We start from the raw sequence: 140192 nt of genomic DNA on the forward strand, positions 1-140192 counted from the left end.
GCAAAGCCACCAAAGAAAGGGATGGGGGGAGGGTATTGATGTCAAGAACCCAACCCCCATTCCCACTGAAATGTTAAAAATATATAATTTGAGGCAAACATGTCTATTAATTTGGGGTTTCATAAAAATCCCCCGTTTTTAAATAAAACGAAACAAAACATTTAAACCCATGTATTTAGAGGCCACAAACATCTATGGAGTAAAAGAATAGACCTGACACTGCCATTCTTTAAGGATGATCTAATTTAAAAATAAAAACACATTGAATACAAAAAACACATCATCATGAAAATTTATGTAGTTTAAAAGGAGGCCCAAAATCCTTGGTGCCAGACGCTGCTGTGCAGTGGAGGCGAGGTTGTTAGCAGGAGATGGACCAGGTAACATGCACTCTCAAAGGGCCAGAATCCGTGTCAGTCTCCAGACAGCAATTTGTTTCCTTTACCACAGAAGATTCCCACCCATCCCCATCCCCCCGTTAAAGAATGAGCCGAGACGGCTGCAAAGCGTTTCCTATGGAGCGTCCAGTTCACCCCCATGCGGGCTCGTCACAAACTCGGGTGGCAGTTCACTCCGGCGTGGCGGGGAGACGGGAGCAGACCCTCCCCGTGCATTGATCATTTGCATCGGCTGCTGGTTACTGGGAATATTTTAAGGTGATCAAGCTGCAGAGAAGAACACGGGTTGAAATCGTTAGCAGGGCAATGCTTCGGTGGCATTGTCCTCCTGGTTTTGTCCCGGCGAGGATCCGTAGTTGTCAACACGAATAAAATTTGACGCTCTCGGAACCACACCACCTCAGGCTTCACATGGAGTTTACTCTTTGCTTCACAAGCAGTCCCACCCCTGTGCCATCGCCCTCTGCCTCTTCCACGCAGAGGGCTGGAAAGCTACCCTCAGAAGCACGAGACGCACCCACCCACTCAGTGAGAGATCTGAGCCCCTGGACCTGAGAGGCAGGAGGGCAGGTTTTTCTGGCATCGGCCAGCACGCAGCACTCCATATGAGCGTTAAAAGTCTTCGCTTGGTTCCCCCTGGAGGGGGTGTCTCGGGTGCCGTGGCGCCATGCAGTAATAAGGAACTCATTAGCCGTGGAACCAATTAACAAGATAAGCTGCTCTTCCCCCCAAAGCCCTGGTAGGCAGCCTGGTGGGGCCTGGGATTTGCCATCAGCTGTCCAGCAGCGCTGCCCCCCCAGCTCCCGCAGCTCAGGGAGCTCCCGGATAGCTGTAGTGGTTGCGATCGGGCTCGCTCCTGGTCAGCGGTAAGCTGGGCTTGCGCTCCGGGTCCTTTTCATCACACTGGAGAGGCGGACGCTGCTTGAAGAAGTCAGAGACGTAGCGGACCTGGGGGGCAGGGGAGGGAAGAAGAGAGAAAAGAACGAGGCTTTAGGGGATAATTCCATCGAGGGAACATCTCTCAGTGGATCCAGGCCAGGTCTCAGGGAGATCCTGTGTGGCAACACAGGCCGAGAGAGGGCCACGGGGTCTGGCTGTGTCCAGCAGCCTCGGTAAAATTTTGGTCCGAGTGACTTGCCCAAGGTCACGCAGCGAGTCAGTGGCAGAACTGGGAACAGAGCCCAGGAGTCCAGACTCTTCGTGCTTTGGGACCATGACGCCCTGCTCTGCCACACGGGGCGAGGGAGGAAGAGGAGGAGGGTGTGAAGCAATGTCGTAGAGCATCCCGAACAGGTGCTGCCGGCTTAGCTTCTTAGTTCCTCCTCGGCGGCCTCTGCTGGGAGCCAAGTAGCACCCGAGACTCTGATCTGGGGGCAGGAATTCAGAGCTAGACCAAGACCGGAGATCATCCAACCCAGATCTTTAGGCCGTTCCCGCTGACCCCTGGGGCGATCGGTTGGGGGACAGGGGGAGGGCACAACAGACCAGGTGCTAATGTGATGGCAGAATGGGTAGGTTGCCTTCCTCAAGCATCAGGCACCTGCAGTTACCTGGATTTGGGCAAGGCCGATACAGAGGGAGGATGCTGGATGAGGTCAAAACCACCATCCAGAGCAAAGCTGCCAGGCGTGCAAGATTGTGAGGAGGGGGGGTGGGCACAGGGCTGCAAGGTTGGGGGGGGTGCTAGGATCCATCCGCCAGCAGGCGGCCCCCAAGGCAGAGCCAGAGAGCACCCGGTGAGCATGGAGGGAGGGGTGGAGATGCCCCCGTGCGCTTACAGTGAGGATGGCGATGAGCGCCCCCTGGAGGAGCCCCACCAGCACATCACTCCAGTGGTGCTTGTAGTCGGACACCCGGGTGTAGCCCACGAAGATGGCGAAGGTGATCAGGAAGAACTGGATCGTGGGGCGCAGCAGCCGGGCCCATTTTCCGATCAGCCGGGCCTGGACATACAGCTGGGGAGAGAAGGGTCGGTCAGTCAGTCTCCCCGGCGCTGCCCCCCAGCCCAGTGCCGGCAGGGTCGTTTTACCCAGACATTCCCACCCGGGGATCGCCACGTGGAGCACACACAGGGGCCTCAGAACGCAGGGCGAGAAACGTGTGGGGCAGTGCGACCCTGCTGGGGGGGGCAACAGTGATGGTGGGCATACCGTTCAATTCTGCCCCCAGAACTCAGACAGGCAAAGGGATTAACCCAAGTTCACACAATCGGGGGCATAACTGGGAACAGAACCCAGGAGTCCTGACCCCCACCTCCCCCCGGCTCTACCCACTGGACCACACCTCCCTCCAGAGCTAGGAATAGAACCCAGGAGTCCTGACTCCCACCTCCCTCCAGAGCTAGGAATAGAACCCAGGAGTCCTGACTCCCACCTCCCTCCAGAGCTAGGAATAGAACCCAGGAGTCCTGACTCCCACCTCCCTCCAGAGCTAGGAATAGAACCCAGGAGTCCTGACTCCCACCTCTCCTTGGCTCTACCCACTGGACCCCACTGCCCCCTTTCCCTGCTGTGACACAGCGCACGCAAACCTAGCGAGAACTACTCACTGCCAGGAACACCATGCAGTACATCCCGAAGGAGGAGTGTCCGGAATAGAAAGATAACCTGGAAGAACAAAGACCAGGATCAGGATGAGAGACCTCAACCCTGCCCTCAAATAAGCCCACGGGACCCCTCTCGCCCGCCCTAAGGCATCTCTCACGCTCTCAATCCCCTGTGGATAGGTCCCTGGATCAGGACGCCGAGCAATGCTTTCCCTCCACCTCCGCACGCTCCTTCCGACTCTGCCCTCCCACCCCATATAGCCTCAGTGAGCTGCGTTCCCAACTCCTCACCGGCCATTGGACCTTCTCTCCCAACCTCATCTCCGTCATCCAGCGGCCAGGAGGGTCCATGTCTCCTTGCCCAGCCTCCAGCGCTCCCCACCAATGGATCTCAGTCTGGTGGGGCATTTCTCAGGGTCTGGTCTGGTCTCAAGCTGCCCTCCCCCACCCCCAGCACCCCGGAGAAGGTCCCCCCCGTGAAGCCCCTCGTGTCACCTGGACTCGGTGATGTTCCTGGCGCCTCCCCGGCACACATTCTCCAGCTGCACGTAGACGGAGCAGTTCACTTTGGACCAGTCGGGGTTGCAGACGGCCAAGAAGTTGGGCCGGAGCCGGCCGATCATGTACTTGGCCAGGTCGGTCAGGGACTGGCTGACGGCCCCGCCGAACAGGAACGTCCCCACCACCTTGTAGAGGGCGGCGAGGTAGTTGTTGTACTCGGACTTGGAGTGGAGGTGCTCAGTGTACACCAGGTAGGCCTCGCCCACGGAGACCTGCGGAAGCCAAGGGAGAGCCAGTGAGCGGCCGCCCGAGAGGAGCGGTCCCGATGCCGGCTCTGCCCTTGAAGTCGTGGGCGGCAAGGACGGCTGAGCCGATCCCAGCCGGAGCGGCCAGAGTATTGCTGCGGGGTGGTGGTGAAGGGAGCTGCTGGCTCTGGGGGAAGCTCCCAGCAGTGGACAGGGAGGCCCTGAGAGTTATCCCTGCCCTAGCCTCTCCCCGCAGGGAGCCGGCCGCCCGGTCAGATCGATGGGACCAGAGATGCCCTCTGAGCCCCAGCAGGGCTGGCTGGTTGGAGCGGGAGTCAGCGAAGGGATCTGCTGTCCAGACCAGCCAGGTCGAGGTGTTTCGGGATGGGGTGGAGCAAGGCTGTCTAAGAAGGTGCTGAGGAAGGGGGAAGTGAAAGGGGGAGCCCCCCAGGTTTCCTTACAATGAGGACAGTGCAGGTGATGGTGACCCCCGCCATGAGCCCGTGGGTGATGGTGTCTGGCCTGTAGGGGTAGCGGATGGAGTCATCGTTGCAGTAGAATCCACGCTTGTACGGAGAGTTCACCAGAGTGAGGATGACGAAGGGCAGGGAGGCTGAAGGCAGAGCGGGGAGGAGTGTCAGGGAGGCTCTCTCTGCAGGAGGGGGCACAGTCCCCCTCCAGGGGTATGTCTCCCTCACTCCCCTTCTCCTCCCCCCTGGAGAGCAGGGAGATACCCGCACTGGGCTCCATGTCCCACCCTGCCTGGCACGGGTTGAACTGAAGTCCCTTTCGCTGCTTCCGAGATTTGCCAGCTCCCAGCCCAGCTGCCCCCATTCACCTGGGCTCGGGGGGCCACAGACCAAACCCAGACAGCACCAGACCCAGCAGAGCAGCCGCCCCTGCCTGGATCTGCGGTGGGATTCGGAGCATCCTCACCCCTAGGCAGCCGGCTCCTGGTTGGAAGGAACCAGACATGGGGCCCCTCAACGGCGAGGCTGAGGGGCATCGGCAGAGGGCAGCGCACGGGGGAAGGCTGCTTCGTCACTGCCCACACAGCACCTATTCTCTGCCTAGAGGGGGCTCCCGAATCCAGAGGGGACAAGGCAGCCCCTCCGGCTCGCACTAGAGTCACTTACAACCCTGACCCATGCCCCCTCCCCCACATGCCCGCGTGTCACTCACGGAGGGGGGTAGCTGGGGTCTAATTCAATGCAGACGCGCCTCTAGGCTGGGGCAGATGCCAGGGAAGGATCCCGAACTACCCAGCACCTGGCCAAGTTCGGAGACAGGATCCCGGGCCAGAAGAACCGTCAGAACCCAGTACGGCTGTTCTCAAGGATCTCTCTAGCCCTGGGTTGGGGTCCCCAGCAGGACGGCATGGATGGGCCCAATCACTCCCAGGCACCCACCGTCCCCCGGGGAGGTCACGACTTCAGTCACAGCTGCCCTGATTCACAGGACTCTGCCTTCCAGGGATGCCAAGGCAACTGGTGGAGGACCTGGCCCCCCCTGGGCCCTCCCGTCCGCTCCCTGGCTGCTGCTGATTAGCAGAGCCCCGTTATCAGGCCCTGGCAGCTGCCACACTGCTGTAAACACAACCACCTGCAGAGCGGGAATTGCAACTCAGCTGCAAGGATCGTCTCTCCCATCTGCCGCTCGGCACTAGCCCCCCCTCCCACGGACCCGCATGTCCCTCACCTGCAGCTCCGGATTCAGCCACCACAGCAGAATGGTCTAAACCGGAGAGAGCCACCAACCCTGGGTCAGTGCAGAAGTCAAGCAGCCATATTTAGGTAGGAAGGGTGGTCTTGTGACTAAGGCCCCACACTGGCACTCAGGAGATGCCCTACGTGGCCCTGGGCGAGCCACTTGGGTTCTGCCTCAGTTTCCCCACCTGTAAAAATCGGGGTCATACTTTTCTCCCTGTCTTGCCTAGATTGCAAGGTCTTTGGGGCAGGAGCTGTCTTCTACTCTGTGTACGTACATCACCTCGCACAATCGGGCCCGGATCTGCGCTAAGGCCTTTAGGTGCTACTGGACTAGACAGAGAGACGTCCGACACCTGCTATTCTCCAAATGCTCCACAGACAGTAGTCAATCCTCACAGCTCCCCCTGTAAATGTTTCCCCTTTACAGATGGGGAAACTGAGGCACAAAACGGGGACGTGGCTTTCCCATGGTCACCCAGCAGGTCAGTGGCAGGAGCTGCGGTTAGAGTTTTTGATGGCCAGTCCTGTGCTTAGATCACGGCCCCAACCAGGAATGAGGCCCCCCATGTGCCCGTCCCAGAAAGCTTCTAATGTAACTGCCCATGGTTATGCAGAGCCAGGAATTGAACCCAGATCTCTGGAGTCACAGCCCCTTGCTCTAACCACCAGACTATACTGCCCCCCAACCTACACTACTACAGGGGGTGGCAGCCTATCCCCACTCTGCTACTGTAGTCAGAATCAGGGGCACAGAGGACTCTTAGCAAACAGTCAGAGCCACGAGGCTGAAGGTGGCCGTGCTGGGGATTTCCCTATCGTCCCATCCGGGCTCTTCCTCTTCCCACCACTACAGCATCCAGCGGGACGAGGCATCCACAAGTCCCCATCCTCCCAGCTGGGGAGTCGAGGTGCTGACTAAGGACAGGCCGACGCCTGGGCCGGGCACAGAGCCCAAGGAGGTGGGGCCGGTGATTTCAAAACTCAGCCATCCCCAGAGCCAACGTGCTGCCAGCTCCCCTTGGGCCCAGGGGGCCTCAGAGAAAGCTGGCCCTGCCAGCTCCCCGTGGGGGCTGGCTTCATCTGCACCTTCCTCCTACACCCTATAGACCCACCCAGGCGGGGCTGACGAGAGGGGAGGAAAAGGGAGGACAATCGTTCTAGGGCCCCCGAGCTCAGGGCCTCCCCAAAACATCTGTAACACCTGCGTACATACAGCGAAACAAGAGGGGCCCCAGCGAATGTGACATACCAGGCCCCCCAGATTTCTCTCGACAGGCCTGCACCCAGGGACAGGGTATCATCCCCTGGAGCTGCCCCCAGGCCAATGCCGCCTCGCGCCTTCTGCGTCTCAGAAGCAGGATGGTGTGCAGCCTCTTACCAGCAGACACCAAATCCTCGCTCTGACATGCAGTCAGCCAGACTCAGGCTCCCCCACACAGGGCCAAGACTCTGGGGGACCCCCCCGCCCCAACCCCCCTCAATCAACACAGCTGGTCGCCCGTATCTTTGCCTTCTTCAATCCTCCAGCTGCCCCAGTCCCTCTGTCTCCTGTCCACAGCTGGACAAGTAGGGCAGTGACCCTCTCTCCTGACCAGTCGACCTGCTTCCCTTCAGCGCAGTGCTCTTGGAAATGGGGTCCCAGACCCCACAGTCCCTGGGCAGACAGCACATCCCTGGGGCTGCCCCCAAAGACCCTGTCGCCCTCCTACAGAGCCGCTTTTCCCAGGATCTGATAGCCTCTCTCGACCGACAGGGAGAGGAGTCCCAACCTAACTTTGCACTCTTCCGAGCCAAAGGCAGAAGGCTCCCTCTGCCTGCAACGGGACCAGCCCCTGGATCAGGATGAAGGTAACGAGCCCCCGGGTGAGGATGAACATAATGAGCCCCCGGCGTCTCTGTCCCCAAGCTGAGGCTCCACCCCACCCCCCACGTCGTCCCCTCAGCCAGCTGGCTCATTCACGTCAATTAAGACGGCAATTTTCAGCCCCAAAGGTTTTACCCAAAATAGCAGCCCCGGCGCCTGCGTTGGCCGGACGAGCAAGCGGTCGTTAGCGTGACAGCTTGCAGCCTCTCAGCAATTACCTGTGGCTGCCGGAATCTGGAGGGGGATAAGGAGCGTGTGCCGAGGAGCCGTTTTCACTAGCCGTGCTCTGCCTTATAGATGGTGCCACGGTGCGTGCCCTGCAGGCGCTGAGTGCCGGGGCAGTGTCAATAAAATCACTCATCCCAATCCTGTCTACCCCCTGCAGGCCATCCCCCAGCTCAGACCCTGCTGCAACATTCCCCACTCTGCACCCCGCGTGGGGCACAGCAGGAGCCCCCCAGATCAGACGTGCTGCTCCCCGTGTCGCCCCAAAGCCCCGCCCCGCAGCAGAGCTGTTCCCCACGGAGATCCCCAAGCTCTGTGCTTGCTTCCAGCCCAGCAAGGCCGGGCTGGGCCGGATCGATATTGACGCAGGCCCTGCAGGTCTTTGTCTCACACAGCATCTCCACATCACAGGTACCAGGCCGCAGCTACCCCACCTTCCCGCACACAACACAGGCCGCCATGCCAGCTCCCCGGTCCAATGGGCAGCAGGGCAAGTCTCGTTCTGTGCCAGCTCAGACGGAGCAGAGGCCTGCCAGTCGGTGCCGCGGTGGGGCAGGAAGAGACGGTCACCCCACCCAAACGGTTTGAACCCTGCCTGCTGCCACCGAAGTGCAGTGGAAAAAGTCACCAGGCTGTGGCACGGGGGAGCACCAGCCCCGGCTCGGCACACAACAGCCCTGGTGCGATGGAGCCCGAGAGCAAGGGGAGGGGTTCCCAGGAGGGGCAGCAGGGGCACTCCAGTGGGGCAGGACCTGAGCCCAGAGCAAAGCCACGAGCAGACGTGCTCCAGGGCTGGCTGGGTCACAGCAGAACTAGCCCTAGCCAGGCAGTTGCGGGTACACACATCCCCCTGCCCGGTACACTGGGGGATCCCCTCTCTCCCCCCAACTCCGCAAGGGGCTCGAACCTCATTCTCAGAACAGCTCCAGCCCTGCAGTGACACCTGGGAGACAGGGCTCTCCCGCGCCCCCCCTTTACTCTGCAGATGCTTTGTCCCAGCAAGGGACGGCGCTTTCCCAATGGTGACCCTATGGCGACACGGGGGCAGGAGGAAGCTGGCGGCGCTGGGAGATACCCGGGAAAGGAAGGATTCAGCAACAGGACCAGACCAAGGGCAGCCCCTGCATGTGCTGGAGGAGCCCACCCAGCCCTACCCCCCACTACAACAGGGTCCCATGGCCACCTTCGTGGACCCAAGTGCTGTTCTGGGAGCCAGCCTCCCCAGTGCCTTCCCACTTGTGGGAGTGGCGCCCCCTGGTGTCAAGCGCCTCTATCCACACAAAAAGAAAAGGAGGACTTGTGGCACCTTAGAGACTAACCAATTTATTTGAGCATGAGCTTTCGTGAGCTACAGCTCATTCTATCCACACAGGCAACTTAACCCCTTGAGGATGCACCCGCCACCTTCTGCACCTGATCTAAGAGGCGCTCTGGCAACTGGCATCTCTCCTACCTGACCCCTTCCTGGCCCGTACACATTGCAGCGAGTGGGGAAGCCAGCTAGGAGCTCAGCGTCTGCTGTCATATAGGGGAGACTGCAGGGGCTGTGGCTAATGGGTTGGTTCTAGCCGTATAGGGCCACAAGGACTGTCTAGGCCTGGAGCGACCACTGCCATGCACAGAGCACAGTTAACAGAGCTGGTCAGATAATGGGAAGGGGGGAGAGGGAAAGAGGGAGGGGGGAAAAAAAAAAATCAGAAAAAATTCCATTTCCAAGTTAACTGAAACTTTCCAGTCAGCTGCATTCTTAACGACAACTTGTTGTGCCCGGTCCCTGGAATCAGCCAGGGCTTTGCAGGGTGGTTTATAAGCACTTGGAAAGCTGAGAGGTTTCCCTGTCCAAGCAAAGATTGCAGAGCAACCATCGGCCACCTGGAGGCGGCAAGCCAGGCCTTGTCAGCCCTAGGATTTCAGTCAGTGGTGCAGCCGCACCAGTGCAAACCCGTCGTGGAAACACAATTTGCACCAGTAGAGCTTACACTGGATTCAGACAAGGATAAGTTGTACCCCTCACGTGGCTCCAGCGTAAGGAGTGTCTTGACTAGAGGTTTGCGCTGATGCAGCTGTGCTGGTGGCTGAGATCCCAATGCAGACAAGGCAGCAGTAGCCATCTGGTTTAACACTAGGGATCTGTCTATACTGGGGTGAGTGGCTTGTTTGTGTTTTCACCAGTGCAAACCCCCAGAGTGGATGTGCTGCCCTGGTGCAGGGTGGGGCTTGCACTGGTGAGACTTACCTTGTAAATTACCAGCATACATTGCACTTGTGCAAGCCCCATTTTGCACCGGGGGGGGTGTCTGCATTGGGGGCTTGCACGGGCCTAGCTGCACTGGTGAAGTTACCCCAGTGCAAATTACCCTAGCATAGACAGGCTGCAGGATCATCCACACTCCCCTTCAGCTGCAGGAGCCTTCCTGGCCATGGGACCCAGCACCAGGTGCATCGGAGGCAGAGCTGGGGAACTGCAGGAGGTTAAGCAGGTTTGTTTTAAAGCATTACAGAGGTTGCATTCTGATCTGCAGCCTCTCCTAGCATCAGTTCTAATCCACCCCATGCCATGGGCCCTCAAGGGTGAAGAAGCAAGGCCAGCACTGGAGGAAGAGGAAAGAGATCAACTCTGGGCTACAGAACAGACTTCATGGGACTGGATGGCCCAGTTACTGAGCAGGGAGCGTTTCCCATCTAGGCCTCTGGAGCTCAAACCCTCAACCAGGCTGTTACCATCCCACGGCTGCGTGGATTTGGTGGAGAGGGGCACTGCCCAGCCCCCCGCAGGGCAGGCAATCCCATCACTGAAACCACCACCAGACATTCATTTGCCTCCTAGTTAGCAATCCCCGCAGAGAATCCCAGTGCACCGCTCCCACCTCCAGCCCAGCCGGAGGCAGCCGGCAGTCATCTGCTCCTGCCGTGTCTGAACACAGGATCCCAGCCCTCCACCAACGCTTGAGCGCCAGCAAGCCAAGGTGTCTGCACGAGAAACCAAGGCCAGGAGGCTCTGGGCTGCCTTAAAAGGGACCTATCTCCCAAGTTCCACCTTTAAAAAAATGTCCATCCAGTCCATTGTTTAATAGGCCTCTGTGGGTAAACAGGCCACCTTGGTCTTCTCCCTGCTGCACAAAGGCAAAATCAAGGAGGTGGGGAAGAGTCACCGCCACCTTCCTTTGAGCCAGCCCCTTGCGTGCATGGTGCAGCCTCCTGCCCAGGTGAAAAACTCACCCTGCTGGTTCCAGCAACATGCAAAATTCTCCCTTGCAACTGTCTCTGGCGGAAACAATGGTCGGGGGGGGGAGGGACAAAACAGCAACAGGCCCGCTGTGCCTGACACCCTCCCCAGCTGCACAGGGCTTCCAGGTGAACTGCACTTACAGCAGCTTCTTAAAAATATCTGCAAGACGTTCATTTGCAGCTCAAATTAGGCACCAATTTTCTCACAGGATAATTTAATCCACAGCCACTAAAAATAAAAGAGCCACGCAAGAGAGAGACCTAAACAAACCCCGGAATCTCGGTCCCTTCCACCTGTGGTTTACACGGATCCCAGAGGAGGTCCAAGCTGAAATTAAGACCTGTTCCTTTACTTTAAGGGTATTTTAATTATGGACTTGTAGATGGCTATTTTAGAGGCAGCATTTGTCTGCTCAGGGAGTGAAAAGGGCACGGGAGGGAGCTAAAACCGGCTTGGGCATGTTCAATATTTTTAACCCATCGGTTAACCCATTCCCCCCCGGGGAAGACAGCACCAAGACCCTGGGTCAAAGACCAGACTGGTAGCAAAGGGAAGTTACCACCGTCCAATGGCCATTGGGCGACAGGAGATTGGTGGGTCTCTATCCAGTTCTTCACAGTGTCCGGGTCACCAGAGGAGATCTTGGTCCCTCTCCCTCTGGGGCACGGTTGAGGTGCATTGGCCGGGCAGCGTCCCAGTGCTGTAGCTGGTCTGAGGATAAGGTGTCTATGATCCAGCACCTTCCACCAGCACTGGATCCTCATGAGAGATCTGGGGGGAGACGCGTGCGCTGGGGGGAGACGCACACACGCCTCAAAATCCAGCGCGATGCCAGCCTCGTCCAGACCTGGCTCTTGCATCTGCCGGCGTGCAAATCACAGCAAGAAGGATGCTAGCCAGCGGCCCACCATTCTGAGCCACAACGGGACAGGGACACAGAGCAAGGTGGTTGGTTCAGCCAGGGCAATCCAGCCCCCGGCAGCAGCCTACACTCAAAGGGGAGAGCATCCCTCACCCGTGCACTGGCTGGCAGTGCCAGCTTTCTGCTGGGAAAGGGTGAGGGCGAAGGGGAAAGTCAGTCACTTTGCAGCCCACCAATTCCATGCCCCGCACCTCTCCTCAGAGGCATGTTGTAAACTCCCCAGCCCTGCTAGCGCCCCGAGACAGCACGCCAGGGCTGCATTGGCCGAGCTGCCCCTTGGTGCCGCTGTGTCCAGAGCAGAAGTTTGGATGGGCCTGACTTTGTTGTTTACGGACAAAAACGGCTCCCAGCTTTGCTCTAATTTAACCCTGTATTTGCTGGCAGGTCAGCACCTTGCCCTAGCAAACCACTTCCCTGGCTAACGACCCCAAAGAATGCCCATTTAAGAACAGAATTAGTGGCTGGCAACTGCCTAAATCAAGGCCCGTGCCTTTGGTCTACCTTTGGACCTTCCCCTCCACGTGGATTTCTTTAAAGGCCCAGCTGTCCAATTCTTTGGAGCAGGATCCACAGCCATCTCTCCCCACCCCCATGCAAGTGCACAGAGCTGTGATCCATACAGACGCTGCCTGCTTTTCCCAGCATCTGGCACCAAAAAAGCTCTCGGGGTGGCAGGGTGCCCACCTGTGCAAATGGTCCTCACGGATGCAAAGGCCACAGACCTTCATTCTCCTCACCCCTTCCCTGCACAGTGGCTCCAGGCTGGTGGAGCTGAGGGAAACCACTTCCTTATTGAGCCATAAACTCGTCCTGTACCCTTACGAGCTGGCTAATGGCCTTTGGGAACAAAGGCTAACTGGGTGGCAGGTCAGGTGCACATGTGTACTCACCCAGCAAAGAACCTGCTCACAACCTCCCACGCAGCTGGCTTCCACCCCCAGCCCACCTGCAGGGGAGCTGCTTCCATGGGGGTCGTGCCCCCAGGTGAGGAGGGCAGCAGGGCTCCCTCCTGCAATGCAGGTTCCCCCACGGGGCACGGTGCAGCCCACTAGCCCCAGCTCCCCCTGAAGCCCCAGGGAGTAAAGGGGGATCATAAGGGGTGGGGTCTGCTCTGGGGAAGTAGGGACAACTCCCGCCATAGAAGGAGGTCGGAAATGAGAAGAGACACAAGTAGGGGTTATGAGAGTCTCTCTTAACCTGCCCCCCCCATCCACACCAGCCCCCCTTCCTAGCGTCCCACGCCAGCCCCACTGCTCCCCATCCCCTTCCCAATTCCAACCCCCTTCCAGGCCCTCCCCGCGCCCAGCCCTGCACGGACAGAAACGAAGCCAGCTGGAGCTGGGCCGGGCGGAGGAGAAGTTTCTTCCTCTCTCGGCTGGGGCCGGGGACGGAGAGGAGCCGGGCCCGGCCCTGGCTCGGAAAGCGGCGAGCAATGCTCAGCTGGAGCCTGGGGTGGGGGGGGACGACACGCTGCCCAGCTGGCGCTGGTGGAAGGCGGGGGGGCTGCCCAGCTGGTACCAGTCCAGGACCGGGGGGCGGGGGGAAGTTTCCCAGCTGGCTCCGAACCGGGCAGCTGGCGCCAGGACCGGACGGGGGGGGGGGGTCCCTCACCGACCACCACGCAGAGCACATCGAGCACCACGAAGACTTTCCTGCGCTCCATGCTGGCTGCGGCTCCGTCTGCCCCGGCCCCCGTGCGCCCGCCGCTCGGCCCCAGCCGGCTCACATGGCCCCCGGCAGCGGGCACCGCACGAGAAGGGCGAGCGACTGGCGAGGAGTTAAAGTCCGGGGCTTGCGGGAGCGGGGGCGGAGCCGCGCTGGGCTGGGCCGGGCCGGGCTGGGAGCGGACCGCCCTCCCCTGCCGCCTGCAGCCGCCAGGGGGCAGCGCCGCCCCCCGGGGAGCACGGGAGAGATGGAGGCAGGGAGCGCTGGGGCAGGAGAAGGGAGGGGGGTTATGGGGCAGGGATAAGAGGTGGGGGTTATGGGGTAGGAGATGGGGGCAGGGAGCGCTGGGGCAGGAGAAGGGAGGGGGGTTATGGGGCAGCGATGAGGGGGGGTTATAGGACAGGAGATGGGGGAAGGGAACGATGGGGCAGGAGAAGGGAGGGGGTTTTAGGATAGGAGATGGGGGCAGGGGGCGATGGAGTAGCAGGGGGAGGGGGTTATGGGACAGGGATAAGAGGTGGAGGGTTATAGGGTAGAAAATGGGAGCAGGGAGCGCTGGGGCAGGAGAATAGAGGGGAAGGAGAAGGTGGCAGCGATGAGAGGGGGGGTTATAGGATAGGAGATGGGATCAGGAGGTAATGGGGAGGGGGTTCATGGGGCAGGAACGAGAGGTGGGGGTAATAGGGTAGGAGATGGGGCAGGGAGCGGTGGGGCAGGAGAGGGGAGGGGGGTTATGGGGCAGGGATAAGAGGTGGGGGTTATGATGTAGAAGATAGGGCAGGAGATGAGACTGGGGGATTGTGGGGTAGAGGTTGGGGGCAGGGGCTGACGGACTGTTGATGGGACCGAAGACAAGGCACAGGCGTGTTATGAGGCTGGAGATGGGGCGCAGGGAATGATGGGGCGGGAGATGAGGGGTAAGGGCTTTTAGGATGGGAGATGGGAGGCAGGGGGGGTTATGGGGCAGCAGATGGGGGCACGGGTAGGTGAGAATGTTTCTGGTCACATGGGGAGGAGGAAAGCTTCAGACTGGTTACCTAGTACTCGTGAGTGAATCGTAATCCCAGTTCTGCTTAGCACCCATGCTTTCCCTGGCTGCCCATCACAGTGGTTTGAAATCCCTCCTCTCCTGCTCTAGGATGGCTCCCATTTCCACTTCCCCTGCTGTGCTGTGCGGGACACGCTACTGGCCCTTCACTCTGGTATCCTGCCTCCTAGAGTGCCCTGTACCTGCGGCAAAGCAAACTCTCCTGCCCCCAGCCAGTTGTGCAAGGCTTGACCCCTGCACGGAGAAACCAAACCAGCCAGGCAGGTAGTGGGGCCTTCAACCCGAGGCTGGGAGAGACACAACCTCCATTGCGCCAGCTGTAAATCCGGGCCAAAGAAAGGGAACTGTTTGTTTAAACTTTCCTGTGTCCCTGCCAGGGGCTGCGAAAGGGAGGATGAGATGACCTCACAGAAACTGGAGATGGAAAAGAAGCATCGCAAATATGCAAGATCTTAGACTTGATGGGCCATCCGCTTGATCTGGGAGGGCAAATCCCATCATGCCTGACCCCTGGGCCTGTGCAGGCCCATTCCCTCCGGAGTACTGTATTCCAGAGCGCTCTGTCCAGAGAAATGTTAAATGACTCCAGCGATGGGAGTCTTGACGCTTCCCTTGGGAGATGATTCTGCTGCCTGATAGATTTCAGCATTAGGACATTTTTTTCCTGTGTCTCATCTTTCCCTGTGCTCAATTTCATCCCTTGACTCCTGGTGACATCCACTTGGCTGGTGTCCCTAAACTCTGTTTGCCAGGAGCTGGGAATGGGTGACAGAGGATGGATCACTCGGTGATTCCCTGTTCTGTTCATTCCCTCTGGGGCACCTGACATTGGCCACTGTCAGAAGACAGGACACTGGGCTAGATGGACCTTTGGTCTGACTCATTGTGACCGTTCTTATGTTCTTATAATGGGTCTTTCCCAGCTCTAAACTGCTGTGGCTAAAAGAGCTCCTGCCATCCTTGGCGGGATACAGATGGGAATAGTGAGGTGGGAGATGATTTGCCCTTTGTACACAGCGCTGGTGAAACCGAGGCAGGAATGCCGTATCCAGTTCTGGTCTCCTCAGTTCGAAACAGAGGTTGAAAAATTGGAGAGGGGGCAGAGAAGAGCCACAAAAATGATCCAAGGGCTGGAGCAAACGCCTGATGCAGAGAGATTGACGGACCTCCATCTGTTTAGCTTACCACAAAGATGACTGAGAAGTGACTTGATTACCGTGTCTAAGTACCGCCAGGGCAGTAAATTACTGGGTACTAAAGAGATCTTTCACCTAGCAGAGAAAGGCATAACAAGAAGCGAGGGCTGGAAGTTAAAGCCAGACAAATTCAAATCGGAACTGAGGCATGAATTTTGAACAGTGCGGGTGACTAACCACTGGAACAAACTTCCAAGGGAAGTGATGGATTCGCCGCCTCTTGATGTCTTCAAATCAAGACTGGATGCCAGGAAGAGATGTTAGGGGTCAGTGCGGGGATAACTGGGAGAAAATCTATGGCCTGTGTTGTACGAGATTAGATGATCTAAAGTCTCTTCAGGCCTTAAAATCTATGACTCTAAATTCTTTGAATCTAGGTAGCAGAGCACAGAAGTTAGCCTAGAGATGGGGACAAAGTCTGCAATGGAAAACTCAAACAATGCAAAGGTTAAAACAGTGAAGGTAAAAGGCTAGCATGCCGGGGCTCCATAAAACATTTGATTCTTATGGTGATGGTTGTCTATATTGCATTTCTCTCATCAGTTGCATTTTGTTTGCTTCAGCCTTGCAGGAAAGTCCCAGACCCCAGGACTGATCCTTGGTTAGAAACTGAAGGAAATGTAATAATAATGTAGAAACCACCCAGATGATAGCTACCAATCCAGTTTGTTTACATACTTCATGGCTGGCTTGTAAAAGATGCTCAGGGTCACTGTGGGAAGCCAGCAGGCCTGGAAACTCTTGCAGGATGCCCCAGGGTTTAAGGAGAGAAGTATCACTCCTCACGGCCATCCTGGAAGGTCCCATTCACTCAACACGCACAATGTGATCCACCTGGGCAGAAGGAACCCCGTTGATTATAGTGCAAACCCATGGGGGCGCAAGGGGCTGGTTGCAGGGACCATTGACTCGGGTTGCAGGCTTGAGACCGAAAGGTAGTGGGCCTGATTCTGCAGAGGCCTGCACTCTGCGCAGTCATTCCCACCGGGCAAAGTGGGTGCACAGCAGGTGTAAGACGTGCCCGTTGTGTTTTGCACCCATGTTGCACTAGTGGGAATGGCTGCACAAGATTCAGTGCACTGCAGAATCAGGCCCACTACCTTTAGGCCTCAAGCCTGCAACCCGAGTCAAGGGATCCTGCAATCCGCTTCTTCAGCTGCACGAGATGCATCTGAAGAAGTGGGGTTTTTTACCCACGAAAGCTTGTGCCCAAACAAATCTGTTAGTCTTTAAGGTGCCGCCGGACTCCTCGTAGCCTTCCCCAGCCAGCAGGTCAGCAGCGTATCCGGCTGCGTGCTCTGCGTTCCCACTGGCAGGGGTGGCACAAAGCAGGAGTGTCACGGAGGACTTTGCACTTCCAGCTGTTGGTTCTCTAGTGCCACAACCCTGGCTAGTACCAAGTCGATAGCAGTGCCTCCCTTTCGTTGGAGACTCCCTGCTGCCCTTCCCAGGGGCATGGACCCCCAGCTACAAAGCCTTTCCATCTCTCTAGGTGTTTAACTACCCCCTGCCAGCTGCTAAGAGTTTAGATTCTTGCCTATTTGCTTTTCTTGCTTGAGGTCTTTCTGTGGGAGGAGCTGATCCATAGAGCCCCTGGGAGAGGCAGGGCCACTTAGCTGGCAGCCGGCCCAGGGCGTTCGTTAGGTAACCATGCCGTGTTTCTTTCCTTGGTGGGGTGTAACATGTGCTCCCAAGCATGTAACAGCCGTGCCTCCCTCTGAATGCCACGGAAGTCAGCACACAGGACAGGGCGGGGTGGTTACCCAGATGCCTGTGGGGATGTCTACGCTGCACCTAGGAGCAGGTGGCAGGGTGGCTGGGGCTCGCTCCCAGCTGCAGTGTAGACACACCCTGGGTGCCTCCAGTGGGCAGCCAAGTCCCCCCCCCCCCCAGAGGGGCAGTGATTCCAACATGGCTGCTCTCCTTGCCGCTTCTTTAAAGGGCAGTTTCTGAGCTGGCCTGGTGTCCCCGTGGTCAGTGCTTTCTCCAGCCCCTGATCCAGCTCCGGCTGGGGCAGCATCTCCAGCTAGCAGGATGCCATGTATGGCCTAGGAGGAGGGGGGGGTGGAGGTGAAAAGGAGACGTTTTCAACAGGGAGGCATTTTGGGAGGTGGGGGAATGTTCCCTGCGTATTTAAACTAACCCTTTCTCTCCCACTCATCTGACACTAAGCTCCCCGAGATCGCTCTTGCAGCTCTGCTAGGCCTTAGGTCCCCATCGGGCTCTGGTACTAACCCTGTAATCCCCTCCCCTAGTACTGGTTCCCCCAGCTCCTCCAGTGCCCTGCGACATTTGAAATGACTGGACCGTGGTTCCGTGATCTGAGCAGCCCTGAAATCTCTAGACTCCCTGGAAAGACAGGATCAAACCCCACCAGACTCACCCAGCTGATCCTTCCAAGGCTGGTAAAGTGAGCATCACGCCCCTTATTCTAAGAAGCCACCGAGCTCTCTGCCGGCTCTGTGCAGATAGTGAAGATCCAACAACACTTTCATGAGGACGGGGGGGTTCCCCTGCTCTCCTCAGCCCAAACCTTTCCCCACACCCACGTGTGGTACAATGTGCAAGCTGGTGGCCTCTGTCCCAGAGGTGTTACGGCGGAGCGGCATGGTCTCTTTGCAGGGCATGATGAGCGGAGCTCCAGCAGGAGCTCTGCCCGCGAAGGGGCTTGCGGGGAAGGGTCCTTTGGCAGAAAAGGCACCGTGTATACGTCAATTATTACTAAGCCACCTAGCAGCCCTAATTGGCATCGGAATTGCTAACAGGCCCTTGCCGGGAGCAGAATTGGGGCTGTAACATACTGAAACCTGACGTGCTCCTGCTAAATTCTCTAGCTAGCAGCCCTGTTTTCTACTGGAAATGAAGTGGATCCTGCCAGGGCCCTGGCTTGTTTGCTTAGCCTGGCTGCAGTTAAACAACCAAAATAGTGCAGCTTTTCTTCCCAGCAATGAGCTGATTTGCCTAGAGGGAGGTGGTGCGTCCGAGAACCTGCCCAGAACGGGGTGCTCACAGGTTGCAACCAATGCCGGTGGAGGGGTGGGCGGAGAGCTGCAAAGGGTGGACCTAGCCACGAGAGGCCCTGCCTGTAAATCTGTCCCTCCAGTCAGGATGTTGCGGGTGAGTCTCGCGGGTCCTTGGAGAACCCCAGCCTTATTTCGAAGGGGTGTTTCCATTCTAGTGACTCAGGCCCCAGGTAGGGTTGCCACCTTTCTAATCGCACAAAACCGAACACCCCTGTCCCGCCCCACCCTGCCTCTTCTCTGACACCCCGCCCCCGCTTGCTCCATCCCCCACCCTCACTCACTTTCACTGGGCTGGGACAGGGGGGTTGGGGTGTGTGCAGGGTGGTGAGGGCTCCAGCTGGCAGTGTGGGTTCTGGGGTGGGGCCGGGGATGAGGGGTTTGGGGTGAACGAGGGGGCTCCGGGATGGGGTAGGAGTGCAGAAGGGGGGTGAGGGCTCTGGCTGGGGGTGCAGGCTCCAGGAAGGGACTCCAAGCTGGGACAGTGGGTTGCGGTGCAGGAGGGGGGTGAAGGCTCTAACTGGGGGTGCGGGCTCCGGGAAGGAGTTTGAGTACGGGAAAGGGCTCCGGCTTGGGGCAGTGGGTTGGGGTCCCAGCAGCACTTACTGTGGCTCCTGGGAAGCGGCCGCCAGGTCACTGTGCGCTGCCCTCGCGCTTGCAGGCGCCACCCCCGCAGCTCCCATTGGTTGTGGTTCCCAGCCAATGGCAGCTGCGGAGCCGGCACTTGGAGCAAGGGCAGCGTGCGGAACCTCCGTGGCTGCCCATGTGCCTAGGGGCTGCAGGGACATGGTGGCCACTTCCGGGAGCTGCGTGGAGCTAGGGCAGGCATGGAGACTGCCTTAGCCCCGGGCCTCCACTGCGCTGACGACCAGAGCCGCCAGGGTCCCTTTTCGACCAGGCTTTCCAGTCGAAAACCAGAGGCCTGGCACCCCCAGCCCCAGGCCTGCAATGAACTCTGCACTGGCAGCCCACTGCACCCACCTGGCGCCCATTTGCAGAGAGCTCACTGCAGGAGCGAGGTCTTAAATATTTGCCCTATCAGAGCATTTACAATCCAAAGGAGCCCCGCAGGTACTGGCCATTATTTGTTGATGCAGACAGAGGGGCCATGAGCCGGGATCCGTAACAGATCCTGAAACAGAACTCATCAGCCTAGTCATTCTGAGTGGCCACATCTTATTGCCTGGCAGCTGGATACAACAGCCAGTCGAAGGCAGAAGCATCTGCTCAGAAATGCCGCACTTAATAAGCCAAATTCATCCCTGCTGTGGAGCCAGTTATGCCTTTGATTTACACCAGGGAGGGTTTTGCCCCAAGATGTTTTCTTTCCGGCCTTGTCCATTTTAATTAATAATTAAGCAGACAGGGCTGTGTGGCCCAGGGGTCTGCCCTGGGGGAAGTCCATTTCAAAGCTGGGTCTGTTGAAAGCATGAGTCTCTCCTGGCTAAGCTAAAGATCCAGCCTCTGGCTGCAGCTGGAATAGGCTTACACCTGCTGTGGGTGCGGGACCCCTAACGCACGAGGTCCAGTGGTTTGCACTTCCACCTGTGTGGAATGCCCCCATTCTGCCCCGGAGACCGCCTGCCACTTCTGGTGATTCGACAGGCACAGTCTCCAATTTTCAATCAAGCTTTTGCTCCTTCGGTTGCTCTGTGAACCTCCCCCGGCCCCTCCCAGGGGAGAGGGGCACCCCAGGAACTAAGCATGGATACTGGAGATTCAGTGAAACTGATGCTATACATAGGGCTCTCAGACGCACAAAGCAAAGGGCGAGAAATCATTATGTTCGAAACTAATTTCTTCCCATTAGCGTTGTCTTCAGTGTTTCTTGTAATAGTAGGTAAAAAAGGTCACGTCTGACCTTAATACTTCAATCTAAAAGGGTCAGTGCAGCTAATGGCTGGGGGGGTTTGGCAAAAGTAGGGGCGGAGGGGCAGGTGTCCAGGGAGCGAGGACGTTAAACAATCCGTATGGGTTAATGACGAGAAATCCCATTCGCAGTGGAAAACTCGGGCTTTTTTGAGACAGGCCCTAGAACAAGACTGGCCAAAAGGGGATGGCGCTGTGGAACCCAGGCAGGGCTTTAATTGTTCGAATGGAGCAGGGCAGGTCTAGGCACAAAGGCCCAGGAAAGGATCAGAACTAGCAGGACGAGGTAGGTTCACTTTGGGGTTTTGAGTTGAGAGCAATGAGAAGCTGAAGCTCTGTTGCCCTCCGGTGTCAGAACAGCAGAACGGCAGCGGGAGAAACCAGTCCAGGACTGGAATCAAACCACTGGCCATTCCATTTTCATGAATGGTAAGGCAAGACCCTATGAAAGAAAGCATGAGGCCCGCCCCCAGTCACCTCTGCTCACCTGTCTCCCGGCTACCAGCATTGCAGGACGCGCTCTGCTGCATTGCTGACTTATGATCATAGTAGGGGAGGGTGTGTGATGGCTGTAGCCAAGGCTAACTGGGCTGTACGACGGGCCTGCAGTTTCAAATGGACGTGATAGCCTTTGCGTTCTTCACTTTCTGTCTTGTGTTGTGGCTATGTGCCCTGTTTTGCCCCAGCGGGGCCTGGATTTGACAGGCACAGGGGATCCTTGCATTGCATAAACACTTTGCCATCTGCGAGTTAGCCAAGCAGTTTGGCATCTACAAATGAAAGGCACTATGGGGAAAATTTGAAAAAGCCCTTCAATGACTTGGGAGGCTAAGTCCCATTCGGGGACCCACAGCACACCCACAGCCGTGAGTCTCAGAGCCCAGGTCAGCTGACTCGGGCTCACACCATGGAGGGTAAAAATAGTGGGGTAGCCGTTTGGGCTCCCGCTGGAGCCTGGGTTCTGAAACCCAGTGAGAGTGGAGGGTCTCAGCGCCCAGAATCCAGCCCAAGCCTGAATGTCTACACTGCTGTTTTCACTCCCAGAGCGCAAGCCCCGTGAGCTCAAATCAGTTGACCCGAGCTCTGAGACTTGCTGCCACAGGTGCTGTTTTTGCAGCGTTAGATGTACCCTGTGGCTCTCTGACGTCTACATCCCATTTCCGTGAGACTTAGGAACTTTGGAAAGGCTACCCTCTGGCACTGAATGGCTGCGTAATGCTGGGTTTCATTGGGGCACTGAATGAAACAGGATAAAAAACCTGACCTGGTGACTGGAGCATAGTGAGCTATTGCTGCTGCGGTTGCATTTCGGTTACAAACCTCTCCAGCCGTGCACGAAATCTATGCCAGGCTGGCATATGGCCGATGCAGGGCTGGGAACAATTTGTGTGTGTAAAGTAATCTAGGTCAGTTTCATCCTTATTATGTGTAGTGGAGTAGCTTCTAGAGCAGGGGTTCTCAATCTTTCCAGATGACTGTCCCCATTTCAGGAGTCTGATTTGTCTCGCGTACCCCAACTTCCACCTCACTTCAGAACGACTTGCTGACAAAATCGGACTTAAGAATAAAAAGTGTCACAACTACACTAGCCCTGAACAATGGCTGACGTTCCCAGGTTCACCATATCATTATAAAATAAATCGACTGGAATACACAGATTGTGCTTGCACTTCAGTGTGATACTTGTGAGCCTCGTCTGAAGCCTGAGCCGACCGGGACTGAAGCATGTAACTTTGCTTCAGGGGGCCTCTGTGAGTGGGGCCCTGAGCAATTGCCCTGCTTGCAACCCCCTAAGGCCGGCCTTGCACTTGTGACCCCCCTAAACCTGTTCCACCCCCCACGCCCGGTTGAGAAACACTGATCTAGATGAGTTGATGTACCCCCCTGGAGACCTCTGCATACTCCCAGGAGGACGCTTACCCCTAGTTGAGAACCACTGCTCTATAGGACCAAACCAATCTCAGGGCCCCACACGGCTAGGTGCTGCAGACACGCATCATGAGAGACAGCCCCTGCCCCCAAAGAGCTTATTGTCAAAATACACAGTGAATGTTAGAACCCTTTCCTGCAGGCTACCATGCCGGAGGCCCTTACAGATACAGAGCCATAAGCCAGGCCCAGACAGGGCCCCCGGGCCTTGGGGAAGGTTAAGAACCAAAAACTGCAGGCAATTTCTTTCTGCAGAAAACATCTCTGATTTCCTAGGCTGAGAATTTCTCCAACACATTCTCCTCGCAGCCACCATGACAGCTGCTGCGTCCTGACGCATCCCTACCCTTCCCGTTAGCAGCGGGTCGCAAGCTGTTCTCTAGAATAATTAGCCACAAGTCCAGGCTAGAACGTTTGCTGGAACAATGTGTCGTACTTTGTTTCACTGGAACGACGTGTCGCGTTTTGTCTGTTTCCTCGGGACTGCGCCGAGAAAGGCAGCAGGTGCCCGTGGAGCAAACTGTCCCTCGTGCTCCAGGCGCAGATGTGATTAACCCTCCGGTTGCCGGATTCAAAATAATACACAAGGCCGATATCCAAGAACATCCTGTCAGGAAATGCAGTGTACTCTTGCTAAGCATGGATGGGGTTTTTTAAAGACATGCAAAATGGCCTTAGCCCTGCACCCACTGGAGAACTGTGGGCACAAAGCAGGTCTCTGGTTGGCACGCACCCCCCCCTTTTTTTCCTGCAAACCCTCAAATATTTGCAAGAGGCCCTTGGAAAAGGTAGCTCTTGGTGTGCTTTGTGCGGCCAGGTGACTAGGAGCCTTGCCAAACGGTGAGTGTTACCGACATCAAGGGGCAAGTAACACAGACCGGGTCCTCCGCTGCCCCTACAGCTCGAGCCATCCTTCACAAAGGGCCTGCTGGCAAAGCAGCTCTTCCCATAACGTTCCTATGGACCTGACTCAACAAGGGGCTTAAGCACAGGATGGCGTTTAAACGGGATTATGCCGGTGCTAAAAGTTAGGTAGAAAAGCAGGGCCACGATTTTCAAACCAGACTAGTGATTTTGAGTTCCCACCGTGAGCCACCTGCAAGGGGCCTCATTTTCAGAAAGGGCCAAGCACCCGCTCCTCTGACAGACCAAGCCCATTCAAGTGTCTCTAGTGCCTTTTGAAAACGTAGGCCTGTGGGCATGTGCATTGGCCCGTTCTAAACAGACAGTGACAGTGAAAGCCAGTCCCAGCTCTTCGGTAAACACCCCGGAGTGAGCCAGCACCCGTTCTAACGCCCGGCGTGGAGAGAGAATGGAAAAGCAGCTTCCAGATTGCGCTGAGCTCCTGGAAAATACCCACCTCCTTTTATAGCTGCGCTAATGCGCTCGCCCTTGACAAAAGAAACAGGAGTCTGTCCCACGGGGAAATCTGGACAGAAAGGGCTTTGTAGCACCAATGCGGTTCAAAAATTAACTCCACAAAGGGCAGGTGGGTGAAAACGAACGCTGGAGCAAAGCGAGGATGGAAAATCCGAGAGCGCGCCTCTTGCATTTCCTGCAATTAGCCGGTTTGCAGCTCTGCCTTACCAGGGAACCTGCAAAGCTTTGATTCCCAGACCAACAGGTTTATATCACATCGCTCAGCTGAAGAAAGACCTTCGGGCAAATATTATAATAACTGCATTGGTGTGTGCATTTACACTACTGCCCTCTGCTGTATGTAATCTGAACTGAGTGTGTCATAAGCCCTATACTGCGAGCAGCTCATGACGATTCTCTGTTAGCTCAAACGATTAGCACCTGGGCTTTTTGGACCAGAAGGGTCAGTTCTATTCCCACTGCTGCTGTGGTATGCTGCATGCTAACAGCTGTCAAGTTCCCAGCTAGTGCTCGCTTTGTTACAATGCTTCCTTGCTGAGCAGCTCTGCTACCTGCACCGTTCCTTGTCACATCCGCCAACTTCACCCACGCGACTTCGTGCACCCATTGGCACGAGCAGAGGGGATGCAGCCACACCTACAATCAGCCACCTTCTCCCTACACGGCCGCCTTGGTCCCCGATCTGTAAAACAGGGAAGATCCCTACCCCCTTCTCCAAGCCTGTGTCTGGTGCTGGAACGGGCTCGCTGGGGGTCTACCCATGAAGCTAGGGCTGCGAGTCCCAGCTCTAGGAGTGATGCATCAAAACAGCATATAGCACGGACAGTGGGTCGCTAGGCTCGGCTTTTAGCAAGCTAGCTGGCTGAGAGTGAGTGGGACTACGCCTCCGTGGGCCGGGAGTCACATGCTCCGCTCCAAGCGTAGACAGACCCTTAATACAGACGTACCACACCTAGCACAACTGGGCCCTGATCCCTTCAGTGCTACTGTAACAACTCCTACGTACTAGTGCTCCTCAGGGGAAAAGCACCCAAGCAGTGCAAGTCACGGCCGCTGGGACCCATAGTTTCTGTAGCACAGCTGTGGGGGACCAATTTTCACCCTTCTTATAAAGCCCATTGAATTGAAACATCAGTCTATATGCTCTTTCTCTCTCCCCACAATGCCTTTTAATTAATTTCCTCTTCAGAGCGGTTTTGTTCCCCTATTCAATTGTTTCCCTGTTCGCTCGGCCTTGTCCCTGCCAAAGGCCTTCACAGCTGAGGTTCCTGGCTCGAAAGCCTTGATTCTTTGCTCTCGCACAATGCAGGGCCACAAGGATTGTTGTAACCGGAGGCAACTGTCTGTCCTTTTCCCTCCACAGCAGTGTCTCCCGCCCGGCCCCTGGGGAAGTGAGTCATCCCTTTGTTTGCATCCCCCCAACTTTCTTTTCTTTGGGGTTTATATTTAGGGCTTTTCTAAATAATTCATTTGCATGGGGTGGGAGGAAGTGGGGGATTTGTGTTTAAACAAGTGACTCTAGATTGTTATCAACTCCGCTCTGACCTTCCTCCATTTAGCTAACAGAATTCTTTGCGGTTCGTGAGTTGTGTTACGGTAGAGTTACGAGGTCCCATCCAAGATCGGGACGGCACAGCCACAGAGCAAGGTACAGTCCCTGCCCCAAAGAGCTGAGACTCAAAATAGACAAGACCAACAAAGGGTGGGGGAAAGGAGGGCTGCTTGACCCTGTTTTACAGATGGGAAAACTGAGGCAGAGAGCGCTGGCCCAGTGTGTTGGCACATAGAGTCACACAAACGGAGGAGGGCTGAAAGGGAGCTCAAGCCGTCCATCCGCCAGCCTGAGGCAGGATTAAGTATGTTTAGACCACTCCTGACCCATGGTTAATGGCTAACGTGTTCTTAAAAACACTGGCATGCGTCAAATGGCTCCTGGCGAAGGGGGCCAGCACGTCCGACACTCTGGCTATTGAATTTATTCTCTCCTGTTGAAGTGACTTGCCCAAGGTCACAGAGCCAGTGTCAGAGCTGGGGACTGAAGAAAGAGTTCCTGCAGGCCGGGCCATTATCGTAATCCCAAGACCAGCCCTTCCATCTAAGGAAGGTCCTGCTCTGCTTCTGGTGGGACTGTAACAGGGGCAGCTGCCTCCTATGTATCCCCTTGCGGGCAGGGGCCGCTCTATGGCACCCTGCTCCTGTTTCCCCCCGCCCCCTTAGGGCCTTTTAAGAATCCACAGCGCAAGGGTGGTTCAAACATTCTCCCTCATTGTGGCCAGTGACCTATACGAAAAGGTCAGTCTTCAGCCCAGCTGGCCTTTACCGTTTCTCTCCTGCTTGGGCAGGGTCTCTGCCAGGCCACCCACTGCCTGGAGAGCTAGTTCCTCACATGTCCCTGCAGGACCCTTCTTGCTCCCTGCAGTAGCTGCAGACTTAGCTGCAGTTTCCTGGGGTTCCCCTTTAAGTGCAGCTCTGTCTGAGGGCATCGTCCGATTCCCCAAAGGCGGGATCCTCCTGGGGTAAGGTTGGCTTAGCCCCAGGCCTTCCAGCCTCCCCCTGCCCCTTACAATGACTGATGCACATTTACATTCCTCTCAATGGGGCAGTTCTGCTTCGTCACTGACACGCAGGCCTGGGAGTCGGATGTGACGAAGTGGGACTGTTCTTAATGTTTCCTCTGAATACTGTAGGGGTGCCTCAGTTTCCCCTATGCATTTCTTAAGTCTTAAGGCGATGCTCGGGAACTGCTCCCTACGAAGCCAGTCAGGACTCTGGGGAAGTCTCCTCTCTGTGAGCAGACTGTCTTCAGGGCAAGAAGCTCACACGGCTTCCACCTTCCTGGGTCTGACCTTAGAGCATTCAGCATCCTCTACCCCTCCGTGTGCTTCCCGCAGCGAGTCCGCCTACGCAGGGTCCTGGGGAAGCCAGAGGGTCCTGCCCCCCAACTTCGCAATCAGACGTGACTCTTAGCCAGCCAGTAAAACAGGTTTATTAGATGACAGGAACACGGTCTAAAACAGAGCTTGTAGGTACAGAGAACAGGACCCCCTCAGCCGAGTCCATTTTGGGGAGCAGTGAGCCAGACAACCAGTTCTGCACTTCACTCCTCGTCCCCAGCCAGCCCCAAACTGACTCACTCTCCAGCCCCCCCACTCCTCTGGGCTTTGTCCCTTTCCCTGGCCAGGAGGTCACCGGATTCCTTTGTTCTCCAACCCCTTTAGCTCTCACCTTGCAGCGGGGAAGGGCCCAGGCCATCCGTTGCCAGGAGACAGAGTGTCAGCCATTTATGTACCCTGGCCCTTTGCTCTGCACCAATTACACCCCCTCATCCCACCCCCTAGAGACTTAAGAACTGCCTAGGGGAAACTGAGGCACCCCCACAGTATTCAGAGGAAACATTAAGAACAGTCCCGGTTCATCACATTGGGACACTCCAATTTTATTCCCAGCTCTGCCATGTGGGGTATATTTACACTGCAAAGAACCCCCCACCCCCAAGGCTCAGAGCCCAGCTTGACTGACATGCAGCGAGGCTAACAGTAGTGTAGACGTTCCCACTCAGGCCACAGCCTGGGTGCCAAGGCTCCACCCCATCTCCTGAGGTTGCAGAGCCCAGGCTGCAGCCCAAGCGGGAATGTCTACGCTACTCTTTGTAGCCTGAGCCAGAGGCAGTTGACCTGGACACCGGGATGGGGCGGGAGGGTGTGTTCTTTGCAGCGTAGACATACTCAGAGGGTTGAAGCTGATGGCTCATCTCCCCAGGAGCAGTTTCCCCACCCACCATGTGAGAACAAACTCGTCCTGGGCCCGGCAGTTTGTGTTGTCACCAACACCCGGGCAAGGCAGGTGCATAACACCCCACGCTCAGCGTTCTCCACCCACACTCACAATTTACAGCAACTTTGCACGGGTGTGAGCGGTGACACAAGCTGCAAGGGAAGGGGGTAACTCCAGGCTCTACTGGGTTTCAAAGGATGCCGCAGACAGAGGCTTAATCAGAGAGGATGTCTCTGCACCTGAGACCAGCCGCCCACTGTAATTCCTTGTATTGGCATAGACCTAGAGGCCCCAGCCCCTTTGCGCTAGGTGCTGTACATACATAACCAAGAGACGCTCCCTGCCCTGCAGCGTTCACAAGGGCAGGAGAGGATGAGACACAACAGGTGTCTATAAACAACACAAGGTCGCACTGAGAGGACAATGGGATAAGTAGCAGTCATGGCCTGGCAGAGGGGAGGTCTAAGGTGGGATTTGAAACCCACGGCCTCCTAGAAAACAGGAGGGGGGAAAAATGCAAAAGATTGGCTTCCTCTGAATGTTTAATAACTGGGGGGTAAAATTATTACATAAGCCCCCCATTGCCAAAGACTCTGGTGCTGAGCAAACAGTTACAATAAGACACAATCCAATCCCTATCAAAACCAGACAGAACACAGATCAGCAAACACGCATGGCTTCATTGTTCCACAGCACTTATATCTGCATGATGCGCACTCGGTTTTAAATGCAGAATGCACGCCCGGTTGAGGGTGGGGTGGGAAATCAGTAAGTCTTAAGCACCCACAAATAGCAAAGCTCATGTGAAATTCGGAGAGAAAGCTCCATAAAGGAATCCAGTTTAATCCTGTGTCAGTCAGCTACCTTGGCAAATGCTCCCCGCCAGTGAGGTTTGCTGGGCTTCCAAGCCAAGCGGTGGCAGTTCAAGTAATTGTGGGTTATTTAAGACACGGAATGTATAGAAATAGAGGCGTATCCCTTTAAATAGTTTGTAGGCCCTCCAGGGGCGCTCACCGTGTTCTGTGTTGCAGAAGCTGCCAGAGCTTCTATTTTTTTTGCGGGGGGTGGGGGGGTACATTTAGTAAACAAAGTTATTTGGGACCCAACAACGTACTGCGGGGAACAAACCCAGACAGGCGGAGGGAATGGATAACAATCCCCACAGCTCCAACGCCTACGATCATTGCTAACAGGACCCAGGAGCATGTAGCAAGAGGGAGGGGAGGCCTTTAAACACACCTGCAGGACTTGCTAGCTGGACGGTCGCTGTCTCGCTTGACATCACGGGGGACTGGACTGAGCGTGAATCAAGAGCAGGAGCCAGGCTCCGAAGACAGGGTCTGGGAGATGCTCAGCTTGTCCAAGGCTCAGGCAAAGAGAGCGACACGGCACACACGGATCAGCAGGCTGCGTTAGTGGGAAAGGATTGGCCCTGACTGGCTAAGCACGAAGCATGGGGAAAAGCCGGCAGAGGCGGGGGAAGAGGAACACCTCCCTGTGCCCGTGACTATTGCATGGAGATCCAGCCCCATAAGGCTCCTTCCGGCCCCGTTTTCAGCCCTCCCTGGTATCATTAAGGCCGTGTTTTGATCAGCAGGGCTCTCACTCCCACCCCTGGAGGAGCTGGGCTCTGCTTGATGCCCCACTCCTCTGCCTGGTGGGGTAAGAGTCCACCGAGATGGCCTTATCACCCTCCCTCATTCGTACACCTGCCCTGGGAGCGGAGGTCTCTCTCCAGAGGCCGTTAGGGCGTCACTGGGCTGAGTGCGCCCGCAGGGTGATCTCCATTAGGCTGGAGGTCTCCAGATCCCTCCACAACCAGGGTCCTCAGGAGCGGAAATGCCCCCAAGGAAGCTGGCCCTCCATCTGGCTGTTGGCCGCATTGCCAGCATGACCCATCCAGGGGCTCACAGGATGGGCTTTGGGAGCAGATCCTCAAGCCAGGCTCACGGCTGGGACCAGAGCTCTCTGGGCTCTGAGGGGTAGGTTGGGACCAGGGAGCACTAGATCTTGGTGGTGCGCCACTGGGATATGCCCAGACAATCACTGTGGAATACTCCACCTTGCTTTGGCGTCTTGCCTGAGTTTGGTCTGGGGTGGTCACGTCTCCACGGAGGATGGTCTGGAGGGGCTGACTGTATTTTTCCCCGGCGCTGGAGGCCTCTGCTGGCCAGGTGCTTTCCAGGAAGGACTTGCACATTATCATCTCCTCCTGCTGGCCACAGATGACTCCCGAGACCCCATGGAACGGAAAGTCGGGATACCCCGCTCTCTGCTTTTTGCTCGGCTCCACTGGGAAGTTCCCCAAATCCTGCAAGGGTGAGGAGGTTACATGGAGAGCTGAACGAATTATGGATTTTTTTGGTTTACGGGCAGATGCCCCCCGCCCTTCAAAGAAAGTAAATGGTTTGGTTTGAATTGAAACTGAATAATTTGGGGGTTTTGTCACTGAAATAAACACATTCATTTTGGGTTGAACTAAAATGTTCTGTTTGACTCTGATGAATTTCGCCCCCCCCCCAAGTTTTTTGGGGCAGGTCATTTTGGGGTATTTTTCACCCACCTTTTAAAAAAAAAAAAAGGGTACCAACATTTCAAAAGAAAAATGCCGTTTGGAAACAAGAAGCCAAAACATTTCATTTCAAAATGGCCAAACTGTTTTGACTTTTTCAATTCCACTACTGCCTCCCGCACTCCCGCTTCATTTTGTTTTTCCGGCCAAAACTATTTGCCGAATTCAACTGAAATTCACTCGTCATTTCGCTGCCTCCCAAATGCATTTTTTCCGTGACTTTACTATCTGCCAGAAACATGCCCCCTAGCTCGAGTAATGCGCACAGCCGCTGGTGACCTATGACTGCGACAGCCAGCGGGCAAATTACATGTGTCCCTCCCATCCCCCCCATAACATGATGGTGCCAGCCAATGGTTCACAAAGGAAGGGCCCAGGGAATGGGTGGCTGGCAAGCAGCTGAACTTGGCGCATCCCTGCAGAGAAAACCCACCAGGTGCCCGTGGCTGAAGAAAAACGGAGACCCGCACCTTTAAGACCTTGCAGGGGCAGGAGACATATTGCTACGTTTAAGGGACTTAACGCAGTGAGAGAGCAGTGGTGGGGCAGTCAGACAATGGGCATCGTGCCTGGAAGCTCAGCACTGAGAGATGTCAAGTCATTGGGGAAGGGTGTTTTCTTGTCCTGTGGGGAGGGTGGCTCGGTGTGACAGGGGACCTGGCAGAGACTCGGAGATCTCCCAGCCTGGGTAGCCTCTTTCCCTTCCACTCCCGCCTTCTCTCTGTGCTCCTTGGAGACATGACCTCCAGATCTTACGGCACTGGGAAAACAGCCTGGGGGGGCCGGGGGAGGGAGAAGCTTACAGTCTGCTCCTCGTACATTTGCCAGAGACGGCGACCAATTCCCAGAATAGGGCGCAGGAAACCCTCAGGCAGGCGGAGCCAGCTATTAGCACTCCTCACATTGACCATTTTCAGTTATTAGCAACATTTGTCTGGGGACAGAGCCCAACCCCCTGGCTTTCAAGTTCAAGGGATCTGAATATTAGCACCTGCCTGGCCACTTCCTGACACTATTTTTTGTTAGTTGCAGCCCTGCAGGCCCCCAGCACCCAGCTCCCTGTGGAAAGCCCCAACCGCAGGCAGGCTTGTGGGGCTGCAGCCAGGGAAGGAAGCACTGGAATGTGCACCAGACCCTGGTGCCAGACCAGGGTGCAGCCTGGAGAGCACAGGGGAGGTACCATGCAGCCCTATGGCCTCCCCGTGCCCCGGCTCCCTGGGGAAAAGCCTGGCATCCAGCGGTAAACCCTCTCCTTGCTGCTGTACGGCATCGCAACTCCCCAGGACTGCCCCACACTGCAGGGGCCTTCCTCTTACTGGCAACTTTTGGTTAATTAGCAACTTCCTGCAGAGCAGAGAGGAGCAGAGAGGCAGCGAACTGAACAGCACCCACCACATCTCTGCAGAAAAACGTGTACTCACCAGCCACAGCTTCTGTGGCAGCCAGCTGGCCAGGTGACTTTTAGCGGGGTCAGGGACGTGCGGCCACAGGCAACCCTGTATTCTGTGGAGGACAACACCCTGCATTGGTACGGAGATGACCACGTCGAGGAGGGAAAGGCCTCTCTACATTCTTGTGACTAGCATGGTCTCCCCAGGGATTGGAGGCTCCATTAGCTAGGGCCCTGACACTGGATCCAGAGGTACCAGACTAGGGGGCTGGTCCAGCACTCACTGAAATCAACGACAGGCTTGAGTGGGCTTTGGAGCAGGCCCTCTGAGCTTTGCTGATTATGTCTGCATTGCCTAGGGATGCCTCCCGAAGTCCTGTCCCAGGATGCACCAGGCTCAGGGTGAAGGATTCTGGGAACGGACTCTCTTTGGCTGCTCCAAAGCTCTGGCAAGAGTCCTGAAGGGAACGCTAAGATCACAGGAACACTAAATGTTTTAAAGGGAAAGATGAAGGCCCTTTTGTAGATAGGAAAATAACGATGAGAGCCCACATTCCTATCGGAGCACTTCCCATCCCAGAGGGCTCGGCAAACTCTGCACAGGGATTCTTGCACCCACCACGGAGTTGCAGATCCCGGGGCTTGGCAACCTGCCCTGAGGGGACGAATCCTGCCCTGGCTGGGGGATGGACGGGGTGGGACCTCGTAGGTCTCTTCCAGCTCTGACTTCTAGGATTCTGCGAGTCCCCGCTAGGGGAACGTGGCAGCTTTTTAACAGCACCCGGCACCCCTATCCTGCCACTCAGGACAAGGAGTGGAGGGGAACGTTGTGTCCACCTAGAACTTCAGGAACAATTAAGGAGGTGGAAGGGCACGTAGGACACCAGGGCTAAAATCTCCTTGGCAGGAAGTGCCACGAGATCGTTCATGGCCAAAAGCCCTCCGCGGGTGGAGTGTAAGTTCTCAGCTACAGGACGGATCCTGTGGCAGCACAGCATTCCCTCGCACAGGGATCAGCAACCTTTGGCTCGTGGCATGCCAGGGAAAGTCCCTGGCGGGCTGGCCCAGTTTGTTTACCTGCTGCATCTGCAGGTTCGGCCAATCGCAGCTCCCACTGGCTGCGGTTCGCCGTTCCAGGCCACTGGGGGCTGCTGAAAGTGGCGGCCAGCATCTCCCTCGGCCCGCGCCGCTTCCCGCAGCCACGTGCCAAAGGTTGCCGACCCCTGCCCTAGCACCATGCTGGGGTACGGGGCTTAGTGCCGTCTCAGCATGAAGAGGATCCTCCGCTGAGTTACCTACCACCCTCCCCAGCCCCACGCTGACTCAGCAACGTGGTAGAGGGCACTCACTTCTCGAACGCCACTTCCTTGCAGCATAGTACCTGGCTGTTCCTTGGTGGTCCCCCAACCAAGCACTAACCAGGCCTGACCCTCCTTAGCTTACAGGATACAACGGGAGGGTTGGGGGAGGGAAATCACCCTCACCCACAGACACTCAGAAGGGTGGCCGGATGGGACTCACAAACATACGTACAGGGGGTGCTTGAGGACGCAGGCCAGAGCAGCCGTGATGAGCAGGACAACTAGCCCCATGCACAAGGAGGACAGCAACAGTTCAACCTTCCCATTGTCTGTAAAGAAAGCAGGGAAAAGCTTTAGGTGTAAAGCCACTGGGGACCAACGAGCAAGAGCCCTTGGGAGCCTGCATTGCAGCCCCCCCCACGGTGCATGAGCTGACATGCTAGGGGTTTGCCCAGGGACAGCACAAAGCCCAAGACCAACGGCAGTCCACAGGGACTGTCTCCCATTCTCTGCTGCCCCGCATGATCCTTTCCACCCATGCAAGGTGGGTGTAAGACGTGAACATTCTGGCTGGGGACACTTGGCGGCCGCGGGGACACAGGCCTTGTGAATGTACCTGATGCAAAATGGAGTGACCAATCTCAAGCCTTAGGAAGCCTGGAAACTCTAGCTTATGGGGAGGAGGTCCGGGGGAGATGCTCACCCCAAGGGGGAGAGGACCAGTACGGGGATGGAAACAGGAGCAATGGGATGGAGCTGGGCAAAGGGGAAAATGTAGGCAGAAGTGCAGAATCGAGAGCGATCCAGCAAAGGAATCATCTGCCCCAGGGAAGCGGTGGAAGCCCCATAGCTTGGTTGGAGCAGATGCTGGTAGGAATCCATCCTACCTTGGCCAAGGGACAAGCTACATGTGCCCAAGCAGGTCTCTGCCACCTCATTTCAGTGCCTGCTGACCCCTCCCAGCACCCCCAGTCTAGGGCATAGCACCCGGTTCTCCACTTTCCTCACCAAAGCTGCTGGTACGGATAGAGAGGACAGAGCCCTGGGTGCTTCCCCCGTTGGTGCTGACGGAGATGCCCACCCTCACCACGGAGTCGGGAGCCAGGCCCACGATGAGATAGCGACGGACGGAGCCGTTCACCACCACGGCTGTAAGACAGGAGATGCCGCTGCTCAGTCCCAGCTGGTGAGCCCAGGCCCAGCCAGCATGGGTCACAAAGCCGGTTGGTGCCTTACCCTGGGCGTCTTTCCCCTGCTCCTCGTACGAGATGGTGTAGTTCCGGATGAAGCCGCCTTGCTCCTCCAGTGGGACCTCCTCCCACTGCACCTCCACCTGGGATGGCCAGACCCGGGTGGGATGCAGAGTTGGGGCACGGAATGGAGCTGCAACCACATAGGGGGTGGCGAGGAAAGGGTTAACCAGCCCCATCCCAGGCACCCAAAGCCGAGATCCCCTCTCCCTTCATTCCCAGCTGTGGTATTTCAGGCTTTTCATCAGCAGGATCTCAAAGCCTGCCACAAATATTAACTCTTTCCATCCCCTCCCCACAACTCCATTAATGCCCATTTTACAGATGGGGAAATGGAGGCATAGAGCAACTATGTGACTTGTCCAAGGCCATGCAGCAGGTCAGTAGCAGAACTGGGAATAGAGCCCAAGAGTCCCACCCTAATCACTAGACACCGCTCCCTCCTCCTTGCAGGAATGAGGGGTTCCAGACTTACAGAAACCAACTCCATGTCTCCTAGGAGCTCCCCAAACCATCCTCTGGCTGCAGGGAGGGAGGGGAAGATATGAGCTCAGCAGGAGACACAAGACTAATGCTTCCCCAGTGGCCCCTGCACCTTTTCCCACATCACTGGCTGGAGTGCTGCTGGGTTTCTCTTAGGGGTGGAAGGGATCTGGCCGCGTCTGCCCCGAACACTCAGCACCTACCCATCTGCTTTGAGTAAGCACTTGTAGAGCCTGCAGCCCGGACGGCTCCATCGCTCAGGGCAAAGATTGTCAGGCTGTAGAGATACCCCGGCTCAATTGCCTCTGCGGGGACATGACAACGACAAGCGATGGTGAAACCTCCTGTCTCTTCCACATCATAGCCCCAGGGGACGTGCACCCCAGAGCATAGCCTCCCTGCTTCCCGCTTCAGTCCCCCGTGGGGTGGGAGGCTGCAGGAGAGCTTTGGGGCAAAGTGGGTCCAAACAAACGAATGGACATTTCTCTAAGCTGGAGCACATCTGACAAGAAGACTCAGTCCACATGCTTCAGGGTATCCACTGATCACCATACTGGATCAGGAAGGAATCCACCCCCCGCCCCATGCCTATGAAGCTGTCAGCATCACCTATTGTTGGACTTGCCTGTTCCCCGCTGGTAATTCCTATACTCCTGCCTTGCCTGGCTATCCAACCTCACACCCAGCCTGGGGGACGTGGGCTGACGACAGGGTTTGAACTTGGGACCTGCAGTAGTACTAAAAGCCTGAGGCCGTAACACCGGAGCGAGAGGAGTAACTCTGCGAGCTAGGAGCAGGAGTGGGTTCTTCTCCTCATCTGTTACTAGAGGAGGACAAAGACCCGCCTCTCACTGGCTCGGTGCTGCGGGCATTGACAGTGCTCTGCAGGGGCTTATTCATGACACTACCTCTGATGTGAAGTCCTAGCTAGGAATGTGGAGGAGGGTCCTGCCTCTGTTTCCCTCTCTCCCTCCCCCTGCTCTGTCACTTCTGGAATCACTCCCCCACCCGCCAGTCACCTGCCAGGACCACCCTGCTGATGTTCGCCGGCTCATAGCGCCAGCTGCTGCTCTGCCCCCGGTTCTCCGACGCCCGGCCCCACTCGACGACATAGGCCACTGCAGCAAAGCCAGGGGGATCCCACCGCAGAAGGAGGCTGCAGTCGCTCGCCGGAGAGACCAGGACGGGCAGCCGCGGCACTGAAAGGAACACACGGATAGCGGAGAGGGAGGCATGCCCAGGGCTGGGCTTCAGGTGCTCACGTTTCTGTGGGGGGAAGGACCGTTTGCCTGTCTCCCCCCAGACCCGGTGCTGAAGGGGAACTCAGGTCAGGTGGTGCAATGTCCCCCCCGGTGGTCCCTCTGCCTGGGCGGGGAGAGATGGAGCCGACAGGGTCCCTGGGGGCTCCCAAGCATCCGTTGCGCTGAGGGCCCCGCGCTGTCCACACGTGCTCCAAGAGGGCAGTGCACTAGTGGGGCTCCCCATTGTATCAGCCCCTGCCGGGGGTGCAGCTGAGACTTCCCCAGTCGGAGTCCCATTATGGGCTTCACCTCCCCTCCCCATGGGAGCCCAACGCCCCAGGGCTCCTGGCCCATCTGGTTGGGAGCCGCCCCCACATAGTGATAAGTGCCTGACCCCCCTCACCCCGCCAGGCACAGAACCCCTCCCACATTCCCCTGCAGGACGAGCTCAACGGCACAACCAAGGGCCGGGCCGGCCACCACCCCACCCTGCTGAACGCTGCCTCGGGAGCGAGACCCAGGCCTGGAGCGCAGAGATCAGGCTGGGCCTCACCTGCTGGGGCCTGCCCCGCCGGGATCGACAGCTTGGTCGCGGGGGACTGGCCCACTGAGTTGCTGGCGGTGAGGAAGAAGGTGTGTTCCTCAGAGGCCGGCAGCTCCAGTGCGCACTGCAGGGAGAGGGTGAGGCATGCCACGACAGCCGGCTGCCCAATTCGCTGCCAGCGGAGGGTGTAGGTCAGGATCCTGCCGTTGGCTTCCTTTGGCTGCAGGGGCTGGGAGGGAAAAAGCCGCATCAGGCCGAGCCTCACGGCGGTGCAGGAGTTAGGTGGATGGCTGAGCTCTCCTGCTAGGACTGGACTGAAGGAAGGACGCAGTAGAACTGACTGAGAAATGACTTTCCCCATGAAACACGTTTTCATTAAATAACCCTCTTGCTTCTCAGAGTCTCCATGAAAAGCCGCCATTATTATTTTTTTGGACAAAAATGGAAATTTTATCAAGACAAACCCTTTTTTCTGGAGAGAACAAACAAACCAGTCCCAAACAAACCACTCTGATGTTTAATTTCCTAGCAGCTCCAACACCATTGCAAACAGGAAATCATCACCAAGTGGGTGTGTTTCTAGTGGGGTCCTGCAGGGATCGGTCCTTGGCCCGATGCTCTTTAAACACTTTTGTCGATGACCTGGACAAGAACATAAAATCATCACTGATGAAGTTTGCAGCTGACTATAAGACTGGGGGAGTGGTCAATAATGAAGAGGGCAGATCACTGACATTGAGCAATCTAGATAGGTTGGTAAGCAGGACGCAAGCAAACAATATGCGTTTTAATACGGCTACATGTAAATGTCTACACCTAGGAACAAAGGATGTCGGCCCAACTTACAACAGGCTCTATCTCACGGAGCAGGGACTCTGAAAGAGATTTAGAGATCATGGCCGATAACCGACTGAACCTGCGCTCCCGGTTGATGCTGTGCCCAGAAGGGCTAATGAGACCCTTGGACGCATAACAGGGGAACCTAGAACAGGAGCAGAGAGTCAGATTTACCTCTACTGGCACTGGTGTGACTGCTCCAGGAACAGTGTGTCCAGTTCCAGAATCCACAACTGAAGAAGGATAATGATAAATCCAAGCGGGTTCAGCAAAGAACCACAAGAATGATTAAAGGATTAGAAAACCCGCCTGATAGCGACTGAGCTCCTTGAGTCTATCTAGTTAGCTTAACGAAGAGAAGGTGAAGGGGTGACTTGACCACAGGCTATAAATATCTACACGCGGAACAGATATTTGACGAGCCCATTATCAGTCTCGCAGACACAAGTGTAACCAGATCCAATGGCTCCAAGTTGAAACTGGACAGATTCAGACTGAACATAAGGTGTAAATTTTTAACAATGAGGTTAATTAAGCACTGGAACAATTACCAAGGGTCATGGGGCATTCTCCATCAGTAACAATTTTTAAATCAAAGGTGGATTTTTTTTTTAAAAAAAAATGGGCTCTAGTTCAAACAGGAATTATTTGGGGGCAGTTCTGTGGCCTGGGCCATGCAGGAGGTCAGACTAGGTGATCACAACGGTCCCTGCTGCCCTTGGAATCTAAGCATCGGATACACAGAAAACACAGGAGAGAAAGAACAGGTGAGTGTTAAAGAGAGAGAACCAGAAAGTGTGAGTGAAAGAATGTGAGCAAGTTCAGGAGAGAACAAGGGACCAAGACAGGCCAACAGAAAGCGTGATTGAGGAGGAGATGGAAAGTCCGAGTGACTCAGAGAGAGAATCAGCTATGCTGATGTCCCTGTTCCTATGGAGCAGTCTGCATCAGGGCAATGGCCCCTCTCAGTACGTCTACACTGCCCACTAAGCCCACAGTCTGACTCAGGTTTGAGCCCAAGCTCCCCTCTGTTCACACACAAAATCAGTCTAACTTGAGTCCACAAGCAACTCAGGATCTGGGTCCTAGAACCCTGCTGGGGACAGGTTGGGTGAGAGCACAAGTTCTGCTGTCACTCAGGTTCAAGCCCTGTCATTTTGCAGTGTGGACACACCACTCAACCCACTGACCTGAGTCAGAAGGGCTGCGTAGTGGAGCGTGGACAGGTTAAGCACAGCTGTGAGACCTGGATCCAGTAACCGTAAAGCCAGGTTTACAACGCAGCGTGGACACTGAAGCCCACATGCTTGGGTGATAGAGAGATGCAGGCTTAGTGTGCAGTGTCGACACCCCCGCAGTTACACACCATGCTGCTTCAGTACTGTGTCACCAATGTGCCTGTTCGCATAATGCTTGAAGAGAAAGGAGATATCCACGCATCCAGGCTGGGGCTACTGCTGGTGGAGAAATAGCTGCTGAAACTTTTTTCCTCCAGTCGGAAAATGTCAATTTGTTGAAAACGAAACTTTTCAGTGGGATGGTTCAACGAACCCTTCAGTCAAAACCAGAAAGAGAGAGAGAATGCAAGTGACTAGTCAATGGACTGGTTGTTCGGGCTTCCACTAGGGGCAGGGAGAGTTGCCCTATGAGCCGTCTCTAGGTAACAAGTGCCTGGTCCCCCTCACCAATGGGGTTGTTGGGTGCCCACTCCAGAATAGCTAACTGATTAGGGCCCTCAGCTGGGAGGTGTGACCCACATCCTAACTCAGGCAGAGCAGGGGCTATCGTGGGTGGGGGTCTCTCTTGAAAAGTTTCAAAAGGTCGTGGCTTACTCCTGATGTGAAATGAAAACAAACTTCAAACCCTCAAATTTTTTTTGTTTTACCAAAAACCGGAATTCTTGTTTTCCACCCAGCCCTAGCTGGGACACAAACCCACATACAGCCCAGCTCCTAAATCCTTTCCCAACCCTTCCCAGGCAAACAAGTAACGATCTGGGAATGTAAAGGCCAAATGTGCCCTGGATCATCCAATCTCTCTTGGGGCTGGCCTGATCGTATTTGCAGAACTTTGTCTATCCCTTGAGGCTTGTCCCTGGTTCCGATGCTACTCATGTCTGGCATGAATAGCTCATGCCGGCATGAATCAGGAGCAGCTCTGCTTAAAATCAGAGTGAAACAAGTGAGAGGAGAAGTCAGGCCCATTGATGTCAATATGGCTTTGCCAGCAGAATTAAGCCTTAGACCGAGCCCTAAAAGCTGGGGATTCTCAGTCAGGGACCCTCCGGCAGATGGTTCTTGTTAATTGTACTTCTTGTTCTTTTTTTTTTGATCATTAACTGCTGCAGGGGCAACCACAAGGAGTCAGGCCTGGAGTCACCCATGACATGTGCAATGCAGGACTATAACCCAACTCTTTATCGCAACCCCTTCCCAGGTGGTGTGTCTGCGCTGGATCCTTGCTTGGCCCCTTACCTTCCACATCAGAATGATCTCATTCCTCTCGTCAGAGTTGGACGTGGCTATTCGTCTCCAAAGAGCCGGCCCTCTGGATGGGGCTAGGAGGTGGCCGTGGGCAGGCAAGGGCAATGCGGGAGATGCAAAGGAGAGAAAATGAAGTCATTGAGAGAGGGTCCTGCAGGGAGGGAGCTGATAGCAGAGGTGTGACACACTCTATACATAGAGTGTGAATATAATGTAACTAAAATATGCTTCATGCAAAAGGTCTCTTGTAAGGTATCATTACAAAGTTTATAATCTACTGAGTGTGGTCATCCTATTTGTATAAATGTATCACTCTTGTATCTGAAACTAGAAATATGAAATATAACTCTGAGGACCTACTGTAGTTATGCAAAGTGTGGGTCTTTCATGGTGGTTTGGAATCTTGCTGGCTCCCATCAGCCAGGACAATTGACTGTGGATGGCTTGGTTAGCAGACAGGCCTTCCTGTGCATCAGGCTGGGAGGAATGAAGGCTTGGGGTCTCACAGTGACCTGTGATCATGTCACCTGAACTGGAACCCATCTTTAACCTGGTGCTTTTCCACTGAGAAGGAGGGGTGGGAACCCAGAGGGACAAAGGATTCCTGCCTTATGCAAAAGAGATATCAGTGGGTGGAACAGAACAAGGGGGGAGCCCTCATGAGGAATCCCCTCGCTACCACCTGAGATGGAACAAGGACTGTACCAGGGGAAAGGATGGTGCCCAGACTAGGAATGCGTCCAGGCTGTAAAGAAACTTATTGAAACATCTCTGAGGGTGAGATTTTATCTGTATTCAGTCTGTTACTACTTGGAACCACTTAAATCCTACTTTCTGTACTTAATACAAATCACTTTTTACTTATTAATTAACCCAGAGTATGTATTAATACTTGGGGTGGGGGGCAAACAGCTGTACATATCTCTCTGTCAGTGTTATAGATGGTGAACAATTTATGAGTTTACCTTGTATAAGCTTTATACAGGGTAAAACAGATTTATTTGGGGTTTGGACCCCATTGGAAGTTGGGCATCTGAGTGTTAAAGATGGGAACACTTCTGTAAGCGGCTTTCAGTTAAGCCTACGGCTGTTCGGGGATGTGGTTCAGACCTGGGTCTGGGTTTGCAGCAGGCTAGCGGGTCTGGCTCAAGCCAGGCAGGGTGCTGGAGTCCTAAGCTGGCAGGGCAGGAAAGCAGGAGCAGAAGCAGTCTTGGCACATCAGGTGGCAGCTCCCAGGGGGTTTCTGTGATCCAGCCCCTCACAAGAGGGTGTCGATTGCTCTGTGCCGCTACCTGGGGGAGACTGTACCAGACCCACCGCTGCTACTCTCACAGCCATCAGCGCCAGAGGAGTTTGTTTAACCCTTCGTGGTGAATATCATTTGTATTACAGGAGCGCTTAGCTTGGACCTGCACAGCCCCACAGAGACACACACTCCCTGCCTTGAGGAGCGGACGGTCGATGGCACCCACAGGGTGGTGGGAAGAGGGGCAACATACAAACTGGGAGAGATTGGGGTCACAGCAGGCAGATGGCACAATCAGGGTTACTCACATTTATGCACGTGCACAGGGGACGAGGAGGAGGCCCATGGGAGAGACCTCAGGGCAGAGTGGGGCTGCTGCTCCTGAAATTTGGGTCTGAGGTGGGTGTGGTGGATGGTCCTGCCATCCCGTTCTGTCTCCCTCCCTGTCCATGCTTCCCCAGCTCATGGCCGGTCTATGGAGACAGGAGGGAGGAGGAGGACAGGACCTGCTATGGCAGGGTGGGCAGCAGCCTTGGGGTGAAGGCAGGAGGGGGCTGGACAGGTGAGCATGGCTCCCTACCCGCAGGCAGAGTCTTCACAAATCTCTCGTGGCTCCAGGTGCTCCAGGAGGGGTCCCCGTCGCTCCAGCGGGAGGCGTCGCTCTGGTATAGCGCTCGCACCTGGATGGAGTAGTTGGTGAATGGCGAGACGCCACAGATGTCCTTCGACGCGGGCACGTCCTCCGCGCCTATAACATTCACCTTCATGGGGGGCGGGACGGGGTCCCTTTTAGCTCTTGTCTTGGCAGCTCGCCCCGATTCTGCCTTAAAGCACCGATTTGCTTAGCTGAGCGGGCGGCTCAGGGGCTCTCCACCTCAGCTCAAACCAGCTAGAGGCTCTTCAAGCTGGGCTCTCTCCTCCCCAGTAACCCCAGCCAAGGGGCATGACAGGGGACTGCTTCCCCCTGACACAGGAACCGGGTTCAGCAGAAACCAGCTCTGTTCTCACAGGACACTTGAGAGAAGCTGACCTGAGCCAATGTGATGGCCGCCATCCTGTCTGACACATTGGGGGACTGAACCAGGGACCTCCAAAGCTAAATGGAGGAGCTGCTATAGCTTGAGCTAAAGAGTCAAGCCTCCCTAAGCAGGCCTGTAACAGGCTCATCCCTCTGTGGGTCAGCCATGGGGCTGGGATTTGTGAAACAAGCACCAGTGAGTTACACTAGCCCCCACAGTTTAAGCAGGAGGTGGCGAAATGCAGGGGTATTTCAGCGAGGGTCTCCTTGCCTTTGGAACTTGCCTCCCCTCTCTTGATCTCTCCGAGCCCAGACTTACTGAGCCTGAGACTTCTGGGCCAGCCCCTTTGCTGGTGTACGTTAGCCTTGCTCCGCTGCTGATGGAGAGCAGGGGATGAGCCAGGTTTCTTCTGGGTGGGGAGAGCTGAGCAGAAGGTGTGGGGGGTGGGGGGGGGACCTTCACTAGGGGTACGGGGTAGAACTAAAGAGGTCACGTTTTGGCCATTGGGCCAACTGCTTCAAGCATATGGATCTGTTCTCAGGAAGTGTCACACGCGTGCCCAAGAGCTCTGGGCCAGGTGCACAGATTAGATGGACGAACAGATAACTGCGTAACTGCGTGGTTAGGATGGAGAGAGAGACGGCAAAGCCAGCCAGCATCCCTAACACCCTCCACATCCCCAGAAGGGGGGCGGGGGGGGATACACCTATGAAGCAGGTATCAGTCCTGTTACTAACTCCTCCCACCAACAGCCACCCACCTGCGTCCAGGATGCCCCGTCCACCTCACGGTACCGGATCTCATACCGCGCGTCCGTCACACGCAGCAGCTCCTCGTTGGGCTGTCGCCACGCCATGTGGAAGCAGTCGCTCCTGTCCGCCGTGGCACTGACCTCGGGCGGGCTCAGCTTCACTGGGAAAGGAAAGCCACAAGCGTGGGCAGCATTTCTGCATGCCCCTCCTGCAACGCCCAGAGACAAGCAGCCTCACTCAGCCCCCTCTCAGAAGCACAGAGCAGGAGGCAAGAGGCCTAGGGGCACATGGAGAGTCAGAGGAAGAGCCAGGACTAGCTCCCAGATCTTCTGAAGGAGAGCCCAGTGCGAGCCACCAGGCCACGTCGCAGGGAAGGTCAGTCTCGTGATACCTCCAGCTCAGCCCGGAAATCCACCTGGGCAAAGCTGGGCGAGCTCAGTTTGGCTGGCCCGACGAGCTTGGAACCCAGTCGGACCTGAGAACGCCCCCACCTGTGGTCCTGGTCCAGCAGACACACCTGCCCAGGCTCGGTTTATGTCAGTGCCACTGTTCCCCTCCCCTGGCGAGCGGGTCTTACCAACGCTCATCCCATGCAGGCACTTGTCTGTGGCGCTGGCCTGGCCCAGCAGATTCACGGCCGTTAGCCTGACTTGGAAAGAGGCAAAGAGGTTCTCCACAGGGATGGTGCAGGAACGGCTCTCCCGGCTGGAGACGCACGTCCCGGCGTCTCTGAACTTCCAGAGGCAGCGGCCTGCTTCTCTGAGAGGGAGAGAGCCCAGGTTAGCAGCTGCCGGGTCTAGGAACATGAGTGGCGGAGATCAAACCCCACCCTCGCACCTGCCAGCATTGGACAGCTCTAAGCGGGGACAACAGGGGGAGGAGGGAGAAAATCAATTGCTACATCTATAGGGACAGTCCCTTTTAATTGTCAGGTGTTGGGATGTCAATCCTCTCCCGCTCCCGCCCCTGCCCCCTCACGCTTACAGCCAGGTGGAGAACTCACTCGGTGACGTGGAGGGTGTAGGTGGTTGGAAGGTAGGTCTCTGGCCCGGGGTCCCAGTAGCAGGTGATGTTCCCGCCCCAGAAGCTGACGCAATGTTTCACCTGCAGATTTGTTGGTGGGACTTCAGAACGAGAAGAGAAACAGCCAATAGAACCAGAGTTCAGTGCTGGAGGGGACGGTGCTGACTGCAGGGTGCTGATCCCAGAGCACCCTCAGAGCTGGGCGCAAACTGGATTTTCCGTTTCATGGGAAGCTCCGTGGCTTCCATTCCCGCCCCATCCCAAAACAGAATAAAAACAAAGCAAAACTTGACACCTCTAATGAAATCCCAGAAAAAGCGAGTTTTGGGTCGATCAAAACATTTCACTCTGATTTCAACTTAAATGTAACACTGAAAACTTGAAACTCAGCGTGGTTTTGAGATGACAAATTGAAACATCACATCCTGAAGAGGCACCGGAACAGAGCATTCCTCTCCCCCACCCTCGACATTGCCCCGGAACATTTTGCTTTTGACGACTCATCAGCGGAAAAAACGTTTGGATGGAAAAAATCCAACCAGCCCAGCCCACAACTGCAGCACGATCCAATGGGCTTGGCAGGGGCTCAGTGCCCCCTCCCTCCCACTGCCCCCAATGGGAGCCGAGCACCCTCCGGGCTTTCCAGGATGGGCCCCTACCCAGTCCTCGTGAATGTCAAGCCTAGTGCACCTCCTCCCCTAGCCAGGGAGGTAAGGGAACTGCACCCACCTCCAGCCTGGTATTCAGCCATACCCAGCAGGCGCAGATTGCTCCGGTGAGACAGGTAACAGCTCAGCTCCCCACGGGGCCGCTCTGCCCGGAGAACGGTGACCACAGTGACCGTGCCGTTTCCCACAATGCTCTGGTTCAGTGGCAGCTGCCTAGTCTCTCCATTCAGTCTCCAGACAATATCGCCCGGGTGGGCCTGGCCGATCTGCAGGCAGCTGGGGTTGAGGGTGCAGGAGGCCCTCAACGGGGTGCCAAGACAGGCCACTGTGGGGTGCAGGCTTAGCATGCCACAGCTGGGCTGCGGTGTAGGGACTCTGCTGCCAGGGCCAGGCCTCGGGCTGTTCGCTCCTAGGGAGAGACGCAGAACAGCTCAAAAGGGGGGAGCTGGGGTCTCTCTCATGCAGACGCACTTTGTCTGGGGGTCCTCTGACCCCGAGGAGCCAGAATGTGCCTGTCTTGGGCTTTGTTCTTGGCTAAGTTTAGCCTCCTCCCCGTTTCTAGGATGCTGAACCTGCAGTGGCTGGCTGCCTGGAGCCCCAAAACAGTGGGGATATGCTCAGTGCTTGCCCTGACCAATGCAATCACCACCCCTTATTAAACCTAAAACCAGATAAGCCAGTCGGTTTCCCCGATTACCATAGTTGAGTTAAGCTAGGACCAAAACTGTACTGGGACAGGAGGTGAAACTGACAGGGTATATTCTGCTCCCTGCAACAGGTTTCCAGCATAGGGAATAGGTGCCACAGTTTCCCCCCTCTTTAAAGTTCACATTATAAAATACTCATCTCTAGGACTGCCCACTGAAACCGTCCTCCCTGCTGATCTGAAACAGTCTGTTCACTGCTCAGAAGCTGACGGTCTGCAAGTGTCAAAAGCTTGTTTCCAATCAGTGATTTTTTACCTTGTTCTTCGAAAACTTCCTTGAAATCACATTGCAAAACATTTCAATAAAATGGCATTTCCGAGTGAAAACTGCTCCACTGAGAAGTATCCAGCCAACTCTATTAAACAGTGTGGACAGAGCAGAAGTTACTAGATGCAGAACCCGCTTGTGGGCACTAGGTGGGGTCAGGGGGAAGAATCCAGAGAGGCCTCAATAAGCTTTTTTTGTGAATTTGCTTCATTGAGGCTCTCATTAAATCCTAGCAGCTGCTTACTCCAACCAAAGTACAAGGACCTGCTTTGAGAATCCACCACTTTCAAGAGGGCATTTGTCCAAATGGAGGCAGTTTATGGCCTCAACCTTCTTCTTTCTGAGGGGCCCCCTGCCCCGACATGCTATAAAAACTCCACAGCTCCCCTGTGCCACATCTTGTTTTCTGCATATAAAAGCCAGGGCTGGCGTTAAGAGGTAGCAAGCAGGGCAATTGCCCGGGGCCCCAAACCACAGGGGGCACCAAGAAGCTAAGTTTCTCAGGCTTCTGCTTCAGCCCCAGGTGGCAGGGCTCAGGACTTCAACTTTCCGCCCTGGACCCCAGAGAGTCTAACGCTGGTCTTGTTTGGCAGCCCCCCTGAAACCTGCTTGTGGCCCCCAGATCCCTGGTTGAGAACCACTGGCCTAAAAGCTGGTGAAATCATGTCTACACTCTTGCTCAAGAATGCTACATATTTGCTTTGATCATTCTATAGGCGCTGGAACTAGGGGTACTGCTGCCCCCCTGGCTAGAAGCGGTTTCCATCATATGCAGGGTTTACAGTTTGGTTCAATGGCTCTTAGCAGCACCCCCGCTATGGAAATTGTTCCAGCTCCCCTGCACCAAGCATCAGCCACCCATTTACAAGAGCAAAGAGTCAGGCAAATTTGCATCCTGCTTTGCATGCGCCTAGCCTGGGGAAGGCAGAGAGCAGAAGGCTGGACAGAGGACACACGGTCAAGCCTTTAATAACAGTGCTGCCACGGAACTACCAAAACATCTGTCTTGGAGCACGTCACAAAAGGATGCTCAGCAAAGTCCAATATCAAACCGCTAACGCGTGCCACCTTTCCAACCAAGACATTGGATTGTTCCACAGGCTGTCTGGGAGAGGGAGAGGCAGGAGGGGGGTGAATTGAATTGAGGAAAAAGAAACAAGATTGAGGGCCAGATCCCCAGCCAGTGGAACTTGCAGCCATATGTCTAATAGGCGCACTGTGGGGCAGGGGAGGGACAATTTTTTCCCATTTGAGAGGGCCCCCAAAGGGAGCGGCATTGCAACCTGGAGCATGGGGGTCACAGCGCCACTCCGCTTTGGCCTGCCCAGAGGAGCAGACGAGCTGAACCTGAGTGGTGCTGTGACCCAGTTCGCCAAGTTGCAGAGCCCAGAGTGGGGAGCCAGGCTCAGCCCCACAGGACAGGAGTCACCACAGCGGGGTCACCGCGGGGTGGGCTCGCTCTCCAACCCAGCCGGGGCTGAGTGAGGTGCGGACGTGGAGGGTGAAGTGCTGGGATGGGACCACTTGGTGGCGAAGCCCGGGATCTCCCCGACTCATGCGTGTACCACGTGAAAAAAGTTTCCGGGGGCAAACTGGTGTCAATAGCCTGGCTTCACTCAAGTCAGCAGGGCCAGATCCCGAGCGGCTGTAAATGGCACAGCTCTGTTGAAGTCCATGGAGCTAGTCTGTTCACCCCAGCCGACAGTCACCCAGCTCTCTTTTGCGCAGTCGTCCGTTTCACAAGCAACCAGTGTTTGGATGACATGGAGAACCAAGGGGGTGACCACATGCCCTTATTAAAGATCCCAAGCAGGTCATACAAGAATAGAGCATTAACCCAATGCAACCTTAGTTTGCCCCCCTTGCGTGTAATATGATACAGTCTTTAATTAAACAATCATATTTCCCCCCCAGCAGGCCCCAGGATGCAGTGCACAGGATTGTGAAAGAGGCTGTTGTCTGCAGGAGCCGGTCTCATTTGTTGAGGAAGTTGGAAGGTGTGTAGCAGTGAGGGAGAGGCCAGAGAACAGCTCAGCTGTGGCCTGGTCCGAGCTACTGTTATTCTGGAATGCGTCCATTTCTGCCACGACCCCATTCTTTGGCCTACAGCGAATTACGGAGGTGTTTGAGGCTGTGGCTCTGTTAACCAGATGCAAGGGGCTCCCAGTGTCCCCCCACTTCCCTCTTTTGGTTTTTCTCATTTCCCCCAAAATAAACAGAATTCTGCTCATTCTCTGAAACTTTGGAATTGATCAGCTGCGTTGTGGAAAAGTTATTGGGTCACGTCCAAACCGACACAGCAACGTCATCCAGTTGAGTGGACGGGCCTTCCAAGTGTGGCCAATAAAGCGCACACACGGGGGGGCTGAATTAAGGCGGCCTGAATTCTGGTGTTTCCTGATTTCTGTGTGCTTGGCTCTGTAACCTTCATAACACTCCCTGACTGTAGTTTTTTTGAGTGTGTAATAGTACAAAGGGATATAGATGGTGTGTAAAAGCTTCCCTGCCTCTCAAAACAAAACCCTGCCCCCCCCACACAATCCACCCCTGGGGAGCGGATGAGAGAGACAACAAACCCTATTATTGATGTCGCTTACGACATGACTGGAAGGCGCTCAGACTCTGCAGTGATGGGGATGGTGTAAGAATCTAGCTCGAAGAGGAGCTCAGATTAGATGGTCATAATGGTCCCTTCTGGCCTTCAGAGCCTACAAATAGACTATTCCCGCAGCCTGCCAAAGCAATGTAACCCTCAGCCAGACACATCCCCGGCGCCCGAGTGGTTTGGATGCGTTCCCTGGCCCTGATACAACAATGGCGTTCTTTCCTCTCTCTGCACTGTTCACTTCAGCCAATCCGCTCCAGCCTTCAGTAGGGAATCGAGAACAGTGGCAGCTCCCACGGTGTCACGCGGAGAGAAGGCAAAGGGACCGCGCTGCACCTGGCGGCATAAAGGGGCAGAGACAGCCAGCTCCCCTACCCTGTCTCCAGCAAGAGCAGGCGTCAGTGTCCATGACAGCCAGGCTGCCGTCCATCTTCACGGCAGCTGCCTGTGGCTCCCGGCGAGTGCCCGGCCTCTCAAGCGGGTAGGAGAAAGGATTAGCCGGCCGTGTGGGAGTGGGGCTGATCTCAGCATGGAGAGAGGATGCCAGGTCCAGTCGCGCACATCCCTGCTCCTCCGTAGGCCGAGCCTGCCTGGGCGCAGACAGCCGGCTGGATTCAAGGCTCATCATCTCACCTGGATGAGAGAATTTCACAGCAGTGCAGGATGTTCCGTGAGCTCTACGGGGGTAGGATTGGAATGGGAAACAGCCATCAGCAATGAGCAGGGGTAACAGCAACAGACTGGAGACAACCTGCTGCCAGGGATGGGTAGCGATGGGGGTAGGAGCCTGTTCCCCAAAGCGCCACATGACTCCAGAGCGGGATCAGGGACTCACCACAGCCTCTTGCAGAGGTGGAGGAAGCCAGGAACTCCTAGTGCAGGTGGGAACATCCCAAGCACTGACCAGGAACAGGAAGGAGGAGGTTCTGACATGCGCTTTGCCTTTGACATCAAGAGGCTGCAGGGACAAGACAACACGAGGGAAGATTTGCCCTCTGCTGCAAAAAGACCTGCAGGATCTGTAATGAGCACAAATGGTCCAGGCCGTACTTTTACCTCTTGTCTGAGAGAGCCCTCCGGCTGCACAGAGCCTCCTATGGCATCCTCCCAGGGTTCAGTACCAACGCCAAAGAAAAGCACCACCCATGTTTTCTGTGGATATCTCCAGCCCAGCTTAGATTCTTCCAGGCATCTTAGCCCAACCCCAGGGACAGGTTCCCGGGGAGTAACTCTGCCTCAAGGGTTGACTGTTAACCAGAGCCCACGGCTGAAAGCAAACTCCCACACAGCTCCTTCCACTCAGGACTGTGTGTAATCAAAACAGCACAAACATTTCTTCCAAGACTAAAACCTTGCTCGCACGTGAAGAACTTGGAAGACTCTGTAACAGCAGCTCCTGCCCTAACATTATGAAGAAGTCATAAAACAGATCGCATCAGACACTTCAGCATTCATGGGATTTGGAATGAGGCACACTTTTCGTTATACAAGTGAGGTACAAGGGCCACTTGTCTAACTCACAAGGGCACTGTGAGATTGGCCTTGGAAGAGGTAAAGCACTATGGGGCGATATTCACCCTGTGCAGAGGGCCGGCATACGCTCCGTGCATCATCTACGTCCCTCCTGCGGGACTTACGAGGGGCAGAAGCTTGGTGACGGCCATCTGCACAGGATGTGGGCCACCTTCTGCAAGTGACATATGGACTCTCAGCCTGGGTACATCCAAACTAGACCAATTTCCACCCTCTCAGGATTTGCCCCCCTTCTTTCAATGGAGCATGGAACCATGAACTTAAATCTCCTGAAATATTGTGATTGCTTAAACAAATCCCATGCGTTGCTGGGTAGGTGGGAATGGCATTCCTTCCCCCAGGAAACATGTCAATATGGCCTAATGGGGAAGAACTGACTTCTGTGGTAAAGCAGACTTCATTTGCCCACCGTCAGGGCCAATCTGCTGCCATTGGGATGCCACCTCCGGTCCGCATGATAATCCCAGCATATTTTTTCCACAAAAGAAGAAACCTTTCAGCGCTAATCAAAAGCAAATCCCTGTAGAGCCACAGAGCAGGGCTGGCCCTAGGCCAGTAACGTACACAATGTACCTTCTTGTTCAGAAAGACATGGGGGGTGGGGGAGGCTTAAAATATGTAACAAAACAGCAGAATTGGCCAAGAGAAATAACACATCAGCAGCAAAGGGAGGTCCTGGAAATAGCAGTGATCTGTGGAAGAATAGCCATCACATTACTAAAGTATCTTGAGCTAGGAAAAACAAGCTTCACAGGGCTGTCAGTAGGTGTTGGGGCCAGAGGTGACCTGGTCCATCCGGTTCAGCCTCCTCCGTTGCTCCCTGTGTTCAAGATATTTGCGCTCCTCTGAGTATTTCTCAGTCTCCCTGAGCCATGCTTTGGATGCGGGTCTCAGTGACTCCACTCCTGCACTTGGGAAAGGGATGGGGATGCAAAAGATAAGGTGGCCTTAAGCCAGTGGCTCTCAACTTTTCCAGATGACTGTCCCCCTTTCAGGAGCCTGATTTGTCTGGCATACTCCAAGTTTCACCCCACTCAAAAACTACGTGCTTACAAAAATCAGACATAGAAATACAAAAGTGACACAGCACACTGTTACTCTGAAAGATTGCTGACTTTCTCATCTTTACAATATAATTGTAAAATAAATCAGTTGGAATATAAATATTGTACTTACATTTCAGTGTATAGTACATAGAGCTGTATAAACAAGTGATCGTCTGTATGAAATTGTAGTTTGTACTAACTTTGCTAGTGCTTTTTATATACGCTGTTGTAAAACTAGGCAAATGTGTAGATGAGTTGATGGACCCCCGGAAGACCTCTGCGTACTGCCAGGGCACTAGAACCACAACCTTAAGCCACCTTTGCACCTACTGTATCCTTGGGCTTGTTGCTTGGCCGCCGGTGTGAGTTAGAGCAACCTCTGGGCTGCTTTAATTTACACTCTGCTTCCCATGTTCCCCTCCCCCCCACTTGCCTCCTCCCTTCTCTCTTTCTTACCGGACCTGGAGATGCCAAGTGAGAAGATCCAGGACAGCATCAGATTCAGCCACATTCTTGTGAATTACAGCTTTGGTGGAAAACCTTTAAAAAAAAAATAAATGGGGGTCGGGCGGAGAAAGAGGATAAAGGAGACTGGGGGGTCTGATCCTGATCTCCCTTAGCCCAGTGTGAATCAGGAGTAACACCACGGAAGCCAGTTAACTTATCGCCCTTTCACACCAGTGTAAGAGGAGACCTTGGCCCTCAGAAAGCTTCAGACGTATCAGCAAGGCAACAGGTTTCAGCAAGAATTGCCTCCCAGCTCTGGGATAAGCCGGGCTAGAAAGTTACACACAGAAGCAGCTTTAATGCCACGAACCTGTAGGGATCACCCAGATACCATTATGATGGGCATGGTATAAGCCTAAATAAATCCAATAGCCACTTTCTGTCTGCCTCAGTTCTTCCCCTGTAAAATGGGGCTAATCCTCCCTCTCACACACCCTGTGTCTCTCTGGGCTGTTTCGATTGTAAGTGCTTAGGGGCAGGGACTGTCTCTCACTGTGTGTTTGTACAAAGGGGCCCTGATCTTGACTAGGGCCTCTGGGTGCTACCGGAATACATCTAGAGTATACCAGGGATCTCAAACACGCGGCTGTTATTTCCTGTGGCCCGCCAGGCTCCCCTCCCCCTGCTCCCCCTCCCGCCAGCATGCCATGTCCCCGTTCCTCTGCCTACCTGCAGGAGCTTTCCGCCGCCAAACAGCTGTTTGGAGGCACTTAGTGCTTTCCAGGAGGGAGTGGGGAGGAGTGGGGAGCTGTGCGCTCAGAGGAGGAGGCGGAGAAGAGGCAGGGAAGGGGCGGGGATTTGGGGAAGGGGTGGGAAGAGGCAGGGCAGGGGCAGGGCCTCATGGAAGGGGTGAAGTGGAGGCAGGGCCGGGGGCAGAGCGGGGGGGCGGGTTCAGTGATGCGGCCCTCGGGCCAATGTACTAGTCCTCATGTGGCCCTTGTGGTGATTCGAGTTTGAGATCCCTGGAGTATACAGAACTCCTCAGCAGTGGGGAGCGCAGGCCCATGGGATGCTCCTTGCTCACCGTCTCACAGGGTGGGCTTCGGGAAGCAGGGACAGTGATTTCACATCTGCCTCGATCCACCAGCCACATGGAATTGGGTGCCAGCCAAGGAGGCATTTCCATAGTGCTGGGACGGCTCCCCTCAGGCTAACGAAGCCTGGAGCGGGTCTCCTGACACCCTGCACCGTGATGTGCATATGCCTTCAGGATCCCTATTGTAATTAAATGAATCACTAACATCCCCAGCTCAGACAGCAATGGGTTTAAACCTCCCTTCACTGAATAGCAGGCAGCTGCAGAACGTGGCTGGAGTGCTGGAAACACCCTTAGCCTCTTCCAAGCACTGCCCGAGGAGATGAAATGCTGCGGCTGCGTCTCTCCTACTGGCACTGACAGACCAAAGGCTGGACTGAAGCCACCCTTAGCTTAGCAAGCCCCTGGGCGCTTCAGTGCCTTTGGTCTTCCAGCAGCTTGCATGGGGACTAGATCCTACCAAGAGCTGGGACGTCAGAAAACCAGATCTACGCTCGGGATGAGAGCCTCGTCGTTGGGCTTCTGGTCTCTTTGCACTACAAGATCTGCTCACGCGTCTCTTCCCAGAGAGGTATTTGGGGTCGATTCTTTCCCCTCTGCCGGTAATAAAACTCAGTTTCAGACTCCAACAGGAAGCAGAGGAAATGCACTGGCCCTTGGGTGCTAAAGCTGGGGGGGGGGGAGGGAAGGGGATTAAAATCCAAGTCCAAAAGCAAGAGCTCTCCTGCTCCTTGCAGGAATTAAATTCTAATTAGAAGGAAGCTCTGTGAAGATGGGAGATTTGACTGAATGGCAAACTCCAGTTAGTACAGCAAGTTACTAGCTCTTCAATGATTTTAAGAGTGATTACAGAGGAGAGTTTTATGGGCAACTAAGCCCAGACGTCTATTGAAGCTGTAGTCATGATAATAGTTTGCACTCACATGGCTCCTTTCTGCCAAGGGGAGCACTTCAGACACTAATTACAGACTCACTGCCCACCCCCGCACACCCTGGGAACTAGGGAAATATTATTACTCCATTCTTAGACAAGGAAGCGGAAGCCCAGAGTAGGGGGAAGTGACTTGTCCAAGGATGCTTGTTGAGCCAGTGGCAGAGGTAGGAATAAAACCCTAAAGCCCCTGGAGCCCAGCCCCAGCCGCTCCACAGCCCCAGACCACCTTGTATCCCTTCCAGGATGCTTAAGAACATTCGCCAGCCTTTTCAGCCCCACATCAGGCTCCTAAACGCGATTTAGGAACCCAGGGAAAATGGAGACGATTTAAACACAGAGCGAGGGGCTTTCCTTGGGGGACCCAAACCGGAACGTTTCTGCCGTTGTCTGGGGTTCAAAGAGGAAAATTCCAGTGCAGACGAGACCCCAGCTGGCTTCAGTGGGTTTTGAATCAGGCCCCAAGTGAGCAGCCCCAGGGAGGGGGAAGCCCTGGGTTCATTCTGTTTGTCCAGATGACTGCAGGTCACCAGGCCCCTCTGCCGTCCCCTCCGCATCACGCGACGTGACCCAGCCGCTCAGCTCTGCAACAGGCTCACTCACCGGTCCCGAGAGGAGCAGCAACGCCCTGTGCTCTCCCACCCTCCGATGCAGCCAGCGCTCTTACCTCACCCCCACAGCACTGCTCCCGCTCCCTTCCCGCCAGCGAGTCTCCCTAGGGTTGGGCCTGGAAAAGCTCTAACCGCTCCCACAGCCAGCATCCTGCCCCACCTCCTACACCACCACCTGGTGGGTAAAGCTGGGGTTGGAGCAGCTGGTTGCTCCCCCATAGCTAGCACTCCCAGGCCATTCCTTACTGCCCCTCCTTATGGCACCAGAATATCTGCCTCCCCACCTCCACCCAGCCAATGCTCTTGCATCTTTCCCTGCACCAACCTCCCACTGGGGGAAGTTTGATTTTTGAGAAGTGGGATCTCTCCCGTAGCCCATTCCAATGGGATTACCTGCTAGGAACAGTCAGGATCAGTGAGAGGAGGGGTTCTTCCTAAAACCGGTGCTTTCCCATCATTATCCTACAGCATCAGGTACCAAATGCACTTTTCCCTCTGGTTTGCTGCTGGAAATTAAAAGAAATGAGATGCACACGCCATGTAACACGAGAACTGGCTAATCCACGCACATATCATCTTGGCCGGGCCCCAGAGTTAGACATAGACAAGTTAAATGTCAAATGAGCGGCCTCACCGGCCAGACATTACCAGCGAGGGGTGTGCCCTTGCCCCTGTGCAAAGAAACCAGCCCTCAATCGAAGGCTGCTCAGAACCAGCTCGGTAAAGTGCTTTGGGATCCTTTGGAAAGAAAGGCGCTGCACAGATGAGCCTTACACTGGAGACGCAAAGGGACGAATTCAGAGGGGATGGGCAGACAGGTGTCAGTATGGCCAAGCTAGTCCTAGTGCAAGGGACAGCTCATAGCTGATCATTATTTGAATTATACCAGCATCTCAAGGTTCCAGGCCAAGTGCCGAACCCCATTGCACTAGGCACCGTATAGACACAGCTCCTGCCCTGAAGAGTTTATGGTCAAAACAGAAGGCACAGATTGGTGTCCCTCATTTTGCAGATAGAGGACTGAGCCCCCACCCCCGAGAGATCAAATGACTTGCCCAAGGTCTGGCACATCGTTAGTAGCACAGCTGGGAACTGAACCCCAGCAGGCTGAAGCCCATCCCAGGGCCCTAACCACAAGACCAGCCTGTTAGCACACCAAGAGCTACTTCACATCCCCTCTGAATCTGGTCCAGTGACACAGCTGAGCTCTCGCCCCCAGGTCCAGTGGAAGCAATTCTACTGCTGATGATTTTTAAGCTACTTTTCTGTCCTTTATTTCGCTTCTTACATTTTTATGAGCAAACCTCCCTCTTTACGGGGGAAAGAAAAGCACACAACAAAGAACAGTACAAACCCCAGGAAATAACAACTACTCTGATATTTCTGTCCCGCCGGGGGGGGGGGGGGGGAGAGACAAATCACTTACAATTAGAACGACAGGCAATAACAAAGCCCCGTCAATTAAAACGCGGCGGCGCGAGGAGTGAATTTTAAACATCCACCAAGGATCGGGGCAGGATATTACCCAGTCCCCAATCAAAGATTAAGTCTTCAGCGGAAGCCATAAAGCTACAAAGGCAGCAGCTTGATGAGAAGCACAAGGCGGCTCAGTCACTCTGCTGGGATCGGCAGCTTTGTGACAAACGGATAATCGTGGCTGGTAACGATGCTCCCTGTTTAAAACTTCTGGGGGCTGGGGGCAGATGTGGAGCGCTGGTGGCGGGGACTGGGGTTATGGAGCCCGGGAAGGCACATTACAGGGATATTATGCAGGAGAATGGAGAGATGTTTCTGTCCTAATGTTATTCCTCCCGCAGAAGTTTGTGTCAGCTGAGGACTAATCTGTACAGGAGCTGAGCCCCTGGGATTCCCATTGAGAAGAGCAGAAGCATTAGGTGCCCCCCTGGGATTCAGAGGTGGCAGGAAACTGCTGCACTATGCTAACTCCCCCTATTGATTTTACATGAAAGGCGCTCAGATACCACGGTGATGGGTGCCAGAGTAAGACCCCAAGATAGGTGAATTGCCAGGGCCAAATTCTGCCCACAGTTATACCTGGGTAACCCCGTTGGGGTGGCAGGGGCTGCAGTTCAACCTTGGGATGCAGCCTTAAACACCATCACCCACTTCACAGCAATGATCAGCCACTGAGAAATCCGACCTAGACCCACCCTAGCAGTAGATGGGCAGCAGCTGTCCACAACCCTGTCCTTCAACAGCACAGACACTCCCTGTGTGACCTTGGGCAGGCCACTTAGCCTTTCTGTGCTTCAGTTTCCCCATCTGTACCATGATGGGGAGATCACTGCCCTACCTCACAAGGATATTGGGAGGATAAATATTGTGAGACGCTCAGGTACTATGGTGGGGGGGGGTCAGATAACTACCCCAGAGGGTGGGACTTACTGTGCCTACTCAATAAACCGCACCTAATGTAATTCTTAATGGCAGAATGACCCTGGCCATCAGCTTTGGGGATCCAGAGGATGGGGGTCCTGGGGGCATGGCAATCTGGGGAAGACGTAGCTTGGAGTTGGGTGTATACAAGGGTGGGTGAATTGGGCAGATTCAGACGGGGCTGATTCAAATGCGTCTCTAAGTGAGGCAGAGCTCTTTGGGGAGGAGATGGGGGCTGATGGGCACAGATTCCTCGGGAGAGTCTGGTGCTCTTTGCCTGGATGGGATGCGGTGCTAGGAAAACCTCCCAGCAGCCCTGATCGCAGCCAGAGGGAAATCAGAGAAACAAACCAGCAAAAGTCACATTTTAGCAAACATCGGAGATTGAAGGGCCACGGACACTTGGGAGGGGCAGGGAGGCGGCCAGATTCAACGGTGGGTTTCTTTCTTTCTTTCTTTCTAATTAAACTCTAAACCACTAAGTTTCAGATCATTTCCTCCTCTTCTAACACCCCCCCATACTTCTCCTACTAGAAACACACATTCCACCTAATACACACCTACAGCTCCCAAAATACACCCCCCTCTCAGTCACACTGGATATTGACGTGCCATTTACAAATAGTTCATGAAGGGTTAATAAATTCAACTGTTCTGGAGTCCAGCCTGTTGTTTATAACCGCAGCTTAGAACTGCCTATAACACTTTCTATTGATGTGGCAATAAGCAGCTAGAACACAGCCGACTTCTGTTGGCTACATATTTATAAGAGCGATGAATCACTTAACAACCCTTTTAGGAATTAAGGTTTAGCCTTAACTTAAGTGTAACCCACACTTCTAATAAGAGAAATGGATGTCTGTGCCTAACAGAGACCCATATTCTCTCTCTCACACACACACACTCTCTCTCCCTCGCTTCTCCTCCTCACCCATTCACAGACTTTGCTACATTCATTCCGTTTTCTAGCAGCCACCGAGACATTTGCACACTCTCCTGGCAGGTGCAGTCCAGAGCTCCTAGCCCTGAGCTCTGCATCCCTCACACCCTGGATCTGCCAACACTTTCTTCTGTGGACAGTGTCGGTTTAAAGGCAGCACTTACCTTTGCTGCTCTCTGGGTAGAGTTGTCGGTGTCCCCCCAACAGAGGAGATTGCAGCCCCTGAGCTGGGGCTGCCGGGCTCCCTCTATAAATACCCCCACATGCAGCCCACAGGGGACAGTGAGGAGGGGGCTTCTCAGACTATAGGTTTAAAGCAGCAGGGCTGGGTGCGAGGGTGGGGAGTAAATCTCAGCCCTGACCAATCAATATAAAGAGGAGGAGACTACCAGGGATGAGCAATTTCTTCTGCTGAGCATCACCGAGCAGCTTCCTGGGTTTGCGCAACCCGGGCACAGCCCAGGTTGGGGGAGAGCTGCCCACGCTCCGGAGTTGTGCTCTGCAGCCGCCAGGTGCTTTTTCCTCTCGTCTGTCCTGCGGACACCACAGAAGGGCAGCACTTCCCAGGGAACCAGAGCTGCATCCTGGCCAGACTCCCAACGGCCTCATTACCCCGACCTCTCCTGAATTGCTCCCAGGGGGCTGAGCTGGACACAGGAGTTTCCTTCCCTTCCTGGCCTAAGCCGTTCGGGACAAGCACGTCACTGGGCTCCATATCCAACCCCCTGTGCAGATCAGCGCTGTCTTTGTCCCAGGCTTTGGGTCAGCCCATTCTGGGACGACGAGGGTTCAGCTGCAAAGGTTGGATTTGGATCTGACCTTGCCCAGAGTTTGGGGATGACCGGCCGACCCCTAGTGTTCAATTCAGGGCCTTAAACAGCTGTTCCCCCCTCTGCCTCCGAGGTGGGGGAAGTGGTCCCAGTGCAGTGTGCAAAGCTGTTTCCACCCTCACGGCCTTCACCCCGTCTATCCACAGAGCGCGCCTGGTCCCTGGGTCTCAGCTGTAGTGATTATACAGGGGGTAGCCAAGCCACTTCCAGAGCACCTCCCTCCTGGTATGGGACAGCCCAGCTGGTGCCCCACCTGCAGTTCCCTCTCCTCAAAGCTCCTCCATAAATGCCACCCGCTTGGCCAATAAAGCCCTGGGTTATCACAGCCCTTCAAAACAAAGCCCTCAGCATTCAGCCATTCGTCCTTCCCCACTATTCAGCGAGTCCTGTCCGCCTGGCTGTGTCTACACTGCACACTAAGCTCGGGTTAGACTCAGATTTGAGCCCAAGCCCACCCGCTTCCATCCACACACAACTCAGTCTGATTTGGGTCAGCAAGCACTCAGGACCTGGGTCCTAGGACCCTGCTTGGGGGCAGGGGTCAGAGCCCAAGTCTTGCTGTGTCTTGCTGTGTCCAAGCCCTGTCATTTTGCAGTGTGGATACAGCTCAAGCCACAGACCTGAGTCAGAAGGCCATGCAGTGCAGAGTGGATGCCTTGGCACGGCTGTGAGAGATGGGTCCAGCAGCGGTAAGCCCAGGTTTACAATGCAGTGTGAATGCTCAAGCACAGGCTTGGAAATACCAGCTCTACGAACCCAGCTCCAACAGATCCAGGTTTAATGCAGTGTAAACTTATCCAAAGGGTCTCCTGCAGCAGGAGCCTGCCTGCTCTCTGCTAAAGTCTCTATTGCACTCCCCAGTCTGCTCCCTTATCTATCCCAGAGGGCTGATTGAGTCACATGATCCAGAGAGGCAGATTTAGTATGTCACAGGTGGGGTTGAGCCCCATCTCCTCTTAAAGGACCAGCCCTGTGACAAAGGATTCTTTACAGAGGCTGCTGGACACAGATTGATGCCAGATCGCTCCCTGGCTCCTGGGTTGTACTGCCTGGTGCTAACAACTCAGGCTCTCCTAAGTCCCAGCCATGCTTGGCCTCCAGCCCACTTTTAGGGCAATTCCTCTCGAGTTAGGGTCTGTTGTCCACGATCCAGTGTCCCCTCCTTCCATCACATGGGCAATTCAACAACAGTTAATTCCCTTGGACTCCACTGTGTTCTGCAGGGATGAAGATACCCACTGCAGAAACAATCCCCGTCCCACATCTACCACTTCTGACTGGAACCCGAGAGGGGTGGGACCTGTTCTGCATGGGCTGTAAAGGCAGAGCGGAGAAAACAGACAGGTGAGAAGAGATTCTTAAGCATTTCCCACCTGATGTAGAGTCTATGGACAGATCCCAACATTTTGTAGGCACTCGGGCCACAAAAGGGAAAGGCTCAGCTAGACTTTACTTTGCAGAGTTTCCTGAGCCTTAACAGTGGCCCATGGTTCTGTCCAGATGGCTGCTCTCCCAACGCGAGCTTTGGGCCTCTAGAATTAGTTGTGTATTGGTGCCCCGCTTTACCTAGAACTTATGTCAGAAGAAAGGCTGGCAGGTGACAGAGGCACCCACACGAACTGCCATGCCCAGAAGTTGACACTCTGCTAATTTCCAACCACCCATGACTAGCGAACTTCGCCAGCCGCACATCAGTAGGGGGGCTGCGTGGGATGCAGAGTAGACTTTGAACATCCCTATAAAGCCAGGGTGAATAGTACAGCTGGTACCATGGAACTGCTAGGTAACAAGGGGAGCTGAGAGCTGTATTTCACAGCTAAAGCCTAATCATTCAGGGGGCTGGCTGCATAAAATACAGAAGGCTGAGAAAAACAGCTCCAGCGTTTAGCAAATGCATGAAAATGATCAGTGTCTAGGTGTGAATTATCTCTGGAAATAATCGATAAGCTTGGCATGGGTTTAGTGGCTGAGGAATTCCCAGCAGATCAAATCCTGGAGATCCTAAGGGGACAGAGAGCCAGACAGAGTGCGCACACAGGAATTGCCAGGCTGGATCAGACCCAAGGTCCATCTGGTTCAGTATCCCATCTCTGACAGTGGCCAGCCCCAGATGCCATAGAGTAATGGTTCTCAACCGGAGGATACGTACCTCCAGGTGATACGCAGAGGTCTTCCAGGGCATACGTCAACTCATCTAGATATCTGCCTAATTTTACAACAGGCTACATAAAAAGCACTAGTGAAGTCAGGACAAACTAAAAAATTTCATACAGACAATCACTTGTTTATACAGCTCTCTTACACTATATGCTGAAATATAAGTTCAGTATTTATATTCCAATTGATGTATCGTATAATTATATGGTAAAAATGAGGAAGTCAGCAAGTTTCCAGTACTAGTGTGCTGTGACACTTTTGTATTTTTATGTCTGATTTTGTCAGCAAGCCATTTTAAGTGAGGTGAAACTTGGGGTAAGCAAGACATATCAGACTCCTGAAGGGGGTATAGTAGTCTGGAAAGATTGAGAGCCACTGCTGTAGAGGAAGGTGTAAGAACCCCACAGTAGCAGATCTGGGATAATCTGGCCCCCTCATTGGATCTTATCCTGTCCCCTAATAGTTAGAATCTGGCTTAAGCCCTGAAGCCTGAGGTTTAATATCCCTTCTGAACTTTTTATCCTAATTAATTATGATAGATTTGGGGAGAGATTTCACTCAGATCCAGGTAGATATAGGCAGTGTAATTTGAGACACTTGGGACCTGATTCTCAGTGCCCCTGTTCCTGGGCATGGCGGGGAGCTGGATGGGAGTGGCTTTAAACCACCTTGCTGCTTCCCATATTCTGTGGAAGGGAGGGTGGGAGAGTAATTGAGTTGGGCCTGGTCTACACACAGATTTTACACCAGTCCAACTAGTTCTGCTAGTAGTGTGTCCACACTTAGGGGAGTTGTGCTTTAACTCTATCACTCTACTAAAGGGGTGCAATTTGTGTGTGTAGACAAGATCTTGGATATTTTCCCAGGGGACACGGCTGTTTCTATAGTGACGGTGGGACAATTGTGGGCTTCCTCAGTGAGGATTACTGACCTGTACCCCAACCTGTGATTGATGGATTTGACTTCTAAGACAGCATGTTAGACTAGCAGAGGGGAGCAGACAGTTGCAACACCTGATCCCACAGGCAGAGACAGGCAAGGACTTCACTGCATAAGAGGTGGATGCAAGGAGGGGTTACACGGTATAATTCACATGCATTCGCGCTCTAGCAGTAAAATCCTAGTGGAAACAAGGCACCTGTGGGGTTTTTGCCACGAGGGGCCCACCCTGCACGTGGTTGCCCTCAGCTAGCTACTTTGTGGTAAACACGACAGGGCCTTGTCTACACTAGGATTTTGCAGCAGAGGAGCTAATACACTTTAGCCAGTAAAAACACACCTTTCTTGGGCAGTGAAGACAAAACCATAGTCCTGAGAGGAGCGATTACGAGCCACTGAAACTGCATGAGGCTTTATGAGACACTGTCAGAGACCGTAGCCTTCTCAATGGCTCCAGCTGAGATCCCTTTGAACTAGGTGGGTCAGATGGACAGAAGAGGCTATTTGAAAGACCCTCGAACTCACAGGGTATGTGTACGCTACCGAGACTATATGGCATAGCTAGTGTAGATGCAACCTACACCGACAGAAGGGCATAGGCTGTTGGTGTAGGAACACCATCAGCCCAAACGACGTAAGCAATCTTCCATCAACAGAGCTGTGTCGACATGGGCTTTTTTGCCAGCCTCACAATTTGGTTGGGGGGTGGGTTTTGCACACCTCTGACTGGTGGAGCTATGCTGCTATAACTTTCAGTGTACACCAAGCCGCAAGTGGTTCAGAGCTGGCTGGGAGAATGCAGATTTGTTCTTCCCGTAACTTAAGAGGCACGCCTGTCTGCCTTATTTGTAGCGAGGTGAGGAAACAGGGAAGGTTCCAGAACAATTAGGAACTTTCTGGAAACAATTAAGGCAAGCAGGTTGATTAGAATACCTGCAGCCAATCAAGAAGCTGCTAGAATCAATTAAGACAGGCTAATCAGGGCACCTGGGTTTAAAAAGAAGCTCACTTCAGTTTGTGGTGCGTGTGTGAGGAGCCGGGAGCAAGAGGTGCAAGAAGCTGAGAGTGAGAAGGCGTACTGCTGGAAGCTTACGCTCAAATAAATTTGTTAGTCTCTAAGGTGCCACTTTTCTTTTTGCGAATACAGACTAACACGGCTGCTACTCTGAAACAAAGCATTATCAGACATCAGGAGGAAGGTCCTGTGGTGAGAATAAAGATGGTGTTGGGAGGAGGCCAGGGGGAAGTAGCCAGGGAGTTGTAGCTGTCACGCAAAGCTGTTACAGAAGCCACTGTAGACATCTGCAATCCACAGGGCCCTGGGCTAGAACCTGGAGTAGAGGGTGGGCCCAGGTTCCCCCCAACTCCGTACTTGATAGTGGAGGAGTTGAACTGGACCGTGGGTTCCACCAGACGGGAAGGTCTCTGGCCCGTTCCCCGATCCACTAGGTGGATCAGCAGAGACTGCGGGGATTGTTCTTCTTCTTTTCCCCATGCTGGACAGTGATGAGGCTGAGTGAACGGCAGGTTTGAGCCATGAAAGTGGCCAAACTGAGGGCTGCCGTGAACCTCTGAGGCGAGAAAATCCGCCAATAAGTGCAGGACCCACCAAGGCAGAGGAGGAACGTTGTCACAGGCCCCTAATGGGGTTTTTAAAGATGCTTAACGCCATCATTAGGCACTAAAAACCTGGCTCAAAGTCCCTGAAGCTGGATTTTGGATCAAGATAGGAACTGCGAGCTCGGATCTGTAGGCTATGCAATAGCTCTCCTGCTTTGCGGACAGACCCCACTGAACGCATTGCTAACTCAAGTGGGTTGTGATACACGTTGCGTACAAGCGTTGGGTTGGGTTTCTGGGCATCCACACCCACTGCTAACTGGGTCTGAAGCACTCCAGCTCTCCCACTTTAACAGAACTTTTAGCCAAACCGCATTCTTTCTGCCCCAGGTTACAATTGTTCTGACTCCTCTCTCACGTGCATATTCAATTGCTCCTGACAGCCTGCAAGGGAAGGCACAGGAAGACTGGAGACAGACATCTCAGCTTACTTATTAGCAGGGAAGCCCCCAAGCCAGCCAGCCCAGCTGTATGCTGAGGAGGCACCAGGCAGAGCAAGGGCCTATGTGTAAATCCAGGAGTTGGGACACCTTCTCTTGAGAGACAGAGTGGCAGTGAAAAGGTTAAGAGCTGGTAGGCATCCATTCTTGGGGCAGGGAGTGGGCTCATTGTTCCAGGACCTTATCAGGCTACCTTGCTGTCTTATCATAATATCCCACCTCAGGGGAGGCAGCATTATCTGGTAGACAGAGCACTAGCCTGGGATTCAGGAGACATGGGTTATAGCCCTGCCTCTGCGACTGGGTGACCTCACAAACCTGCTCCTTGCCTCAGTTTCCCCACATGTACAATGGGGATAATGATACCGACCTCCTTTCTAAAGTGCGTTGAGATCTAGGGATTATTATTATTACTTTGATAGCCCCAGTCATGGTACTCTCTGGGCCATTGAATTAATCCCTGCAGTCACTCCACGGACACTAACGGAGCCATAGCACGGGTGAATTTGCAATCCACTATGGCGACCCAGGAACAGAGCATCCACAGCGGCAGCCTGTTAAGATTAACCGTCTATGTGCTCTCTCCACCAGCCACACACACGGGGCTCACATCTCCTGGTGACACGAGCGCTGGCCTCTGGAGATGCTTTGCCACTCTCATTAGTGCAGAGCAGCGAATAGAAGCCAACAACCCCTCTCGCTACCGGTGCCCAAAGGGCTGTGACAGCCCAATGCCTCGGAAAACAAGACGAGCTCCCTGTTCGTTTTCAAATCAGATTTTTTAATTAAATAAATAACGGCAAGGGGTTTTCAAGGCAGTATCACTTCACAGTGCGGGGCCTCCGGGGGGGAGGGAAAGAGTCCGGCATTGGGGGCAGCTCAAAGTAAATGTGCTTCGTGAGTAAAACCAAACCAAACCAAAAACTGACTCCCTCTCCCCGGCCATTTCCGTCCCTCCCCAGACAGGGCGTGCGGAAAACATGTCACGTTCACTTTAAGCCCCCGCTCGAATCTGTAAACAACATTGAAGAATATAAATAAGAGACATTCTCCCCCCCCGACACACTCCTCATTAGGACTCAAAAATGAAACAAACGAAAGAAAAAACGTTTATCAATTTTCTCCAATGTACCTGGCTGTTGGAGGGGTGCTGGGAGCTCCCCACTCCCTGGAAAAGCCTCAGAGCTTCCCCACACCCTCCCCCTACTCACTCCTTTTCCTTTCAGAAAGGAAAGGCCCCCAAAAGGGAATCACAGCCTGGGGGCTCGGGCCAGGCGCTGGCAGCTCACATTTGTGTCCCGTCTCCAGCAGGCAGGAGTGGTGGGTGGGGAGACCCCCCCCCCCGAGTTAGCACCTCTGTCTCACAAACTGACTTCATGGTCAAGGCAGCTGTACTTTGGAGTTTACCACCTCAGCTGAGCCGGCCAGGGGCAGGGTCCCTGACAGAGTGGGTGACACAAAGCTGGGGTTTGGGTGATGTGAGACGAGGCCGGCTTCTCCGTCACCATGTGCCTTGGGGAGCCACTCCCCCGCTCCAGTGCCAAGTGGGTGTAAAATGCATTGGGACACTAGCACTTTCCACCTTCTTCACGCTCACAGTGAACAGGTGAACACGGCCTGTTTGTTCAGGGGAGGACCCAGCCCACAATGGCCGATAACGTCATTTCAAATCCATCAGCAGCAGAACTAGCTTCAGGGCGGTGGCCTGAAGGCAGTTATTTAAAAAAAAAAAAAGGCAATTGGATGAAGGGCATCTGGCACTGGAGTCCCGAACGGCCGCAGCCTGCAGGAAATGTGCGCATCCGACTGTGTCCGCAGCCCGGAGGACAGCACTGCACGAGCAGCCGCACGCCGCAGTGAAAGGTTCCAGGGCGCGGGAGCTGCCAGAGCCTTTCGCTGCGGTGGGGAAAGGCTCCGACAGCAGGACGCTCCACTGGTAAAAGTAGCAGCACAGACGGGGAGGCGGTTTGGGTGGGTAGCAGCTGCCTAGGGTCTATACTATGGGGGCCGAGGTGTGTCTGGCACTCTGTACCACTTCCCTCAGCGGTGCCTCCCTGTCTACACTGCCACGTGTCGCCGTGCTCGCTGGGTGTGCAGTGTGCGTACGCCGTAAGCGTCGACGCACCGTGGGTGTGCGCGCGCTCCTGGAGGAGTGGGGAAAATTCAGCCAGCAGCAAACCCCAAATCTGCCGGAGCAGCTGAGAGGTAACGGGCTCCTGCAAGCCACAGACGGCCCTGTCTCGTTTGGCACGCTATGCAGTGACTAACGGCCCTGCTGCCATTGGACACAATCTTGGTCACCTCAGTCATGTCTCTCGCAAGGGTAAACACATTCCTTTCTCTTACAAAATAGAGAGTTTCTTTACGTTACATTTTTGAATATCAGGGTTGATGTCCCAGAGGGCTGATGCATCATCTTGCCAGGGCTGTGCTCCGTGTGCTCACACAGGCTGGCAAAGGAGATGATTAGGGTAGACAAGCAGTCCTACCAAGGGTGAGTGTCATATGCTCGGATGGGTTACTAGGGCTGAAAGCTCTCCTTTTCAGGCACATAGCTACACGCCTTGTGCTTGCACAGGATACAAGGGACGTGCCCAGGTTTGATGCACCTGCCTGGCACCTGTGTGGGCCCGTGCTTAGCACCGGATGGGCGGGCTGGTGCGCCCACCTCCTGGCCACGTATACCATGAGCTCAGAGGCAGCCCGCTAGCTTCTGTTTCAGTTTCTGTAGGATTCTAATGTAAGTCCCAAGATCCAACTCACTGATCACTAATACCCTTTTCCCCCAGCTGATCAATGAGTTTGGAACCAGTCAGGCAGTTCTGCAGGCAGCTCATTCAGATTTAACCCTTTTGCAATGCAAACAAGGATTTTACAGACCATGTTGCCCACTGCCAGCCCCGCTAGAAACTCCCTCTGCCACCAATGCAGCCTCATCCCTGGATTCGGGTTCTCCATGGAGCAGCACAACCAATGGTTAAGTGTTGGGAAGGGAAGAGCGTTGAGCAATGTGCAGACAGGCTGCCCACCCTAAATGTTACTTTCCAAGAGCTGAGGCTGTAGTCAGAGGTGTGGGAGGGGATGGGACAGGCTGTTTCTCATCTGGACCTGGCAGTGGAGAAGACAGACGGATGCTGATGGCGCTCTGGGTCTGAACACAGTCTCAATACACATGCCTGCCCCCAGATTAACAAATCAACAGGCACACTACAGCTGTTAGAAAAGAAAAGGTGAGAGAATTACTTCTATTGCAACACAAAATCCGAGGGTGAATGGCCACGCCTGAACACCCCCTCTTTCGGCACAAACACGCCCATCTCTGCATCCAGAGGGCCACTCCAGCCTGGACTGACTGTGCTTCTTCGTGTCACTTTCCTAAGCACATGTACTTCTGATTACGTCCTCCATCCCAGCCCCCAAAGTGCCCACGACACATCCTCATCCTCAGTAACATCCCACTGTGCAACCGGCCTGCCCTAGAGAAAGCCCCCTCTGTTGGGGTCACTGGACACTTCCACTGTCGTCAGGCCAGAGGCTGTCTGAACTGCATGGTGCTGCCTGTGGGGGGGGGCTGGGCTCATGGACTCATCCCCCTACTAAAACCTCCCATCAGCTTTGCACAGGTGTGTCAGACAGCACTAAAGCAGAAAGGTGTTTGGTTTCACTGTAGCCTTGGAAGGACAGACGCCAAAACATCAAGGAGGATGGAAAGACAGATTCCGACCGACAGCTCCAAGCTGGCCCCGTGGAACACGGAAGCCCAGGGAATTCACTCAGTCGGGTCAAAGTTGTAGCTCGGTCTGTGACAAGGTCAAGACTGGAAATTCTCACTGTGACAAAGGCCCCGGGCAGGCCTGGTGAGCAGCCAGGAAACTATTTACATCTCCAATGCCGATGATGCCAAAATCTGTGACCGATAAGGACACTTGAGCAGGGGACACCAGTGCCTCTGGGTCCCTGTCCAAATCCACACGGCCAGAAATTAAAGGCAACCCCTCATTAATGTCTCCGGGGAGAGTGAAGTCCATCGTTATCGTCTCGCCGGAGCTCTGCAATGTCTCCTGCTTCTCTGCCAGGCCCGGTCCTGCCGGTGGCAGCTGATAAAGCCCCATTTCCGAGGGGTTACCTGGATGCCGTGTGCAAGTGGCTGAGATGCCGCCCGAGGACGTGTCCTCTGCAGGGTCAAAGGAACAGTTTGTCTCTGAGGGAGTGCTGCATTCGTAAGCCTGGCCCGACTCGCTCATGCTGCCCAAGCTGCAGGCTGCGCTCTCCACGCTCAGAGGCTCTGCACGACCCAAGGGGCGGAGGAGGAACAGAGAGACAGGGTGAGGAAAGCAGGCGAGAGAAAGCTAGAGTGAGTCCATTGTACACAAATGCAGATAACACTGTACAGGGTCTTATTCACACCCACTGACCAGAACGATCTAGTCAGACTGTACGTGGCCATGATCCCTCGCTCCTTCATGGTATCAGCCAAGATCCATCACAGTTTATCACTGTTATTGCTACTGTTTGCCAGACACTGGGAATGGGGTAGATCACTTGATGATGACCTGTTCTGTTCATTCCCTCTGAAGCACCTGGCATTGACCATTGTCAGCAGACAGGATACTGGGCTGGATGGACCATTGGTATGACCCAGCATGGCCATTCTTATGTGGTTCCCCTGTGTGGGATGCATGTGTGGAGTGGGGAGACTGGGAAGACAGTTCATTGGGGACGGGGGGGGAACGCACGTACATCAGTGCTTCTATGGAAATTCAGATGATCCTCTGATGTGACTCTCCAAGATGCGCCTGATGCTAGGAACCCCCATCCCCAAACACACCCCAGGGTGTTTTTCCCCCAGACGTGGACATGCAAAGGTCCAGGTTTGTTAGGAGATGGTAAGAGAGGCAGATTATTCCCCACTCCTTTACATTCTCCCCAGAGCTCACCCTTAGCGCTAAACTCCCAACCTCATGCTCTGACCGTGGAATGGGCTGATTTAGTGACAGACAAGGCCCCTCCCTTAGCACTGAGCCCTTTCCTGCTGTGCGGGTGTCCTCTCAATGGTTTTCCCAGGACCTGCTTCCAACCAGGGGAACTTAAGGAGCTACGATAACAGGCGCATGCCTGCAAATAAGCCATGGGAAGTCATGAGAGAAGGACAAACGGAAGCTCCGTACCCCAGAGCAGTGGGAAGGAGAGGCCTCCATCCTCCAGCTCTGGCACTGGAGGAAGGCAAAGGAGTTACCTGCACTCTCAATTGCTAGGTGATCTTGATTGAAGCGAGAGTCCAGGCAGCTGGTGGCAGAGGGAATCGGTGGGGAGTTCCGAGAGCGGGTGGCATTTTCCGCCTCACCCCCATCCAAGTCGTTATCCACGTAATCCCTGCAGGGGGAGAGATGACGCTGTGACCATCCACTCAGTGGGGTTAAGCAGGTGGGGGAATCAACAACTCTCCCTAACACGCTGCCAAGGGACAACGCAGGAGGTAACAAGGACATTCTCAGCACCATACACAGGGAGCAATCAGCAACAGGCTCGCTGTGCAGAAAACATCCTTCCCCTCAAGGTCTGTGGGGCCCCTTCTGTTCCTGCATGGGCACAACCCCCCTGAAATCGGTGGAGCTAAACCAGTTCATGTGAAATCAGAATTGGGCCCTCGCAGGTTCCAACACTTGCTGAACTCTGCAATCCCAGAGACCTACGGACTTCTCTTCCTCCCACAGTGTACTCAATGGGCAAACACTCTCCCCAGTGAGACGGCCACTGCACAGAACTGCTGTCTTGGCCTGCTGCAGGGTCAGCATGCTGGCAGACAGAGCTGGGTGGGAAATGGCTTGCTGGTCCCTGGAAAATTGTCAAGATTTTGACATTTTTTCTTATTCCGAAGTGGGACAAAAGATCAACATCTCAAAAACATTTGCTAACCAACAAGCAGAGAAATTTTTGGGCTTGGGTCCAAAGCTTTGTTTTGACATTTTTAAAACATTTTGTTTCAATTTCGACCTTCTTTTATTCCAAAAAATGGTTTTTATTATAACGAGCTTATATTTCTATCCAAAAAATCATTTCAAACAAAAACAGAATTTTTCGGTTAAAAAAAAAAAAAAAAGTCAAAACGGGATGTTTCAACAATTTTGAAACATCCTCTCCTTTCACATTTTTCGAACTGAGATACTGGCCCAAGCCTACCGTTTCCCACTAAGTTTCACCTGTGATTAGTCGTTTTCCAACAAAAAACATTTCCTGGAAAAATGCCCTCCCAGCGCTACTGGCAAATGGCTGCTTTCCTTTGTGGTGGGACAGTGGGCTACACTCTGTATGCAACGTGTGCATCAGTTGGCCTGCCATCCCCGAGCACCCTCCCAACGAGAAGACCTATCTCATGAGGTTTATGGTGGGGAGCGTTATTTTAAGATCAAGGTCCCTGAAACAGGGAGTTGAGTGAAACAGTGAGCCTTGCTGGTAAGTAACGTTTACTAATCTTAGTCTGAGAATATTCCACGCACGTGGCTTCAGGGTGGAGGACATACTTCTTCCTTCCGAAGCGAGTCTGCTGGGTGAAGTAGTCATAGCGCTCCGACTTCTTCCACATGTAATAGTACTCCACGCACTCTCCCACTGACCGGGTGCGGACCTGCAGGGAGCGATTAGTCAGAGTCCCTCCATAAAGCCCCAAAGGCTTTACGAAGGGTCAGTACCATCACCCCGCTTTGCAGATGGGGAAACCAAGTTCATTCAAGTGACTTGACCCAAGTCGCATGGTGAGTCAGTGGCAGGAACTGGAATCTCTTGACTCTCAGTCTTGTGCCCTATTCATTGGATTACATGGCTCCCCTTTCATCCCGAAGGATCCCACTGAACTCTACAAACAACCCACACCCTGCAATCACTGACCCCCAGAAACATTGCGATGGTGAAGACAGTTTGCAAAGCACTTTGAGATCCTCAGCTAGCAAGTGCTAATTTTTAATAAATTAAGCCTCGCAATCTCTTATGGACGTCCGTATTGTTTTCCCTGTAGTGCAGATGGGAGAAATCAAGCAAACAGTGCTGATTACCTGCACTGGACCCATGCACTTGACAACGACCACACAGCAAATCAGCTGGGATTAGAACTTTTAGCAGTCCCAATTTCCCCAGATTAAGTAAGGTTTAATATATGTTCCCAGCACTAGCATGCACTCCTGCAGCTCCTCTCAGTCTGTGACACAGAAACATGAATCTTTACCTTGTTAGCTTGTATGAGATGGAAGTTTTTCCCGTGGACTCTAAACCCGTGTTCAAAGTTTCTGCATTCTTCCTCGCTCCAGGCACAAAGCTCATCTGCAGCACAGGGAAACAGGATGTTAGGAGTTCCACAGAACCCCAGGGTTACTGAGAGACAGACACGTCCAGGGGCTGCTGGAGTTGCAGAAGGAATCTGGACATTTGGGATACAGCATGCAAGAGAATCTGAACAGTTGGGTATCTCACCTCTGATGACCTTCACGTTGAATCGCAATCTCCGCAGTGCCTCTTCTGCATTGAAGTTACATTTAACCAGTTCATATAGAGCCTATGCAATGTAATAAAGAACTGCTGATTACATGCACTGGCCGCATATACCACTAACCAACTCAGCTGTGACTCACTGCACCTGCCCAAACAGCACGTTCTCTTCTGGAGCCACTTATCTACACCGCCCCACTTGGACCATCAGCAAGGACTGCTCCACAGTTCGAGGCTCTAAATTATGAAGCACGGGGCTATCCTGGGAGGAGTCTAGAGACAGTAGGTGTGCATGTGTCCTCATACAGCTGTAATTAAAATACTAGTCTGAACGGGCCAGTTCAGCAACCTGGTGGCAACACAACCCACATGGAGTATTTGAGGCAAGTCCCGAGCACTCCTTTTGCTCCTCAACCCAGCAGGAGGCAGTAGAAAGCAGCAGGCTCAGCAAGAAAGGTTCCCTCTGTCTGATCCATGGAGCAGCAGTGATGGGCCCCAGAGGGAGATGTATCATCTAGAAAGGAGGTCTCACTCACCCAGGGTCTTTGTGAGAGCCACTCCCTCCCCTCTGAAACAAACAAGGGATCAATTCTGAAACTCCCTGCTGATACTTCCTGCTCCCATGGCCAGTGCTACTTGACTTCTGTCCACAACACTAAGACAACAGAGAATTTCGTGACTGCACAAAGCCCTGGCTCCCAGGCTCACCTGCTCATTGTCCTTCACCATCTCTCCATCTGACAGACTGGCACTGGAGACCTCGTCCCACCGCCGCTTAACTGCTCGGTACAAGAACTCTTCCACCTCCCGCTCAGGGAGGATGTTTGGGTCCCACAGCAGCTGATCTTCATTCTCGTAGGCTAATGGGAACATCAGGGCATGTCTGAAATGAGCTGGTCAATCCGAGAGCACCCCTGGTTTTCAAGAGGTGGGATGTGGGTGGATCAGAGAGGAAGTCTCTGGGCTCCAGCCTGGCAGTTATGGTCAGAGGGGATGCTCCAGCTGCGAGTTCTTAGATTTGAAAGCCAGGATGTTTTCTCTCCTGAATCTGGAGAGTGTAGGGCTGCTGATCCCAGATTCCCCCTTTCGTCTGATTAGCCCAAGACTGTTGACTGTCAGAGCACAGTGACTCTGTTTGCTCAGGCTTTTCCTGAAGGGGTGGCTGGGGAGACTTTTTGATGCTCAAAACTTCTCTAGCCTTATTAGAGAACATGTTGTCAATTGATGCATGTGGTTTTAAAAGGCCAGATTCTGCAGTGCCCCTTCCTGCTCTGGGCGTAGGAGTGGGAGGGCAAAGGTGGCTTTAAGCAGCCACTGTTTCTGTCAAATTCTGGCCTGGGCATCCCCCTGACTGCTCCCACTCTCACACATTGGCACACGGCTGTGTATTGTGCTCTAAGAACATAAGAACGGCCATACTGGGTCAGACCAAAGGTCCATCTAGCCCAGTACCCTGTCTTCCGACAGTGGCCAATGCCAGGTTCCCCAGAGGGAAGAACAGAACAGGTAAATCACAGGGTGATCCATCCTCTGTCGCTCATTCCCAGCTGCTGGCAAACAGAGGCCAAGGACACCATCCCTGTCCATCCTGGATAATAGCCATTGATGGACCTATCCTCCATGAATTTATCTAGTTCTTTTTTGAACCCTGTTATAGTCTTGGCTTTTAAAACATCTTCTGGCAAGGAGTTCCAGAGGTTGACTGTGCACTGTGTTGAGAAATACTCCCTTTTGTTTGTTTTAAACCTGCTTCCTATTAATTTCATTTGGTGACCCCTAGTTCTTGTGTTATGAGAAGGAATAAATAACACTTCCTTATTTACTTTCTCCATACCAGTCTTCATTTTATAGACCTCTATCATATCCCCCTTAGTCGTTTCTTTTCCAAGCTGAAAAGTCCCCGTCTTGTTAATCTCTCCTCAAATGGAAGCCGTTTCATACGCCTAATCATTTTTGTTGCTCTTTTCTGAACCTTTTCCAATTCCAATATACCTTTTTTGAGATGGGGCGACCACATCTGCACGCAGTATTCAAGATGTGGGTGTGTCATGGATTTATACAGAGGCAACATGATATACTCTGCCTTCTTATCTGTCCCTTTCTTAATGATGCCCAACATTCCGTTTGCTTTTTTGACTGCTGCCGCACATTGAGTGGATGTTTTCAGAGAACTATCCACACTGACTCCAAGATCTCTTTCCTGAGTGGTAACAACCAATTTAAACCCCATCATTGTATATGTATAGTTGGGATTATGTTTTTCCAATGTGCATTACTTTGCATTTATCCACATTGAATTTCACCTGCCATTTTGTTGCCCAGTCACCCAGTTTGGTAGCTCTTCACAGTCTGCCTGGGACTTAACTATCTTGAGCAATTTTGTATCATCTGCAAATTCTGCCACCTCACTGTTTACCCCTTTTTCCAGATAATTTATGAATATATTAAACAGGACTGGGCCCAGTACAGACCCATAGGGGACAGCACTATTTACCTCTCTCATTTCTGAAAACTGATCATTTATTCCTATCCTTTGTTTCCTATCTTTTAACCAGCTATATGTTCACAGCAATGCGGGAAATTGTTTAAATGAAAACAAACAGAAAACAAATACTTGCAATGAACTAAAACAACAGGCAAGGAAACAATTCTATTAAGATATAAGGATTGGTAACCACTAGCACCTAATATACTTTTCGTTTGTTTATTTGTTTGTTTTTCAAGACAAAGGGCCTGATTCTCCTTAGCCCTTCACCTGGCATATTCATTTACACCAGAGCAAAGTGAGTGCAGAGAAGGTGTACATCCACTTTGCACTGGTGTTCACATGAAGCATATGGTGCAGGACAATGGAGAACGTGACCCAAGATCTATGGTGCTGAGCACCCTCAGCTCCCATTAACTTCAGTAGGAGTTAAGGGCACCCAGCGCCTTGTAGGATAGAGTCCTAAATGTGAGCTTAAAACTAGTAGGAAGTGAACCCTTTAAACTAACTTGCCCAGAGTCTGCCTGGCATAGATAATGAGGGAGGAAGTGAGTCATTTCTAGAGAGCAGACTCCCGGGTAGCAGACTGCATCTAAGTTCCAGCTAACGGGTGCAGAGTTTTGAGCTAATAAATGATTGGACACAATCTGAAAACCAAAAGCTTCTCTGCTTCTGAGAGATCCTATCTAGCTGGAAATTGTGATCAGCACTGGGGATTTAGGATGAAAATGTATAGATAAATGGTATCGCTTGCCAGTTTGTGAAATATAAATACAATATTACTGTGAGGCATTAATTTTTCTTTGGCCATGGCTGAGACTCACATCCCCAACTTTGCCAAACTCAGACCAATCCATCAGAAATTTCACATGCTTGATATCACGATTTTTCAGGAAAGTTTTGAGGCAAATAAGAAAAAGAGTTTGGCAGACAGAGATTCAAATATAAGACCAACGGTAGGGGAGAAGCAGGATCCATCTCTGCATGAGTTCTGAACCCACAATAAGCTCCTATTGATGATTATTTGTGAAATGTTCGGAGGCGGGGGGGAGGGGAGTAAATTCTCAGGGTAGAAACTTTGTTCACTTGGAATTAAGCATGAAAACAATCTAACACTGCTGTTCAGGAACAAAATCAAGTGAACACTGTTTTCTAAAAACAAAACCCACATCAATTAGAAAGCCTGTAAAGTCAAAGTTTTAACAAAAACCCAAACACCAAAAATTATGGAAAATAAAATAATCTGAAAAATGTTAACTCTGCTGCACTTCACTGCCAGAAATTTAGAGACAATGTGATCCTCAAAGAGCACAGGTCTCTATAAAAATCAATGGCTGGAAGTTGAAGATAGACAAATTCAGAGGAGAAGTCAGGAGCACATTTTTAGCAGCGAGGGTAATTAACCATTGTGGCTGAGTCTCCATCACTGGCAATTTTTAAATCAAAACTGGATGTTTTTCTAACAGATCCGTTCTAGTTCCACCCCAGCTACTGGACTTGAAGCAAAAATAAATTCAGGGAAGTCCTATGGCCTGTGTTATGCAAAAGATCCGACTAGATCAGCACAATGGTCCCTTGTGGCTTTAAAAATCTATGAAACTATATTATCAGAGACTCCAAAAATGAAAGATGCCTTCGTACTTTACCTTCATTGTAAACCTGCAGTGATTACAAACTGCCAGATCATGTAAAGCAAACTGCACCTGTGTTTGCATTGCAAACAGCTAAAACTGCTGGCTCTTTTAGGGCTACACACAGTCCTGTTAAAATACTGGATCACGCTGTGAACCAAAGGAGAGCACATTGGCGACAACTAATCCACCACCCTTTTCCTAAAAGCCCCACTTCTGTTTGGAGGACTGAGTGTTGTTAGACATACAGACATCATATCTAGGGATACAAACCTCAGTGACAGAGCCAACTCTCTGGCAGCAGCTCAGATCAGTGGACCCCATATCCAGAAAAAATACAGCACAAATGTTACAGTCAGAGTGAGGAAGGGCTCTCACCTTTTTCACAGTGCCTGTTTAAGTGGAGGATAGGAACAGCTGCCTGGTACTGAGGTCCAACCATGATCTCCTGAAAACCATCACAGAGAAGGGAATTAATATAAGGCGACTGCGTTATGTGGTTGTACTGGAATCAACTCAGGGACCTGGTGATGAACGAAGCTTAATCTGCCTCACTAAACACACTGGCAGACCACATTGTCCGGGTTCGCTCTAAGGGGATCCCTCCTATTCGTTAGAACAATTATGAAGGGGTTTTCAAACAAATTAGTTTGTGGACCCTCTAATTTGAAGCCTGGTCTCACTGCTGAATATTTATACCAAAAGCTTATGTCATCCAAGGCTGCAGAGGAGGAGAGGCAGTGTGCGTCCAAAGAGGAGTCTACTCTCGTCTTCCACAAGATAGTTCTCCAAAGCCCCATCCTGGGCACTCAACACCAGACCTCACCTCCCCTAGGCTACGAGTTGCCGGTTTGAATTCTGAGGTACAGCATCCCCCTCACTGCGAGGATAATCTCGGCTACAGGCTCCACAGGGCACGCTTTAAGATACGCCTGCCATAGCCTTGCACGGAATGGAAGACTCAGAGGACCGGTGCCCGACACTGAGCTCCCCAAGAAGGCACCCCCGGGGTGGGGTCTCGTGGTTTTCTTGAGCTGCTCGGCTTTCTCACGCTTGAATGCAGAGCATTAGCCCCCCGGGGAGGTGCAGTTGGCTCGGATCACTTACCTTCTTGCACTCGTTGGACGGGATGGAGTCCTCTTCGGAATCCTCAGCCGAGGAGGAGGCACATGGAGAAGAGCAGGGCTCTTTGTCTTCATCAGCCAGGAAGTTTGCTTTGAAGAAAGAGAATTCACTTGTTCAGTTACAAGATGGTTAACACTCAGCCTCAATACCTCTAGATTCTCTCTCCTTCCCTCATTTCCCATCTTGGAGTTGTTTTGAGCCTGCTCCGTTTATTCAGAACAACTTACCCAGATTCTCTTCTGTAGGCAAAATACCCAAGTCCTTGCCACATGAGCAGTGATCACTCAGCAGAGCCAAGGCTCCCAAATTTTGCAGGATTAGGGGTAGAAGCCCAATCAATTATTCCACACTAAGTTCTCCCTTGCTTTGGCTCCCTACAAACCCCCAATATTAAAGTCCGAGGAACACAGTAGTTGCCATACTAGACTGGACCATTGGTTCTACTAATCTGCAACACCCCCTTCTAGATCAGACCACTGGTCCTTCTACTCAGGAATCCTGCTTGCTGTCATACTAGATGAGACCAGTGCTCTCGCTACTCTGAGAGTGGATGCTGCGGAGGGGGCAACTGGCAGTGATATTTCTCAGGAAGGCAAAAAACCCCAACATCCCATGCACTTCACCAGTTGTGTAGTTGCCCCGAAAGTCCACGCTGGGCACGTAACAGAAGTCCTCACCGCCCTGAGGCTATGAGCTGCAGCTGGAGAGAACTGCTTCCTGACCCTACAGCTGATCAGTTCACACCCTGAACCATAAAATTCTACTCCCCTTATCACTACGGCCCAATTCTGTCTGTGCAGTAACATCAGGAGGGCTCAGTTTATCTCCAGCTCCCCGGACCAACCTCAAAAGTTGCTACTTCAGGAATTTCAGTAACCAAAAATTTAAAAATAATTTTAAAAATTGGCCTTTCCTCCTGAGCCATGTCCAAGTACAAAAGGTCCGTTAGAAATCAGGGACACATACAGCCAGGCTGGTTTGGGAAAAGGTCCGACGCATCATGGGACGTGACGGATGGAGTCAGGTCGTCGGCCGAAGACTGCGTCTCCTCCTCTTCTTCCCCTGAAAGCAAATCCTTCGCTATTTGTTCCTTTTAACAACAACAAGAAAGTGAAAAATGTTTTTAAATTTAAAAAAAAAAGGGAGGGGACGCCTAGAGTAAACCATCCCTGGCCAAGATCCCTTCCTCCGTGCATCTCCCCAACCCCACAGGCACTTCCCATAGACCTTCCTTATCCACACCCTCAAAAGACTGTTTCCTTCAGGTTCACTGGGAGAGTCAAGAAGAGAGTGGCTTCCTGCAGATGCTACAGGGAGAAAGGGTAAGGAGCACTTTCTGCAGAGCCCATCCCAGAGTGGGTGACTTTCAGAGGGGCTGGCAGGGAATAAACTTTTTTAGTGGCTCTTATGCTGAGTGGCAGGAGTCCTGGCTTCCCTGGGAATAGAGGGTGATCCAGGTTTTCAGGCAGAGATGAGGCCTCCTGCGAATCTCCCTAGAGTCACACCGCATGCAGAACAGGAGGGATCTACATTCCAAATAGGGTTTGCAGTTTGTTGCTCTTTGTAACAATTACTCTTTCTTTAGTCTCCCCTGAATTTCCTGTTTGTGTTAGCACCTCTGCAGCTGACATTCCCGGTTGCACATGGGGATCAGTGGGTTAGCCAATTCCCACCTGCTGGAATTCAAGCATCTTGAATAAACTAGACCCCTGAATGAAGGACCCAGTAGATGCCCCCCGTTCTAGACCCTACACCAACCTGGGGTGCACTACTTTCTCCCCTTGCTAGCAGCTAGCACATGGCCCAAAGTTGCCCTTACCTTATCCAGGGTCATGTCCGGCAGGTTGCGAGGGATGTCATTGCTCTCGCTGTCCTGCTCTGAGATCGGATCAGATGCCTCATAGCCGTAAAGTGCAAGCAGCTCCTCGAATGGCATTTCACTGCTCTGAGCGAGAGGAGGACAAAGCTTCATCAGGAATGGAACAACCACCGAGTACAACACCAGCTGCAGTAAACACAGAGATATGCAGAGGCAGTCAGGGCAGCTCTGCTCCTCTGGGGGCTGGCTCTGATCTGTCTTTGGCGCTGCTCTATCATGCAGGAAACCAAAAGGTATTGACTAACGGGGCTATGACAAACTGTACTTCCCGAAGCTGTGGACAAACCTGGGAAATTATCCCAAAGCAACAGATTCAAGGGTGGCTTTTTTACACTGGGTTTTCATGCTGGTGAAGAGGTTCCAGTTAACAGCCCTGGAGACTAGATCCCTGTATTTACACAGAGAACAGGGCAGCACAAAGGTCCCTTATGTATACTGACACTGACCTGAAGGTACAGTCTCTGTCAGAGAAGGATGCTCACACTCCATAACCTACTGAATTCTTGGCCTCTTGGCTGCCCACAAAGGAGCCAATAGATGCACCAGTGTTTTCTCAGAAACTGACACCTGTCTATCATGAAGTGGAAGGCATAGCAACAACTCATTTCACATGGACCAGACAGCCAACAGCTTTTCGTCACCAGGGATGCAGACTGGATTTGAACTGGCAACCTAGATAGTGGAGGGCTCCAGAGCTCATGACTGGTCCCTTGGGCAATCTGATCCCCAACATCCAAATGTCAATCTGATCCCAAACATCCAAATGCTTAGGAGACTTAAATATAGTGCATAGCCAGCCGATCTCCCTGAGTGTCGGCTCAGTGGAGATATTTGATCTCAATAATCTATCAAGATAGACAAGAAATCCTACAGATAATTCCCCTTCCCCACCCTTGCTGCCTTTACCTGAGATGCACTGAAACTCTTTTCCAGCTCTTCTAAAGACTTTTCTTTCTCTTGCGTATTTTCTTCCTCCTCCCTCTCTTCTCGTACACCATAGTTCTGTGACAGGATCTCAGCTAGGGTGAATCGGTGGTCAGATGAGCCCATTGACACAACTGCAGGGATTAGAAAGTTGGCCATTAGCCACGCTTGACTGCGGACCACAGCAACAAAATTTGGAGAGACTTCGGGCTGGTCTACCCTTCCGCTTAAGTTGATGTAACTTACATCGCACAGGGGTGTGAAAAAGACACTCCTGAGTGACATTAAGTTACATCAACCTAAGCACTGTCCACACCGGCGCAACGTCAGCAGGAGATGCTCTTCTGCCAGCATAGCTTCCACCAGTAATTATGCCGATGGGAGAGCTCTCTGGTGCAGCTGTGCCAATGTAGTGCTGTAATATAGACTTGCCCTCCGTCGTGTGTGTGTGTGCTTAAGTTCATGTGCATGCCCAGAAAATGTCAGGGGGAAGAGACGAGATGGAAGAGAAATGGGAGTGGGATGGGGAAAACAAACATAAGCACACTCAAGCTGTTGGTACCTGCTGCAGTCTGAAGACCAGGCTCTCCAGGACATAGGTTGTGGGCTGGGTATGGAACCACCCTTGGACTCTGCCTGCCGACCGAGGCCTTCAAAAAGAAATTAACATGAAGGAGAAACATCTTCCTAATAATGTGACACATTTCCAGCCCCCAAATGCAATTCACTTAGTTTAAAAACCAAGTAAAGAGAGCTTCTGATCAGGTGTACTCAAGGACCCTCCCCCCGCAGCCTCCCCTGCCCTGTATTTATCACTTCAGAATCCCTAAGTGCATGCACGGGTGCCTCTTCTTCATCACATCACTGATATCTAGTCTCTCACCAGTTTATTTGAGAACCACAGTCCTTAGGACTTATATTGTCATGAAAGGAGATTTTATCCTGCCACAAACTTTATTCTAAAAGTATATGGCCCTTTTTTTTGAATGTGACACTTCCTTAACCTCTGAGCAATCCATCAGAGGTAGAATCAGAAATGATCTGGCCGCCAAGCAGGACATCTGTCCAAGTGCTTCCCAGCTTCCCTCATTCCAAAGCACTTTAAAGACTCAGAATGGTCACAAATGGCATTAACAACTGAGCAGGCAGGGAGGGAATCCAATGGTTGCAAGCAGCAAGGGTAAGATGGATAATGGATAGGACAGGTGGATGTGAATGTAGGCATCTGCTTTCTGGCAGCCAGTGTTCAGTCAGAAGTTCAAACAGCAATGTGGGCTGCAGTCTGGGTAACAATCCAGAATGCCTGTTATTTCTGGGATTGCTGTATATTTGTTAGGTCTAGGAAGGGAGCAAGTGAGTAATCAACTGACTCAACCATGTTGACTAAGAACATCATAGCTGTGGAACAGAACTGTGGTGTCAATCCCCAAACTGGCATTACTACATTTTAATTAATACATATCATGGCCCTGATCCTGGGAAGTGCTGAGCACTCTCACCATCCATTCAGTCAATGAGAGTTGTGGGCATTCAGCACCTTGCAGGACTGGACTTCAATAGCTTATTTTTTTAAGGAAGCAAAGGATCGGTTGAAATCAAAATGGGAGATCCTCCCTCCCCCATTCTAGATGAGACAAAGTACATATTCTCACTCACACACACAAGTCCTTCCAACCAGATATCAGGTTGCTGGCTTAGAACTAATGCCTCCAAGTCTTAAAAATTTGTAAATCTGGTAGCAGTGCCAGTTATTTTGTTGAAATAATGATGGTGATGATTTTTTATGACTGATGACCTAGGAGGCAGCGGGGTGTTGTCATGAGAGATCCAAGAGCTGAAGCAACCTTGGAACTACTGCTCCTTTGTCTACTAGGCACAATGCAAAGAGAATGCCTTTAGCCTGAAGTGAAACACGCAATGTGTATTGCAATTCACCATCCCCTAGTGTCTGATTATAGAGCAACAAAATCCTCTGGAGACTATCTTGTCTTCTTGCAGAAATAGCGCAGGACCTGTGTGTACTAAGAGAAGGGAGGAGTTTATGAGATAATAAAGGAGAAAGGGGTGAAAAGATTTAGGACTGCGTTTGTTCTAAGATTGGGCATTTCTATGTTTCCTGGGAAACAGGAAGATGGCTCCATATCAAAAGGGAGATGCCCCTCTGCTGGGGATTGATGGGACATGATGAAGAACAAGACTATTTTAATAGATATCCTTCCCGTAAATAACCTTGGTTGTATGAAGATGATCAAGGTGTGGTCTACAATCATTCACTCTGTAGCTTTGGGAACATAATTCAATGTAGTCTCCCATTTCCTGAGACAATCTACTTACGGACTGTATTTCCTCACAGAGGGTTAGTAAGGAAATGTGTTCAAAATGTTTCAAAAATGAAAGTTTCTACTAAGTAATATTGTTCGGTTAACAAATGGTGGTGGGAAAAAATGTCAATCAGAACACTGGATAAATGAGGATACATTATATCAAAGACCATTAGGTGAAATGAAGAGTAACATTAGTTAATAGTAAGATACAAACTAATACTTATGAACATCTTCAGGTTAATGAGGATGAAGAAAGACTCAAAGCTGAAGTAGTAACAGGACACTACTGGACACGGAAACTGCCCGTGCTGAAAATCACCAAGAAGACAATGGTAATAATGAAAGTAAATCAAATCACAATGGTGTATGTGGATTGAGAAGGGACCAAAGAGATGGCAGGCAGAGCCAATGGCCAATTCTTACATCCTAACATAGACATGGATGAAGCTGGATCATACAGATGGCCGACACCATAATTATTTTTGGATTTGAAAGACCAGGTAACCAGAAATCCAAGCAGAGCCAAGCAATGGGTGAAGAAGCAAGATCAGACTCATATGTGTAGATAGTGACCCTCGGAGGGAAATGTTGTTGGTTAAACTGACTGTTAATGGCATGCGATGTAAAATTATTTCTCTCTAACATGAGAGAGAGAGATGCCGTCTGACGCTTAAAATCCTACTGTGAGATAGGGAGTAGAAAACCCAGCAGCATTGCATGGGTCAGAAAAACTGATGTAGATGGCCCCAAGATATGAATGGCTACATCTAGGTCAAGAATGGTACTTAGACATGTTGATGAAGATGCTTCTGTCATTTGTGATGCTGATAGTTCTGATCACATTCCAGAATCCAAGGTGGTCACCTCAGATAATTCTGATAGCGCCCGAGCTGATGCTGAAGTTGGCTCCGCTGCCTGCAAAACTGGATGGCCACCTGGATTAGGACTCTTGGCAGCTTCTCTCTACACAAATCGCTGCTTCTTTTGCCTGAAACTGACCCTCCTCACATGGCAGTTATGAACACATCTGCTGGCTTATCAGACTTAAAAGACTCGAGCATCCCTTCCCTGATTCCAGAGTCAAGATTCCAGGAACTCCACAAAAGATACAGCAACAATGATTTTTAAGAAATGCAGGGATTTTTCCATGCAGTAGTGGATTTCATGCCCTGTCAAAGTTGTTCAAGTGCAATGGTGATTGTGTGTATGTCCAGAGCACTAGCACAGAAAACACCTAAGGCTAGAACTATTCTCACAAGAAAGCGAGACAAATAGAAAGAGGAGGGTTTCCCTTCAGATTTCATTGCTTTAATAACAGTGTTGATTTTTCAGGCAGTTTAGGCCATTCCATGGCCAGGTGAAGTGTACCTCTTAGTGCTGGCCTGTTACAGAACTGCTCCTTGTTGCTCCTGTCTTGTGCACATTCTTTGATGTTTTGGGGAAAGAGTGCTGTTGGCTATTTTCCATTGAGCAAAGGTGCACGTCTGAATCTCACTCATTTTGTAACCTCCACATAGTGAGTTTTTCTCTGCAAGTCCATAAAATTAATGATGGAAAAGACATATTAGGCCATCTGGTCCATCTCCCGCTGGGATCGGTCACAATTTCATTGTGGTGATCCCACATATAGCAAATCTAGTTTGTGGGATGTTAACTGGCCCCAAATTCCCCTTGGGATGCACATCTCATCATAGGGACATCATCACAGTGCTCCGGGACATCGTCTCCATGCCACGTGCTGGGGGTGAACTTGAGGATGCTGTGGTGAAGTCTCAGAATGATGTTTCAGAACAAACACGGTAACGCAACAGGGATACTGCATCCAAGGGCCATTGTGATTGACAAGATGTAATGAGGACAGTCTCACACCAATAGGAAAAACTCCCTGATGTGACATGTTGGTGCAACCGTTGTAGTGTGACATGTGAATGACATCTCGTTGTGGTGGAGAGGATGCCTCCATGAGTGGTGCTCAAGAAAAGCTTGCAATGCAACAGGTGGGCCTCTTGATGGCTTCTCAATGCTATTCTCCCAAGTCAACGTCACAATAAGGATCTTACAATGTGATATCCTGATGCCCCATGTAACTGGTGTGACGCAACAGGGATGATGTTTCAAAGTGACATCAAGACAGAACGGGGGATGACATCACAGTGCGATGCCCCAGCGTAAGCGTGGTAACATCTCTGCATGATGCACCAACATAATTATTGCTGTCTTGACACAATGACACACTCCAAGAGTTCAAGTCCCTCCCATTGAACCATCTGATGCACATGACAACCCCCCCCACCTCCATCCACCCATACTGCCCTCCCCAGCCATTGCCCCCAAGTTCTTACTGCCCCATCTCCATCCCCTTTTGCCCCAATGCCCCCTACCCCCAGCCACCTCCCATCCCTGCCCACACCTCTTTCTGCTCCCTCCAACCTCCATTGCTCCCCATGCCCACAGCTTTTGCTGGGCCTCTCCAGCCGCTGATGATCCAGCTTCCTCCCAGACCTTGCTGCCCCACAGCACCAGCTACCCCCTGCAGCCCCTACTGGTACCCAGCCCAAGATGCCCTGGCTACCCCCACCCATAGACCCATATGCCCCAGCCCCTGCTCCCCGCAAGTCCCTGATGCCCTGGCTACCCTGCAGCTCTTACTGCCCCCTGCCCCAGATGCCCCCCAGCCCAGCTACCCCTCCAACCCCAGCTATCCCTGCCCCATGCCCCCCAGCCCCTGCTCCTCCCAAGTCCCTGACGCCCCAGCTACCCTGCAGCTCCTACTGCCCCCTGCCCCAGATGCCCCCCAGCCCAGCTACCCCCCCAGTCCCAGCTATCCCTACCCCATGCCCCCCAGCCCCTGCTCCCCGCAAGTCCCTGACACCCCAGCTACCCTGCAGCTCCTACTGCCCCCTGCCCCAGATGCCCCCCAGCCCAGCTACCCCCCAGTCCCAGCTATCCTTGCCCCATGCCCCCCAGGCCCTGCTCCCCCCAAGTCCCTGACGCCCCAGCTACCCTGCAGCTCCTACTGCCTCCCGCCCCAGATGCCCCCCAACCCAGCTACCCCCCCCAGTCCCAGCTATCCCTGCCCCAGATGCCCCCCAGCCCACTCCAGACCCTGCTGCCCCCTACTGGCCCCCAGCCCTCGATGCCCCAGCTCCCCCCCAGGCCCAGGCCCTCCCGTCCGGCCTGGGGCCTAGGCCACGGAGCAGCCTCCGGGCCCGGGGGGGGGTCCCTATGAGCCCCCCCCCCCGGGGCCTGCGGGGGTCCCGAGTGGCGACCGCCCCTCCCCCGCCAGGGCCCCGCCCCCCGGGAGGGGGGCCCGGCGGGGTGATGGGGGGAGGTTTGGCCCCGGCTCTGCCCCCCCCCGTTGCCCCCTCCCCCCGGCGCACTCACCTCCGCCATGGCCGTGTGGGGAGCGCGGACGGACGGGCGGGCGGGGGAGCCCCGGATGCGGGGCCGCCCGCTCATTGGCTGCGGCGCCCAGGAGGGAGGGGGAAGGCGCGGGGGGGGGCATATGAGAGAGGGGCGGGGGGGTGAAGTGATGGGGCATGTGGGGCGGGGGAGTTAAGGGGGGGGGTCCGGTGGGGGGAGGGGTTAGTGCAGGGGGGCTACGGCAAACGGTGTGTGTGGGGGGGTAAAGTGACAGGGGAGGGGTCAGGGAGGAGGAGATGGGGGGCCAGGGGGTAGCTGGGGTTGGGAGGGTTGGGGTGGGGGGTTGGAGGGGTCAGGGAGGGGGAGGCTGGAGGGTTGGGCTGGGGGGGTCAGGGGGAAGCTGGGGTGGGGGTTGGAGGGCTCAGGGAGGGGGAGACTGGAGTGGAGGGTTGGAGGGGAAGGGCTGGGCTGGGGGGGTCAAGGGGAAGCTGGGGTGGCAGTTGGAGGTTGGAGGTGGGGGGGCCAGGGGGAAGCTGGGGGGGGTGTTGGAGGGGTCGGGGGAGGCAGGCTGGAGAGGGGAGGTGGGCCAGGGGGGAAGCTGGGGTGGGAGGTTGGAGGGGTCAGGGAGGCTGGAGCGGGGGGAGGTTGGGGTGTGGTGTTGGAGGGGTCAGGGAGGGGGAGGGTTGGAGTGGGGGAGGTCAGGGGGAAGCTGGGGTGGGGGTTGGAGGGGTCAAGGAGGGGGAGGCTGGGGTAGGGGGTTAGAGGAGGACAGAGAGAGCGGCAAGGGGTGAAGTGATGGGGAGAGGTCAGGGAGGGGGAGGCTGGAGTGTGGGGGAGGCTTGGGTTGGAGGGGTCAAGGAGGAGTAGGGGGTTAGATGATGATAGAGCGGCAAGGGGTGAAGTGATGTGGTGGGGGCAGGGGAGGGAGGGGATAAATGGGGTAGTGGAGTCAAGGGAAGGAATTGGTGCTGTGTGGGGACGGAGTTAAAGGAAGGTGACTGGGGCAAAGTGTGTGGGTGGGTTAGGGATGAGAAGGTTGGAGGGGGCAGGGAGGGGGAATCTGGGTTGGGGGGTTGCAGGGAGCAGGCTGGGAAGAGGGTTGGGGGCAGGTAGGGGAAGGCTGGGGTGAGGGGTTGAGGGGACAGGGTGGGGGAGATTGGATGGGGTTCAAGGAGGGAATCTGAAGTGGGTGGGTTGGAGGTGGAGGTTGGCTAATGGGTTGTAGGAGGAAGTGATGGGGAGGCTAGAATGAATTAGGTTAGAGATGGAGGCATGAGGGTGAGAGGGGTTACCAGGATCTGGAAAAAAGAGACCAAAGTGTCTCAGGAATAGGGGGACTGGGGCAATGAGGGAAACCAGGGCGGGAGAGAGAGAGATTCAGGGCATGGCTTGGCAGCTAAAGGGACACAGACTCTTACTAGTGATAATAAAGTGGCAGTTTGCAGGCCAGGAAGTTCAGATGAAGACTGAAGGCCTTTTTGGAGGTTATACTTTAGCCTGCACAAGTTTTTGGCCTCAATCCAGAAGTAACTGGATGAAATATAATGGCTGGTGTTATCCAAGGAATCAGACTAGATGATTAGACTCTTTTGATCAATAACAAGCCAAAGAGACTGAGGTGGATCTGGAGGACTGGGTGCATAATTGAAGTGGCAGTTTTCAAGGGTTGAAGACTTGGGGGTTGTTTGCAATCTTGATAGACAAGGGTTCTGTAGATAGTTGACAGGGCCATGGGGCAGTTTACCTCATTAGGGAGAGGATAATACAGGGGTATTTTATCAAAACAATTAGAGGTAGGAGCAGATTTTTAGATCATGTCCATCCCCTATCCTACCCTACGGGCATTTAGATTTAAATAGAAACAGCCTGTGAAAATCAGTTGTGTCTGGAAAGGTCAGAAAAAATTATCTTCTGATGTTAGGGCCTAATCCTGCAAAATGCCCAGCATCTTCCGCTTCCAGTGACTGCAATGAAAATTGAGCCTTCTCAGCACCTTACCCACACATAAAATGTCGTTCTATTCAGTGGAGTGCCCAAACACAGGCCACTGGGCTGAGTGGAGTTTCTTTTGCAGAGGCATCTCTGCAAGTGCCTCCTTTTTTGAACCAGAGTGGGCTTTGCATTTGGAACAATTCAAGTTGAGAGAGAAGTCTGGTGCTTTCAGTCTTGTAGAATTGCTCTTCCTGGGGTCGCCGGCTGGAGGACAATGGGAGACCCTGATTAGAGATCCAAGATGGATTGTGGTGTTGCTGGGGGCTGGATATGAAAACTCTAATTTTCTGTTATGGGACAATATTAATCTCTTGTGCAGCTCCACTGATTTTGGCCCATGAATCTGAGTGACCTTTGGGCTAACATCTCTATTCAAACTTTGAAATGAATGAGTCCATTTCAAAAGGCCAGTATGAACTTTAGAGGGCTAATACTAAGGTATTAGCTGGTGGGTGTGGGAAATATTTTTATATGTTGTTTTCTGGTAACACTCACAAGGTGGATAGTCACTGTCCACAGACACAGGGAGACACAAGGACCAGCTGTTCATAATCCTGCATTTTGTGTAAACTTGTGAGAGTAAAAGTCTACCAGCACCATTGTGAGTGTAGATTTCTGATTTGCTAGCATTTGATACAATCTAAGGCCTTCTATACATGAGGAAATTGTTCCTGTTTAACGTAATCAGTTTTAGAAACAAGTTTAGTTAAATCGGTTTCACTACCTTGCTTGAACACTCTTCTTCCAGATGCTATATACCAGATCTACTTACCAATTTAAGCTAAATCGTTGCAACACACTCTGAAACTCAGTGTGTCTTTGTTTAGACAAGTGCTAACATTTTCTAAAGCACTTAAGTGACATAGGTGCCTAAGTTGCATTGAAAGTCAATGCAACAGGCTCCTAAATCACTTCAGCATTTCTGAAAACATTACCCAAGGCTTGAGGAAAATAACAACAGTCATCCCTGGCTCTTAGATCTCAAAGGAGTATCATGTCAGTATCATTATTCCCATTCTGCAGAGGGAAACTGAGGCCCAGGGTGGTGAAGTGGCTTGCCTGGGGTAATCCAGTAGGCCGGTGGCAGAGCCCTAGTCTCCACGCCAGCCATTAGGCCACACTGCAAACAGGTGGGAGAGGGATATTAGCACAGTGCGTACAATTTATATATACACATCCTGTACATTTTTATACTTAGAATATATTTTTATTTAAATATATTCTATTTTAATTATTGGAAAAAGGAGAATGGTTAATTGAACTAGAAGGAGAGCACAGAAGAGATAGGTTAGTTGGGGTTCATATCTGAAGGATATTCCTATCTTAAGGTGACATGCTATTCAATAGTTTCTTGTGGTGGCCGTGCTAGGAGTTAGCTGCCAGCTGTTACAAAGATCCTTTAAGTTCTTTTTAATATGGTCATGACCTACAGACTTCCATGGCAAAACCATCCAATGCAATCAGTTCCCGTTTAATGCCATGCATCTCCAAGGCTTTCTGAAGCCAGTGGGTCCTGTGAGGGGACCCCCTGCATCCCCCTGTGACTTACAATTGCAGCTAGAGGGCCAATTGCGTCTCCTCTCAAGGGGTGTATTAATAAGGAGCCAGCACTGCTGAGGAGTAGTACACGAGACATCGCTCTGCATTCGCCACCAATCTCACCATTTTCTGCAGGCCAGTAAAACGGTTTTGTTCAGGCTAGTCCAGAGTTGCCACAGACCATAAAGATTCAGCTACAAAGATGTACTTACGGAAGCTTTATTAGAATTTAGTTATTACAGAAGGACTTCATACCAGGCGTCCCAGCCATCTGCTCCTTGTTCATTTTCACTCATGCGTTTGAGCTCGGGAAGCAAAGCATTATCTGAAGTGAGGGTGGTGGCCCTTGAGCTAAGAGCTAGAGCACTTCAGCAGATCTTTATCCCATGGCACTGCAGATCTGTCTAGGTCTATTTGAAGGCCTCCACCAGATTACACACACTGTTTATTCAATCAAAAAGAACCCAACCACATCTTGCTTCCAAACCCATTTCTAAAAGAATCATTGCTTTCTCTCACTCCTGACCATGTTGTGTCTATGGGATTTTCACCGCGAAAGCAGAGGAGTCTGGATTTTGGAACTGGACTTTAGCTGGGGATTCTATTCCATTCCCCGAATTTAGCACCTCTCTCTCTTTGTGATTTACCCAGAAATGGACTTATCAATTTTGTTTGTCATTCAAAGTAATTTCATGAATGGTTCATGGAGACATTTCTCACACCCGCTATTTGCCATGCTATTGCTTTGAGCATTCGCTAGTTAGAATCTGCATGGTGGACTTGGTCATCTGTGTCACACGGCATCACTTCCACTCCTTGACTGATTGCCCCTAAACCTGCAAAGCGCATGTAAGCTGGCCGTGCGAGCACACCGGGCGGGAGCGGGGGGCAAATACAGATTCACCTTTTGACATTTTCCCTTTCCAGGAATATTCTTGCAAACTAAATTTCGCTGGCACAAATGAATAGTAGGGGGTTGTGGGTACCCCGGGAGCAAATTCACAAGTTGTATTGTAATTAATACTCCTCTGCAGCATTCACCCACTTGTGCCCAGGAGGTGGGTGGTGGCTGCGAGACACGGATACTCCTCCTGACACCACAGTGACAGCCCGGCCACTTTTCACCTTGTATTTAGTGACTGCAAAGCCAATAGCTGGGCTGGCATTCTCAGAGCGTCTGTGCTTGTGTGTGGGGGGGACAGTGGGGGACTTCCCACCCAACAATTCCCTTCCCCAGCGTGCGAGAGACTGCCATCACAGTCAGCACACGCAGCAACTTCCAGCCTCCAGCTACCTACCGCCATGGATCCTGAACACACAAGGCACCAGGCCAAGCTATGCTGCAGAACGTTTAATGTGCAAGCGAAGGCAGTCAAAGCCAATGCAGGGGAGCCCAAAAACGTACTACCTCTTTTTTCTTACTCTTTGAGGGATACTAAGTTCCTGCAGACGGGCACTCGCCTCTGTGTGCAGGGCAGCACTGGAGATCCTGTACGGGTTGTAGCCCTCAAAGATCTGTTTGCGGACCTTGGGTCGGGCAAGCTCAGAGAGCCTCGCTGACATGACGGCATTCCTGGCGCCCGCAGACACGGCCCACCGGATGGGTTTGTCATGGAGATAGGACGGATGTTCTGTTTTTGGCCCTGCGAGAGCAGAGTGGAAAGAGAGAGAGCAAATGCTTCATGTTTTAATCTGAGGCTCAACACTGGGAAATTTCTTGAGGTTTCTGTCTTGAGGCTGGAATATACACTTTTAGTTAAGCTGATCCTAAGTGTCTCGAGCCCCTTCCCTGTGAGGATCTCAAGGCATTTTACAAGCATTCATTCGTTAAGCTTCACAGCACCTCAGTGAGGCAGGTGTGTTATCCCTATTTTGTGGATGGAGGAATAGAGGCACTGAAGGGCCCAAGGCCACGCACTGACTCAACTGCAGAGCTGGGGTCTAGAACCTAGATATTCTGTCAGTTCTGTGCTCTAACCACTAGACAACACTCCTCACAACAGGGCTAATACTCAGCACCAATATAGTGCATTTGTTCTACAGACTCTGACTAATCCATCCTGAACTCGAGATGTGACATTTTAAAACCATTTCCTGTCGAGAGACGCTGGCTAAGACCGGAGGGTGAAGTGGGGGGGAGCTCTGTGCCATATCCTGAGCAGAAGGGACGGGCTCTGATTTTGCTTCTGGGTTTGATCATTGGCAGCTTATCCCTCAGTGACACAGGCAGCCCCTCCTCCGCCTCTCTGATTGAGCAGGGAAGGGACTTGGAGGAAGGCAGGAGAAGCTATCCAGCCTTGGGAATACACACAATGAGCTTTGTTTGGAAAGTTGGTTTCCCCAAGACCCAGATATTTCTCTAGAAGATTTATTTCTTTTGCTGCACAGCCCCAGCTGATGGGATTTCTCACAGGGGTGCAGCAGGAAGAACCTGGAGGCGAAAGGCTTGTGACTATCAACAAGGAGGGGAGCACGGTCTCTTACGGGCTAAGTAGGCAGTCCTGGTGAATTGTGTGATGCTTCGTGGAGGCGTGGGTGGGGCGTCCTGCTTGGCCGAGAAGTCCCGTTTCTTTGGTTTAGCCAGCTGGGTGGTCCATTCCCGGGCAGCGGCAGTCATGGCTCCTTTGCTCACCTGAAACCAAAATGCTTAGACTTAGGCTCGGGTCAGTTTGGAATTCCTCCAGCTCCCCCGGCTGTGGATATTTTAAAGAAATGAAACTTTTCAGTCTTGCATAGCATGAACTCGAACTTCCCTGATGGTGCACGGGGCGGCCATTTGGAATTGCATTTCCTCAGCGGGGTCAGATCTCTGTGCTGCAACAACACTCAGCATTCCTCACAAGTGCTACAGGAAAGATTCACCAAGCAGTATAAGGCCTATGACATTCCCGTGGACAGTTCTGACTCCGTCCAGCAGAAGGCAGTGCTGTACACACACACAAACAGAGCAGTGCGGGCTCGTGATTAGATAACCATACCAGGACAGCTAGGAGACTCTATACTGAGCCAATGACTTACTGTGTGACAATAGGTAAATAACTCAACTCAGACGGGAAACTGGGTAAAAGGAAAAGGGAAAACAAAAAGATCAGCAAGTTCTCGCAAAAAACAGGTGTTGCTTTAATGCTGAGTTTTCCAGAGGCAAGAGGAAAAATGGAACATAAACATGAGCTGCAAGTTTCCAAGATTACAGTTACTTTGGGCATACAAACAACAGCAGACTTCACATTAATGTAGCAGCTACCCACGCATGTAACACGTGAAACTTTGCTATGCATGGATATGATGACATGCCTGCTGCCCTATGTCCCTCTTCACGCCCCTTTCTTCCCCCTCCCCAAGATCCACCAGATTTAAAAGTATGGGGTGAGTCAGCTGCAGAGCGACTTGCTCAGAGACTTTCAAACATTACATGGAGATTACATTTGCTTGGGGTTTATTTGTCGGCAAAGCATCATGCCTACCTGGGGCCCTGTAGAACTAATGACTTGTGGGCTATGCTGTAGGTTGCTGGTAACTGCAAATATGCTCTTTGTTATTTGGCCCTGTGGCCCAATTCTCTTCCTACAGGATATGAAGGGCCTGATTTTTCATTGCCTTGCACCTTCCAGTGCAGAGTGAGTGTGAAAAACGCTACACCTGGCGCAGGGGAGGTCCATGATTAGGGCTTCTAGATGCGACGGGAATACAAATAATACCACATTGGAAAGAGGACATGGCATGGTCTTGTGGCTAGGGTCTTGGGAATGGGAGTCAGGAGATCTGGGTTCTCTTCCTGGTTTTCTACAGACCTGCAGTGACACCTTGGACAAATCGCTTCACCGTTCCTTGCCTCAGTTTCCCCTTCCACCCCATTGTCTGTAAGCTCTTCCGGGCAGGGACCGTCTTTCACCATGCGTCTGTGCAGCACCTAGTGCAACCTCAGTTTGGGCCTCTCGGTACTACTGTAATAGAAGTAGTTAGTGATACTCTAATAGTTTCATGTCCACTTTGCACTGGTGCAAATGAACGTTCAAGGCAGAGACCAGCAGTGAATCAGGGCCATCATCATCAGTGGGAGTTACTCCTACCCTGCGGCAGGAGAACTGGAGACTGTAGAGGCTGATGGTTGAAAATGTTATGGCTGATGCAGGCAAACGGGTAAAAACCCAACACACGCGCACACAAATACCCCTGTTGTCAATAAGGAGTCGTTGTCAAACACAAAGAACCTTGCAGATAGAGGGGTGACAGACTCACAGCACCACGGATGTACGTACTCTGGTGTAGACAGGCCAGTCAGCTTCCCAGGCATTGCTGACAAGTTTCGGATGCGCCAGCTCCTTCACCCTGGGGGAAGCCACAGAATGTTTGGAGGCAACACTCACTGGCCACATTGGGAAGGATCTGTGTTCAGCAGAAGAGGGAAGGGTGGTGATTTGGTTAGGACCCATGAAGCAACAACACTCTGCGTGTACGCACCACCTTCAAACCCGCGGGATCCTAAAGTGCTCAGCAAACAAGACAGGGCGCCGTTCGCCCAGCTGCTGGACTGCAGCCACCTCTGGCGTAGAGTGAGGTAGCAATTTAACAGCACACAGCAACACTATACATCTCTCTAGGGCTGGAAGGGAAGAAGGATCCTGTATCGGATTGAAGCAACAGGACGAAACTAGGTCAATATCAGGCAAGGACTCTGAGGATCTAACAAACACCCCCTCCCCACCCGCCCCCCGGATCTTTAGCGTTCCAAGCCACAGGTCTATTCTTCATGTGTAGTACCACTCAGCAGTACAATATCCAGTCCATGACTGCTTCATCCAGACCATCTGCCTCTTTTCTGCTGCCACGAGACATTACGCACCCTCCACGCTATGCTGGGGTGTCAGTTCCATACCTCACAAACCTGCGGAATCAGCATTTCCTGCAACACCTAGGTGCTTTCAAGAGGTTGCCCATACAACTGCTGTACCAGGCCAATCCTCCTTAACTTGCAGGATCTGAAAGGCTCACAGGTCAAATGAGTACTGCTGTATGTGCTTCCTCAGGGTAGGTCTATGCTATAAAATTATGTCGACCTAAGTTAGGTCAATGTACAGCCATCGCAGGAATTAAATTGTTTTGACATGTCCACACTATGCTCCTTGTGTTAGCGGTTCATGTCCTCACCAGGAGCGCTTGCAACGATTAACTGTCGGCGTGGGGCATTGTGGGGCAGCTTCTGAAAGGTAGCAACCGTCAGCATAAGCAACACAGTGTCTATGCAGATGCTGTGTTGACCAAAGCACTATGCCTCTCGTGGAGGGGGAGTTATTAAGTCAGCATAGCAGGCGAGTTATATGGGCAGGTAACATTTTAGTGTAGACACTTACAGAGTTGGGGTGGTGTAAGCTGCCTTGCGTTGACCTAAGTCTGTAGTGTAGACCATGGCTTAGTTTCATAAACTCCATGTTGAAGTTCCCATTAGCAACTCAGCCAGAAATGGTCAATCTGACCATTTGAAATAACATTGGGTTACAAATGGAGCCGTTTTTGGGTAGCAAATCATCCGTGAATCACCCCCAATTTCCATGCATCGATCCATATTTGTCAGTTTTTACCCAACAATTCTTTGAAAAAGTTTGGCATGTCTACACTTTGAGCTGCGGGTCTGATCCCCAGCTCAAGGAGACATACCCACGCTAGCTCTGCTTGAGCTCGCCTGCTCAAAACAGAGTGTGGCCGCAGCAGTGCAAGTGGTGGGAGGTGCTAGCTACCCTGAGTCCGTGTCTAGTATCTCAGATGGGTACATACACCTTTCCCACCACTCGTGCTGCCATGGCTACGCTGCTATTTTTAGTGGGCTAGCTCATCAGAGCTAGTGTGGGTATGTCTTCTCAAGCCAGAAATTATGCCTTCCAGCTTGAGGCGTAGTCAGACCCATTTCACTGTCTTGGGTGTTTCCTATGACTATCTGGTATTCCTGTTGGTGACCTCAAATCACCTGGCATTCTTTCTGCTTCCTGGATGGGTAGCTGAGCCTTTGTAAGCAGGGGAATAACAAATAATCCACTTTCCAGTTTGGATTTTCAGACTTGTAAATGTTTCTGCTAAAATTCATGAAACTTTCAAGGTTCGCCATCATCTAGCTATCTGCCAGTCTATGTATTTATACAACCCATAACCACAGCGGCTGCCCAGAGACACAATGAATAATATGGTCTCACAGCAAATCAAACTTGGAACTTTAATTCATGAAAATATTCATGGATCCGAATTTAAAAAACAAAACAAAAACAAAAACAAAAAACCCCCCTATCCAATCGGATCTACGCGTGACACAGAAATCATTCTAGTCAATTTTTCCGCACCTGTTCTCTTCAAATCCTCGGTAGATCTTTTTGGATCGAGAAAGTTCGGCCTGTCGTGGCGTTAAGACTGGGGAGGAAGAAAAGTAAACTGTAAACCATGGAGCTTTTTCTGACAGAGTCCCATCACCTTCGCTGTACAACATCCCATGAAAGACATGAATGCATGTTCTGCTGCCAGACATTCTCTGCCTGGTCCAGCAGGGATTCGGGAGCAAGAGGGAGGAGGTTTATTCAGGACACCAAGGGTCAGCTTTCTGACATAGCTGCAGATGCTCAGTGCTGAGGTCTCTTGGAAAGCTGGCCTCAGCTGTGGAAAGTGAGCACTTGCGAATCTGGCGCTAAGCCCGGGCCATAAATATTAAACAACACGCCCTTCTGCTGACGAAAGAGCAGTCCTGATGGGCTTTGAAAGGGACTTCTCTCTAGTCCTCAGCTGAAAGGATAGCAGCTTGTTGACTGAAGCCCTAGAAGATTGAGGACCAGGTCCTCAAAAGTATTTTTAGGTGCCTAACTCCCACTGATTTCAGGGGAAAGAAAATGACCCCTTAAGCCACGTGATGCAAGCAAACATCTTGAAAGGCGACTTTGAACGTGCCTGCATGACGACACTGGATTGCAGGTTGGGTTCTTGAAGGTGCGGTGCTTGAGTGGGTGTGACATTAGGCAAAAAGAAGCGTGCTTCTCCCTAGCATTAGCCCACTGGATTGATTCTGGCCACTGAACATCCTAACTGTATCTTGGCTGAACAGATGCATCTGAAGTCAACTGCAAAGCTGAGATTAGACTCCAGTGGAAAGCTACACAAAACCAAGTGCCGAAGTCTGTTTCAAAATGCTGGCAAAGGGTGCACCCCTTCGTGAGTAATGCGTGATATGACCCTAGGACACTACACACTCTGAGCAGTATGGGCCCTTGTTTACTCGTCTGGGGCCTGGACTAAGAACAACTTATTTCTGAGGCCAGCAAACATCCTTACACATGGAGCTGACTTTTGGACATGACAGACTCGGACTGGGTACTGACAGAGGGGAAAAGCTCAGTGTCCCATTGCCAGTCCCTGGAGCCATGCATTCCTCCTAGATTTACCATTTAACCCGCTTTTAGATCATACAGACTCTCTGGTTAATGTCTCATCTTGCGGTAGAATGGTCATCTTACCCGGGACTGTGAATCTGTGAGTCTTCGAAGGCAATTTATCTGTCCAGTATACTGAAATCCTGCAACAACCACCGAACACCTAGTCAGTTTATTGGCAGTGAACATGAAGTGTTATCCCCATTCTTCAGACCTTCTGAACCCAGGGGCATGCAGAAGTGAGGGCAAGCGGGGGCACCCCAATAATTGTTGGGCGCACAGAGCTCCTCCGGCCCCAGGGCTGCAGTGGTGAGGGTGGGGGAGAGCCAGCTCCTGCCTGGCCAGGGAAGGAAGAGTCGGGGGGGGGGCCCTGCTGGGGCTGGGAGGAAAGAGCAAGCGTCTGCTGGGGGGTTGGGGAAGAGCAATCTCCTCCCAGGGCAGGGGGGCACCCCCCCCAAAAGGAATCAAAGTAAAATGTCTGCGCGTGCCCCTGTCTCAGTCCAAGCTTCATCTAGGCCCTAATCCCATTCCCAGTGAAGTCATTGGCAAAGTTCCCATAGGTTTTAATGGGATCCTGCCTGAGCCGCTGGGTACGTACTTGGGTGGCGAGCCTAAGATACAGCAGCCACACCATTATTTTTAGGAGATATCTCGAGCAGAGCTCGAGCAGGTATGTCCGCCCCTGCTGCGAATGACACCTCCCAGCTGCTATGTACGCCTACACGGACAATAATTCATCGGACTTACATGGGCACTTTTCCTCTCTACATCTCAAAGCACTTTACAAAGTTAACCCCATTTTGCAGTGGGGGAACTGCAGGTCTGTCTATACTATAGTTAGCTCAGGTATTGGCCCTAACACCCCTTCTGTCCACACAACTACACCGGGGTAGCTGGCCCAGCTGGGGGTTCGGCTAGAGTCCAGATGTGTCTTCTACTTGGGCTGGTGAACCCACCCAGGTTGCAGTGAGGACGTGGGCTAGTGCACCACTCCAGTGCTGATAAGTCCTCCAGTGCCTTCCCATAATTCCCCTTGTGTGCCCAGAAGGACTGACAAGTTCTCCCACAATTCACTGGGATTCACAGAGCGGCTCAGCTGACTGCAGCAGAGAAAACCATGGGACAAGTCCCCAGAAATCCTAGCGACCCTGCCGGGGAGCGCAGAGCCAGTAACTCAGGTCAGGCTTTGCCGTGTGGCTGCTCCCACCTGGGCACGGATACCCTGAAGCACAGGAGACAAAAAGACTTACGTGTGGAAGAGCCAGGGATAGTACCCAGGGCTCCCGATTTCCCGGTTTTGTGACCCAGCCACCAGCCCACACTGCTAATCTAACCACTGTCAGACCAGGGTGGTTTACCTGCAGAGAGACAGTCCTTCTGCGACAGTAGCCGGAGAAGGCAATAAGTCAGTCGCTGAAGGATGGTCTTCTAGTTAAGGGACTGGCCTGGGACTCAGGAGCTCTGGGCTCTGTCACTGACTCTCGGGGTGACCTTCTTCTCTGTGCCCCGGGATGCTTTTCCCTCCCACACCGCACAGCAGACAGTGGCTTTCTTTTTTTTTAGCAGCTTTGGGCTCTTTGCACCCACATCAGACCGCACCCTAGCAAACCCATTGAGTTGTTGTGTAAACTCTCTGTGCTGCTGAGGACAAGCTCTGTAGCTAGGACACTCGGAATCTTTAAAGGGTACCGAGGTGTCCGGATGCCTGGGTTCTATTCCCAGCTCTGCCATTGACGTGTTATGTAGCCTAGGGGAAGTCACTTCACTCCTCCGTGCCATGGTCTCCCCATCAATAAAATGAGGTTAGTTAATAATCCTTACCTACCTTAAGCAACTATGTAAGTGCCAAGCATTATTATTTAGTACAAAGAGTAACAGACATGTAGAATATGCTGGTAACGGAAGCAGGGTGTATATGAATCCCAGAGTTGCCTAAAACCATATTTTGATCTCACCCACACCAGACTGACTCCAGAGTCATTCCACTGCAGTCAAAGGAGTGACTCCAGATTTACACTGGTGTACAGGAGAGCAGAATACGATCCCTCAGTTTTGTTTCTGGAGAAAGGAGGAAGACACAGGGCTGAGATCACCCTTATGGTTAGGAACAGGGCATAGTTGCACTCGCCTGTTGCAGATGATCTGGTGATTGACTTTCGGCCGGGCGAGGGAACTGATGCGTCTCTCCCTGGTGCTGTCCCATGCCTGGGCATGAGTTACCATAGCAATCGGCTTCTCGGGAAATGCTCCAGAGCTTAGTTCCCTTCCAGAAGATGTGAGATGCTTTCAGGTGCCAGCTTCGTGTTACCGCATACCTGAGGGGATGATAAAGATGCTTTTGAATCAAAGACAACCACTTTGTGACTAACACACCTGAGGGGTTTGCATGGGGATCGACAGGCTCTCAGGGCAAAAGGCATTCTGTTACCTTGAATCACCGTAAGTAGCCCCACAGAGTAATGTGCTGTGCAGCGAGAGGGTGACAGAATCAATAATAATAATAAATATATTTTATTATAGGTGTGTACAGGTCCTAGCACAATACAGCCTTGATCCATGACAGGACTCTCTAAGTCAGGGGTGGGTAAACTACGGCCCAGGGGCTGCATCCAGCCCTCCAGATGTTTTAATCCAGCCCTCAAGCTCCCGCCGGGGAGTGAAGTCCAGGGCTTGCCCCGCTCTGGCACTCCAACTGGGGAGTGGGGTTGGGGGCTTGCCCCACTCCGCGCGGCTCCCAGAAGCAGTGGCATGTCCCCCCTCTGGCTCCTACACATAGGGGCAGCCAAGGGGCTCCACATGCTGCCCCCACAGTTCCCATTGGCTGGGAACTGCAGCCAATGGAAGCTGTAGGGGCAGCACCTGCAGACAGGGCAGTGCGCAGAGCTGCCTGGTCATGCCTCCACGTAGGAGTCAGAGGGGGGACATGCCGCTGCTTCCGGGAGCTGCTTGAGGTAAGTGCCACCTGGAGCCTGCACCCCTGACCCCTTCCTGCACCCCAACCCCTTGCCCCAGCCCTGATCCCCCTCCTGCCCTCTGAACTCCTCGATCCCAGCCTGGAGCACCCACCTGCATTCCCAACTCCTCATCCCCAACCCCACTCCAGAGCCCGCACCCCCGGCCAGAGCCCTCCCCCTCTGCACCCCAACCCCCTGCCCCAGCCTGGAGCCACCTCCCACACCCTGAACTCCTCATTTCTGGCCCCACCCCAGGGCCCGCACCCCCAGCCAGAGCCCTCACCCACTCCCGCACCCCATCCCCCAATTTCATGAGCATTCATGGCCCACCATACAATTTCCATACCCAGATGTGGCCCTCAGGCCAAAAAGTTTACCCACCCCTACTCTAAGTGCTTCAGCTCTGAAATAAATATACATTACATATATCACATAATTTTATATATTACAATATATAACGGTATTTATGTCAGATTCCAAGGCCATAAGGGAACCACCATAATAATAATCTAGTCTGTCCTCCTGCATAACACAGGCCAGAGAACTTTCTGAAAATAATTCCTAGGGCAGAGCATTTAGACAAATAGCCACTTGTTATATTATTATTAAATGTACTGTCTATTGTTGTGTTATATGTGTTTGTGCAGCCCCTAGCGCAATGGAGCCCCCAGTAGCTAGTGACGATCTCTAGGGGTCACTGCAAGACAAGGCGGATGATTATGATGATCAAACAGTCCTTCGCTGACTGCAGCTTTCGCTGAAATCAATAGCGATTTTTCATGTTTAAAGACCACAGAATGCGGCCCATTATTTGTTAATCTTCAGAGTCGATGCTGTAATTACCCAGCCCCTGTCCTACGGCTGACATTTTCCTATCAGACTAATACGGATTAAAAGGGCTAAAATACACAAGATTAAAACCACAATTACAGTCTTAGAGGGAAAAAGAAAAGGAGGACTTGTGGCACCTTAGAGACTAACCAATTTATTTGAGCATAAGCTTTCGTGAGCTACAACTCACTTCATGGGATGCATTCAGTGGAAAATACAGTGGGGAGATTTTATATACACAGAGAACATGAAACAATGGGTGTTATCATACACACTGTAAGGAGAGTGATCACTTAAGGTGAGCTATTACCAGCAGGAGAGCAGGGAGGAGGGGGGGAAACCATTTGTCGTGATAATCAAGGTGGGCCATTTCCAGCAGTTGACAAGAACGTCTGAGGAACAGTGGGGGGGAATAAACAAGGGGAAATAGTTTTACTTTTGTAATGACCCATCCACTCCCAGTCTCTATTCAAGCCTAAGTTAATTGTATCCAGTTTGCAAATTAATTCCAATTCAGCAGTCTCTCGGTGGAGTCTGTTTTTGAAGTTTTTTTGTTGAAGTATTGCTACTTTTAGGTCTGTAATCGAGTGACGAGAGAGATTGAAGTGTTCTCCGACTGGTTTTTGAATGTTATAATTCTTGACGTCTGATTTGTGTCCATTTATTCTTTTTGCGAATGCAGACTAACACGGCTGCTACTCTGAAACCAGTCTTAGAGGGTTTGTCGGTAACACATGATTATGTCAATTTCAGGCCGCTCAAGCTGTAACAGTTTCAGTGAGGGCATCTTTTGCCTGCGAACCATCAGAGGGGAAGCGTTGAAATGCTGCCCTAAAATCAGTCCCATTGCCTGGGAGGCTGCTTGCTATGCTAACCATCAGGAGAACTTGAAGAGCAGGGGTGAGATCCTGGCCCCATTGAAGTTAATGGCAAAACTCCTACTGATTTCACTGGGACCCGGGTTTCACCCCAGGTGTCTAGAGTCTTCCCCAACTGTCTCCCCATCCCTGGGGGTGAGTGGATGCATCTCCTCCCTCTGGAGTCCCCAAAGATCCTTGCTCCAATCTACAGGATTGTTTACTATCCCTCACCCCTTGCTCTGACTCCTTCCCCCACCCTGTCTGCCCACTTTCCCTTCCATTGGTCCCGGATGCTGCTCCCACCACATACCTGGCCTAGGTCCCCACATGGCATTCCTCCTCCATGGAACACACAGTGATGCAGACAGGCGGTTGCCATGGGGAGGGGGATTGCACCTTCTGTTCCCAGGGGAACCCCCGGCTGAGGGAGGATCCCTCAGTGTGGCCCCAGTGTCAGAGACTTGGGAGCCCTAGTTTTCAAGTCCTGGTTCTGCCACTGTCCTCCTACAAAACCTTGGGTAAGTCACTTAGGCTCTCTGTGCCTCTGTTTTCCCTCCCACCCTTTGTCCATTTAGGTTGGGAGCTCTTACTCTGTCTGTGCAGCACCCAGCACAATAGGGCCCCATCGTGCTAAGCATTGGCTCTGCCCACCTTAGGGAAAGGCCATCTCTGCCCCAACGAGCCTACAGGCCAAGTAACGCTGCTATAGGACAAACAGGCCGGAGCGGAAACCCAGAGGTGTAGGATCAGCCCGTGGAAAGGAGCTGATGAGCCCAGTGGTCCAAGTACCTCAGCAGTTTGTAAACTTCCCTTGGATCGCTGCCCCTGGGATGGATCGGCTCACGGAGCTGTTCCTTCCCCTGGTGCTGAAATCCCTCCCCATACATGAAGCCGGAGGTGTAAGCAACCCCTCCGGATGCTGCAGGATCGTGTGCTGCTTCCCAGTGATACAGCAGCTGGTCTCTGTGCTCAGGCCTCCCCCTCCCCTTTGTCCTATGTCAGTAAATAGCCCCCGCCCCCATGGTGAGAGTCACTCCCCCAGAGAACGAGTCCGCAACAGGCTCGGACTCACTGCGGCTCTGTCTGCACTACCAGGTGCTGCAGCTCCGCTGCTGTGGTGGGGTGCTGGGTGTCACCCCAGAAGGGTTTTTTCTGTCGCCGTTGTTAATCCACCTCCCCGAAAGGCGAACGGATGAGTCCTCCCACTGACCTAGCGCGGTCTACAACGGGGCTCCCATCAGCTTACCGACAGCTCTTGGGGGGGGGGGGTGAATTTCTCACACCCTGAGCAACACTGCTAGGTACACCTATGTTTTAGGGTGGGCCAGGCCTGACACTTTGTGGGGAGATGAGCTTGTGAGGGAGGATCGCTTTCCTCCCAGCTGGGCCAAGCAGACAGGACTGGAGCCATGTCCTCAACAGTCAGGGTCCATTAAGGATGAAGGGGGAGGTCGCAGTGGTTCAAGCATCCTGTGGACTCCTGCTCTCCCTGGCAGTCAATGGAGGGGTGTCTTGCTGTTCTGTGTTTGGAGAGCCCCTCGCACACTTGGGTCTTGCTCCATGACGAGGGCTCTGCAATACACACAACGATAGCCACAAACATCTGTCCATGCTCGAAATACACACAGGGTGCTCTATTTTCCGTAAATCCCACCTTACCCATCCGTCAGACACCCCACCCCCCGCACGCTGCTCTCAGCTGCCCGGCCTAGCAGCATGCGTTTTCATTGGTGGCCCACAAGACAGAGCCCTGGCCAGGCCCTCAGGAGACCTGGGTTCTGATCCTGGCTCTGTCACTGGTCTGTGAATCAAATAGCTTCTTTTCCATACAGTGAGCTAGATCTGGGGTCCCTGGAGATACTGGGTCAAAGAACAAAGGACCAAACCCCAATTAGCTAATCAGTCGGTAGGTGAGTGATCTACCAGGCACAGGCTCTGGGTGAGAGTCACCAGGTCCAATTCGCCTCTCACCAGGGTTTAACTCCACTGACCCCCATTTCCAATGGGCAATTCAGAGCAGAATCAGCTTCCTCCCCATCACCAACCCAAATTCCCTTGAGGATATGGAGCCAAATGTTGGGGGTGCACAGAGTGTCAACCTGCACCAAGCTTGGACCTGCTGGGCCTCTCCGCTCACTGTCCAGCTGGGGAGGGATGCAGCTGGCGTGTGCTCAGATAGACAGGCTGTGGCCCATGGATCGAGGAGGCTGGTGGTAGTAGGGACGTGCCTGGGGACTGGAGAGCACACTTCACTTCCTCTCGCTGTTTATTAGTTTTCAATCCTCAACGTGAATGTGAAGAATCGGGATTTGAAATGAATGTCAGCCAGGGAGTACCAGAGAAGGAGTACCTCAGTCTAGATCTGCAGCGCCCCTGCCCCTCTGCTATTCCAGCTCTGGGCTTGCATGCAACTCGGCCAACACACGTCTAGCATGGCCAATCAATGCCCCTCCATACTGACACATTGCTTTTCCAGCCCTATGCCTTTCCTGGGAAGGCAGTCAAAGCTCACACTGAATCATGTCCGACGCAATCCAGCAGCCACCGGGGCTACGCTGAGCCTGGCAAGACCTCATGGCACTGGTGGCTAGAGATGGTTCTGAACTAAAGCCACGCATCTGAACAGCCTAGCCCCTGGAAGCTCAGATCCATGTCACACATCAACCCAAACCTCCATGCAGAAAAGGTCATCTTCACCAGGCAGATCCCCTTCCATCACGCCAGGAGACGCACCATTGCAGGACGACCTTAGCAAAGTCCTTCCTTGTCTTCCTCCCAAACTTTGCCAACCTCCCCCCCTCCTCTCTGAATGACTCACTGGAGCCAAGGGCTAATAATGAAATTGATTTAATATTCAGAGGTTGATCTGTAACAAGCAACGGACATTCTCCCCGCCCTCCTCCATCTCCCCCCACCACCCAGCACAGACCAGGTAATTAAGAGCAGGCTGGGATTCGTGCCCGCTTGGGTGATGGATGCATATGCTAATGAGCAGAGAGAGGACACTAGCAATTTTCTCCTGTACTTTAAGGCTCTGTGTCCGTCCCCCACCACCCCAATCCACTTCTTGCTTTGCCTAATTCCAATAAAGGCAGGAGGGGCTGAGGCGTGGTTTTAATTTGCAAGGCAAAGAGAGCGCCCCATTATTTATTTATATTAATCACCATGACCGGCCTGACGGTGCCTTTAATCAAAGGGGAGAGACGCCCTTCAAGGCTCTAATTTGGACTCTTTCCATCACCCCAGGGGGCTGGAAAAAGCAAAAGCAGAGACAAAAGACCCACTTGTCACTTCCCCCACCTTTGCTTTGTCCTGGATCATCCATGGTAAATTCTAGGGGAAGGGCTAGGATCACCCCAGCTCTGTCCCCTGCACCCCTAAAGTTCAGGGCATGATCTGGATTCTGTTCCATTGCAATCAGGTCACCCGCATGGGCGTCATCAGCTAGTTACCAGCGACACCCCCAAATGGACCAGCGACACCCCAAAATGGACCATGTCAGCCACCCACCCTCTCTTCTGCGCTGGGACCCAGGCTTTAGATTCTGTTGTCCAGTCCACGACTGCAGGATCCAGGGCAGGATTTAGGGAGCCCCTGTAAGCCAGCAGCCAGAGAGAGCCCCAGGGTCTGTCTCCATCCAGCAGCCTCTGTAAAGAATCCCCTTTATATTCACTACAGCCTTCTCCTGCCTTGTCTCTGCTGCAAGATAAGCCACATTACCAAGCAGGGGAAAGACGGAGGGGAAAGAGACAGCTAAAACAGGAAGACTGAATCAGAACAAAAAGCTGGCCTGCTTCAAAGCCAAGAGGCTCAGGCCCACGGACTAGCATGGGCCCGACCAGACTTGCCAAACAGTTCAGTTCCCAGTTAGGCACCTCAGCGAAACAGGTGGATTTCCAGGAGTGCTCAGCATTGCTGGCAGTGGGAGCTGCTGGGTATTGGTCACTGTTGAAATTCAGGCCACTTTACCTACCTCCCAGCCACACGGTAAAGGACCCATTGGGATGGATTTAGGCTGGTTTTATGTTGGATCTGGGTCCTGTCTGCAGCCATGGCTGTCATGTCAGGATTGTGCCAACGGCTTCATCTGGGCACAGATGCATCCCTCTCGTTGTATTTTATGGTTCTCTCTCTATTTCTTCCCTAGGCCCATAAAATGGGGCTCCACATCTGTCTCCTCTGGGGGAGTTCCTGGTTCGGGGGGTGGGGGAGGCAGTTGTTCATACACCATGGCGATGGGTGCAGTGGGGAACCAACTCTGAACCAGCGGAGGTGAAGGGAGCTTGGACTGTGTGGTAGCTTACAGTCAAGGTTGTGGTCTTCCTCTGGAGCAGTGTCACTGTGGCCACCGAAAACGACCTCAGGGGCGTGAGGCACTGTTCAAGAGCGCCTCGGTGGCTGGGAATCGACGGCACTGCATTGACATCAGCGGGACCGCCTGGCACCAGCAGGAGAGCTGGCCCAAGGCTGGCAGCAAGAGGAGTCAAAGCGCTGGGCCGGGGGTTTCTAGAACAGAGCGCAAGGAGTAAGGCTGGCGGTGCAGCGGGGGGAAGGGGAGTGACGTTTGTGCCGCGTGAAGGGTAATTTTCCTAAGAGGGAGGCAGCTCGTGGCGTCTCCTTAATGAAGGGGCGGGCGGCCTGTCAGGGAATTAACCTAACAGATGGGGGCCGAGTGGGTATAAAGGGGGGCTGGCCCCCCATGGACTCTCAGGGAGCGAGACTGTACAGAGACGGGAGAAGATCAGGGAATGAGACAGGAGAAAGAGCCAGGCTGAGCCAGAGAAAGTGAAGGGCAAAGCCGAAGAGAGGGAAGGAAGAGGCCAAAGGCAGGAGAAGCAGAGAGGGCTGAGGAAAAGAGAGAGAAGGGAAGAGGGGATGGAGGCAGGAGAGGAAGAAGCCTAGAGGAGAGGGCAGGGAGCCAGCCTCATGGAAGGGGGGCCAGAGCGAGCCCACTTCTCTGGGAAGGAGGAGCAGAGGGCAGGACAGAGGGTCTGTGTGCCCGGCCGTGGGGAAGGCTCCCAGGGTAAGTAACCCTGATAATGACCATGGGGAGGGATTGTGTGGCTGGGAATCGGCTCCGTACGGCACAGAGGTGGTTGCGTTCTGGCCTCCGGTCCCCCAAGCCACAGGGAGGAAACACCCCGCTTTTAAGCAGCAGCTGGGAGAGCAGACAGGGGCCGGGTCTGATCCCACCCTTACCCCACAGCAAGGGGTCACAGGGCAGGTGCAGCCCAGAGCCAGTTTCCCCCTGCTGTTGAAACTCAGCCCCGCTAGGCAGGGGAAAGCAGCTCCACCTCCAAGACCCCCAGAGCATCACCAAGGGGCCAGGCAGCGCCAGGCATAGGTGACGGGGAAGCCTGTCCACTAGGAACGGCGATGAGGCCCAGCAAACTCATGCCACAGCACCCCCAACTGGTCACGATTCCCAGTGACGGCCAAGCTGTGGTGGGATTCGGCCAGCAGCTTCTTCCCAAACCTGTTCATAAAGAGCCGTGAATCCATCTTCTTCCAGAGGGAGACAGCTGGGGCGGCCGTTCGGGGGCTCCTCTCGCCGCTTGGCCCGATCCCCCCTGGTCCTGCCTTGTGGAGAGGCAGGAGGGTCTCGTGGTTAAGGATAAAGAGAGGCGACCAGATGCGGCCATAGAGGGGCCCTCTCTCGGTCTGCGTCCGTGCAGCGCCGAGCGCAAGGCGGCCCTGCTCTCTGCTGGACCCGCCGGCGCCCCGGTTCTGGTGGGGCGTGGCTGCTGAGTCCGGGCTCCGGTGCCGTTCTCTCTAGGTGCCAGGCCGGCGTGCGCTGGCTGCGGGGGGAAGATCAGAGGCCCCTTCCTGCTCCGCGTGGCGCCCGACACAGAGTGGCACGTGGGCTGCCTCCGCTGCAGCTGCTGCCGGCTCAGCCTGGCCCACAGCCCCACCTGCTTCCTGCGCGACGGCAGCGTTTACTGCCGAGCCGACTACCTCAGGTAAGGCCCCGCCTCGCGGTGGGGTCTGAGCCCGGGGCCTCCTGCTCCGGCCCAGGGACTCCGCCCCGCGGCCGGCTCCTTTTAACCTCTCCGTGGAGCAGCCACTAGGGGGCGACAAAGCCCCACGTCGACCCACCGACCGGTGCATGCTGGGCAGCGGCTGGCTGAGCGGCCCGAGGGCCGCGTCTCTGCCCCAACCCCACTGGGGCCGGCCGCAGGGGCGAGAGAGGAGCTCAGTGCGCGTGGCGGCGGCTGCCGCCCATGGCGCCCCCTGTTGGTGGTTCCCACGCTGCAGCACTGAGCGATCACGGCTGGCGGGCGTCCGACATCGATTAGGCGGCCGAGAACCGGCCAACTCGTTGCACCTGGGCCAGCGCCTTCCCACGCTGGTTTGCAACAGGAACAAAACCAAACCAAAAAAAAAACCCCACTCACCTTGCACGGGTGCTGCAGGATGGTCAGAGGCTGGGTGACCACCGGCCTGGGGCTCCTCTCGAAGCCAGCCTGCGTGAGGCCCATGGGATGTGGGCAGGACCCAGAAAGGGCTGGTCTAAATCGCCCTGGCTCTACAGCTATCAAGGGAACAAGGCCCATTTACCCCGGCTAAGCAGCTGGATTTTTGCCCCTTGTCCAGCTGGAGTTGCTGTAATGGGCTCCCTCCCCACCCCATGCCCATCCGTGCCAGGCTTGGGTAAGGGGCTCCCCCAGCCATGCCCATCCATGCCAGGCTTGCTCTAGTGAGATCCCTCCTCCTATACACCCCATGCCCATCTGTCTGAGCATCCCCTTTTCTCTGCCCCCCCCCTCCCCTACAGGCTGTTCTCCATGAGATGCGCCCACTGCCGGGAGACCTTGCTGCCCTCTGACCTGGTGTTGCGGGCACGAGGGGCTGTATACCACCAGGCCTGCTTCCGCTGCTCCCACTGCCAACGCCGGCTGCTGCCCGGCGAGCAGTTCGCTCTGTGGCAGGATGGGTTGTACTGCTCCATGCACCAGTGGCCTGGGCAGGAAGGGGCGGGGCCGGAGAGGCCAGTATCAGCATGGACCAAGGGGCACCGGTCAGGTAAGCTCTGGGCCGGGTCGCTTGCACGGAAGGGGGCTCCCTATGGGGAGCACGAGAAGCAGCCTTGGTACAACCCCATGCTGAGCTACCCAGGCAGAGCCTGGCTGCTCCTGGGGAGCCCCAGGCCAAACCCATTTAAGGGCAAGGCAGGGGGGTTGCCTCACTGGACATCCCCCCATGGTGCAAGCACCGTCTGCACACACTGCCGCGGGGGCGGGGGAACCATGCGACCAGGAGGGTATTTCACGCAGGAGCTGGCCAACAGCTTCCAATCTCTGCCATCCCGATTTGAACTAGCCCCTGAGAGGGAAGGAAGAGCCCACTCCCAGTCCCCTGGCCCACGCCGAGTTCCAGTGCGCCAACGTGCCCCACTGCCTGGTGTTTCGCCGAGCCCATCCTGCTGGGGTCTAACATCCTGCCTCTTTCCCTGCCCCCAGCGATGGGCTCGAGCGTCCCCGGGGCCCAGGGCGGCTCAGGGAAGCTGGCCCGCGTCCGCACCGTCCTGAACGAGCAGCAGCTCCAGGCCCTGAGCGCCTGCTATGCGGCCAACCCTCGCCCCGACGCCGGGCTGAAGGAGCAGCTGGTGCGGCTGACCGGCCTCAGCTCCCGCGTCATCCGGGTCTGGTTCCAGAACAAGCGCTGCAAGGACAAGAAGCGGAACCTCATGAGCCAGCGGCAGCTGCCACCCCTGGTAAGAGGGACGTGCAGTCCGTCCCGGGACGGTACAACCCAGGCCAGGGAGGCCCAGAGGCAGTAGAGACTGGAGAACAGAGAGACCCACAGGGTCTGTCTGTGTCCAGGAGCCTTGACAGAAAATCCCCTTTATAGACACCGCAGCCCCAATCCGGTCTCTTCTCTGCCACAGGGATGCTGCAGGAGAAGCTCGGCGCCATCCCCATTAGGAACACAGCAGCATCTGGTTCACTACTGAGTGTGAAATCGTCACTACTTACACTAGTGACATGAGCCCCGCAGGATGGCTTCTCCATTCAAGGTCCCTTTGCGGGGTCGCAGCCAGGCGTGGTGGGGTTTGGAGTGTAAATCCTGTAAGAGAAGGTGTAAATTGGGTGGGGACCCCAGGGAATCGGAGGTTTGCAAACCTCACAGGCTATTGTGTGGGTTCCAGGTCATGGAACTTTTTACCTGGGATTTATGCCCAGGGAAGGGGGATTCAAAGGAAAACTCCTGCAATGTTTGAGCTGTTCTCTGTGTAGTAACCCTCCACCTTTATATAGTGCTTTTTATCCCTAGAGCTCAGAGGCCTTCCCACAAGTGGGAGACCCCATTTTACAGGGGAGGATACAGGGTACATTTTACAGATCAGGGTAGGAAACTTGCCTAAGGCCTAGTGGCAGAGCCAGAAATAGAACCCAGGAGTCCTGGCTTCCAGTCCAGTTCTCCCATCCACAGGCTATTCTGCCCCCCAAGTTGGCCCTGTCCTGCCCAGCCCAGCCCAATCAGAACTGGTTCTTGTATTAAAGCCCCATCCAAGCTTGAACCAATTTGCCCTCAGTGCGATGCCCCAGGGGCATTCTGGAGGGGAGCTTGGTCTCACCCCCCACCCCCCTCAGCCAGTGAGAGCCAAGCACTGAGGCGCTTGTGTGGAGACAAGTCAGCTGGGCTGAGCCCCGCCAACTCATTTCATAGATGGTCACATCACCCAGCCTTCCTCTCTCTGGTCTCGCCCCAGAGCCTGCAGGGTGCCGTGGGGACCCGGATGGTGGCCGCCAGCCCGCAGCCCCAGGACGAGGCGTATGCGTGGAGCCCGGTGGAGGTTCAGAGGGGCAGGTCCTTGTGGCAGCTGGTGAGCTGCACCGAGGAGGCAGGTTTCTCCCAGCTGCTGCGGCTGATGGACCCCGAGCAGCACAGCTGGGTGGGCTCCGTTCTCCGCTAGATTCCTGAGTCAAAGTCCAGCGGAGTCAATGGAAGGGGATCCACTCCAGGGACTTCTGTGAGCTTTGGGTCAGGCCCCATCTACACAGTGTGGCTTGAGGGGTAATTCACACACCCACCCCTGGCACGCCACATCCACTGGTCACAGTGAGTTATAGAGACAAACCCCCCCACCCCCGCCCGCTCCAGGCCCGGTTGGGTCCAACTCCACAGACCTCGTGGGATTGCACCTGCGTGCACCACACCTGAGCTTGCTCCTCGAGGATGCTGGCCTCCCTCCCTGGCCAATACCTGCAGCCTCCTCATCCCCCGCTCTGCTTCCCCCCACCCCCTCTTTCCAGAGGTGAGGCCAGACCCCCCCAGCAGAGCCCACCAGGGGCAGGGAAACTTGGCTGCAGTCCAGGGAGATCCTGCCCATTTACACCAGCTGAGGATCTGGCCTGGGATGGCCCTGCAGGTGCCCACCTGCTCAGGTTCTTTGCAATCATTGACTCCCTGGTCCGTACAGCACAGCCACTCCCAGGGCTAGATCCCTTCTCTAGCATCTTTCCTTCTCTCCCCCATTGCCCAGCCTCTGCCTTATTTATCTCAGAGGCATGATAGGGTCACATGACCCCTTTTCCTCACCTAGGCAGGTGTCAAAGGTGGGGCTGATACCCATCTCTCCTTAAAGGGCCAGCTCCCTTGTCTCCCTGCCCCACCAGAGCCGCGAACCCTCCCTGCCTCTCTCTGGCTGTTGTATGTGCCTCTCGAGAGGCGGGTGGGATGAAGGACCCTGTACGAAACCCAGCTGGACCGTTCTGTGCTCAGGCTTTGGGAGACTTTGGGCAAATCACAGCCAAGTGGGGGATGCGGGTGGGGGGCAGTTTGCAGCGTCAACATAGATATTTGGGGCTGAGGGGGGTGTGGTTGTCTGGGGGGTAGCAGGGATTTGTGGGGGGGAGGGGAGGTAAGGAGGGGAAATGTCGAACCGCCTACCCCTCAAAGAAATCTTAAAGCCCGGCCTGATCGCACGGCCTACACCAACACCCTGCTGTGTGGCCGGCCGCACGTTAGCGGATGTGACGGGCGTGCTCTGCCTCTGGCTAGGTGTGCACAAAACAGGTGACATGGGCAGCGCTAGGAACATGCCCCCTTGTTCTGCGTTTGGTAGCACCAATAAAATTTCTTGTGTCCTGCAAATGGGTTCCCTCTGCATCGCTCAGTACGCCATCCTTGGCGTGTTAACGCACCCCCTCCCTCTCCCCCTGCTCCAAGGCCCTGTTAGTGACACGGACAGTACTAACCTCCTCCTCTAGCTCGTAATCCTCTGGCAATCCTCGCAACGCCAGGCTCAGGAGAAAGATGATCCTCCCAAACCCGGGCTCCCTCTCGCCAGCGCAGGCTTGAATAACGCTGGAGGCCAAGCGTAATCCCGCCAAGCATCCGCTAGGTGTCAACCCACTCAGTCGCATGGCAAATGTAGCCACGCTGCGGATTTGGGGCCGGAGGCAATTTGCTTGGAAAGCTGGTTTGGGAGAGTTTAGTCATTCAGCCATGGAAGGGTAGCCCGGCTTGGAAGGGCTGCCAGGGAGGGTCCCGCAGGGTTTGCAGCATGGACTCAGAATAGTCAGAGCTCAGACATCACCGAGTGAGACAAGGGGGCGGGGAGGAGGAAAAAAGGCAGGCGCTCAGCTTTTCACCCCATCGGAAAAGCCTCTTTAGACGACCAGCTCTGTGGAGCAGGGACTGTCTTTGTGTTATGCGTACAGCGCCTTGCACAATGCTGTTCTATCCGGGTTCTTCTACCGCACCCATCCCCGGACGATCGGAGCGCCTTCCAGTCACACATTAAGCAATGTGGCCCGCTTCTGTCACGTGTGGTTTGTTCTTTCTCTCGTCCCCTAGCACAATGAAGCCCTGATCCTTGACCGGGGCTGCGAGGCACTACAGAGATAATAATTAATTAGTAGGCGCCTCAGAGAGAGGAATCTCGACGGGATTTGCGTGTCCCACTCCCTTAACCGCTTTTGGAAAGCCCAGCCCTATATTACTATTCCAGCCCCTCCCACCCGCCACCCTTGTTACTGTGGTGCAGCAGCTGGCCTCCTCCCCGGAGGTGGTGATGCCCACGCAGACGGGGCGCAATGGAATAAGCCGTTTGATTCTAGACCCCAGTTGTTATCACATCACCGCGTTGGGTTCAGCTTTCAGTGCCACTGAGCTCCCAGCTCAGGGACCGGGTACCAGGAATCAGTAACTCGCGTCGGCATCTGTCATGTAGCCAGCAACCTCTGTGCCTGCCAGGGCCCATCTTTACAAGCTCAGCCTCGAAAAGGAAGAATCTAACTTTGCCACTAGGGGGCAGCACAACTCCAACAAAAACCCGCCCCCCCAAATAAGCTCTATTGGAAAGGAAACTTTCTTTCATGCAAAAAGATGAGGCCGTGGGTCCACCAAAGCTGCAATGAGCCTGTAATCTCCCCCCTTGCTGGGAATGTTGGGGGGAAGGGGTATCCCCAGACCCTGCTTCCCGCGATGCAGTTTAATCTGGGCACTGGTCGACGTAGGAAGGAGTTAAAATGGAACGAGCTTGGGAGGGGGAAGTGTCATTAAGCCTGGTACCTGTCACTGCAGGTCTCTTATGGGATGACAGAACATTGCATCATTCTGTATAGATGGGATGCAGTAAGGGGAAGAGGATTCGGCCTGTCATTGATCTATCCATCCATCCATCCATCCGTCCGTCCCCCCACACCCACCGTGGTGTTAGCTAAGAGCTGAGAGACACGAGGAGAAATATACATGAAAAGAATTCAGTTCCCAAGCAGCAGGCCCATAGCCTGCCAAGCCACAGTGCGTGTATGTGTGTGTGTGTGGTGTAGGGATGTGTGCGTCCAGCGTGCGCGTTCCATGGCTATGTGCGGTGTGCGTTTGTAGAAGGCATGCCTGCCTGCTGTACGTGCGGTGAGAGCGAGGCATATGTGTAGCATGTACAAGTGTGTGCCTGGGCCATGTGTGTCGCTAACATGGGCTGGAGACTTGGGTGTGAAATCACACGGGCGCTCCTTGCCCTGGTGGCTGCCAGCCGCTGTGGCAGTGCCCTGCATTTCCAGGCCGGATTGATCTGTCCTGTGCCCCTGACCCGCCTTGTCCTGGAGCAGCCAGATCTTCCTTGAGCCTGGGCTGTCAGCTGGAGCAGCGCTTCTGTCCTCTGCTGCTGCTTCCCCCACCAGCAGGAAGGATGCAGGCCCCAGAAACATTCCACCCAAGCACCTGCTCCTCTTTGTCCAGGCTCCCCTGCCTGGCCAGTCCTCAGGACCCCAGCTGAGGGGGCAGGGGAGCACCTCCGAGCTCAGGTGAAGGGGATCCAGACGCTCCAGGCCCCCCAGGATTTCCTCTCCAGGAGCAGGCTGTGATTAGCAGGTTGCTGAAACTTTCCGGCTGGACCAGAGCAGCATGTTAAAGAGCCCGGGGCACTGGGAGGATGCAGGCTCAGCGTCAGCCCTGGAGTAACAAGGAGGAAATGCAGAGATCACAACGCCAGTGGGGCTAAAGGAAACCAATTCACATGCCTCCCCCACACAGGCATGACTGCAAACTGCTAACCCCTTCTGGGCAGCCCGGCCCTCAGCCGTGATGGGGACTCAGCTGTCCAGGCTGTAAAATGGGGCTAATAAATCTGATCTATTTAGGCTATGAGCTCTTAGAGGCAGGGGCTCTCCCACAATCGACGCCCTGATCTCAGCCAGGGCCTCTCTGTGCTACTGTAACACAAGGAAAAACTGGGGGGGGCTCTGATTCTGGGAGCTCTGATGCAGTGGCTCAGCCCGCTAGCCAGCTGGCCTAGTGGTCAGGCAGTGGCCTCACAGGTCTTTCCAGTCTGCCTGTCCAGAGGGGGCCTTGGCAGGCTGTATATAGCAGGCCTCAGTCTATCCTTTGTGTTCCCTCTTTGAGGGTTCTGGCACGACAGAGGGGAGGGCCCCAGGCTTCCCACTCCACTGGTCCCAACCCAGGGCCTTTAAGGGGTGTTGCAGTGGCTGGACCACTCATTGGTCCACCCCAAATTATGCTCCCTGCTGGGTCACGGCCTACCGGGCTCTGGCTCCTCCGTTTGGGGTGTGGTCCCAATTTCAGTATCTGCGTCGTCTGCCAGGACAACCTCCCGTTCTTCGGGGCCTCTGGGGGGGTTCTCGGCTGCAAAGAGAAGGGAAACCTGGATCCCCGCTCCCAGAGTGGCCTAAGCAAGGCGGCAGTCACTCTGCCGGTGGCTCCAGGCATCAGCCTGATGGCCCAGTGCAGCCCGTGCACACTCTCACCGGCCTAGCAGTGCCCATTTAAACTGCCCCTCTGCTTACACCATGCCCTGCAGCTGCTGAGGGGCAGGGCCTCCCTGGCCCAGTGCGGCTCCAGGCCTTGCCCTGGGTCCATACACCCCTTCACCCAGGGGGATGGGGAAACGGCAGTGAGGGTCACAGGCAGCAGGGATGGAAGGAGGGAAATCAAAGGCCTAAGGCAATGCACACACCGTTCCCTGGCAGGAAAGAGGAGAACACCGCTCCGATTCCAAGCTGTTGAAAAATCCATTGCAGGTCCCAGGGGAGCCAGTGGTTGAGTCCAGGCTATGGCCCAGCTTGGATAATATATCAAGTGAGATGGCAACGCAGCCCGGAGTGCATGGGGGAAGGGCTGTTAATGCATGTAACCCAGGACTCCAACCCGGCTGCTTCACTGGGATGTGGCCAGATGGAGCTCAGCATGTGTGGGGGCGGGCGCTCTCCCCCTAACCTGGAGGGGGTGCTGTGACCTCCTGATGGTGCAGCTCCAGGTGCTGCCAGAAACTGCTGCCCCGAGAGTCTTGCTCCCAGGGAGGCCACTGGGTGATGGGACAGAACAATGAGCAAGAGCCTGGTTTTGAGCTCGCTAAGGTCAGGATCGGTCCATTGACTTCAGTAGTTACCCCTGCTTGCACCAGCGGCAGTGAGAGAAGAATCAGGCCCTCAGGATCTGGCCCAAGAGCAATGACACCAGACATGTGGTCTGGCAGCCTGTGGGCTCTGGGAAGCCCCTTGCTGGGCAGGGCTGGGTTTAACTTTGGCCACACATCGAATCATAGATTAGGGTTGGAAGAGTCCTCAGGAGGTCATCCAGTCCAACCCCCTGCTCAAAGCAGGAGCAACCCCAGCTAAATCATCCCACGTCTCTTCCCTGCCATGCTACAGAAGTACATAGCACTGAACTGAAACAGGGAGCCTGGGTCTGCCTGGCTGCGTGTGCGTACAAACGGATGTGCGGGAGTTTTTTGACACCAGTATCTGGCGGGGGGGCCTTGATTCTTGATCTACTGTAAAACATACAGCCGCACATGTGCATAGACAAGCACACACATTACACACATGCATACTGCAGGGACCAAATGCACATGCAGTGTTTACACAGATGGGCAGAGGTATGAGCCTTTGCTTCATGTATACACACGCACGCACGCACAGAAGCACACCCCCATGGAAGCAAACTGCAGAGAGAGCAGTGTGAGCAAGCGCACTCCACCCCCAGGGATACAAGGGGGGGGATGTGAATTCTGGAGGGGTTGTCTTTGGGCGTCCAATATTTAGGTTTCTGTTTTTTTCATAGGCGTTTTCTGCTCGAGACATTTTATGGAGAAGTTGGGGGCGGGGCGGGGGGCAAGGGAGGAATCAAACAAGCTTGGGGCTTCTCAGGGTATTTTGGTTCCTGGCTGGAAGCAGAAAGGCCCCTGAAAAACGCCACGCTTTCTGGGTATGTTTGCAGATCCCTAAGGCAGACACGTGGCGCAAGCCGGCATGCATGGCCATCCAACGGCAGGCCCTTCCCAGCACAACCACAACCCATGTATGGACACGCACCCCGACACACTGCAGCGTGTCTGTACCGGGTGCTCACTCCCATCCCGTGGCTCCGGGCGTGGGGTGCACATCTGTGTAGTGTGGCATCGGAGTATTTTTGTGTGGCTCTGTGAATTGTGTATTTGCAGGTGGCTCTGTGCGCGTGTATCTGCGTACGCGTCTGGGTGTGCGACTGCTGTGGTGGGTCGTGTGTGTGGGGGGGGGGTGCTGCGGGGATGCATGTACACACAGGCCTGGGTGCAGTTCTGCGGGTGTGGGTGTGTTCGTGGCTCTCTCTGCGTGTCGCAGCGTGTGCGATATAGATCTGGGTGTGCCTCAGTATGTAGGCCTGGGCCTGTGTGGCTGTGTATTAGCGTGTGTCATGTCTTTGTCTGGATGGGTCCTTTGTGTGTTTGTGTGTGTCTTGCGGAGTCCACCTGTATCTATGTCTAGGCATGTGTCGGTGTGTCTGGCGTGTCCGCTGTATGTCTACTCGTGTCTCAGTGTGTACATCTGCGTCTGCATGTGTAGGAGTGTATCATGTGTCTTTGCGTGTTGTGGCATGTACACTGTATGTACTGGGTGGCGTGTCTCGCTGTGTTCATCCGTGTGTCTGTTCCTGTCCCACCTCCTCCCCAGCTCTTCAGGACCAGGTTCCTCCCTGCCCAGCGCCGAGGGCCTTGCTGGCAGCGATCCTAATGAATTCAGCGCTGTCCTTAGATCAAACAGCTGGACGAAAAGGTGTTTTTCAGCCCCCTCTTTATTCCGCCAGCCTCCCCCGCTCCCCCCGCCACCTGTCGCTCGTACAAACAGCTTGTTAGCAGCTGCATCTTCAAAGGCCCCTCAGAAAGGAGACTGCTGGGGGCAGGGGGGCTGAGCTGATCTGCCTTCTGTCCCCCCCTCCTGACAGGTCCCCCCATCCCCAGCCCCACTTGCTAACAGCACCTGAATGCGGCCCCTCGGCTTCTTCAGCCAATGTCGGGCCTGGTCCCCCGCGTTTGGGGTCACTGCCCCCCTGCTCCCATGCCCACTCTGTGCCCCTCCTGCCATGGTCTGGCCCCCCTCTTACCCTTCCCCAGCCCTCCTCCTCCCCATGAGATATCAGTGCTCTGGCCGGCCAGGACCATGGGCAGAAGGGTTTTGGCTGGGGTGGGGAAGGGGCTGGGACTAGCAGGGTGCATGGCCCCCAGTCTCCCCTGGGAGAGCCTGTGGGGTGACCCCCGGCCTCGCAGGCTGACAGTGAGGGAGACCGAGAGAACCGCCAGGTCTGGCAGGGTCCAGCAGCCTCGCTATCTTCCCTGCATCCCAGCCCTGGCGCTGAGGGGCACCCCGTAGGGGAAGAGGGGTGGGATCTGGGAGGAAGGATCCATTCTCCATGCCTCCACTTGTCCCCAAAGCAAGAGAGCTGTCCCCTCCCATCTCCAGCTCCACACGGCTCCCAGGATTGAAACCTAATTACAGCCCCCATGGCTGACGCCCCGTATCTCTGATCGGGATCTTAATGGGTTCTCTATGGAGACTGAACGCAGCCTGGGAGTTACGGCCAGAGGCCTGGCTGGGCCTAGGGGAGGCTAAGCCGCATGGAGAGCCATCAGCCCAGCGCACCCCCAGCAGGTCCCAGCCCTGGTAGGTTTCCCCATTGGGCGCCCAAGGTTAGGGCTTATCTTCCCAGGTGCGGGAGACAAAAGCTGGGCTGCAGGGTGGCGCCTGGAGGGTGGGCACCCTCCAGCCGTGCGTCCTCCAGGCCCTGCTGCTGAATGCCAAGGGGTGCATCCCCCCCTCCTCCCTCGGTCTCCCCCCCCCGGCCACATGGACCCGACCACGGCTCGGCTCAGCCCAGAGGGAAGGGGGCTGCCCTGGGCAGCTCGGGCCCTGGTGCAGTATGGAAAGAAGAGGCCTTTGGAGGTGGGGACCTCAAGGCCAGCCCTGGAGCTGAGCAGCTACTGCCCCAAGCCAGGGTCTACACTGCGGGGCTCCGTGTGGGGTTAGCGTGGGGCTGCCTGTGACACCCAGCCCCACGTCGCAGGACAGGCCCCCTCGTGCCGGCGTGCATCTGCTCCAGGACCCCAGACTCAAAGACACAAACACATCCAGACTCAAAGACATCCCCAGACACAAACACCCTCACACACACATAGCTACAGTCACACACACGCACAAACACGCTCCCACAGATACACTCATACAAACACAGATACAACCATCTTCAAACACCCCCCCCAGACAGAATCACACCCACACAGATACACGCACACACACAGGGAGAGCAAGGCCCAATCCCTTTGCATGGTCAGGGCTCAGCCTCGAGAGCCCAGGGAGCACAGAATCCTACATCATTAACACAACAGCTTCCCCGGCACCTCGCCCCCTGGCCACCGGTCTGGCTGATCCGGGTACGTGGCTCTCCCTTGAGGCTCTATTTCCCTCCTGGAGGAGCAACAGCTTCTCCCATTGACTTGGCTCCTTAGTGCAGAGGTGGGCAAACGACGGCCCGCGGGACCGTCCTGCCCGGCCCCTGAGCTCCTGGCCCGGGAGGCTCGCCCCCAGCCGCTCCCCCGCAGCCATGCCGCCGCGTGGGCAGTGCTCTGGGCGGCGGGGCTGTGCGCTCCTGCAGGGCAGCGCGGCAGCGTGTCTGGCTCTGGCGTGGCTCCCGGACACGCTGCTCTGAGCGGCATGGCAAGGGGGCCAGGGGGTCGGATAAGGGACAGGGGGTCCTGGGGGACAGTTAGAGTGCAGGGAGCGGTTGGATAGGGGGTGGGGCCCTGGGGAGGTGGTTAGGGGCAGGGGGTCCCGGGAAGGGGCAGTCAGGGAACGGGGATCAGGGGGCAGTTGGGTAGGGCAGAGGTTCTGGGAGGGAGGGCAGTCAGGGGATGGGGAGTGCGGGGGCTTAGATAGGGGGTGGAGTCCCGGGGGGTGGTTAGGGGCAGGGGTCCTGGGAGGGGGTGGTCAGGGGACAAGGAGAAGGGGGTGGGGTTGGATGGGTGGGGGATTTTGAGGGGGGTGGGAAGGGGCGGATAGGGGGCAGGGGCCAGGCTGTTTGGGGAGGCACAGCCTTCCCTATGTAACCCTTCTGCCCATCAGAGTTGGCAGCAACAAGGGCCGGGTTCAATATCTAGGGGATCCATTCCAATAGCACAATGCAAACCGGCTCGAGCCCCCACCCAGTGACCTGGGACAAATATATACCACCCCCGCTGGACGCCTCCAAGAGGCAGTACTTCCCCTCTTGCAAGCACCTAGTCTGAGTGTAGCAAAAAGCCTTTTAACACCAGAGAGAAACAATGTGGCATTATGTTGGGGAAACACTACCAACAGGATTCATAACACAACCCATGAGCAAAAAACCCACCCCAAGCAAATTGGGGCATGCCCTTTCCCTTTGGTTCTTGAGTCCAGCAACCCCAAATCACCCAAAGTCCCAAAAGTCCAATGACCCAAAAGTCTCTGTCCCTGGTCAGGGCAGCCCCAGAGTTCAAAAGTTTATCTACAGAGCTTTACCTCCCAACCTGGGTGGAGATGGGGGTGGAGGTAAGAGGCACCTTACATCATCTGAAGCTGACCGCCCCACAGCTCCATAGGCCTTCGCTTCGCTCCGCCCGCCGCCCCACGAACTGCTTCGCTCAGCTCCGCGGCCCACACGCAGCTCCCGCCGTCCAGCCGATCCACAAACTGCTCCGCATCCCACCAGCCGCTCCCGCTGTCCTATGAACTGCTCCACCAGCCTGTCCACAAGGAACTCCAGCCCTCCTACAAACTGCTCCACAATATATCTTCAGGCTCCCCCACTACTTAACACAACACTCAGTGATTTCAGCTCTTAGGCAATTGTGCTGGCGCACTATTAGCCCAAAATGAGCTCAGCAGCCTATAATTAGATTTCTAATGGAATCAAAATTAGCTCTGATATTCTACAGGGGAGAGAGGAGGAAGTGCAATTAGCACTTAAAGCCCTCACCAAGAGGCCCATACCACCAAATATTAATACTTATCCACAACCTTTCTCAATTCACAGAGTTTTGAAACCCATGACCCTTGCCTAGTGAGTGCTACTTAGTTGATGGTGAGTCCCTCCATCATAACAAAAGGCCAAGTATAGTTCCAAGCACAGTTCCCATAATCAGGGTAATAACAATTTATTCTTCCTGCCCCAATAACAGAGACACTGGGGATCCCACAGCAGCCAAAGTGACCATTTGGGCAGCTATGGGCTCATTCTAGGCAGGGTGGGTGTGCCTATGCAAATGAGATCGGCCCCTGAAGTTCTTTTCCACAACTTGCCACACCTCACCACCAGATGTCAGGGTGGAGCTCATCCTGACACTGCTTACACCTACATGGCCCTCCAAACAGTTTCACACCCCAATGTGGCCCTTGGGCCAAAAAGTTTGCCCACCCCTGCCTTAGTGGGTTAGTTCAGACCCTCTGCTGTCTATTCTGCTGGCCCTAATTGAATCCAGAGTCCCCATCCAGTGTTAAAATAGATGAGAAGTCAAACTCAGGTCCTGACTACGGTGATTGTAACAGATCCAAAAATGCTGGCACCAAATAAGGGAGGTGTTAATGACCTGGCACTATCCCACTCGGTACCTACCAGGATTGGGGCCTAGAAACCCCTAATTTGGGCGTGCTCAGACTCTCTCCGGTGCCCCTCAAGGGCTGTGTCGTCTTGGTTCTTTCGAAGTAAGCAGCAATGGATCGGCGCTGGCTTGGGGCAGTCTAAAGACCACGGAAATCAGCACAAAGCCACTAGCCGACGTCAAGAGCAGGTTGTTATTGCTCGGTCGGAAACAATGTTTCAAAAGCGCAAACCGTTGGGAAGAATTTTTCCTCCTTTTTGGATTTTTCCCACAGTTTTTCGACAAAAAGCCCCGAACGTCTCCATTTTCCTAACCGGCCGGGCCCCCAAAATTCCAGCTGCTTATGAAAAATGAAAGGTGGGGAGGATTTTTGTTTGTTTGTTTGAAAATTCAAAAAAACATCCATGAAAAAACGTGGGTGGTGGGACCTGTTAAATTCTCCCATTGCTTCTTGGCCAATCCCCTTTTCCAACCAGCTCTGCTGACTTCCTGGGGCGGCGGGTCGGGACTTTGAGCACTGAGGCCGTGGGTCAGCCGTGGCCCAATTCTCTTCTCCCGTGCACCATGGCTTGCTGGGAGTGACCCTTGTATTGACCAGAGTCAGAGAGTGGAGAATCAGTCCCTTTGGTTCCATTAACAGCCCACGGCCCCTCCGGCAGCCCTTGCAGCAATGGGCTGTCTCCATCCTTCTCTATTTCCTCTCCTCCACTCATGTGGACACGGCCCCTTCTGCCAGACGGCTGCACCGCTGACCCTCTGGTCATTAGGATGCTGATTGCAGGGCACGGATTCTGTTGGCTTCATTTTTCACAGAGGAAAATAGATGAGGGAAGCCGGCTCCTCCCTGGGGTGAGGGAGCAGCAAAGAATGGCAAGCACAGGCCTTGCTAAACCCAGCCCTTGGCTTGGCCTCGCTGCCCTCAGTCAATCCAGCCCCCCTTCCTCCCCCGCACTGTTCAGAGTGGGCAGGACTTAGCCAAAGCCATGCCCAGCCCCAGAGCTCTGAAGCTGGGTCGATTCTCCCCTGATGCGCCTGCAAAAGTCCCTCTGTGCGACTGACGCACTGCCCTGGGTGGAAACGTTTAACAAGGTTTTCGACTGCAGGCCCATCTATCACTGCACAGCGGAGAAGCCTGGGGGGAGGGCGCCCTGCGGAAGTGGGATCAACACAAGCAGCGGGAAACGGAGCTCAGCTGCTGCCTGCCCCCTCTTCTTTATGGCCAGGAGTCCTATCTCACTGTAACAATTCCCTGGCTACTAAGGAACCTCATCTCCCCCTCTGTGCTGCAGACCATGACCAGTCGTCTCCAGCTTCAGCAGGGCTGCCCGTAGTATGGCAAGAGAGTCTCTGTGCGTGATTAGCAGTACGGGGTCTATGAAACATGGGTGAGCAGTCTGATTCCAACTAGTAGAGGACAGGGGTGCCACATACACATTGGACAACTTATTAAAGGCAACACAAATAATTAGGGGTATGGAAGAGCTTCCATAGGAGAGATTAAAGAGACTGGGTCTGTTCAGCCTGGAAAAGAGACAACTGAGGGGGGGAATAGGATAGAGGTCTGTCCAATCATGACTGATGTGGAGAAAGTGGATAAGGGCGTGTTGCTTGCCTCTTCACAGAACGCAAGAACAAGGGGTCACCCAATGAAATGAATAGGCAGCAGGTCTAGAACTAACAAAAGGACATATTTCTTGACACAATGCGCTGTCAACCCGTGGAACTCATTGCCAGGGGATGCTGTAACAATAGGTAGAGAATGGAGTATGTACGGTGATAGGCAGCTCTGCTACAGTTAAGGTTGAGACTCAGTTTAGATTGAAAGATAGATAAACAGATCACACTTGGCACTTTAAAACGCTTCACCAACACTCGCTAATGTGCTACAGGTAGGGACGTATCATTCACACCATTTTATAGATGGACACACAGAGAGAAGTGACTTGTCCAGGGTCACACAGCAAGCCCATACCAGAGCCAGGAACAGAATCCCAGCATCCTGGCTTCTCGTCCCCTGTTCTAACCACTAGATATCCTTCAAACACTACTCTGAAAACTGTCACATACATATCCCATAGAGCATGTGTATGAAGAGCTGCTAGCCCAAAGGGAAGAGTCCATTTTAGATAGAGCAGGATCCAGGAACCACAATTGTTTTCACTGGTCAAGGATAATTTACTGCAACAGGGCATCAGATTCTAGGAGCTTGCAGAGAGATGCAGAGCTATTCTGCTGGGTCATGCTTATGCCTGGAGCTAGGCCCCTATGCATAGATGCAGAGCAAGTTTGCTGACTCAGCCTGGCAGCTCAACCAGTTGGGCTCTATTAATTTCAACCCAGGAGTATTCAAGGGTATAAGGCAGAGGAAAGTAGGGGCAGGGGGCAGAGAGATCCTGCATAAAAAATGCCCTAGATTAGGAGAAGGCTTAAGTTAAGAGTTATGTATTACTGTTTTCGAGACTAGCAGTAGGCGGCAGGAGGCTTGGGTCAGGTCCTAAGTGTGTTCACACAGGTGCATGAGGCTAGGTTCGGCTCAGATCTTGCATGGTGTGTATCTCTAGCTACAGAGGTGCTCAGCCTCTCCCAGCAGGAGGCGTTGTAGGGATCCGTGCAGGAGCTTTGGCCAAAGGGGAACTCCAAGTTATTCCAGTCCCAGCCTCTCCAAGCACAAGCAAAGAAAAGGATCCCCGCAGATCCTGTGAAATGTAATTAATGCCCTCACCCACACCTCTCCCTCCTCTGTGCAATTGCCACAACTTCTCCTTTGCAGATAATAAACCGGAAAATATCCCCCATTTAATTGCAGAATGTAGAGATATCACAGGGTCATTAAAATGCCATGAATATGGAAATGAAATCCACAGGCACACAGGGAGATAATGGAGGGGAAAAGGAGCAGCAGGTGAAATGAAAAGGTACAAAGGTCAGCCTGTCTTTGATGCACTGGGCTCTGGGTGATCTCACACAGTGCTCTGCATTGAGCCCCCCCAGTCAGTGGGGTGGGGGAGGCAGGTCTCATCGCATCTTGGCCTGTTGCTCAGGGACACTCAAAGCAAATGCTAAGGCAACCTTCCGTCCAGCATGTGCTCCACATCGCACTTCGCACGGCCTGAGCCGCCGAAGAGATGCATCTGCTGGGGAGGCTGCTGTTCTCCATTGCGGGTTCAGTCCTTGCCGATGGAGATCAGGCATGACGGTTCTCATATTAGTGTCCCTTAGATCACAGCAACGTTTCCCCAGGTGGCTGCTTAAGCCCATGCAGTCGAGTTCCAGCCGAGGGGTTCAGTCTCCGCCAAAGCCGCCCCGAAGTTACCTGGTCCAGGGAATCACACGTGCACCACGGATAATTGTGCACAGCCCCTTGCTCCGACGGTCTCCATCCTGCTCGTGCAGTGGCGTGTGAAGGCACGCTCTCCTGTGTGCGTGCATCGTGACTGAGGCCGCGACTTGGGCGCCCGGCCTCGGAAACGGAGCTGGAGCGTGAGGCTTTTCCCCAGACACCAAGAGCAGCCTGGGCCGGCCCCCAAAACCCGCTTCCAAACACCCCAGAACTTCCGCTTCTGCGGTTCCCGCTGTGCAGCTCCAGAGGGTTTCAGTAGCCGTGGGTTTCATTAGCTGAGGAGAGGGCTCCACTAGCCAGGGGCTTTGCAATGGGTGAAGGCCCTTGTTAGTGGCCAGTTCAATAGCAGCATTCGTCTCCGTTGCGCGGTGGCTCTCGGCGCTAATTTGGGGCTGCAGCTTTGCTGGGGGGCTGCCTGTGAGTGGGGAGCTCATTCGGGAGGTGAGTGACATGGCACCGAGGCTCCCCCGGTCCTTCCCTCCCCTCCTGCTGCCGCCTGACGGACCCGCGCCGCAGGCTCGCTCGCCGCTTGCCAGCAGTTGACACTGATGCGAGTTGCTGGGGGGGGGGAATGAATAAGGGGGATTCGCTAATTGGAGTGGAGCCAGCCTGGGAGCCGCTATGCAAATGAGGTGAGGCAGGGGAGGCTCCAGTTGGACCACTGACAAAACCACATGGTGTTCCAGGCCCTGGAGACCAGGTCCCAAGAAGGTCTGGAGCAGATAGATCACACGGCAGCCGGACCCAGGGCGATCTACAGCCTCCATGTCTACGGTCTCACACCCTAGCTCCAGGAGTCCACAGGGTCACCAGGTGGCCCGAAGCATCCCCAGTAGGGACTGCACGACCTGGCCTATAGGGCTTCTGACAACTAGAACCCTTGGCTTCCCTCAGTTCAACTCCCCCGCCTCCTGGCTGCCCAAACACCACAGAAAACCCAGCCTCCTCTCCCACCACCCACCCCCAACCTTGGCACTGGCTCCCCGCCTTGTGCCGCAGCCCAGCCTAGCTCCTCACCCTCCCCAGGGCGTGCGCCTCATCCCTGCTCTCGTTCCCTTGCTCCCTACGCACCTCAGCATCCTCTCCCTCTGCCACGCCCTGCATCCCCCTCGCTTGCTTTCATCTAGGCACCTTCATTCAAGGCACTTCTCTGCTTTGGGGGGCTCAGCTGCCAGGCTGGGGAGAGTGGTATAAACCCCTAGATAAACAGATGGGTGTGCATGGGGATAGATAGAGAGATGGATGTGCATGGGGATGAAAGGATGTGTACGGAGATGGATGGATGGGTGTGGTGGATGGATGGATGTGTGTGTAGGGGGATAGATCAGGGGGTGGGCAAACTTTTGGGTATGGAAATTGTATGACGGACCATGAATGCTCACAAAATTGGGGGTTGAGGTGTGGGGGGGGGGCTGAGGGCTCCGGCTGGGGATGTGGGCTTTGGGGTGAGGCTGGGGATGAGGGGTTGGGGGTGCAGGAGGGTGTCCAAGCTGGGCCTGAGGGATTCAGAGGGAGGGAGGAGGATCAGGGCTGGGGTAGGGGATTGGGGTGCAGGAGGAGGTCAGGGATGCAGGCTCCAGGTGGCGCTTGCCACTGCTTCTGGGAGCTGCTTGAGGTATGTCCCCACTCCGGCTCCTACATGGAGGTGCAGCCAGGCAGCTCTGTGCTCTGCCCTGTCCGCAGGCGCCGCCCCTGCAGCTCCCATTGGCCATGGTTCCTAGCCAACGAGAGCTGCAGGGGCGGCAGCGTGCAGACCCCCTTGGCTGCCCCTATGCGTAGGAGACAGAGGGGAGACAGGGCAAGCCCCAAACCCCGCTCCCTGTCTGGAGTGCCAGAGTGGGGCAAGCCCTGGACCCCGCTCCCCAGCAGGATCTCGAAGGCTAGATTAAAACATCTGGAGGCCCGGATGCAGCCCCTGGGCCGTAGTTTGCCCACTCCTGGGATAGATAGATGTACATGGGGAAGGATAGCTAGCTAGAGAAATGGGTGTCTCCGAGGACATACTTTCTCTCCTCCTTCAGATCTCCACTTAAATCCAAATCCATCCCAGACTCCTTGCTCCCCTCACTTCCCCAGTAACCCACCTCGGTCCCCCTCTCTTGCCTTGCATCCATCTTACTTTGTCTGTTCTCTGGGGCAGGGGACCTGCATGCTCCCCCCGCCTGGCTGCCCGCCCCACACTATCACCCAGGGAGCAGCTCAGACACTCCCTCTAGCCTCATTAGGGTTTGGCTGAAGAGGGAAGGAATCTGAGGAGGGAGGCAAGTTGGGGTGCCCTCATCTCCCTCAGGTTGGTTGGAAGGTACAGCCGGGGCTTCTGGACTGGTGCTGTTCACCTGTGGTTGCCTTATAGGACTAGACAGAGATGCCCCAAAGGGGGCTTGAACCTGTATCAGCAGGATCAAATGCTCCATGCTCTGGGGATTGATTAACCAGCCATGAGCAGACATGTGCTCTCCTCTGGTCTCTGCTCAACCTTTCCCATCGATCCCAACTGGGAGTAGCATCTCCCAGCAGCGCCGGGCCATCAGTCAGCTCCTGCCCTCATGACTGAGAGCCCACCTGCACCGACAGCTCTGAAATGGAACTGGAGTCCCCAGGGGGCCAACACAGAGAGAAAGCAAGCAAGCGCCCTTTCATGTAGAAGCAGTGGGGAGGAGGCAGCATCATATGAAATATCCCTTAGATTCTGCAAACGGGGCTTGTCCGGATCTGGGCTTTTTGGCTCAGCCCATCCCAGAATAGGAGCCGGGGGTGGAGCTCAGATCCAACGTCCAGGCCTATTTAAGTCTGGGGTTTCATTTCGAGCCTGTCTCCAGCAGACGTGGAGATTTCTGCATCCAGCCCGCACCTTTTGGTCGAGCTAGGGCAGATCTTCCAGCAACAATTCTCTTCTTCTTTGCAGAAACAGACTAGGGAAGCCAAGAGACAGCGGCAGGGCCAAATGATCACGTTCATCTCCCTGGCTGCCCAGGCTCTGCCTCGCTCTGTGCATCTGGCGAAGAGAGAAATAGACAAGACCCCCTCCTCTGGGGCAAGGAGCTGGGGAAGGAGTCTTTGCCTCCTTCAACCTCTCTTTGGGTGCAAGTGCTCAATTCAGATTAACCCCTGATGTGCCGGAAGGAAGCAAGGAGCAAAAAGAAATTAGGGAGGGAAAGAGCAAGGAAGACGGATTGCATGCATGTTCCTTGGGGCAGGGATTGCGTGGTACAGAGCTCAGCAGCCATTGTGCAGGAGCTAGTGAGAGAGAAGAGAAAGAAGAAATAGAGGACAAGGGAAAGGAAGGGGGGGGAGGAAAGGGAAGAACGGGAGGGAGAAAGCTCAGAGGAGAAGAGAAAAGAGAGCCCTGCAGACACACAGACCGAAGGCTGCGTCTGCTTTAAGGGCCCTGCGTGTCAGGAGCTGGTTAATCTATTCCTCCACAGCGCTGGGCTGTTTTTATGAAGCGCGTTTCTGTGTCTGGTGCGTTCAGAGCGGTTGGTGCTTTGATTTGGATTCCGTCCCCCTGGGCGCCCTCCCCACTGTAGACTCGACAAAAGACCAGAGCTGGCTGATAGCGGCGTCTCTATCTGCAAACCTCTATCTCTATCTATCTCTATCTCTGTTTCTTCTGCAAACCTCTCTGCTCCTCTCTCTTCCGCATGGGGCCCCCCGCCCCCACAACCTGTTTGCAGTGGGTACTTCCATTCAAAGATAAACCGTTCCCCCTGTTTGTGGGGATACCCCATTCCATACACCCGAGGGGAGAAGACCTGCCACCCGCTAGGGTGGGGGGCGGTGCCGGGGTGTCTCGCTACTCTGAGAAATTATGATGGAATGGTCCCTTGTGGCATTAAACTCCTCAAAAAAAAACAACCCTCCCCGCCCTTCCATGGCTTCAGCAGAGCCCTGATGTTTTTCAGAACAATGGACGCTTTTTATCTCTGGGGAGAGAGATGGGCCAGGGGAGGGGGGGGAGAATATATTCGTTCAGCTGCGGAATGAAGCATCAGGATCATCCACGACTTGAAACGCAGCAATGGGAACGAGAAAAGCCCTCGGACTCTCCTCTAATGAGGGGATTTGAATCTCCTGTTGTTTGCCTCATCTCCTCTCAGCCAGAGAGGGGTGGATCTGGCTTTCTAGGGCAGGTGGGGTGTGGGCTACCCATGAATCCCCCCACCCGTGGTAATCAGAGGAAGGGGGGTAGTATGATGGGTACCAGCCGCTCTTTCACCTCTGAGCTCATCTCAAGGGTCAGAGGTGAGCTGCTGCCCAAGAAACTTTCCTCCGCCTGTTCCCATGGAAACAAGGCACATACTTCTCCCCCAAGTTCGGCCCTTTTGGGGGCGGGCATCTGTCCTGCCGCATCCATGGCTCATCCCCTTGGAGCCTGGAGGGGGAAAGGAGCTCTGGGTGACGGGGGGCGGGGGAAGGAAAGGCACCACGCAGGAGATCTTACGATATGTTCCATTCTATGCATCTGACAAAGTGGGCTATAGCCCAGGAAAGCTGATGCTCTAATAAATGTGTTAGTCTCTAAGGTGCCACAAGTCCTCCTGTTCTTTTTACACATGAGATCAGCAAACATGAGTAGGTCAGTCGGCTGGTCTCAACCCCTGGTGTCCCCTCCCCAGCTCACTGAGGACTCCCTCTTTGCAAACTGTTTCCAGGCCTCAGGAATGCTGCATCGATGCTATGCAGGAAGAGCCCCCCCCCCAGCCCCCACCACCAACACACTGATTGGAGCAGATGGAAACTAAAGGGCTTTGTGGCAGGGGGGCGGGGGAGCGTTGAGGCGCCGGGGAAAACGGCCATTCCATGGTATGGGGCAGATAGGTTTGCACCCAAGGGGATGGGCCTCCTGCCTGGAAAGGCGAAGCCACTAGTCATACGGAGAGTGGCACCGGCTGTTGCTGGGGATGGGCCAGTCGGGTCAGGAACAGGGGTGCTGAAAAGGTCTTTAAAGCAGGGATGCTGAAAGCTATTGAACTAAACAGCGAGCGCTGTACATGAGGGAGGCCAGGCATGTGGTTGCTATTATTACATCAAGCCAGGGGGTGCTCCTGCACCCCAGCAGCGCCCCTCTTTCCAGTGCCGCTGATCAGGAACCAGCCCCAGCCCTTCCGCACAAACTCCGGCTGACAAAGCTCAGGTCCCCCTGCTGCCTGGGGTTAACCTGGGGGATGAAGGCTCAGTCAGTCTGGGTTTTAGGCACACGTGCCCTCCCTGAACACCCTCTGTGCTGGGGCCTCTCCAGTCAGCATCAAGCGGGTATAAGGGTGTCTCCTCCAACTCCGGCCCCAGATTCCAGCACAGGATCTGGCATCAGGGGCAGGCTGGGCACGTGGCCAGGACGCACCGTGCGATGGCTATTCCCTGCTGCCCAAGGCCCATACAGGGCCATGGGAACCAGAATGTAAGTTGGAGCAGCCCTGAGGCTTAAAGCCACCTTTGCACAAGCCCCAAGCTTGGAATGGAGTAAGTGAGAACAAGGCCGAGGCTGACTATAAAGGAACTTGGAGATCCACCAATGGAAGGGGCCATAGGAGTGCAACCAATTTTATGCACTGTGATCTTATTGCAGAAGACTTTAAGCTGAATTGTCTCTAGCTCCCTTAATGACGGGCCTACAGGAACCCAGCAGAGTCTCCACCGGGTGCGTTATGCGCTCACGTCCCACAGAGCACACGCACTTGACGAGGCCCAGGGGTTGCATCTGTTCCTCTCGACAGGCGGCCGTTTTGTTTGCCCGTTTCTCTTGATTAGCGAGGGGCTGAGGGGGCCTGCTTAATGTCACTTAAAACTGAGCCGGTCTCTAGCGACAGACAACAGATCCTAAAAGCAGAAAGCAGTCTCTGGAGGGCAGAAGCTGGTATGGCAGCCTGCGTTTAGGCCAAAGATCTCCACGGTGGGAAAACAGCCTCTAGAATGGGTTAGTTACTATTATTAACTGGTACGGCGGGGAGCCTTCGCCATGGGCCAGGACCCCCTCGGGCTGGGCACCGAAGAGAGCAAGAGACAGTCATCGAATGTCAGGGCTGGAAGGGACCTCAGAAGGTCATCTACTCTAACTCCCTGCTCAAAGCAGGACCAACCCCAGCTATCCTTATCCTTGCCCCAAGGATAAGCCAAACAACGGGACTGCCTCTCCCTGGAGCTGTACAGCACCTGGCAGGATGGGGATCAGGACTGGGGCCTCCTGGCAGACCCATAATTGGGACTTTGGCACTAAGCACTCGGCTTGTGACTGTAGAGAGTCTTCCTGGCTTGGAGCTGGTGGGTTTTCCATGTGAATGGCCGACACACCCATAAACTCCCTGAGACAGCCCAACAGCCACTAAGGAGGTAAACTGGCCTCTCTTCTCCCCCAGCATGGCTACATTGTGTGCGCTCAAATCCACCTGCTCCCGCTACCAGAGGCTTATTTCAAAAACAAAAGGGGAGAAAGGAGTGAGACTTCCTCTTCCAGCAAGCAGTCCTGAGCGGCTGGGGCTTGACAGGCAGAAAGATAGGTGGCCTGACACCAGCTTGGCCCTTAAGGACAGCCTGGGATAAACAAAGGTGACTGCAGAGCTAACGGTCTATGTGACTTGCCTTGATGCTGCATCCAGCTCTGATTTTTCCTCTCCTGCAATCAGGATGCCATGTGGTCAAGGGGCGGGGGGGGGGGGGGGGAGAGACATTCTGAATTTAAACCATGACCCCGTGGTAACTTGGCAGATGAACACTGGTGACATGCTGGGAAAATTGCCTGCCTAGAATTTGCCTGAAGGAGCCCTCTTTCTGAACTACACATCCCCCCGCATTTCCCAGCCCCTTTGTGAAAGGGAATGAGGATGATTACTGCTTCTCATTCAGCAGCATGCTCCGGAGGGAAGTCAAATCCCAGTCCTTTGGATCAGCCTGGAAAATGCAAAAAACTGCACAAGTTTCAGGACCCATCTGTAGGTAATCAAAGGGTTTTGCTGCTCTGGTCAGTTTCAATAGTAAGTTTATGAGCCAGTTTCTGATCTCTGATGAAAGGAAATACTTTTAGAACAAAATGCTCGGTTGGCCTGTGGAACTCATTGCCACATGATATTATCAAGGACAGGAGTTTAGCAGGATTTAAAACAAGGGATTGGACATCTATGCAGATAATGAGAATGTGCAAGGTTATAGCAGATTGGTTTACATCCCTTCCAAATCATTTTGAATCCTGTCTGCTTCAGGTCATAATCAATCCCCTAACTAATAGGGGTTAGGAAGAAGATTCCTCTGGGAGGTGCTTATTCCATAGTTAGCCATGTCAAGGTTTCTTGCCTCTTCCTCTGTAGCTGGCCACTGTCAGAGACAAGTTACCGGTCTAGATAGACCCTTGGCCTGAGCCAGTCTGGCCCTTCCTTTGCTCTGCTACGCTGCTGTAAAACCAGAGTAGCTCCGTTGATTTCAATGCCTGTGTTGGCATCATCAGAGTGACTCCAGATTGATAACTGGGATCAGAATCAGGCCTGCATGCCCCGATGGGAAAAATCAGAGCCCACCATGAGAAACTGAGGGAAATGGTAGGAGCTGTTAAGGTTATCGACACAGCCAAAAAAAAAAAAAAACCCACCCCAAAAACCTGGCAGCAACGAGCATCAGAAACCGGCGCTACAGACTCAGGTTGACAGGGTTCATGCTCGTGTGCTAAACATAGCCGTGTAGCTGTTCTGGCGAGGGCTGGAACTCTAGCTCTGAAACCCACCCTCCTACCCAGGCTTCAGAGCTCAAACTCCAGCTCGAGCAGGAACGTCTGACTCTTTTACTGCGCTCACTAGCACAATCCAGAGCCAGAGACTTGCTGCCATGGGTTTTGGACGTTGTTTATTTCCTTTTTTTTTTTTTTGGGTGGGGGGGAGGCTGTTGTCATAGTAGCTGATTCGCTCCTTCTCCACCAGGGCTCAGAAGCTGGAGTCAACTCAGCTCAGTTCTCGTAAAATTCAGCTCTGTGTGGATGGCCCAATACAAGGTCCCAAGGCCTAGGTACTGCTGAAGTGGGCCTTTTAGACCCAAAGCACCCTGGATTCACACCCTCCACACGATTGTCCTAACCTTTGTATAAAATATGCCTTGTGAGGAATCGTGTGAAAACGAATCACTTGCTGGTCAATAACATCCCGGTGAAAAGTACGTAGCGACATTATATGTAAAGTTATGAATTCCCCCTGTATGACTTTACTTGTTCAAAACTAGACAGCCCTGCCTCGGCAAAAGCTATTAAACAGGATCTATCCCAAACAAAGGAATGTGGGTTTACCTCAATTTACATATAAGTAGTAAACAGAACCATCAAGACAGCAGGGGGAGGAGATGGCAGGAAACAGAACAATTTGCATTTCAGCAAACGCAAGTGGGAGAAGTAAGAGCATGGAGCATCCTTCATCACCAAACTCCATGTCGCTTTCCTCACAGCTTGAAGGACCTTTACTCAAGGGTGGGGTTATCTTTCAGAAGAATTCATTTCAAAGATTCAATGGACTATAAAAAGAAACGGCAGGGAACCCCAAGTTAGCTCTGTTGCCTATAAAGACAAAGAAACTAGCAACTTTGGGCCCAGGGCCGGATTTAGGGGCATACGACCCAGGCGATGACCCAACGGGGGTGCCAGGCTTGGGGGGGGTACCGGGCTCGGGGGGCTGTTTTTGTTGTTAGTGACAAAAGGGAAAATAGAACGTTTGAAGTAAAATGTTCCAGGTATTTTTTTCCACTGACCTCCTAGAATGTTCTGGACCTTTGTAGAATCTCATAGAACTTTCCAGACTTTCTGAAAACTACATTTTCCTTGAGCCTCCTAGAATGGTGTCAGCCACGCCCTCGCGGGTAGATAAGGGGCGGGATGTCGCCAGTCAGTCAGTGAGATAAAGAACTAGCTGCAGTTCAGTGAGACCCAGCTGTGATATTGTGAACAGGGATAAATCATGCATGCAAATCACGCAGCAAAGTGGTGAAATGAGCTGCAAATGCAATAAAAACTAAGGACAGGTTTCAGAGTAGCCGCTGTGTTAGTCTGTATTTGCAAAAAGAACAGGAGGACTTGTGGCACCTTAGAGACTAACAAATTTATTTGAGCATAAGCCTTCGTGTGCTACAGTGAGCAAATAAATTTGTTAGTCTCTAAGGTACCACAAGTCCTCCTGTTCTTTTTGCGAATAAAAACTAAGGTATTCAAAAGTTTAACTAATAGAGAAGAGCACCAAAGACACTCCTCACCTGGGGCACAATTTGGTCTAGGGCTGGCCCTGTTTGGGCCTCTAGGAGATGTCCTGATGGAGGAGGGAGTCAGGCATCAGTTTGCCAGAAGACTGTGGGTGGGAAAAGCCATCTTGAACAAAGCCTTGCTAGATGAAATTTGCGATGCATTTTCACATTCATTTGCTTGTACCCATTTCTAACTTTATCTCTTACACTTGAAACTCATAGGCACCAATTAGCAGGTGCTTAGCACCCACTGGCAGCCACCCTCTCACCCTCCCTCCCAGCGCCTCCTGCTCGCCCCACTGATCAACTCCTCCCGCTCCCTCCCGGCCTGCACCTGGCGTGGGGAGGGGGCGGAGCAGGGATGGGCACGCTTAGGGTAGGAGGCGGGTCAGGGGTGGGGCCTTGGTGGAAGGGGTGGGGCCTGGGGTGGAGCAGGGGCAGGAAGAGGCTGCGTGGTGGCTTGGAGGAAGCGGTGAAGTGGGGGTGAGTGTCAAGCACTGCCCAAGTAGAGAGGAAGTCAGCATCTATGCTCGAACTTTCCCGTCTTCTTTTCTGAATAAACCTGTTGTACTGTTAATCTGAATCAACCATCCGTGCTGGGTTTGTACTAAGTGAATGTTAACTCCACCGCACCTGGCAAACTGGGGATTGTCTCCTTAAAGGAGCAAGCGGACCTCAGTAGTCCTCTGAGCATTGCAGGAGAAGGCTGGACATTGCAAAGTCCAAGGATCCGGGGAAGTTTGGGACCTGCCATGTGTTGGGGTCACCTGCTAATATTAACGAAGACTGGTAAAGACCACAGTGTGTCTGGGGTAACTGCTGGCAGGCTGTTGGCTTCAAGGTGGTTGACTCAATGCCCAGTATACAGAACATCAACACAAGTAGCAGAAACATTTTGGGGCACTCGGGGTTAAAAAACAAACACAGCCTCTCGCTGGCCTGAACTGCGCCCCAGAACGTGACCGACCTATGGGGTACATAGGCCTAGTTCTGGCTCTCTGCAAGGGGTGAATTCACAAGACCCAGATCACTACTGTGCACGTTGCACCACTGAAATTTAGGAGCATGGGGTAGCTCCTTTATTGACAGCTCCTCTTACCTTTCTACCGGCAATGGAGCAGGGTAATCCCAGGCCAGATTCTGCTCTGGATTACACCAGCATAAGTCAAGAGACACCTTCACTTGTTTCCAGGACATGAAATGACAAACTCTGGCCTCAGAGTTCGAGCTCTGGGTGGGAGATGTTTTTTCTGTGTGCGAATATTTGAGAGTGTCACAGGGTACACCACTCCGCTAGCGTGGCACCTCCTCCTGGTCACCCTGGGGATTAGCTGTCAAGGCCGAGGCCCCGTCCGTGGTTTGCATGCCGAGACTCTGACGCCATCCCATGAGGTGAGCTGTAGCTCACGAAAGCTCATGCTCAAATAAATTTGTTAGTCTCTAAGGTGCCACAAGTACTCCTTTTCTTTTGGCGAATACAGATTAACACGGCTGCTACTCTGAAACCTGACTGGTCTGCAGCTCCTCTCACTCCGGCACCCACAGCGTCCACTTCACGACTCAGCCCTCGAGCCATGTCACTCAGCGTTCCCCCACTTCCGGATTAGCAAAATCCCTTCTCCCTAGCAGTCCTCCCTCACCGCCCCACGGTGACAATCCCTCAATGGCTGGTAGATGAACCCAGGCCCACCCTCTACTCTGGGTTTCAGTCCAGGCAGGGACCCTCAGCTCAATCGTTCTGAGCTTTCCTCTCTTAGCCCTCACTGCTCCTTTCCTGGACTGGTCCTACCACACCTGGTTCCCATTCTCAGTGCCAGCTCCCAGAAACCTCCTCCCTTTTCTCAGGGAGTGACTGCTGCCGGTCTTTCTGCAGACTTCCCCAGCAGCATGGTCTGTAGCCGGCTACGGGGCTTTATAGGCCTCATCTGTTGCTGTACAGGTAAGCCTCTCTCTAATTAGGTGCCTCCAACCTAAAGCTCCTGTTTGCAGTCTAATTAGCTAATTGGGACCACCTGGGCCAATTCCACTCTTGCAGGCTCCTGTGGGGATCTCACTCCATCACAGAGAGTTTGACATTTCTCTCCCCCACCCCTGCTGCAGTGCATCAGGACGAAATGTCAAAATCTCAAATACATTTGTGAACCGAGAAACTGATCCACTGTGTGTGTGTGTGTTTGTTTCGGCGGAATCAAAAGGTTCTGTTTTGATTTCAATCTCTTTTTAGTATAATTAGCTTACATTTTGAGAAGTAATTTTGAACCAGGAAACTGGATTTAAAACAAGGCACGTTTTAGTCATTTTAAAACATCTTTCCTTAATATTGGAGATGGAAAATTTGTCAAACCCACCACTAGTTCTCAACCAGTTTTGGTTTTGAGAAATTGTCTTGTTTTTTTTTAAATGACAAGTGATTCATAGAAAAATTCTGACAGCTGTACCTATTTTCTCTCTTTTCTTCTCCTTTGTCTTCTCTTGCCAACAGAGATGCACCCCCTTTCCCCTGCACACAATGATTTAAATTAACAAAGGCTGAAGTCTAGAAGTTTTTAATTAAATAAATGTGACAGAGAGGGATTCAGACCCATAATGACTACAGCTAATTTGCAGCAGTGCATCAACTAACTGTGAGGAGGTGAGCATAACACTCATCGTAATTAGCCAGCGACTAAAATACATCCCCAAGACTAAATTCAACCCTTTCTCCATGGTTATTTTGTGCGTGGCTTTGTGCCACAGGCCCATCTGTCAGTGTAGGTGAGCATTTACACAATTGTGAGGGGTGCGCCCGAGCACATCGAGTGGGAGGTGCCCGTGTGTGGATCTGTTTGAATGCTAGCGGGGGGTGAGGGGTGGCTACATGGGCGAGTCTGAATGTGTAAGTGGGAAGATGCCCATCGATGTGCGTGGAAAGGTGGCCAAGTGGCAGGGAGTTGAAGCAAGACCAGTTCAGGCTAGAAGCAAAGCAGACATTTGTAACACATCAGTGGTAATTCACCACTGGAATAATCCACCAAGCATGTCACAGCCTCCTGGAGGGCACCCCGCTTAGGTCTAAGGCCTGTAGCTGTCCCCTTTCTCAGGGCAGAATCCTCCACTTCTCTCCTTCAGAACCAGGGATTTCACTGTGATCAGCCCAGCTGGTCTGAATTTTGTTTTGCATGGTGCAGTCCTGTTCTCTCAGCGGCCGTGACAGAATTAACCCCTGACCAGTCTGCCTGCAGGAATGGGTTCAGGGTCCTAAGTTGGGTGCATGGGTTTGCAGGTGAGGGTGCCTGTGTGCATAGGACAGGAAGTGAGAGAAGATCTTGTATGTGTCCTTGTTCCCTTTTAGAAGAGGGAGAGAGAAAGGGGCTGAGGGGGAGAGAGATTGTCTCAAGAAGAGGAGACAAGTAAAGAGGGGGGACCCACAGCAAAGCTGGGAAGAGTCAGGACTTGGAGGGAGCTGACGTGGATTTTAAGACCCAGGATTGAGATACATTGTGCTTTAAGCAGGCCTGTGACTGGAGATTACAGAGAGGAAGCTCTGTATGGATACTTCCCTCTCATAAGCTCCGATCACCTGCAGCTTTTAGTGAATATCCTGTCGCCATCCCATTTCAAACAGGGAACAGTGGCAGCTAGGGACAGACAGGCCTGCAGCGGCAGGGCTGTGCCCCACATGAAGAGGGGTTGTGCCGGGGCATGAGATACATTAACAGACAAGGTACTTTCAAAACTGGTTCTTCATTGCCCTGCTGGTGCTCTGTTCAGAGCAGTCAGGCAACACGGGGCAAAGACATCTGAGCCCTCTCCACCATGGCTACCACCAGCAGTGACTTACTGCTAGTGTAGCTGTAATGGCCAACACCCAGGCATTGCAGGGGGACTTACAGAGCTAGATGCATGAGCTGCAGCTCCCAAGGTAGGGCTGTAACAGGTGCACTGAGCACAGAGGGGGACCTGTAACCAGTGAGTTACATAGACAAGGCCCTTGAGAAATCTGAGCTCAACCGTTGCTCTTTGGAGCTGAGGCACCCAAAGGAGAATCAGGCTCTGCCACTTGAAAGGGAGAGGAGTCTGGTCGGCCGTGGCCAAGTTGCACTTTGCTTCAGTTGAGTGGCAGAAGGTTAGGGAGCGAGTCACACACCCTGCACTCTCCCTTCCGCTGGGGAGGGTGGATTTTTGTTATTTTCCCTTTTTGGTTTTCCATCATGTGAAAGAGATCGTCCACCCTCTCAGCGATACACAAAAGGCAAAGGAAAGCCGTCACTGCTACTGTTGGCACTTCACGCGTTCTCTGGCCGATCCCTCTGGGAAGCCGCCATCAGCAAAGCAGAAAAGTACCAGCATAAAAGCAAGATGAAGAAATCTCAGCCCATGTCTCCAGCACCAAGCAGGGTGGGGGCCTGGCAGTGGCTCAGAGACAAGTGACTCTGATAAGCTCTTCTGATCAGCTCAAAGGCCCCCACTTCACAGGATTCAAATCCACCCTTTTCTCTCGGTATTCCTTAGATTCTGCATGTTGCCCTGTCTTCAGCAGCTGCCTGGGGACCTCAGGCAGCTCCTCGCCGCACGCAGGTGCCTCTAGCTTCCCCACTACCCGGCAAGTAGCATATGAGGTGGGAGGGCTTGGCAGGGGCTGGCTCCCAGTTCCCCGCAGCATTTCCCCAAAGCATTTCTTGAGGCCCTCGCTCTGGAAACAGCAGAGGAATCCTGCAGCGAGACCCTGGGGCCGATTCTACCCCCCACTGAAGCCCCTTCATGCTGTTCTGGCAACACAGGGATCATTAAAGGCAAATCCCACCTGTGGCGGGCCCTCTGCTTCCCCTCCCTGCCATAGGGGCAGGGCTGGGGAACACGAGGGGGCCCGGCTATCGCATTGGGCTCTGGCTCTTCTCAAATGCAGAGTGACCTATAGGGAGTTGCCATGAGCAGCCCGTGCATCTCCTCTAAGTTACACCGCTGTCCATGCAGCTCAGAGCCACGGAGGCCCAAAGAGGCCTCAAAGTTACCGTATGCCCACTCTGCCTGGCCTCCAACTCCATGTGAGGTGAGGCCCAGAACCTGGCCACGGCCTCCGCCTCTTCTCTCGTCTTTTTCCTTTGCTTTCCTCCACTTCCTTCCTCTCTGACTTACTTTCTCTCCTTCCTCCCTCTTCCCCCTTGTTTTCTCTCTCCTGCCCTCCCAAACATTTACTCTCCATTGCCTCAGTCTCATCTCTTCCTGTTCAGCCCCGTCCCCCCCACTTCAGAAATTCCCTCCTGCCCAGACCGCCTCACTCCACTGCCTCATCATCTCCATCCTTAGAGGTTTTTAAGGCCCGGCTTGACAAAGCCCTGGCTGGGATGGTTTAGTTGGTGCTGGTCCTGCTTTGAGCAGGGGGTTGGACTAGATGACCTCCTGAGGTCCCTTCCAACCCTAATAGTCTATGATTCTATGATCATTCACAGGGGTCTTCTCTTTCTCTGAGGCTGCTCCCTTCTGCTCCAAGACCACCCCGCATCACACCAGAGACTGCACATCCCGGGGTCCTTTCTCCTTGGCCCGGCATGCAGGGATCCCCACGCGGCCCTCAGGGAGCTGGGAGCTCCTTGCTCTCAAAGATGTTTCCCTACCGACCTAGCCTACTAGATGGCCCTTTCGCCCTGTCACCCCATAATGAATGGTGGATTCCAGTGGAAATCCAGGGGCTAATGCTGCTGGCAGCTGGGAGAGTACCAGCCTCCTTCACCTGGATTAAAGCCTGTGATGACCGTGAAATACCAGCAGATTTCAGTATAATTAGGCGGCCTTATAAAGTGCTTCTATCTGAGTCATTCGGGGCTGCGGAGAGAAGTGAAAGCTCAAGTTTCTTGGTGTTTCTTCCATACACCGTCGGGGGAGCCACTGAGTCAATGTGCAAGTACTTACAGCCAACACTGGGCTAGAAGGACCTGGGGGTTAAAGCCCTCTGCTAGGAGGCAGGCAAGCTGGGTTCAATTCCTAGCTCTGCCAGCTGCTTACTGGGTGACTTGGGGCAAGTTGCTTTATTGTCCCGGGCCTCAGTTTCCCTACCTGTAAAAGGGGAATAATAACCTACATCTTCAGACTGGTGTTCTTAGGAAGATTACGGTAATGGTTAGAGTGGCCCCCAAGTAAGAGGAGGCCCCCTTTGTGCCAGGCACTGTACATATATACACAACATGAAAGACTGCCCTAAAGAGCTTACAGTGTAAATAGACAAGATGGGGGAGAGGGCACGGAGGGATGAAGTGACTTGCCCAGGATCACACTGCCAGGCAGTGGCAGAGCCATGAATAGAATCTGGGTCTCCTGAGTCCCAGTCCAGGGCTCTATCTACTAGGATACACTGTCTCCAGCAGCTCAGTTCATCAGTGTCTGTGAGGCAGTCAGATGCTGCAGGGCCAAGAGTCTTCTAGACAACTGGAGATGGTAGAAATCATTACTCATGGACTCTTGGGAAATGGAGGGGGATTCTGACTCGGGGGGCCCGTGGCCACCACCGGGTAGGAGCTGCTGCGCCCATCCTGCGTCTGAGGGACATCCGCATTGACCTAGAAGGGATAGGAGCTTCCAGACACCACTCCCAACATGGGATCTGCTGCACAGGACAGGGCAGGGGGAACAGAGAGAGAGAGAGAGAGAGAGAGAGAACTACTGGAATGGGTCATGGGAACGGCACGAGGGGAGGTCCGTGGCTATAGCCGTGTACAGGGTCTCCCATTCTTCCATGGCAGCCTGGTCCTGTCCCCATGACAACCAACTGACTACAGAGGGGGGTACGTCACCTTGAATTAGGGCTCCCAAGCCTGCCTTCAGGGGCTCACTTAGGAGCCCAAATTAAAGATGGGGGGAAACCAGGGGTGTCAATCCACCCTAGCAGTCTGTCGTCTGAGCAGCGCTGACCCGCCCTCCTTTAGCTCCGTCGCCAGCTGAGGGAAAAGATGGAGAGAGTTTGATTCGGATGAATTTTAAACAGGAGGAGCCACAGGCAACCCGCCCTGCCATGAGTGACAGCTGCCACTTCACCAGCCTCAGCTTCTCCGGGCTGGGAGGGATTCAGGCCCTGGATGGGCTGCAGATTTGCATAGCCCCGTTCCTTGTTCCTTTGGGTTGTTAATTGCTCACCAAGCCTGTCTCTGAAACTCAGGGGAGCTGCCTGCTGACGTGGTCCAGCCAGGGGATGCTGGAGTCTCACACCACCAGCAAAGCCATGCCCCACCCCCATGTTGCTTTGGTCAGGGGCTTTGGGGTCCTATGTAAAGCTGTGGTGGCAGGGGGATGGGGCAGTTGGAGGAGGGGACTGGGCCAACAGCCTGCCACCCCCGCACCCCCAACTCTCTGCCTACTGGCCCCAGTCCCAGATATCCCCTAGCCGAGCCCAGTACACAGGCCACGCTCCTCTTCATAAACCGGGGTAAACAAAGCACCAGATCTGCTGCTTTCCTGAAACGCCATAACCATGGAAATGCAGGCACTGGGTACACTCTCCCTGGGGGGGAGGGAGGGGGTGCAAACCTGCCATTCCCAGCCCCCGGCTCTGGGCTGGCTCCCTGCACACACCATCAGAGGGGGTTGGGGAAGGGGCCAGGGAGTGGTGAAGGGGCCTGGGGAAAGAGACCCTCCCGGAGCAAGACATGTGCAGAGCAAAGGGGTGCACGGGACAGGAGACGGTGACAGAGCGACACAGAGAATGAAACAGAGTCACAAGGCAGAGAAGAGCAGAAGCAGGAGGGAAAGAGAGACGGGTGGAGAGGGGCCGCCCGCATGTACAGCCCACACCCTTGGCTCTCCCTTTAAGATGATTTGTACCGAAGTGGCCCCCCTTGGAGAACCCCATTATGCTCGGTGCAGAAGAGACACCGAAGAAAAAGACGGCCCCTGCCCCAATAAGCTGACAGTCCCAATTTCACTGACCTCTCCATGTCCTCCTCTGCCCTGGCATGTTTCGGGCCGTGCCCGCTCTGTGCTAGCAGCAGGGGGAGCACTAGTGAAAACGGGGCATTTCTCGCCAGCCGGGCAGCTAGACCTTCCCCAGCCAGGGTGAGATGACAGGTCATGCTGCCCCATTTACACTACTGACCCCCGCTGGTGGGACTGCTGGGTGGGGTGTGATGGGAAGGTTTCCTGAAAACAGCCCCAGACTCTTGGCCTCGCCCCACCCTGTGTGTGGTTTTCAGCAGCCCATGGTACAAAGCAGCGTCACCCCATCCGTGTTCCAAAATTGACCAGGCCAGGGAGCTCGCTGGCCGAGCTCCTCGGCGTCTCGGTGACTCCCTGCGGGAGGGTGGGGAGATCGGCGAGTCTGCAGGTGTGAAGCGCTCACGGGGAGGGGGGCTTGAAGGGCTTGGGGAGCGGGGCCCTACCCCATTCACAGGCAATGAGGGAGCAGGAGGGGGGCATGGCAAGCCCCAAAGGCTGGAGTCCTGGGCTGTTGGGTGGCTCAGGGAGGGGCTACAGAACTGACATGATCCCTTTGGGGGCTCCCAGGGGCATAGAGAGAGTCCAGCTGCCCCGCCCTTCAGAGGAGGAGCATACACAAGATGCCCCGCCCTTCAGAGGCAGAGCGTACACCAGATGCCCCGCCCCTGAGGAGACTCCACCTTCTACAAGTCTTTCCCTGCCCTGTGCCCCAGGGGGTACTTGACAATGG

General features: G+C 53.8%; 4 protein-coding genes across 8 annotated transcripts; 1 reads left to right on the forward strand and 3 right to left on the reverse strand.

Annotated features, from left to right (window-relative positions):
- Positions 1-225: 225 nt before the first annotated feature.
- PLPP2 (phospholipid phosphatase 2) lies at positions 226-13437 on the reverse strand. Of its 2 annotated transcripts, XM_077841799.1 has the most exons (7): positions 13250-13437; positions 11276-11506; positions 4151-4302; positions 3439-3716; positions 2947-3004; positions 2177-2353; positions 226-1346 (listed from the first exon to the last, which is right to left on the reverse strand). In XM_077841799.1, exons 1-7 carry the CDS (start codon positions 13299-13301, stop codon positions 1209-1211), a joined length of 1086 nt encoding a protein of 361 aa, XP_077697925.1. In that variant the 5' UTR covers positions 13302-13437; the 3' UTR covers positions 226-1208. The 2 variants fall into 2 exon arrangements, with proteins under 2 accessions (XP_077697925.1, XP_077697926.1); XM_077841800.1 differs by lacking the exon at positions 11276-11506 and having other exon boundaries at positions 13250-13433.
- Positions 13438-29263: 15826 nt separating this feature from the next.
- On the reverse strand, positions 29264-54034 carry LOC144280281 (granulocyte colony-stimulating factor receptor-like). The gene is made up of 16 exons (XM_077842178.1): positions 53965-54034; positions 50943-51026; positions 44390-44737; positions 43641-43761; positions 43215-43396; positions 42646-42797; positions 41447-41627; positions 39612-39694; positions 36310-36529; positions 35535-35714; positions 34719-34820; positions 34019-34165; positions 33791-33931; positions 33003-33111; positions 31513-31594; positions 29264-29830 (listed from the first exon to the last, which is right to left on the reverse strand). The coding sequence occupies exons 2-16, from the start codon at positions 50995-50997 to the stop codon at positions 29264-29266; spliced, it is 2670 nt and encodes an 889-aa protein (XP_077698304.1). The 5' UTR covers positions 50998-51026; positions 53965-54034.
- A 9620-nt stretch (positions 54035-63654) lies between these two features.
- MIER2 (MIER family member 2) lies at positions 63655-84171 on the reverse strand. Of its 4 annotated transcripts, none has more exons than XM_077842179.1 (13): positions 84126-84171; positions 78980-79067; positions 78400-78551; positions 77434-77619; positions 76581-76704; positions 75597-75703; positions 74868-74937; positions 71082-71233; positions 70359-70440; positions 70114-70208; positions 69392-69519; positions 68131-68267; positions 63655-67179 (listed from the first exon to the last, which is right to left on the reverse strand). In XM_077842179.1, the coding sequence occupies exons 1-13, from the start codon at positions 84132-84134 to the stop codon at positions 66722-66724; spliced, it is 1788 nt and encodes a 595-aa protein (XP_077698305.1). In that variant the 5' UTR covers positions 84135-84171; the 3' UTR covers positions 63655-66721. The 4 variants fall into 4 exon arrangements, with proteins under 4 accessions (XP_077698305.1, XP_077698308.1, XP_077698306.1 ...); XM_077842182.1 differs by having other exon boundaries at positions 77434-77559; positions 84126-84149; XM_077842180.1 differs by having other exon boundaries at positions 69416-69519; positions 84126-84149.
- Positions 84172-104609: 20438 nt separating this feature from the next.
- Positions 104610-108600, forward strand: LOC144257499 (insulin gene enhancer protein ISL-2-like). The gene is made up of 5 exons (XM_077805472.1): positions 104610-104706; positions 105460-105643; positions 106459-106706; positions 107144-107397; positions 108397-108600. Exons 1-5 carry the CDS (start codon positions 104610-104612, stop codon positions 108598-108600), a joined length of 987 nt encoding a protein of 328 aa, XP_077661598.1.
- The last annotated feature ends 31592 nt before the right edge of the window (positions 108601-140192 follow it).

This window comes from Eretmochelys imbricata, chromosome 25 (assembly GCF_965152235.1).
Source record: "Eretmochelys imbricata isolate rEreImb1 chromosome 25, rEreImb1.hap1, whole genome shotgun sequence".
Taxonomy (NCBI): domain Eukaryota; kingdom Metazoa; phylum Chordata; order Testudines; family Cheloniidae; genus Eretmochelys; species Eretmochelys imbricata.

Coding starts and splice junctions, on each gene's coding strand:
- PLPP2 (XM_077841799.1), bottom strand. CDS start 13,301: ATGGAGCGCAGGAAAGTCTTCGTGGTGCTCGATGTGCTCTGCGTGGTG. Junction 4,303..11,275: donor CCAATGGCCATTGGACGGTG/GTAACTTCCCTT, acceptor CTCTGCCTTCAG/CCTCCCTGCCCTTCGTCATC. Junction 1,347..2,176: donor CGCTCATCGCCATCCTCACT/GTAAGCGCACGG, acceptor CCTGCCCCCCAG/GTCCGCTACGTCTCTGACTT.
- LOC144280281 (XM_077842178.1), bottom strand. CDS start 50,997: ATGTGGCTGAATCTGATGCTGTCCTGGATCTTCTCACTTGGCATCTCC. Junction 44,738..50,942: donor ACTTGGCATCTCCAGGTCCG/GTAAGAAAGAGA, acceptor GTCTCTCCCTAG/GAGCGAACAGCCCGAGGCCT. Junction 42,798..43,214: donor CCTGCATGGGATGAGCGTTG/GTAAGACCCGCT, acceptor TTCCTTTCCCAG/TGAAGCTGAGCCCGCCCGAG.
- MIER2 (XM_077842179.1), bottom strand. Junction 76,705..77,433: donor CGGACATGACCCTGGATAAG/GTAAGGGCAACT, acceptor TGTTGTTAAAAG/GAACAAATAGCGAAGGATTT. Junction 68,268..69,391: donor GTCCTCCACCCTGAAGCCAC/GTGCGTGGAATA, acceptor CTCCCCCTGCAG/GGATTACGTGGATAACGACT.
- LOC144257499 (XM_077805472.1), top strand. CDS start 104,610: ATGGAAGGGGGGCCAGAGCGAGCCCACTTCTCTGGGAAGGAGGAGCAG. Junction 104,707..105,459: donor CCGTGGGGAAGGCTCCCAGG/GTAAGTAACCCT, acceptor CGTTCTCTCTAG/GTGCCAGGCCGGCGTGCGCT. Junction 106,707..107,143: donor GACCAAGGGGCACCGGTCAG/GTAAGCTCTGGG, acceptor CCCTGCCCCCAG/CGATGGGCTCGAGCGTCCCC.